The sequence below is a fragment of the Equus asinus genome, chromosome 3 (assembly GCF_041296235.1).
Source record: "Equus asinus isolate D_3611 breed Donkey chromosome 3, EquAss-T2T_v2, whole genome shotgun sequence".
NCBI classification, from domain to species: Eukaryota; Metazoa; Chordata; class Mammalia; order Perissodactyla; family Equidae; genus Equus; species Equus asinus.
In genome coordinates this window covers 49160730-49286669 of record NC_091792.1, presented here as the reverse complement: position 1 = coordinate 49286669, position 125940 = coordinate 49160730, and the positions used below count along the sequence as shown (strand labels likewise).

Below are 125940 nucleotides of genomic sequence, written 5' to 3'. Positions count from 1 at the left end.
CACTTAGGAATATGTAAAATTTCAGTAGCGTCTCACATACGGTGCCACTTGTCTGTGAAAGATTGGATACAGAAAAGGTTAATCATGGAATCTAGCTCTGGCCATGTGGACATACATCATAGAAAAGCACAGCAAAACTCGGTAGAAAAACATAGTTATCTGAAAGTGCTGTTTTCTATTTCAGTGGCCTTTTGAGAGGAATGGTCTCATCTAAGCTGTCCTGCCTTTCCTTGAACTTAGATAAAGAATCAGCTGTCTGGCCTGTGGCTGAGATGAATACCTTTGGGTTTTCTGTTTTGTCATTGTCTCAGTGCTCTGTCCTCAAACCTGGAAAGCAATTTGACAACCCAAGTATATCTTTTCCAAACAATTTCTTTCCCTGATTGCTTTTAATCTCATGGATGAATAAACTCTGCTTGGAGCCCGTAGTAGATAATTTTGGTGGTTTGCTCTTAGCCTACAGTCACACTTCCCTGAAAGCTGCCATGTTTTCAGTATGCAACCCTGTTCCTCCCACTCCCAACCTCAAACCTGGCCGTAGGTGGATGGACCAGAGATGGCTGTGTGACCTTAGCTCTTCCTAATCTATTGTCTTTCCCAGGAGTTTGGAATCTGAATTGGAACATTTTAGTCATCCTGGGGGCATAGCAACCTGGCAGCCAAATCTGTCACTGTGTGGAAGTCATCTTTAGCCAACACTCCTGGAATCCACTTAGACCAATTTTCTGTGAAGCCAAAGATAACGAATACTGAGTTTGTATTTTGCCAATGGAAAAACACATTAGAACACAGGCTAAATCAAGGGTATGTCTCATAAGTATAAATTTGTTTCTAAAATAGAGGGAAAAAAGAGAAAGGCTTCTTTGAACATGTGAATATGGAAAAGGATAAGTTATTTCTGGCAAAAATAGCCTAAAGATATATTTCCAAACCGAGAAGTGTGGGTGGTTTCCTGGGAGCAAAATGTACTACGTGGTGGGATTTTTCTTTGTTTTTAATCTGTTTTCTCCAAAAGATGTATCTAATTGTTGTGCCTTATATAGGAAGCTGCATTAAATAGATTGAAATATGCTTTTAGTGTCCTCTTCTGTTTTCACCCTTCCACATTCTCCATGTCGTAACTTGTCACTTTTAGCTTTCATATTTGTTTTTAGTAAAGCTTCAATCAGGAATGAATCTACCAAATGCACACTATATATGCATGTAGAAAAGAAAATGGTGAGAGAGGCTACCTTGTTGCATCTTAATATGCATCATATACAACACAGTGCTTATTTCGAAAAACTATAATCTAAGACATAAACAAAGCTTTAAAAAGGAACAGTTGACTATTCAGAGGAAGGCATATAAACATGCAGAAAGTTAAGAGAAAGAATTAGGTCATCTTTATAGTCCAGAAACTGAATCGAGTGCCACGTAGCAGAGCTTGACACTGCTCCTAAATTATCTTCTTGGAGCTCTTCTTTCTTTCCTTTAACTCAAGATATATGGCTTGGGATTTTCGGAGGGGAAGGAGGTAGGGTACTCTTTCTCTGTTTTTGATTTGAAAATGTTGATTTGATGTTCTTTATGTTTTACTCTTCTCATTTTCTAAAATTTCCCTCCCCTCCCTCTGGTCTGCAGATTTCGCCCACACCCTCGCCTCTGCATGGGGAACTGGCTTTCCATGCTAATTTGCTCCGCTTCGGAATGCATCACAAGAACGCCCGAGAAAATACATCACCCTCAGTTTTCTGCAATTAAGTCTTATTAATTGCATTTGTTTGGGTTTCCAGCTCTTATAATCTCTCCCTTTTGTCCTTCACACAGTTGGTTTACTAAGACTAGGATTGCATTTGCATTATTAGGAAAAACTGAAATTATTAACTGGTGGGTTATTGTAAACAATGCCAAACAGTTAAATTTCCCCAAACTGCATATATTTTTTAAAATATTGAATGTGCTTTTATTTTCCTTAATGTAGAAAAGATCTCCATTTCCCTAGAAGAAAAATGTAAGTATTCCCCTTGTATCAAACTTCTTTTGAAAGTAGTGTCAAACACAGCTTCTGCTTAGGTGATGTACCAATTTTGGGTTCACTTAATATAAATATATACAGAAATTTGAGACCATTCTTCACCATTGTGGGTAAATATGTCAGAAGAATAAAAAAAACTACTGCTCATTTAAGATACTAACAGATAATGCTTATGGAACACTTTCTACATGCCCGACTCTCTTTTAAATGCTTGGCCTGTCAGATCTCATTTAATTCTTACAAAAGTCCTGGGTGGTTTGTTATCCTCAAGTTATCATCTTCATTTTGCTCATGAGATTGCTAAAGAACAGAGAGCTTAAGTGAGGTGTTCAAGGTTACACAGCCCAAGACGGGCAGAACTGGGAGTTTAACATACAGTTCATTCCAGAAAGCGTGCCCTTAACTGCAATCCCACAGTGCCTCTTCAGCAATGAGAGGAATGCATAGAATAATTGAAAATATCTCTTTTAAGGAAATATTGTGTTTAAATACAACTCCTAGAGGATTCATTCTCACCATTGCCTTTGCATTTTTGACTTCTAAAATTGACTCTTTTAGGGGCCAGCCTGGTGGCACAGTGGTTAAGTTTGCACATTCCACTTTGGCAGCCTGGGGTTTGCCGGTTTGGATCCCAGGTGCAGATGTGGCACCGCTTGGCAAGCCGTGCTATGGTAGGCATCCCATGTAGAAAGTAGAGGGAAGATGGGCACGGATGTTAGCTCAGGGCCAGTCTTCCTCAGCAAAAAAAAAAAAAAAAAAAAAAAAGGAGGCTTGACAGATGTTAGCTCAGGGCTAATCTTCCTCAAAAAAAAAAAAGTAAAATTGACTCTTATTATGATCCTGGGTATTTGGTTCTTACTCATATTTTAGAAACATGATAGGGTGTTTCATAGTCAACAGAACAGGGAGTAAGGAAATGTTACATTTTGATAATAGATGACTAAATGTAGTGTGTAAGATGATCTACGTGAGATGCAACGAGATCAATTATAATAGATCTCTCTCCATCCCAGACTTCTCTTTAAATCCCCATTTCTAAATGCCTCTTTGTTATCTCCCCATGGATTGCTCACAAGCATTGCAGATCTCCTTCCATGACTGCTCCCACCAGCTTCCATCTTGCACACAAACCCAAATCTGTTTTTTCTTTTAAGTTTCCCTGTCTCAGGTAGTGGAACCACCATTTACGAGACAAAATGATAATTATCTTAATTTTCATGCTCCTTTACTCCAAACATTACCTCTGACATACTTTCTTTCCTCTCTTTCTACGTCAAGGCCAAAGCCTTACTTGAAACTCTGGCATTTCTCGATTAGCCTTCTCTCATAGTGTCTTAGTTATCGTTTGCAGTCTACCTTCCGGACAGCTGCAGATGAACTTCCTAACAGCGAATCCTGTCATCCTACTCATTTGCGTCATTTCTTAGCAACTCCTCATACTTTCAGAATTAAGTTCAAACTCCTGCAACCCTTCCAGGCTTACCTCCCCAAATGTCCATACACGCCTTTCACTTGAATCACACCAAGGCATACTGGGTCTCTCACTAAGCCAAATGAACCACGACTTTGTTACAGTCCCATGGTCCCCATCTCCCACTTAATTTCCTGGCTGACTTCTATTTTTCCCCCTGGACAGATCAACCACTAGCTCCTTTTAGCAGTGTCTCATCCCCCAACCCACATCCCCCGACTAAATTGTTTCCATGTGTTGCTACTTTACTTCTGCACTTCTATTTACTCTGTTTATATACGATGGAATTTAATCATACAGTCTAATTATTGTTGTTGGTTTTTCTGGTGTATCTTCTCAGTGTGAGGCTTTCGAAGAGAGAGACTTTGTGTTCATCATCTCTGTAGCCCACCACCTTAATGATGCCTGACACATTCTAAGCCCTCGATACATGTTTGTTGAATTGAACTGAAATTTTAATACATGCCCTAAAATTGTGATTAAAAATAAACAGAAATATTGTTGGCTTCCCTGGGGAATAAGAACAAAAGCGAAATGATGGAATATTGAAATAACAGAAACAACTTTTAAGGCGTGTTAAGGCATTTAGCACATTAGATCCAGTGGCCTCCATGTTCTTTTTATATATCCCTGCTGATTTATAACACAAGCAATATTCAAAGAGCTTTGATTATGATACCTCAAGACTCTGAACCACCAAGATTCAATTACTGACAGTACACTTTATCTTCTGTCACACACACATATTATGTGCACATATATGTATTTGTAAATGCAGCCTAGATCACATCAGCCTGGAAGTAGAAACAGAATCACAATTATTATTATAAACTCATTTTCCTGTCTTCTCTAAATTGCCCTGCAGAACCTCTAGACTTCTCACAAATTCCCCCCGAATAGTTCTGGGAGACCTCAAGCAGATTCCCAAGTGTGTGCTGGATAAACTAGTGCTTTGGCCCATCTGTGGTACCTGCCATGCTTCTCTTCTCCTGCTCCAGCTTGCCCCGGCTGTGCCTTCTATCTCTGCTGATGCCTTCTGTGTAACGAGGGTCTTTGTGTTGAGCAAGATGGTATCTGTGCCAAGAACACTAATAACCAGCCCTCTCCCCTCCAAAGAGACTGCCGTTAAAGCCAGCCTGGATTACCCAATAGGCAGGGTAAACACCAGCTTAGGGCTCTAACAAAAGATACGCATCAGAAAAACTTTTGTAAATAATTAATTTGCTAATCGAAAACTTCATTGTTTTAGTTTTTATAGCAAAACACAATTATTGAAGTTTTCTTACGTGTTTTTAACAGTTTGGAATTATTATGATTTTTTTTTAATTTCTTTTTTTTTTAAAGATCGGCACCTGAGCTAACAACTGCTGCCAATCTTTTTTTTTTTTTCTGCTTTATCCCCCCAAATCCCCCCAGTACATTGTTGTATATCTTAGTTGCACATCCTTCTAGTTGTGTCATGTGGGACACCACCTCAACGTAGCCTGATAAGCATTGCCATGTCCGCGCCCAGGATCCAAACCTGTGAAACCCTGGGCTGCCGCAGCAGAGCGCGCAGACTTCACCACTCGGCCACAGGGCCGGCCCCCTGGAATTATTACGGTTTTTGAATGTCTGTTTGGGAGAATCATCATGATCTTTTCAGTCTCAAGGCCTCTAGAAACCTTAAGGCAGCCCTCATTGACACTAATGTCCACTCATGCCCAGGCAGCACCTGTAGGTGCCCAGTGTGAAGGGTGCTGATGTTAGTGATGCTGGCCCCATCTCTTACTGAAGCCCAAACATGTGCCTGACATTTCTCAGATCTTGTTTTCTTTCTGTTCTATTTTTATTGCAACTCCTTTGCTGTAGGACTCAGGTGTAAGTTCACGGAGACGGAACTCTGAGAACTGTATTCAGAAACACCCTTCTTTTCAGACTTTGGCCTATGCTCTTGATGGTCTCTTCCTCTTGGGATAAGTTGCTTACGGTGAGGAATCTTGGTGCTTTCTGTAACTGGACCCTGGATAGACCCCCCCACCACCACTCCAGGTAGGTTTAGAGCAAAGGTCACTGGAAATAGGTCCTATATGGGAACCCTGAGTTACTAACAAATTTCTAAATATCTTTGACTGACTATTTTTGAAATGAAAATAATGTGTTTTATTTTCTCAAACTCTAGTTAACAGGACTACCCCTTACCCAAACAAGCTGATTAACTGAAGTGTTCCTGTATCATTTTGATCTCAGAATTCTAAAATAAACATTGGAGGACTTTAAAAAGAACAAGAAACACAAAACCCTTCCAAAAAAACAAACATAACTTCTACTAAAAATGATTAAAGAAGACAATTTAGGGGATACAAACAAACTTTATTCATCTCTTCATGAAGCAGGAGACCATTGCCAAGGGTCCAGAGAACTGCAAAATGGGGCGGAAGGCACGAAACCTTTGTAGGATAAAGAATAAGGAACAAGGAAGAGAAAATCAGAAAATGAATAAGGAAAAGGAGGTAAATATAGAGCCCAGAGTGGCTTGGTGTTTGGGGTTGGGCTGACTGGATGTACTGAATTTCTGGTTAAGCAGAGCATTTACAGGAACATGACAGTTTCTATTTGCTGACACAGCACTCTGGTGGAAGTGGCTCCATCTTGGGCCTAGAAATTTCTTTCAACACATGTCACATGTTTCCTGTGTCTGAATTGTCCCTAGATAGTCAGGGGTTGAGTAGAAGCTGCAGAAGTCAATTAACAAATATATAGTTCCCACCTAACTATTCTACATGTCGTTTTCAGGTGGCCTCATTCAGTTGATTGGACGAGGAGTGCACAAGGATGAGAGGATTTCCTTCTGATCTTTATCTCAGAACATCCCTGGGTTTCACTGAGTCTGTAGGGAAATTTCCAAAAACTAGCGATAAGGATTTTTCTTGTTTAAATGCAAAAGAAGTGGCAATGATAGTAACAATGAGTGCCAAATTTGCTTTGATTCTTTTTCTAGGCCATCTGTTCTTCTCTTTGTGCTCGGTATTGTAGCGTCTGTTGAGATCATTGAACAAGATAACTGAGAATAAGCAAACTACCCTCCACTTCACTGAATCCTAAATTGCTAAAATACGTAGTCATGTTGAAAATAAGTGTAGAAAATTCAAGTGGTTTTGTGATATATGCTATATTAGTTTGGGTAGAAGCTAAGCTGCTGTGACAGACACAAACAAAAAAGATGCAGTGAATTAAAAAAAAAGAGATCCTTTATTTCTCAATCATGTAATAGCCAGAGATAAGTTGCTTAGAGCTGGATCTGAGGCTTTGTGTCCACACATTTTGCTTGGTTCTTGTCTGATGTCTGCCAGACCAAGACGCGCCATAGGCAAATCTGATGGAGAAGACAGAATATCACCCAGCAATCCTAACTTTGTGCTGCATGAAGAAACAGGATGAAAGTTCGAGTTGTCTTTTTGAGGGGAGAGGGAGACTTGTATTAATAGAAAGAAGAGAGTGTGTGGAGTTTGGGGAAGAGGGAAGGACAGGGGGCAGACTGAGGCAGCCTTCTCTCCTTCTGTTTAGTAACGGCATCCCCAACCTTTCCCTGGGCACATGTATCCCCTCACATCTGCAGGCTATACACTATCCCCTCAGGCTCTCTTCCAGTCTCGTGAGGCCATTTGACTAAGTTCAAACCCGTGAGATATGAAAGAATCTGAGGTGTGCCATTTCCAGGTCATCTCTACAGATGCTGACTCTGCGCTTTCTCCTTTCTGTTGCCTAGAAAATGATGACAACTGGAGAAACCTTGGAAACCATAAGTTGAAGACAAACGAGCCACCCCTAGCCCTGCAATGCTCTTTTGGAGTGTTTATTTATGTAGGAACCTTGTGACAGTTTTTAAAACATGACATAAAGAAGTGGAGTATATGTGCACTCCCTTTCAAGGACTTGGGACTTCAAGTATGTGGTAGGAAGTATGGCAAAAATGACCCTATGTAACTTCCAAGGCTTGCCCAGAAGAGGCCATGTGACTTCCACCTGGTTCTCTCAGAATGCTCAGTCCCAGGATGCCTGTTGGAACCCAGCTGCCCTGCTGCGTTAGACCCAAGCCCCATGGAGAGGCTGTGTGTACTGCCAGGTTGATAGCCCCAGCTGAGCACAGCCTTGAAGTCCTCCCAGACCAGGTACAGACATGGCAGCAAAGAAGCTTCCAGACAATCCTGCCTGTCATCATTTGAATCTCCTTCAGACCTTCACATCTTCCAAGGTGGGGCCCCAAACATCTGGGGCCAAAGCAAGCCATCTTTGCTCTGTCCTATCCCAATTCCTAACCCACAGTATCTATGAGTGTAGTGAAGTGCTCTAAGTATTTTGGGGTGTTCTTATTAAAGCAACCTCGCCTGTGCCCAAAATAACACAAATGCCATATTAAAAATTATTTAAGTAATTAATGTGTCAAACCAAAACAAGACTATTCTAAGGACCCAACACAATCTTGAATGTTAATTAGTTATGTCAGATACAACCGTTTTCCTGTACTTAAGTAACCAGTACGTTAGGGAAATTCTGTCAAAAACTGTTAAGATTTCTAGAGAAAAATGGAGACTGCTCTGAAATTTACCCTCCGATATTGTATCATGGGAGTTTGTCTGATGTGTTGCGCTGATGCCATTCATACCTGTATCTTCTTTCCTTTCCTTGATAACGCTGTTCGGAGGTCTCAGGGTGAATTAAGTTTAAGTCTAGTTTATGATGTATACCTACCTAATAAATTTGTGATTGAAAACTTTCCTGTTAATCTTTATCTCGAGCTGGTACATATTTTTACAGTCATTAAATAATTAACCTCTTGCCTCTGAGTTTTCCTTTGATTTTGTGGGTATATATAGACGTTGATAGCACTTGTAGTGACAAGGTCCACAGTAACTATGCATTCCAATTCCGTAACCTCAGAAGTTCCTCTTTAGAGGGAGTGACTTTTTAGAGGGAAGTCCCAGTAAATGGTGGATTGAGGATGAAAAATCCAATGGCCATACTTTCTCATATTTGGAGATCCAGTGAGTAATCGAAACCAGCTTTAATTCTGTTCATTTCGCTCTTGTCTATTCCCTTCTGCTTTATCGGCTCTTTTATACTGATGGTTAAGATGAAATGAAATTCCTGCAGGCCAAATTTAATTTATTTTATTAGTTTATATAAACTATACTATATAAAGACATTTTCTCAAAATAAATATTCTTTTGTTTGCTCTCTTGAAAATGCTCAGACAGCCCAGTGAGCGTCTCTCATGTGTGGAGGAAGCCCTTCAATGCAGAGTGAGGCTCGAGGTGTGGATGCAAATGAAGACTCAGGACACCTGGCTCCTCTTCCTGGATCTGTCACTCTCTGGCAACTCTGACCCAATCTCTGAGGCCCAGGGTCCTCATATGCAAGTGATGAGTTGTACCAAACTCTTTCTAAAGTGCCTACCATTTCTAAGATTTTACAAACATTGATTTAAAGAATAGTGGTTAAGAGTGTGGGGTCTCAAGTCCTTATCTTGGGCTTAAATCCCAATTCTTCCACTTACCATCTGTGTCACCTTGGGTGAAAATGGTGGTCCTGATCTCCTAAGGTTATATGAGGATTAAATGGGGCAATATGTGTATAGTGACTAGGAAAGTGCCTGGCACATGTAGGGCTCAATCAGCATTTAATTCTATTATACATAAAACAACTACCCTTTATTGCATGTTCATTAGATGCTAGAGAGCTCAGAAACCCAAAGCCATAAGACTAGCAAGTTGTAGAACAACATTTCAACCACAGGTATGGCTGACTGCAAATACCTTGTATTTTAAGTATGCATACCATAAAGTGTAGCTTATTGAAAATTCTAGGAAATGGTTGTACATAACATATCTGAATCTTTAGAATCATAGAATTATTTGAAGATAATAAGTTTGAACTCCTGAGTTTGTTATTGCATTCGCATACTTTTTTGGTGTCCCTCTTGGGCAAGCTTTCTATTCTTCATTTTTCTTTGGCAGCAAGAGCCACTTGTTTTGGTTTTAGTTCCATTTCTGTGAAACAGTCTGAATCCCACAGTCCAACACTCCCTTCTAGGATTTTCCCAGGGGCACATACAGGAGAAGTATATGATTTGTGTCCTTTTATTAGCCAAGCAGTTCAGACATGAGTAATTTCCAAGTTAACCTTTTATTTACTAGTGGGGTAATTTCTTTACTGTTCTCTTTTATTCATTTATTTTTATGACCTGGACAAGGGAGATACCCAGAAAGACAAGAGGGTAAGTGACCCTGAGACAGACGAAAGGAAAAGAAAGTAAAGGATCTACTGGGGCAAAACCAGGGCAGCAAAGGTAAGTCAAACCCTCTGGGTTGAATAATGCTCATCGCTACCATTGTTGAGCTCCATCTCCTGGGAGAGGGATCCATGCTCCTCATTACTCAGAACAGCACTTACAAAACCAGCCAGACTGTGGTCAAAGTTCTCAGCCCTGTTCTCCCCTCTAAGAAACTGAGAGAAGTACTAAGAATATCCATTACTTCCAGATATTATTTCAAATATGGTGAAATGATCTGCTGCTCTTATTATTTTCATTTATTTAGGAAATGTTTACTAAAAGCTAACCCTGTACCGAGTACTGAGATTGACACTGTGGTGGGGGCAGGTGGGGGGTACTAAGACAAATGATGTCCAGAGTCTGGTGATGGACTTAGGCATGTAATCATAATAATAGTAATAGTGATAATGGTAACAGAAGGCGGTGATCCCAGGGGTGGAAGGAAAGAGTTGCTTGTGGTGCCCTGATGATAAAAGAGCTCCTGATTTGGGCTGCTGTGAGTGAGGGAACGGGTGACAGAACATTTTCTCAGTGTGGCCCTTCTGAGTCAGTCAATATTACAAAGACCTAACAAGGCCTAGTGGCAGGGGTGATGCTCTAAGTCCCTCTCAGAAGCTCATGGGATGCTAAAGGACTTTTGATTAATAAACATAAAATCAACTTCCAGTTCTGGAATATACACAGGCTGGGAGACAGGACAAGTCTGCTCAGAATGGGAATGAAGAAAGGAGGTACATTAGGCAAAGCCTAATAATTTAAACGTGGCTAATAAGAATTTTGCCTAGAATCATAAAAGTAACATGAACTAGGCTAATGGAACAGGCCTCACTCACAAAGCCAAATATAAGTTATGGCATATAACATATATATGGCTTATATATATATATAACATAATATAATATAAGCTGGGCTGGCCCTTGGTAAAATGGTTGAACCAAGCAAAATCTGACTTTGAAACCCTGCAATAAGCTTCCAGCTCCTTTTCTCCCTCGCCTGGCAGCCAACGTACCCTCCAGACCACTTGTCTCTTTATCACCCTCTTATCCCATTGACAGCTAGTTGCCCAGAAATCCCCCTCCCTCAAATGCAGAAGCTGAAGAGGTATTGTGCCTCACTCCTGCACATTTCTGAGGGGTTTCGGAAGAATGAAAGTCACTGGGGCTTGAAGACATGGATATCTAATGGCGGGGCTTCAGGTTGTGGTGGAGGAGTTATCTGAAGAACACAGGCTTTTCTGCCTGTCAGTGTCCAGCACATGGGTAACGACTTACTCTATCTTCTCCATCAGGTAGCCTGTGTGCCAGCTGCCCTTGAGGGCAGAGCTGTCCAGTTGGAATACCTTCAGCCTTCAATAGTGATTCCTAAGATAAGATCTTTTTTGATCTATTGTGGATGATGACAATCAAATCCTCTCCTTCTTTTTGGTGAAAAGACTGAGACACTAATGACAAGGACAAAATATCCTTACGGAGCCATGTAGCAACAATATCAGTATGTTTTCAAACTGGCCAAATCCCTTAGCTGCAAAACATCTCATCATTGTTATTAACCTTAGACTTGCTCACTCTCTCTCTGAGTCCTTACCCTCTCTTCACTCGGTTTCAGTGTAAACCAAAATAATTGTAGGATGCACTTAAAAGTGGGCCTTTTAAAGATTTCTCTAAAGCAGTGTCTCAGTCCTCTCAAAAGATAGTTTAAATCTTTGGCCAACCACTTTCTATGTTTTTTTCCTCCCCACCGCGGGATATATATTTAAAATAACTTTTGTTTACAAAATTGTATCTTAGCAACAATGACACAGCACAAGAGTGTGTTATCTAAAGCAAACCAATTCTGGCCATAAACCATATAAGCAAGGCTGCTAAATGTGATTGGTTTGGCTCTCCTGTGATACCGCGAGCCTAAGGTGTTACATGAAATTAAAGGCATATTTTTCAGACCTGAGATGGTCCATTATTCATGTTTAACTCAAATGATGGGTAACATTTTTTATTCTAATTATAGAATCATAAAATTTCAGAGCTGATAAGGATACTGGAGGCTGCCTCATCCAGTCTTGTGCTACTCTAATAGGAGAAAATGAAAACTAAGGAAAAGAAGGATAACTCGCTTTCTTCAGAGCACGCATGTGGTTAGTGGCGGGGTTGGTTCGAGAAATCAGGTTTCCCAACATCCAGTCGAGTAATTCCGGTAACTGATGTATGAGAACAGTAGTTGGTCTTTATGTGGATCCATTTAAATTCCTTCTTTTGAAATGGGCTTCTGAAAGCTTTCAACATGTATAAATACAGATTTGAAGAAGCTTTTCTTTTTTTGTGCAAAAAATAAAGAGATGATAATTTCATTTTACATAATTCACAGCCCACTATTATCACCTTGCAGAGATCACTGAAACAGAGAACTTCATGTTAGTAAAAATCAGAGCAACTGTTTGTGATCAATGACGAAATCTATTTGCTTGTGCATGTCCAAATGAAGAGAGACTCATTGAGTTTAGTGAGATGTTGTTACAAGTGCTGCCTCTAGAGTCAGACTCCTTTAGTATGAATCCCAGCTCTACTCTCTAACTACTAACATTACCTTAGGAAAGTCCCCTGACAGCTCTGTGCATCAGTGTCTCCAACTAAAATGTTGGAGATATATTCATATTCATAGCGGTTTTGAGATACTTAAATGAGGTAATGTGTTCAAAATGCTTACAACAGTTCCTGAAAAATAGCACATAAAAATCTGTTAGCTGTTTGAATTTGTAATGGTAAGGAAATTATTAGGAGGAGAATAAGGGTAAGTTTAACCACATCTTTCCTCTTTTGGTTTGAGAATCTATATTCAAATACTAAGCATCCAGCTTTATTATTAAGGGTACACTCAGAGGCTATTGCAAAAATAATGGCAAAGGATTTTCGCTCATTTCCCCAGTGGAGTTTTTTTGTCTTAATTCTTCTGATAAACAATAGATGTATTTGCAAGATTGCTAACCAGGTTGCAATCTGTGGCCTTGAAAGAAAGAGAAAAAATGACCAAAACACCTTTCATAGGATTTAAGAAATTGTGACTTCAACCCCATTAACGTGATGTTCAAATAACTAAATCAGACAGTTAAGAAAGAAATACGGGAAGCTTATTCAATTACAAATAAGTGAAAATAGACACTGAGGTCCTGAGAGGTTAAACCACTTATTCTAAGTAAAAAAACCTAGTCATCAGTTTTGCTACATCAACGTGTTAACAGGAATTTTCAGTGAAAAGTCTGAATTCTCTGCTTTTTATTTAGGCATGAAAGAGGCAGTCTCTTGATATTTTCATATATATTCACAAGGCCTGAAATCAAACATTATTCTGCAGACTACTAGGAAATCTATAAAATGAACCAAACGTTCAGAAAGTGTAAGCAATATTTATAATGGTGTGAAGATGGTCTTTATATGCCTACACATTATTGATAAATCATTAAGAGCTATTGCAGCAAAACTATTGGAGCATTTAAAAAATTATTACAAATAATTAAAGTGAATATCTTTTACAATAAATAAATGAAATAAAGATAATAAAATAAACAAGGAGAAAAGATTACCTTGATTTTTAACTAGAACAAGCTATTATGCACTCTTTTTCTTAAAGTCTACATTGATGTGTAGGAGTAGAAAAGAATGACATAATTTTTTCAAAAACATAAACAAGTGTTAGCTTGCATTTCTTAATACTGCCTCTTCTCTAATTTGGGTCCTATCCTTGAGTTAGTCAGCCTGTAACATTTGCACAGTTTATAGTCATAAAACTTCCATTTGAGTTGCATAAACATTTTTAAAGCATTTTTAGCTTTATTACTTATCTACTTAGACGGAAGGTTCATAATATTACACTCTTCAACAAAAGATGCAAGTGAGAGTCAGATAAATTAGATAACTACTCTAAAGAAACACAGCTAGTCAGTGAGGAAGCGAAACTAGGGGTCTACGTCTCCTTGATTGCAGACCGAGGATTTTACAAAAAATTGTGCCGTCAGATCAAATCAAGTGCACCCAATTTCCTTCTTCTCCCTATGCTAAGTTATCCTGCAGAAGGCTGTGCTTTGGTTAGAATGCCTCAACATCCCCAAATTACTGTAGCTGTTTCCTCAAGGTATGAACAAAAACCACCTTCAAAAATGTAACTAAGTTTTGCTAAAAATGGTTTTCTGGACCTCACCTTACACTGACTGAATCAGAATTTTCAGGAGTGGGACAGTTTGACAAGCTGCCCAGGTGACCCTTACATACACTAGAAAGAACCACTAGCCAGCAGGATAAAGTCCAGTTCCTTAGCTTCAAATAAAAGGCCCTCCATGTATGCACGCCTCCTGCCTACATCTTCAAACTTCCCTTAATTACACTTGCCTCCGTTGAACTTTGTGCTCCAGCAAAATATTTCGACTTAGAGCTCTCTGGCCATACCTATCCTTTCACACCTCTGGGCCTTTGTACTCATTGCCTCAGTCTGGAAAATCTCTTTCCCCACCCATCTCCACCTACTTGATAAACTAACCATTTCTGAAACTGTCAGGCTGTTCCTACTTTTCCCAGCCTTTCTTCGAAACAAAATCAATCACTTCTGCTACTCCTCCTATGAACACGTGTATTGACCTGTTTGTTTTCATCCTGTGTAACCTGGTGCCCCAAGGTCCTACATACAAAGGAAACAATAAACGTTTGATGAATGAGTAACAAGGTGCACAGGGATGTGTTAGCTATAACCATAATACTTCTGAAAATCACTTGAGTTGTAATCACATACAGACCATTCAAGTATGGAGTGCCATCATTTCCAGATGATCCCATTGGCGTCAAAATATAAAACCATAACCTATGATATTCATGGTGAGAGGTAGAATAAAAACATATATCAACACGTGAATCTTTCCTTAGTCAATATCTACGCCAACTGGAATAATATCAGAGGTCTTTCTTTCTTGTTTATATCTTTCGGGGTCAGCACTGCCTCTGAGGGTTAGACACTGTTACTTACAATATGAAAAAGCAGCTTCTATGGTTTCACTAACATTATACACAGATGAGAGGATTTGGAAGTATTGACTTCCCTTAAAGTCTTCATTTTTCTTTCTTTTTTTCGCTCTTATAGACCAGAGAATTGTTTGCTGACCACTATTACTTGAGTTTTCAATTCAGTTCCTCTAGAATCTGATATTGATTTTATAGCTTTATGCTTTTAGGAGACTGTGAAATTCCACTAGACACTCAATGCTTTATTTTGTATATTCCTCATTTAGCCAAGGGCAATTTTACACCTCAAGACTCCTAATTTTGTATTTTGAATGTTATATTATAGAATTACCACATAATGGTCCCCAGAACCATTTATTACAAATGTTTATGTATTAGATACTATAATCAGGTAAATTAGAATGAGAGAAAAGAAAATGACCGTGAAAAATACAGAGCAAAAGTGATAAACAGGATTGAGTCCTGAAAAAATATTTTTGAGTTAGATGAGGATGAAGATGGCCTTGGGTATTACCATAGATAAGTCATTAGTTACTTTTGTAAGAGTCGATTTTTTATAATATGATAGAGTTAAGACAGAATTAAATAAATATCATAATAGAACTGTAACCTAAGTGTTCCAGGAACACTGAGGAGAGAGGAATAAATGCTGACGTGGGAAATTAGGGAAGACTACAAGGAGGAAGAACGATTTGAGTTAAGAATTTGAATAGGAAAATGAAAATATGGAAAAATAGAGAAGAGAGGAAGCAGTCAGTGTTTAGGAATTTTATTTGGGGGACTATATTTTCCCAGTATTGTTCTATTTTGTTAAATACTAGAGATTAGTTTGTAGGATAAGTTGCCTTAGAGCGGCCTGCAATATTTGTAAGGACAATTGACTGCTCTTTTTATAACTAGGCACAGAGTAGCAGAGGTTATGACGAGGCTAAATTGATAAATATCATAAAATGTGAATCTGAAAGTGATCAGGGTAGAAGGTCATGGTTCTAGTCAACAATCCACCTAAATGACACACTGTTCACTTCCCCCACTTTCTTTAAAAACAAACAAAAAGGAAAAGAAACTCAGCTTTGATTTTCTCAGGAAAAAAAAAACCCTGCTATTGACTAGGCAGCAAATAAAAATTAAGTGTATGCAATTTATCCCTTTTGCTACTTTTTTTTTTTCAATGTAGAAATAACCCTACTGATTGAAATTGCCGCCACGTGGGAAGAAGGGTCTCCTGGATGGCCGGTAACTTTTCCTCCTCACAGCACAGGCTCTGAGGCCATCTTTTTTGAGTGTTGTTGCTCTTTGCAGCTGGGTCCCTTCTCCCTGCGTAGTGTGCCTACAGTTTTCCCCACTGTTAAATCAGCATGTTCCAGAATGCTGCATGCTCTGACCGGGTGTTCCATACCAGCCACCAGCTCCTATTGCTTCAGGTTGTTTTTTCGTTCCATTGGTGTAATTAAACTCCATCAATCACCCAAGTATTTCCAGTGTTTGTGAATTCACTTTATTACCTTTAGAAGTGAGAACCTAGAGGGATTCTTGGTAAAAACAAAATTTTAGGAAAAACGTGAAGGAACTTTAGAGAGCATGGTTCTCCGCAGAATCAACTCAAATCATCCTACTCCATTTAAGCAGCTGTGTTTGCAGTTTAATAACACCCTATCCAGTGAAAAGGCGTGGGTGATATTTATAAGCAAAACAATTCAATTAAAATATATAAGGTCTATAATGATACAAATAAAATTTGTTGAGTCAATGCTATTAAACAGTAAATTCAGAGTAAATTTATAAAGGAAGATAACACAGCACACTCAGAACATTCCAGTATTTCTTTTGAGCTGTAACAATGAAGTCATTAGTGGATGTAGTCCTAATACCACCAGAGGGCACTTCTAGGAGCCAAATGTCATCTAACATGTGAGTAGGCACCTAGGCACCATCTTGGCTGAAGTTTTAGGGAAAATTCAGTTTTTAGTAAGTACAACCTTTTCTTTCGAAGGTCCTCCATTAATTCATTTATAATTCTCTGCTTTTCATGATCTGAGATCGAAATAGTCGCTCGCTAGAAAATATCACAGCAACTGATTAACAGATACATAAGAGACTGTGATTTTTCTTTTTGTCAATTGGATTCTCAAGGGATTTATTTTTAATAAGAGGGAATTGAGTTACTTTTGTGCAACATAATTTTCGTATTTGGTTTCATATTGAAAAGATGTACTAAAGGAATAGTTTCAAAAAATTATAATTATGTAAGGTGATGGATGTATTAACTAACCTTATTGTGGTAATCATTTCATAATATATACTGTATCAAATCATCACATTGTACACCTTAAACTTACACAACATCATTATATGCCAAATATATCTCAATAAAGCTGGGGGAGGGGAGAAATGGTTTCAAAAGTAAGTTAAATTTCATCGGACAAAATGTCTCAATCATTCCAAATCTGCAGTTTAAATTCTATTTAGGGATGCATAATTGAAAGAATACAAAGTAAACATAGCATGTTCTAAGTTTTTTTTACAACACTTCAAGTTTTTTTTTTTTTTATTCAGAAGATGGACCATAATGTGAGTGATATGGGATGATTCAAGAGAAAATACAGAAAAGGCAATGAACTACAACCATTTTTTTTTAATTCTCTAAATGATGGAGAGTTATAGACCCTGGAATATTTACCCTAAAGTCAAAATACTGCGAGTTGGAAAGGAAGAAGAGGTGGCTTTAATCGTCCAAATAAAATAAGACAACCATTGTGTACAAGGTGTATGAGATAAACACCACCATCCCTACAGTCCTCCTTAGTGTGGAAACATATATGAAAACATTTGTTTCACAGTGTGCAATACTGCTGGTTAAGTATTAGGTATCTTGGGATAGTGATGATGGTATCAAAGCCATGGGAGTAAGGGAAATCTCAAGAAATATGACTTAGGGGATACTATAGACCCTTTCTTTGTTTCTTTGTTTTTATATTCTGCCTGCCTTCCATCTTTCCTTTCTACTTTCCTTCCTTCCTTTCTTCCTTCGTTCCTTCCTTCCTCCCTTCCTTCCTTTTTCTTTCTTAGTGGGTTTTACCTAGTGCCATGGGTCTTCAGAGCTAAGTTAGCTCTTCAGGCACTCAGGAACAGATCCTGGCTCTAGGAAGGAGCTTTTCCAGTAAAGAAATATGACTGGTTATCAGTTGAACTCTTAAAATTTTAAATCACACTACTACCTAAGAATACATTTGACAAAACTCATTGTTTTCCTCTTGTTTAACCAATCATGTTTAGAAATGGATTTGGAACAGTATTATGACATTTAAATATATATTGTTGTCAAATATTGTTTGTTAAGTGTTATGCAATTTATTAGTAATATAGCTTGATTTTAAAGAAAACCTCCTCTTAAAAAATGTGTTCTTTCTGCTTTTACTTCTCTCGGATTAAATGCCTTGTTAGAGTCTTTGTGACATAACAAAATAAGCATTTCAAATGTTTTTAATCCCTAATAAATAAAACTTTAAAAGTTCCCTTGCTATTTCACTGTTATTCTTGGGCTGGTCCCCTGATTTCCAAATGTAACATTTCATTGCTATTTATTTCTCCTTCCTCCCAAGAACTTTCGAATACTCTTTGTGCCTGTTGGAAAAATGCTCTAAAATACTGTCCAGTTCATGACTAAGGAAAACTTTTTTTTCTTAATTCGTGGCTCCAAAAACCCAGTTTATTTTGTTGACGTTCTGTGACACGTTTTGATATTTAGCAAATTTTCCTTATCTCTTGTCATCAGTACTTTTAGTAATGTTTGACTTTTGCAAGGTGTCTCATTTTTCCCTTCTGCTGACATTTAAAAAATTATTTATTATCAGGCAAGACTTCAGTAAGAGATTATGAAAAATGTCATCTGGCTTTAAATAATTCAGATTACTAAAATCCACTTAAAAATATTGCCTGCCAAAACGTACATCCCCAGGAGGGCAGGGATCTTTGCTTTGTCCATCTGTATAATACGAATGCATGGAATAGAGTTTGGCGAATGAGATGCTCAATAAAAATTGGTTGAATACATCGTATACATTCCTTTTAAAAGTAATATGTTCAAAAGTTGTTCTCGTATTGCTATGGACTGAATCGTGTCCTCCCAAAATTCCTATGTTGAAGCCTTACATCCAGTGTAACTGCATTTGGAGATAGAGTTTTGAATATAACTAAGCCTAAATGAGGATCATAAGAGTGGGATCTTAATCCACAGGTATTGGTGGTCTTATAAGAATAGGAAGAAAGGGCTCTGGCTCTCTCTCCACGAGCATGTACTGAGCAAAGGCCATGTGAGGACATGGCAAGAAGGTGGCCATGTGCAACCGATGGAGAGAGTCTTCACCAAACACTGACCCTGTCAGCACCTTGATCTTGGACTTTCCAGCCTCCAGCGTCATGAGGAAGTTAATTTCGGTTGGTTAAGCTACCCAGTCTATGATATTTTGTTATGGCAACCTGAGCTAAGACACTGAAGAATGAGAAGGGAAGCAATAAACGGAATGGCAATCATGAATATAATGGGGAGGAAGAACCTTCAGAAATTTACATTCTGAATTATTTTATGTTTTTTAATTCTTCAACAGAATCAAATGAATTGTTTAAAGTTAAAATCTAAGGTCTTTATCGTCAGAGGGTTTGGTTTGTCTGTTTGCAACTGTGAGCTTCCAAAGCTTTAATCTGGACCCCACCCCAACATCAGGAGTTTTCTAACGGGTACGAGGTGGCTACAAAGCTGTCACCATTATTAGGGGGCAGCCTTTAAAATGGAAGTTCTTAGATGACAAATTCTATGACATTTATATACGTACACAGTGCCTGGTACAAGATCAGCGTTCAATTACAAGCCTGCAAAATAGAAAAGGATGTGAATTTCAAAATACCCAGTTTAGTGGCTGAAAATGTGAAATGAAAACAACAGTTTCCATAGATTAAAGACATTCTTGACTATCATGCCTAAAATATGTCAACCAATCCAGCAATCCCCATGCCCATATTTTGACTCATTTTTTCCTTAGCTCTTATCACCATCTGTTTTATACTTTGATTTTTTATCTTGTTTATTTCTGCCTCTTGCCACTAGAATATAAATTCAATGAGTTTTTTTGGTTTTTTTCACTCATGTGCCCTCAGTATCTAAAACAGTCTGACATGTAAAGATACTCATCACCTTTTGACTGGCTGCATGGGTGATTGCTGAATTGGACGTTAAAGGGTACATAGTCTTTTATGGTTGTTGGAGGCCTGCTGAGAATGATTAAACCAATTTATTCATTTGGTCAACAAATATTTACTAAGTACATGTTATGCCCCAGACACTGTACTCAGTCAGGATATGCAATGTTGAACCAGATATGGCCCCTGACCTCAATAGGCAGGTTTTCAAAGGACCCTAAAAACAAGAATGACTTCAGTCCTGCGTAATAGCTGTCTCGTCATTGAGATTTGAGGCTGTAAGAGGTAGGCTCGTAACCTGACCACGCCTGAGGCACAGGTGTTTCAACTCATGCAGTTTGTGAGGAAACATTTTACCACCATGCCTCACGAACTGCAAGGCAGGCTAAATGTACCCATACACAGTACAGGTAGCTCTTTCTGGAAGATTAATTAAAATGTAAAAAAAAAGATTTGCTACTTTGAAAACAAAAATTATCAGAAAATAGAGCGACAAGGACTTGAATTTGAACTGGCCCTGGACTGCACATTTAGTTCTGAGATGTTTCCAAAAATATAAATACAGATGTTTTTGGTGACCTAACCAGGTCCTTGGGCTTCTCTTAGAAGGTCCCAGCTCCATGAATCAAATGAAGAAAACATGCATAATGAAAATCAGGGTGGAATAAAATATCTCTGGCCCTGGAGTCAGAAAACTTAAGTTCACATGTATGCTGTATCTATTATTTGCTCTGTGACCTTCACATCTAATTCACGGTTACTGCACCTGTAAAATAGCCATAATGCCTGCCATATCTGCATCATTGGGTTTTTTTGAAAACCAAGTAAGATAATATTTACAAAACACTTGTTAAACTTCAAAAATCTATGTAAAATATAAGGATGTAAATATAGTAGTTTGTGCAATAATGATCCACCTTATGCTCAAGGGAATATAGGAAGCAATTTTCTTTTTTTTTTTCACCTTGTGCAAATTCACAAAATTCCAGAGTTAGACTCCTTATACAAGTAAAACATTTTCTATTTTCCTCTATGCAATTAACACTTCAAATTTACCACTGGGCCTTCTTTTTTTCTATTTTAGGATTGCAGTACATAAAACAAGCTCTCCAAGCTGTGTGACTTTCTTTTTTAAAAACAGTTCATATGAACGGTCCATGCAATTAATCCAATGTGTTTGTGAAAGTAGAGAAATAAACAATGTTGCCAAAGACAATGCTTTTGCAAATCTTTTCCCTTGTTTCAAAAAATCATGCTTTAAATAACCGGTTGGAAAAAACAAAGACTCTTAGCTCATTGTGCTAAGAAATTTCGAGCTGATTTATTTAGTCCTTAGCATCACTATTTTGGATAATTGTGCTTCAAATGTATCTTTCTTTCATGTCTCCACATGGACAGATACATTTGCAAATTTAGACTTGCCTCCAAACACCCAGGTGCAATAATATTTGCAAATACTATTTTTTTTTTATTTACTCTGTTACAATCCTGGTGCTGCAGAGTGTAAGGTGGCAATACATCTGCAGGAAAGGAAAAATTAAAACCATTGTTTTTGAACAAGAATAAGATAATTATTAACATGGAAACTTCAAACTGTCTTCAGAGTTCATGGAATTCTCGATATATTGTTGGTAGAATTTCTTTAGTTTGTTTGATAATCCACACTAATAACAGTTGATGTCACAAAGTGTGGTAGCTCACTGCTGAATTACCTCTTGGGAAGAAGGGAAACCAAGCCTAGAACATCTTATTTGTTGCACTGCAAGGTTGGGGAGGCAATATTTACTTGAAGTTCCTGGTTTACAGCAAAGTGATTTGTTTAGTACAAATCTTATTTTTGAGGAATACGTTCAAGACGTACTTTTAAAAATTGTCCTTTATGTCCCCTGTCATCTTATTCGACTTCTCAGCAGTTTTGACTACATTAGCAACTCCATTTTTCTAATGTTTCTGTGATGCAACACTCTCCTGTCCCACGCCTCCAACTCGCAAGCAAAAGCAAAACCTAAAGACTCTCATTCTGGTTCTTGAGCTCAGTGAATGGCATAATTGTTCATCAGCCACACGAATCAGAAAAGTGTGAACTCTTGGAGACACCTTGTGTCTTTGTATTTATTTGATTTAATTAAGAAGATTTATATAGCATTTATCATGTGCCAGGCACTCCTGGGCACTTTACAAGAGTTAACTCATTTGATAGTCATAACACAGGTCAAAAACCAAGGCATAGAGACATTAAATATAAACTGTTCAAGGGTGCAAAGCTAGTAAATGGCAAAGCTGGAATTTGAACCCATGTCCTCTGGCTCCAGAGTCTATGCACTTAAACATGACACCATGTTGCCTCTCCAAACAGTGACTAAGTTTTGTTACTTCTTCCCCATAAATATTTCTCAAATCCTTTCTCTTTCTCCCCTGCCATCACGCTAATTGAAGCCACCACCATTTTTCACAGGATATTCAGACATCCTCTTTTTCCCTCCAGTCTATTACCCATTACCAGACAGTGTGATTTCCTAAAAACATAAATCTGATCACTTTAGTCCCTGGTGTAGAAACTTTTGGTGGCTTTCCATTAATATAGAAATCAACCTCTTTTACATTGCCTACATTGCAGCTTCCGTCCTCTCCCCTCCCTGTCACTCTCTGTGTTCCGGATACATTAGGCGTCTAATTTCTCAAATGCTCTGTGCTCCTTCCCACTTCACAGCCTTTTCATATACCATTCCCTTAGGCCAGTTTCTTAACCTCAGCATTATCAACATTTTGGACTGGATATTTCGATGTTGTGGAGGGCTTTTCTGTGCATTGGAAAATGTTTAGCAGCATTCCTGGCCTTTCTACTCAAATAGACGACAGTAGCAACCCCTAGTTTTAACAAACAAAAATGTCTCCTGACATTGCCAAATGCCCCCTGGGGGCAAGGAGTGGTGTGAGAGTCACTCCTATTGAGAACCATTGCCTTAGATTTAAATGCTCTGGCCTCCTCTTTTGGTTTATTCTTCTTCACTCTGCAAAACTCAGCAGCCACAGTCACTTCCTCAGAAAAGCCTTCTCTGATTTCAGACCAGATGTTACAGATGGGTTCCCCCAGGAAGCAGACTCCCGGGTTGAAATCACTGTGCAAGCAGTTTATTATAGAGTGCCCTGGGGGATAAACATCTGAGGAGGGAACAGGAGTGGACAGGAGACATTGGCTGCAATGCTAACTCAGCAAAGGCCTCACTTGACCCTACTGAGGCCGAGATGGTCCTATATTGGAGTGAGGGAGCAGGGCCTTCTCACCTCTAACATGACTAGTCATGGGCTGCAGGCTGTGGTGGGAAGGGGCGTGACCTCGGGCTTGGCAACTGTCTTTAGCGGAGGCAATTTGCTGAGAAGGCTGAGAGCTGGGGTGTGTTTCAGCAGCCATTGCTACAACCAAGTCCTCCAGTCCTGAAGAGGGATTTGGGCAGCACACAAAGCACTCACAAGTCTACCCCTTGGACCACTCACATCCAGTTATTAATATAAGTTCTGGCGGGCCCTTTTTCCGGAAGTAAACTCATAAGAGGAAGATCAGCGGGCAAGCCATAGTCCCTGCTGCTGCAGCACGTCTCAGGACCACATCTGCTCTTCGTTGTCTTCCTCCTGTACAATTTATTTGAGATTTTCTCACCCCAAGCTCTCGCCTCTGCTCATCTCAGGGGTGAGTAGCCTGTTGTTGTGACACAGATTCTCATCACTGAGGGGTCTTTGGCCCTCTCAGTCTGTGACTACAGCACTATCCATCAAAATCAAGCAAGAGGGGCTTAAGTGAGTGACCTCAGGGCCGACCTCATCCCTCCCCACCCCCATATGGAGCAGCAGCAAGCTGCCTATGGGTAACGCAGAGGAGGAACATTCCCAGAACTGGCGGAATCGTGCAGATTTGCTATGAATATGTGTTTTCCTATACAGTGAATACGAATTCAGTGAACGTCAGTGAGATTAAGATGATTAAGAACCTTTCAGCTGCAACTAACAGAATACTTAATTAAAAGAGTCTAAAGCAATGAATATACTATACATTATCTTATTAGACAAGGATCCTAGGGGTTAGATGGCTATTGAATTGGTTAACTCAGTGGCTCCCTAATGTCATGAAGAACTGAAGGTTTTTCATATTTCTCTCTGCTTTAATCCTCAGATTTGAACCTTTATGGTTGCAATATGGCTGTCAAAATGCCAAGCATGGTCTTCACAATAGCAACTAAGCAGGAAGGTCAGTTCTCCCCTTCTATCTCTTTCTGTCTTAGCCTTCTAGCCAAGGTTGGGTTACATAACCATGACACAACTGTCAGGGTACTTGGAAAAGTTAGCATGGTCACCGACTAGTTACCCTGAGGAACTCAAGGGAGGCTTTGGATATTTTAGCTGTTTTTCCAAATTGTTCTTTCTCCTTTTGCTATGTTAAGGAGATGCAGTCACCAACCACACTGAACCTGACCAAGCCTCACCACGAGAGCTCTGCTTATGACCTTTGCCCTATTTTTAATGCTAAGATCTCTCTAGGAGGAGCTTAGGCCTTATTACCATAACCTGCAGTGGATGTGGAAGCATGTTTTCCAGCTGAGCCTGCGCAATCAAATACCCACCTCTCCCTCTTGAATATTCATTCCCCATCCAAAATAAAAGACCCTGCTTCCCTTTGTTCGGGGACGCCATGACTTTGGAAATGACTCCTCATGGTCTCCTATTTGCTGCAAATATACCTTACTTAATAAGACAACTGCTTCTGGTGTAGAGTCTGATTTAACTCACCAGGAGGGAACCCACTTTGGTTCAGTAACAGTATCTGGCAATTTTAGCCTCTTTTGTAGGGGGTGAGCTGTGGCATCAGGGAAAGTGGGGGTTGATTCTGAATGGGAAACCAATAGGTGCTACCATAATATGCAGTATACCTGATACATAGTAGGAGTTCAATAAATTTTAGCTTTCAAATTCCCGTTATGTCTGTTTCTTTCTCTCTCAACTGATTTTCTTGTTTCTGTTTTTCTTTTGTCTTTACTTCCTTCCTTCTTCATTAAACCTGTTTATTTTCTGCCCATAATACATGACAAATAAAAGTGGCAAGTAATAGGATATATTGGAGTATACAAGGAAGCCATTTTGTGTAAACCTAATTCGGCCTGACCTTGTCTTTTCAAAAGGGCCTGACGGTGGCATTGAGCATGCATTGTATATCTGCTTTAGAGATTCCCCATGGCAAGAACAAAGGCCCTTGAGATAAAGGTGCAACTTCTCTTTCCCTCCCAACATTGGCATTTCTTTAAGGATTAACCATCTTTCTTTGGGCTAGGAACTGATTGCTTGCGATGCCTGCCTGTGACCACCCAGCTCAAGACAATAGACTTGCCTCCTGCTACACCCTCCGAGACAGCAGACCACTACCTGCTGTGCCCACAGGGCAATCTTGTGACTATTGTGGGAGGGACATTTCAATCATATGTGAAACACCCTCTTTGAGGGTATATGACCACCCTGTGTACCCCCACTTCTTTGGAGTGCTCTGTTCCTTTGTGGAAAGACTCTCCCGGGTTATAATCCTCAGATTTCAGCTCAGAATAAACTCACCCAAATTTTCATTTATAGATTGGTTATGGATTATTTTCACTGACATACAAAAATAGAACATATTAATTTTTTAATGTAATCAAAGTTTTGGGTTATTTATAGTAAAAAGTAGATGAATTGATTGTTATATATGTCTCTATAGGGAAAAAGAAAACAAAATAAGTTTTGTTAAGTGACTGATTTTTTTCCCTCTTATATCTTTTATATACATGAGATTTCTGTCTTTTGGTATAAGCATAAATATAGTGAATCCCAGGAGAAAACAAAAGAACAGAGGCGGTGATGGGAAGAGGAACTTGGTATTTAAAAGGATGGGCCCCAGTGATCAGAACGAACAGGGAGCAAAGCAATCACAGCTATTCGATTCACAAACTTTGTGATTTTAGGCAAGTTCCTCAAACTTCTATCCCTCAGTTTACTCATCTATAAAATAAGAATAATAAAAGTAGCTACCTCATAGAATCCTTGTGAGCACTAAAAAAGAAAATCCATGTAGTATACTTAGAAAACTCCAAATAAGGAGTTGTTTGTCTCAAAGAACTCAAAGACTAAACGACAGGAAGCATGAAGCACCTGAGTTCAGAATTGGGATCTCCCGATGCAGCCTCAGGGCTTCTAGCTCAAAGTAGCTTTCCACTGATTAAAATCATACCTTTTTACTTGCCTTGTGTGGCTACTTTTCATGGTAGAATTGATCTTTTATCTTTATCCTTTATTCTTGCCTCCCCCCTGCCCGCCAACAGAGAGTGTTTTAAACTCTGAGAAAGAGTTCCAAATCTGTAGGTGTAACTCTCAACTCTTTTATGATGTCTATATTCACATTTCCAGCCTCCTGATAGAAGTCTCCACAGGAACATCCCATGAGCACCTCAGAACACAATTGATTTACAATGTGGATTTAGGCATGTGAATAACTACTGTTAAAAAATAAAATTCAACCAAATAAATTTGAAGATCTAATTGGCTTTCTTAAATGATTCATGAATTGGGCAGCATCCCATCTAGCAAACAGAGGGGAGCTCTGTCAAGCTGCGGAGAAGAAAAAGTTTTTAAAGACAGAGAGGGAGTAGATAAGAGGAAATTATTAGGAAACAATGCATTGCTTCAGGCAAGCTTGCCCTCTTGGGGAAAGAAGAAAAGTTCTATCTATGGATTACCTCCCAGTGCTGACCAGGAAATTCCAGGTTGACTGGTTAAAGGTCACATCCCTGGGAAGGTTGAAACTGTAATTAGGTTAGGTATTAAGTTTTGGTGGAGCTTAACATCAGTGACTCCATTTTGGGTCTGTTGTCTCCTTTTTAACACTAGATATATCTGGAGTTCTCAGTTTCTGCAGTTAAAATAAAAAAGAAAACAGATTAAGGGAGTAAGCGTGGTTTAAGAAAATAACTTACAGGACTTTGTACTAACATTTTTTTTACTCCACATCCAAAACAAAAATTATCACCCCTCCACCTCTCACACATTGCTTTTGTTCCTGTCTTTCCTATCTAAGATTTATAACATTGGTTCTGTGAGAACAGATTCAAAAATCAAACATAATTTTGTCACTGTCATACTTAAAGCATTTTCATTGTTCCTTATTACCTGAAGAAAACAATCCCACCTTAGTCTGACCATCATCTGCTTTTTCAGTATGGCCCCACCATTCCGATTACCACACTTCACATTCTGGCAGTTCATAAACATTATTTTATTACCCCCGAAATTTACTTCCTCCAATACAGACTTGAGAAATTCTACATCTACTTCAAAATCTGGCTCAATTGCCCTTTACGGTGTGAATCATAGATAATTATTTCCTCTTCAGTTTCCTCAAGGTGTCTCCTTCTGAGCTCTTTAGCACATAACATTGGCTAATGTTAGAACAATTCACAAGTTTTATTTCTCCCATTAGATTTGGAAACTCCTTAAGGCATCAGCCATATTTTGTCCACATGACCTAGAATTGACACTATTTAAAAAATTTTTGTTATAGCTTATATGGTAAAAACGTAAATGCTGTGGAATAGAATAGTCTTTAAAATGTTTACACTGTTCAAATTTGCATGCAGTTTTTTTCTCAATAGAGTTTTATTTATTTATTTTTTTAAATTGAAATATAGGGGCTGGCCCCATGGCCGAGTGGTTAAGTTTGTGCCCTGTGCTTCAGCGGCCCAGGGTTTCACCAGTTCGGATCCTGGGCGCGGACACGGCACCGCTCACCAGGCTGTGCTGAGGTGGTGTCCCACATGCCACAACTAGAAGGACCCACAACTAAAAAAAATATACAACTAATACTGGGAGGATTTGGGGAGAAAAAGCAGGAAAAAAAAAGAAGATTGGCAACAGTTGTTAGCTCAGGTGTCAATCTTAAAAAAAAAAATTGAAATATAGTTGACAGACAATAATATATTAGTTTCAGGTGTACAACATAGTGATTTGACATTTATATATATTATGAAATGATCATCATAATAAGTCTAGTAACCATACAAAGTTATTACAATATTATTGACTATATTTCCTATGCTGTACATTACATCTCCATGACATTTTATAACCGGAAGTTTGTATCTCTTGATTCCTTTGACCTGTTTCACTTATGCCCCCGTCCCCTCCCCTCTGGCAACCACCAGTTTGTTCTCTGTATCTATGAGTTTATTTCTGTTTTGTTTTGTTTGTTCATTTGTTTTGTTCTGTTTTTTAGATTCCACATATAAATGAAATCATATGGTACTTGTCTTTGTCTGACTTATTTTACTTAGCAAAATACCCTCTAGGTCCATTCATGTTGTCACAGATGGCAAGATTTCACTCTTTTTTATGGCTGAGAAATATTTCATTGTGTATATATATACCACATCTTCTTTATCCATCTTTTTCCATATCTTGTCTGTTATAAATAATGCTTCAGTGAACATGGGGGTGCATATATCTTTTCAAGTTAGTGTTTTTGTTTTTTTCACATAAACAGCCAGAAGTAGAATTGCTGGATCATATTGTAGTTCTATTTTTTAATTTTTTTGAGGAATCTCCATACTATTTTCCACAGTGGTTGCACGAATTTACATTCCCACCAACACTGCACAAGGGTTAACTTTTCTGTATATCCTAGCCAACACTTGTTATTTCTTGTCTTTTTGATAATATCTATTCTAACAGATGTGAGATGATGCCTCATTGTGGTTTTGATGTACATTTCCCTGATGATTAGTGATGTTGAGCATCTTTTCACATGTCTGTTGGCAACCTCTATGTCTTCTTTGGAAAAATCTCTATACAGATTTTCTGCCCATTTTTCAGTCAGATTGGTTGGTTTTTTGCTATTGAGTTGTGTGAGATTTTATATATCTTAGACACTAACCCCTTATCAGATCTATCATTGGCAACTGTCTTCTCCCATTCAGTAGGTTGCTTTTTGTGTCTTGCTGGTTTCTTTCACTGTGAAAAGTTTCTTATTTTTCATGTAGTCCCATTTGTTTATTTTTGCCTTTGCTGCCTTTGTCCAAGGAGACAGATCCAAATGCATTGCTAAGATCGATGGAAAAGAAGTGACTGCCTATGTTTTCTTCTAGGATTTTTATGATTTCAGTTCTTACAGCCAAGTCTTTAATCCACTTTTAGTTTATTTTGGTATGTGGTGTAATTAAGTGGTCCAGTATCATTCTTTTGCGTGTAGCTGTCCAGTTTCCCCTACACCATTTATTGACGAGACTATCTTTCCTCCATGTATATTCTTGCCTCCTTTGTCATAGATTAATTGACCATATAAGTGTGAGTTTGTTTCCGGGTTCCCTATTCTGTTACATTGATCTATGTGTCTGTTTTTGTGCCAGTACCATACAGTTTGGATTAATATAGCTTTCTCATATAGTTCGAAATCGAGAAGCGTGATACCTTCAGCTTTGTTCTTCTTTCTCAAGATGGCTTTGTCTACTTAGGGTCTTTTATGGTTCTATACAAAGTTTAGGATTCTTTGTTCTACTTCTGTGAAAAATGCCCTTGGTGTTTTGATAGGGGTTGCATTGAATGTGTAGACTGCTTTGGGTAGCATGGACATTTTAACAATATTAATTCTTCCAGACCATGGGCACAGTGTATCTTTCCATTTACTCGTGTCGTCTGCAGTTACCTTCATGAATGTCTTACAGTTTTCAGTGCACAGGTCTTTCACCTCTGTGGTTAAATTTGTTCCTAGATATTTTATTCTTTTTGATGCAATTGTAAACAGGATTGTTTTATTTATTTCTCTGATTGTTCATTATTTGTGTATAGAAACACAACAGGTTTCTGTATATCGATTTTGTATCCTGAATTCATTTATTAGTTCTAATATTTTTTGGTGGAATCTTTAGGGTTTTCTATGTATATATCATGTCATCTGCAAATGGTGACAGCTTTACTTCTTCCTTTCCAATTTGGGTGAATTTTATTTCTTTTTGTTTTCTGACTGCTTTCTCTAGGACTTTCAATATTTTGTTGAATAAAAGTGGTAAGAGCAAGCATCCTTGTCTTGTTCCTGATCTTAAAGGAAATGCTTTCTGTTTTTCACTTTTGAGTGTGATGTTAGCTCAGGGTTTCTCATAAATGACTTTCATTATGTTGAGATATGTTCCCTCTATACCTACTTTGTTGAGAGTTTATAGCATAAATGGATGTTGAATTTTTGTCAGATGCTTTTCTGCATCTATTGAAATGATCATATGATTTTTATCCTTCATTTTGTTAACGTGGTACATCATGTTGATTGATTTGCAGAGGTTGAACCATCCTTGCATCCCTGAGATAAATCCACTTGATCATGGTGTATTATCCTTTTAACGTATTGTTGAATTTGGTTTGCTAATATTTTGTTGAGAATTTTTGCATCTGTGTTCATCAGGGATTTTGGCTTGTAATTTTCTTTTTTTTGTAATGTCTTTGTCTGGTTTGGGTATTAGGGTAATTAATGCTGGCCTCATAGAATGAGTTTGGAAACATTTCTTCCTCTTCAATTTTTTGTAATAGTTTGAGAAGAATAGCTATTAACTCTTGTTAGAATGTTTGGTAGAATTCACCTGTGAAGCCGTCTGGTCCCGAACTTTTTTTGCTGAGAATTTTTGATTGCTGATTTAATTTCCTTACTAGTAGTTGATATGTTCAGATTTTCTAATTCTTCCTGATTCAGTCTTGGAAGATTGTATGTTTCTAGGAATTTATTCATTTCTTCTAGGTTGTCCAATTTGTTGGAGCAAAATTGTAGTAATCTCTTACAATCCTATGTATATCTGTGGTGTAGATTATAGCATATTCTCTTTCATTTCTGATTTTATTTACTTGGGCCCTCTCTCTTTTTTTTCTGATTGAGTCTGGCTAGAGGTTTATCAATTTTGTTTATCTTTTCAAAGAACCAGCTCTTAGTTTCTATTGATCTTTTGTTTTTTGGGTTTTTTGTCTGTATTTCATTTATTTCCACTCTGATCTTTATTATTTTCTTCCTTCTACTAATTTTGTGCTTTGTTTGTCCTTCTTTTCCTAGTTCCTTTAAGTGTAAAGTCAGATGGTTATTTGAGACTTTTCTTTTTTCTTAGTAAGGCCTGTATTGCTACAAACTTCCCTCTTAGAACTGCTTTCGCCACATCCCATAGATTTAGCAACACTGTATTTTCATTTGTTTCAAGGTATTTTTTGATTTCCTCTTTGATTTCTTTTGGAACCATTGGTTCTTTAGCAGCATGTTATTTAGCCTCCATGTATTTGTGTTTTTTTTCCAGTTTTATTCTTGTAAGTGATTTCTACTTTCATGCTGCTGTGGTCAAAAAAGACGCTTGATGGATTTCAATCTTCTTTAATTTATTGAGACTTGTTTTGTGACTACATGTGACTACACTGGAGAATATCCCATGTGCACTTGAAAAGAATGTTTATTCTGCTGTTTGGGGATGGAACATTCTGTGTCTATCTATTAAGTCCATCTAGTCCAATACATCGTACAAGGCCAATGTTTTCTCATTGATATTCTCTCTGCATGATCTATCCATTGATGTAAGTGAGATGTTAAAGGCCCCTACTATTATTGTATTACTGTCAATTTCTCCCTTTATGTCTCTTAATATTGCTTTATATATTTAGGTGCTCCTATGTTGAGTGCACAGATATTTATAAGTCTTGTTGGGTTGGTCCCTTTATCATTATGTAATGCCCTTCTTTGACTCTTGATACACTATTTGTTTAAAGTCTGTTTTGTTTGATGTAAGTATTGCTAGCCCAGCTTTCTTTTGGTTTCCATTTTCATCGAATATCTTTTTCCATCCCTTCATTTTCAGTCTGTGTGTATCTTTAGATCTGAAATGAGTCTCTTGTAGGCAGCATATATAGGGGTCTTCTTTTCTTATTCATTCAGCCACCCTATATCTTTTTTTTTTAAGATTTTATTTTTCCCTTTTTTCCCCAAAGCTCCCTGGTACATAGTTGTATATAAATATTTTTTATTTGTGGATCCTTCTAGTTGTGGCATGTGGGATGCCACCTCAGCATGGCTTGATGAGCAGTGCCACGTCTGCTCCCAGGATCCAAACCGGCGAAGCCCTGGGCCCCCAAAGCAGAGCGTGAGAACTTAACCACTCAGCCATGGGGCCAGCCCCACTCTATATCTTTTTATTGAAGCATTTAGCTCATTTACATTTAAAATAATTATTAATAGATATATACTTATTGCCATTTTGTTAATTGGTTTCCAGTTGTTTTTGTAATTCTTCTCCGTTTCTTTCTTTTTCTGTTGCTCTCTTCCCTTGTAATCTGATGACTTTCTTAGTGTTATGTTTGTATACCTTTCTCTTTACTTTTTGTCTATCTATATAGGTTTTTAGTTTGTGGTTACCATGAGGTCATATATAACAACCTATGTATATTGCAACTATTTTAAGTTGATGATAACTTAAGTTTGAGCATGTTCTAAAAGCACTACATTTTTCACTCCCTCCAATGTTTTGTGTTTTTGATGTCATATTTTACATCTTTTTATTTTGTCTATCCCTTAACTAATTACTGCAGATATAGATAATTTTACTAATTTTGTCTTTTAACCTTCAAACTAGCTATACAGATGGTTCACCTACTACCTTTACTATCAGTTTGCCATTACCAGTGAGATTTTTTTCTTTCATAATTTTCTTATTTCTAGTTATGGCTTTTTCTTTTCCATTTAAAGAAGTTCTTTTAACACTTCTTGTAAGGCCAGTTTAGTGATGATGAACTCTGTTAGCTTTTACTTGTCTGGGAAACTTTTTATCTCTCTTTCAATTCTGAATGATAACCTTGCTGGGTAAGGTATTCTTGGTTGTAAGTTTTTTCCTTTCAGCACTTTGAATATATCATGCCACTCTGTTCTGGCCTGTAAAGTTTCTGCTGAATAGTAAGCTGATAGTCTTGTCAGGGTTCCCTTGTACATAATTATTTACTTTTGTCTTGCTGCTTTTAAGATTCCCTCTTGTTTTCTTTTTTGTTTTGTGAGGAAGATTGGCCCTGAGCTAACATCTGTTGCCAATCTTCCTCTGAGGAAGATTGTTGCTGAGCTAACATCTGTGACAGTTTTCCTATATTTTATGTGGGGTGCTGCCACAGCATGGCTTGACTAGCAGTGCTAGTTCCACACCTGGGATCCGAAACTGTGAACTCCAAGCTGCCAAAGCAGAGTGCTCAAACTTAACCACTATGCCACCAGGATGGCCTCAAGATTCCCTTTTGAATTTTTGACATTTTAATTATGATGTGTCTTGGTATGACTCTCTTTGGGTTCATCTTATTTGAGACTCTCTGTGGTTTCTGGACTTGGATGTCTATTTTCTTTGCCAGATTGAGACTATTTTCAGCTATTATTTCTTCTAATAGGTTTTTTGTCCCATTTTATTTCTCTTCTCCTCTTGGGACCCCTATCCTACAAATGTTAGTATACTGGATACTGTCTCAAAAGTCCCTAAAGCTATCCTCATTTTTTAAAAATTCTTTTTTCTTTTTTCTGTTCTGATTCGGTGATTTCCACTACCCTCTCTGTCTTCTGGATTGCTGATCCACTCTTCTAATCTGCTGTTGATTCCTTCTAGTGCATTTTTCATTTCAGTTATTGTATTCTTTTGCTCTGATTAGGTCTTTTTTAATATCTTCTACCTCTTTGTTGAAGTTCTTATTGTGTTCATCCATTCTTCTCCCATGTTCGATGAGCATCTTTATGACCATTACTTTGAACTCTTTTTCTGGTAGATTGCTTATCTCCATTTCATTTAGTTCTTTTTCTGAGATTTTTGCCTTATTCTTTCGTTTGGAACATATTCCTCTGTCTGCTCATTTTACCTAACTTTCTGTGCTTGTGTTTATGTATTAGGTAGATCAACTACATCTCCTGTCTTGAAGGGGTGGCCTTATGTAAAATTTGGTCTGTGCAGCCTAGTAGCACAATCCCCTGTGGTCACCAGAACTAGGTACTCCAGGTGTGTCTCCTTTGTAGGCTAGACGTGCTCTCCTTGTGTGGCTGGGCCACAATTGCTGTAGGTGCACTGGTGTGTGAGGCTGGCCTCCTGGGGCAGAAGCCACTCTGGAGAGACTCTGGTGCTGGCCAGGGCCATCTGCTGAGTGGGGTAGGGCAGGAGCTGCTTTGGTGGGAGGTCAACCAGGCCAGGTCCACAGGGGAATGCTGGGGAGGGGCAAGCAGTACTAGCAAGTTAGATAGGGAGTGTCAGAAAAGGCACCGGCCAGAGATAGGCCAGCTAGGTAGAAAGAAAGTGAAAAAAACATAGTGCCCTGCCACTGCTTCTGTCCCTGGAAAAAGTTCCAACAGATCCTCTCCCCTCTGATATATGCTCTATAATTAGTCAATGAATCTCCTTCACCTACAACCCAGGCACCTTTCAAACTGCTGCCTCTGCACTGGGACTCAGAGGGAGTGAGTTTGCATGCTCATCCTTTAGGAGCAGGGTCTCAGTCCTACAGCCCTCTAGCTCTCACTGATATAAGTCCCACTGGTCTTCAAAGCCAGGTCTGCTGGGGGCTTGTCTTCCCAGTGCTTATCTTCCCCTGGGCTGGGGAGCCTCAAGTGGGGCTTGGATCCCTTGCTCATCTGAAAGTTCCTCCATGGTTGTGATATCCTCCCATTGTGGGTTACCACACTGGGGGTGTGAGTCCTGACTAGACTGAGTCTCCACTCCTTCTACTCATCTCAGTGTGGTTTTTCTTTATATTCTTAGCTGTGGAAAATCTGTTCTGCTAGCCTTCAGGTTGTTCTCTGTGATAGTTGTTCTCCATATAGTTTTAGTTTCGCTGTCGTGGGAGGAGATGAGCTAAAGGATCTTCCTACTCTACCATCTTGATCCTAAATCCTGCATGCAGTTTTGATCATGAATTTGCTTCAGATGGGTCACTGAGATGTTTTTAAATCCTAAAAAGTTCATTTTAGGTGTTTTCTGTGTCAAAGATTTTATTATTATGTATATATTTTTGTTCAATTAAAATGTAGTCACTTTCAAAATTTACAACAGAGGAAAATAACATTACCTTCACTCATTTAGCAGATAATAAATTTGTAATACATTTTGAGCTCTTTGAATTCAAATCTGTAGAGATGTTAAGTATGGTTATCTCATATTGTCAGCATTTTGGCTGGAAACCTTTCCCTCTAGGCACATATGGGATTTTTATTTTTATGCATAAATTTGCATAACTGCTTTGCTGTCTTTCACAGACTACAGTCTTTAGACATTAACTTGACAAATAGCATGATCAAGTCATAAGTTTCAGTCTGGTTCAGTTTGAAACTTCTTAATGGGGATATTTACATATCTACTCAGCCTTCAATATTCTCCTCTCTCTCTCTGTCTCTCACTCTCTCTCTCTCTCTGTCTGTCTGTCTCTCTCTCTTTCTTTTTCTCCTCCAAAGAGGCACTTAGTCAGTAGTGACTGTAGACTGACATAAACACATTCATTTTCAAAAGTAATTTACATGGTTTTATTTAGTATTCTTAGATAACTCCACGGCAGCATAAAATATTCAAAAACAAGTCTCTTCAGAAAGCGATCACCAATTGTACACAGGAGAGATTATGCACAGGCAAGTGAGTGATTGTGCTGTGGCATTTCATAGCTTATTTATTTTCTTTAATGTTTATGTAGCCTACATGTCCTAGCTTCATCGGCCTACACAGAAAATGTCCTTACATCTACATTAACACTCAAATCCCTAAACTCTCTTCTGCTTGACTGCAAAGTTCCCCATCTTTCCCTCCAGTCGAATGTTCCTGAGTACTGCTTGCTGATTCTTGCCACAGCTCACTCGACTGGACTCTCCTGCCTCAGGCACAGTCAGGTCCGCAGACACCACCAGAAGTGGGACGTCTGCTCCTGATGCCAGTAAAGATGCCACTGGGGGCAGAATAATTTGTGCTCTGGCTCTCTCTTATCACTTGTCAAGTGAAAAAAATCCTATCCTTTGTCTTACACTCAGTTGGGTCCCATGGCAAGTTTGCTTAAGTGCCAGAATGCTGCAGTCAAGGACAATAGCTCTTTCAACTCCCACAAAGTCCTTTTCGTCAAAGAACACACAGATGCCATCAGAACTGCTACCTGCCCCTGAGCTGGCCCCTGAATTACCACTTTACTTCAACTCTGAAGCCATGTTTGAAATGTGGATGGTTGTGTGGGATGCTATTCTCTCTTAACGCGTGTCCAATATCAGAAGCCCCGTCAGGTCCTGTGCTCATTGACTGCTGCCAGGGCCTCTATTAAACTTGGGTTTGTATGAATACCGGTTAGGAGGAAAGCCCAAGTATTGCTCCCACCCAGGACAATCTTCAAAATCTATTTATCAGTGGAGGCAGATAGCCAATGACTCCACCATATAGAAGCATCTGAGTCCCAGATCTAACCCATTAACTTTGGTTTTATCATAAGAAATTTCATAATTATAATTGCTATTACAGGAATGACCACTGAAGTGTAGAAAAGAAAAACATCCTAATGTAAAAAGCTTCTAAAATTGCAGCTGTCAACATAAACTTCCTAAATCAAAGCCAGACTGCCAAGTTTCATATCCTTACTCATTAACTTACCACTTGTATGACCTTGGGTGAATGTGTTAGTTATCTGTTGCCATGTGAAAAATAACCACAAAATTAGCAGCTTAAAACACCACATATTTATTATCTCACAGTTTCTCTGGGTCAGAAATCTGGATATGATTTAACTGGTTCTCTGCTTCAGGGTGTTTTACTAGGCTGAAGCTCAAGGTCTCAACCAGGCCTAGGGTCTCATATAGGCTAGACTGGGGAAGGATGCTCTTCCAAGTTCACACGGTTGTCAGTAGGGTACAATTCTTTACAGGTTATTGGACTGAGGACATCAATTTCTTGATAGTTGTTAGCTGCAGGCCACCCTCAGTTCCTTGCCACATGGACTTCTCCCTATGGCAGCTTGCTTCATCAGAGCCAGTATAAGAAACAACTAATAGAATCTGCTAGGAAGAGGAAAGTTATAATCTTAAGAAACATAATCACAGAAGTGATATCTTATCATCTTTGCCAAAGTCTATTGATAAAAAGCAAGTCACAGGCCCTACGACACTCATAACAAGTGGTAAGGATAACAAGAGATCATCTAAGAGTCTGTCTACCAAAATAAATCACAACTTATTTGCGTATCTTTCTTTTTAAATATATAAAATGGAAGGATGAATGAAGATAACGATAGTACCTACCTCACAGATTTGTGAAGATTAAATCAGCTAATTAGCTAATATATGTTTATAGAAATGTGCCTGTACATATTATAGAACTCAGTAAAAATTATTTTTATTGTTGCTCATGTGTCATAAACTTAAATCAACCCAAATCTTTGGCCATACTCACAGCCTCCTTTCTTTGATTATGCAGGTAACTTCATCAAGTTTGCCACTCTCCTCAAATCTAATTTAGAAAAACCTTACTATCCATCAAGGTCTGCTCAAATAATACCTTTTCTAAGGTTTATTTCTAAGTCCCAATAGTTATAAATCTGTTCTTTTCCACTATGCATCCATACTTAATTTATACAAGTGGCAATTTTCTGTATAACGTTATATTTATAATTGTGCATTTCTCTACCTACAAGATAACAAATTATTTGGTGTTGGGGATTCTATTGTTAATGATGGTGTCTCTACAATGGCTACAAGTTCCATAAAGACTCATTTGTTTGAACCGAAAATTAGACTTTGGTCTAGAATTTTGTTATTGATCAGATAAATCAAAGAGAGTGTTAGAAAGAATCATGGGACTGGGTAAGTTGAATAAGATATAAGGAATTAGCCTGACAATTGCCATAAGAGAAGATAAGATTTATAAAAAGTAGCATCTCATGGTTGATACTTTATTCCAAATTATGATACCTATTTGCTAAATTCCTGTGTCTGCAAAGTTCTTATGAGATATTGAATAACTCAAACTCCTTTACAAACTGGAAGATTTGAACTCTTATTCTTGTTATGTTTCATGAAAAGTTTATAAAGCTTATAACAGGAGTAATTTGGACCAAAACTCAAAACTGTGAAATAGACAAAGTGAGCCATTCCCAGTCACATTTCTGTGTACTTACCCAACTTTCCTCATTACCCCAAGTGTCTAGAGACATCTTGCACCCTCTCTCATCACTATTTCCATATCTCACCACTCCCAAAGTAGACATATCAGAGTGTCTGTGTCTTTGCCTTATTACCTCCAGATTCAGTCCCAGGCAGGAGAATTCAACTGACAAAGCTCAAGTCTGTAGTCTAAGACTTCAGTGCTGGGATGTGAGATTCTGCCTCCCATCTATTCGATTTCCCTTAAATAGAAAAGGGGTTGGATGCCAGTCAGCCAAAAATAACAAATCTTCATTTTATCTTATTAATTTTAAATATGGTATTTCTCTATACTATCACATATTCTTCATTTCCAATGTAATATTGCCCTTGAAATTTAAAGATTAAAAATTTATTCTAGTCTCTTAACTAGGCTTATATAGTGAGAGATTCAAATAGTAATGAAAAAATTTTCCACAAAGAAAAACCTAGGACCAGATGGCTTCCCAGGTAAATTCTACAAAGTATTTAAAGAAAAATTAACACCAACCTTTCACAAGCTCTCCCACCCCCTCAGAAAAAAAAGAAGAAGAAAAAACACTTCACATCACATTCTATGAAGCCAGTATTACCCTGATATCAAAGCTAGAAAACGACGTCACAAAAAAAGAAAGCTATACACAAATATCCCTTATGGATATAGATGTAAAAATACTCAACAAAATATGAACAAACCAAGCCCAGTAGGATATAAAAAGAATTAACACCATGACTGAGTGAGATTTATCCCAGGAATGCAAATTTTGTTAATATACAAAACTCAGTCAATGCAATACACATAATAATAGAATAAAGGACAAAGACCACATGATCACCTCAAGAGATGCAGAGAAAACATTTGACAAAATCCAACAACCTTTCATAACAAACTAGGAATAGAGGGGAATGTCCTCAACCTTATAAAGGGCATCTATGGAAAAACTCAGCTAAAATCGCACTGTATAGTAAAAGACTGAATCCATTCATCCTAAGTTTTAGAACAAGACAAGACGTCTGCTCCCACTTCTTCTATTCAGCATTGTATTGGAGGTCAATTAGCAGATAAATCTCAATCAAAGCTATCCAGATTGGAAAGGAAGAAGCAAAACTATGTCTACTTGCAGATGACATTAACTTTATATAGAAAATCTTATCTACTAAAAAACCATAGAACTAATAAATGAGTTCAGCAAGCTTGTAGAATAAAAGATTAATACATAAAAATCTATTGATTTCTATATACCGGCAATGAACAATACAAAAATGAAATTAAGGAAACAATTCCGTTTATAATAGCAACAAAGAATAAAATACTTAGGAATTAATTTAACAAAAGAAGTGCAAGAATTAAACACTGAAAACTATAAAACATTATTGAAAGAAATTAAAAGAAGATCTACATAAATGAAAAGACGTCCCATGATCACAGAAGAGAAGATTTAATATTGTTAAGATGACAGTACTTCCCAAACTGATCTATAGAGTCAGTGCAATCCCTATCAAAATCACTGGTGCACTTTTCCAGAAATTTAAAAACTGATCCTAAAATATACCTGGACATAAATGTAAGGGTCCAGAAAAAACAAAAAATATTGAAAAGGAAACAAAGTTAGAGGATTCATACTTTCAGATTTCAAAATTTAATACAAAGCAACAGAGTCAAGACAGCGTGACATTGTCATAAGTCTAGACGTATAGATCAATGGAATAGAATTGAGCATCCTGAATTAAAATCTTCAGTTATTTTCAATTATTTTTTTACAAGGCTGCCAAGGTAATTGAATGTGGGAAGAAGAGTCTTTTTAACAAATTGTCCTGGGATAACTGGCTATCCACATGCAAAAGAAAGGAGTTGGACCCTTACCTCAACTACATATAAAAATTAGCTCAAAATGGATCATAGATCTAAATGTAAGAGCTAAAGCTGTGAAACTCTTAGAAGAAAACATTGGAGTAAATTTTTGTGACCTTGGGTTAGACAACAGTTTCTTAGATATAACACCAAAAGCACAAAAGACAAAAGAAAACACAAATAAATTGGAGTTCATCAAGTTCAAAAGCTTTTTAAAAGATACTATCAAGAAAGCAAAAAGACACCCATGGAATTAGAGACAATAACTGCAAATCGTATATCTGATAAAGAACTTGTATCTAGAATACATAAAGAACACAAAACTCAAAAATAAAAAGACATATAACTGAAAACTTATGCCCACACAAACACTTGCACATGGATGTGTATAGCAGCTTTACTCATAACTGCCAAAACTTGGAAGCAACTAAGATGTCCTTCAGTAGGTGAATGGATAAATAAACTGTGATACATTCACACAATGGAATATTATTTAGTGCTAAAAAGAAGTAAGCTATCAAGCCGTGAAAAGATATGAGAGAACCCTAAATACATATTACTAAGTGAAGAAGTCAATCTGAAAATGCTACATACTGTGTGATTCCACCTATACGACGTAGTGGAAAAGGCAAAAACTATGGAGACAGTAAAAAGATCAGTGATCGCTAGCGTGGTGAGGAGGGAGACGTAGGTGGAGCACAAAGGATTTAAGGGCAGTGAAAATACTCTGTATGAAACCATACTGATGGACACATGTCATTACACATTTGTCCAAATCCATAGAATATATAATACCAAGAGTGAACCCTAATGTAAATTATGAACTTTGGGTGATTATGATGTGTCAATGAAGGCTCATCAATTTTAACAAGTGGACCGCTCTGCTGGGGGATGTTGATAATGGGAGAAGTGATGCTTGTGTTGGGGCAAGAGATATATGAGAAATCCCTGTACCTTCCCCTCAATTTTCCTGTAAATTTACAACTGCTCTAAAAAAAATAAATTAAAAAAAAGACAAACCAATTAAAAAATTGGCAAAGGAATTGAAAATGTATTTTTACCAAAAAAGATATACGTATGTCAATAAGCACACAAAAACATGCTCAACATTATTAATAATTAGGAAAATGCAAATCAAACCCAAGATGAAATACCACTCCATACCCCTAGGATGGCTAAAATAAAAAAGACAAACAATAACAAGTGTTGACAAGGATATGGAAAAATGGAACTCTCATACGTTGCTGGTAGAAATGTAAAATAGTGTGCCCACTTTAAAAAATACTTTACAGGTTCCACAAAATGTTAAACATAGAGATACCATAAGATCCAGCAAGACCCACTCCTAGGTATATGCCAAGAGAATGGAAACATATGCCCAGACAAAAACTTATATACAATGTTTATGGCAGCATTATTCATAATGGCCAAATGGTAGAAACAACCAAACATCCATCAACTGATGAATGGATAAACAAAATGTGGTGTATCCATGCATGAGAACATTATTTGTCAATAAAGGAATCATTTGGCAATAAAAAGGAATTAAGTACTCATATGATATATGCTGCAATAAAGCTGTTATTTAAAAAACAATTGAATTGTAGAATGTAGACTAGAGCTAAAGAGGAAGGAAAACTTTTATAACCATGTAAATTTTTTTTTGCCTAACACTGTGCTTTTTAACTTTTAAACTGCCATACATTTACCCATTGCAGATTATTCCAGCCACTTTGTCCATATAATTATGTCTAAGTGATTTTAAAATAAATCAAAGTTTATTCTCTTAATTCTGTTTGACAATCGTACCTGTCAAATTTGTCAAACCATGACCAAAAACTTGTGTAAACAGATTGAAATATATTAACTTTAACAAAAAGTGCAACAAATTCCTATTAATTAATGGAACCACAATTCTGTTCAACTTAGAAGTATACTAACCAAATTGTGTAAGATGTAAAGTAGAATTCAGTCACTCTAAATTTCAAAATAAACCATTTGCTTTTCCAAGACCAAGAGAAAATCAACAGGAGCAAAAACAAAAGAAATGGTTTTACATGCATTTCACATTAGGTTACTTTCTTCCTTTGAAAATAATTTAACTAAAGTTTTCTTTTAAATGTCAAAGAATGAGCTCCTAGATGTTTCTAAACTTGAAAAATAGTCATGGAAAATTTGTTTCACATATCATGAAACTCTGGAAGCCTATCCAATAATGATCCATTGATTTGTTAGCCACCTGGGAACCGTGGGTGGTGTGGGTTGTCCAACTATCTTTTGATTTTGTCCTTGGAAAGAAGCGGTAGGTGCAATGCCAATGTTCCTTTCATATTCTTTTAATGCCAAAGAGATTGTGTTTTGAATCCCTGTCAGTCTCACCCCTTAATGCTGTTGAATTCAGCCCACAGTCGTTAAATAACCCTGAGGCATGTGAAAGTGGAGTTACTGCAATGTTCACAAAACTGTGGCCAGAAAACTAAAAATGTGGATCAGATGGCAGCAAGCTCTGGTTTTCCTTGTTTCTCTTCTAAATTGCACATCACATCTCTATAATCAAGCCAAGAGTGATTACACTCATCCTCTCCTAGGCTTCCGTTAAGAATTCTCTGAATGCATCAGCTTGATGAAATATTTCAGCTGCAAAATTACAATGTAGGTCTCACAATATAGTCTCATTTATTTTTTAAAAAAAAATCTGCCTGGTTAATCGCAAGTCTACATATCTCACATTGATCAATTTAATTAGCTACTTTTTAAATGTCATATAGCCACCCAGAGGGCTTTGAGTTACGAGTTTAGCCTTAAGAAAGCTAAACTAAATGGAATGATAAAATCAACCACCCTATCCAGAATTTTAAAATATGTCTTTGATACCTTTAATTTTTATTTGTGCCATCCTAGAATAAGGTTGAGAGTAATTATATTAAAATATATACATAATTTAATTCTGAGTAAGAACATAGCAGGTTAATAAGGGGAAAATACCTTCTCTTTCTTCCTATTCTAAGTATATTGAAAAATCAAATGTATGTTTATTTTCAAACTTGTTGTAAACTCACTTCTAGAACAAAGCTTAGGAGAGCCTGAGACTTCAAATTAAAAGTAATAGTTCATTTTCTCACTAGTTAAATCAACAATCATTTGTCAAATCGATATCATTCATGGGTAACTTTAAATATTAACTGTATGATCCATTTAACAATATTGATAAAATTCATATTTGAGTGCTTCTATGTGGCAGGCACTACCTAGCACTATTCCTATTTTACAGATAAGGAAACTGAAACACAGAGAGGCTAGGTCCCTTGCCCAAGGCCACACAGCTAGAAATGCAAAAACTAGATTCTAAAAGAGGCAACCTGGCTCTGAAGACCTCATGATTCACCCCTAGGCCATTCACCCCCACCCCCAACTCTCTCTGCTGTTATAGCAATATACAGCACTTTGACTTTATAATTTTCTTTCATTTCTTTATACTTTTAGACTTTTCCTTTCTGTTTTTCTTCTCAACCTTTTGTTGTTGGCTGAAGCATCGCTATTTTCAAGTCACGTTGATATCAGATACATCCCAGAGCCCTGATCCTGGATGGTGCCTTCATTATCCAAGCCTGTCCCTGCATTTGTCACGAGATTCCTGAGGCACCAAAATGGTGAGAGGCAGATGTGTCTACTGACTCATCAGTGATATGACCAGTTTGAGCAACTAGTTCAAAATTCTCATCTGAGTATTTGTTCATTCTGACAGTTTGTAGCCTTGGTGTATAGAGCAATTCATCTGTCAGACAGGAATAGTTTGAGTCAGTGTTCTTTAGTGGTGTCTCCAGAAAACCATCTAATTTCCCAAGGGTTGTGATAGTATTAGTCACACATGTCAGACTAAGTCATGCTTCTTCTCTAAAATAAAAACCAAGAGATACTATAATCCCCAAGGCATACATAGTTCAACGACAAGAAAAGATTTCCAGGGGCTTGGTGGAAACTCAATTATAGCAAAAAGTAGGCAATGTTTTATACTGTGAAACTTGTCCATTTTTAATCAATGGAAGCAAAGTGTCTTTTGCTTCCATGGGAAAAAGTAACACAGGGAGAGCTATTAAATTAACAATTGTAATAATCATGAAAAAAATGGTATTTAATACTGCCATAAATTTACAAATAGTTGACATGTATCTGTTTCCTTTCTCGGTATTAATTCTTTTCTTTTATTGTTGGAAATAGAAATGGATATATTTAAAATATATTATTATTTACCCCATTCTGAGACTATGGAAATAAAACTATTAATATCATACATTTTGTGCAAGTGTGCATGAGGAAGATTGGCCCTGAGCTAATATCTGTTGCCAATCTTCCACTTTTTTGGTTGAGGAAGATTGTCACTGAGCTACCATCTGTGTCAATCTTCCTCTATTTTATGTGGGATGCCACCACAGCATGGCTTGATGGGCGGTGCTATGTCCGCACCCAGGATCCGAACCTGTGAGCCCCAGTCAACCGAAGCGGCACCCGAACTTAACCACTACGCCACAGGGCTGGCCCCTATCATGCATTTTTATGGCAGAAGATAAAGAGCCAGCATATATGTTATCTTAAGCCCACAATAACCCAGAAGAATAGGAAGACTCGGGTTCATCAATGCTCAGGGACTCATACAAAGTCAGTCCGCAAGGAAGTAGCAGAACTAAAGACAGAACATACTTCTCCAGCCTCTTAAATTGGTGCACTTTCTATCACTTTCTATCATTGCACTTCCCTCATCTAAGTGCATGAGGGAAGAGAGTAGTCGTAGGTGATCCATGTAGTCTCCTTGCTCTCAATGCAGTGGTTCGAAAGCTTGAGTGCATGAGAATTACCAAAATGCAGATTCCTGGGTACTTTGTTTAAAAAAGTCAAGATTGTGGGGCCGACCCAGTGGTGCAGTGGTTAAGTGCGCACGTTCCACTTTGTAGGCCCAGGGTTCGCCAGTTTGGATCCCAGGTGCGGACGTGGCACCACTTGGCATGCCACGCTGTGGTAGGCATCCCACATATAAAGTAGAGAAAGACGGGCATGGGTGTTAGCTCAGGGCCAGTCTTCCTCAGCAAAAAGAGGAAGATTGGCAGCAGTTAGCTCAGGGCTAATCTTCCTCAAAAAAAAAAGTCAAGATCAGAGTCAAGGAATCTCCATTTTGATAGGAATATCTATTGATTCCATTGTCAGTTCAAAAAATTGAAACTTCCCCGGTATCCTAATTCTACTTTAATGTTTTGATTTTATGTACGTAAATTATAGAAGTCATCAGATAAGAATATGATGGCCAAACATTGAAGTCTTAGGAGTAAATTCAAGGGGAGCTGCAGAATGAGGGTGAGAGGAGTAATTTAATTGTCAAGACTACATTTTGGATGTAAGTACCTCTCTACAAACTATGTTTTCTCTTCTTACTACACTGTATTTTTCCTTTTTCTTTCTTGACATTCCAAACTGGGCTGGAAATTTGAAAGCAGTTTTCTTCATTTACATTTTCCATCCCTACACAAACCCCAACATTTGGAAGAAATGTCTGTTACATGTTATTTTCGACACTTCTAATCTTTGTCCCTGAAGAAAATTGGCAGTGAAAAAGAATAAGATGAAACTCTTCAAAATCCAATAATCAAATTAAGTTTAACTTCTGTCCTAGAAACAGGCAAGCCATTTGCAGAATTCTTCCCAAGCCATTCGTTGTCTTAATATTTGTTTCAATTTTTCCTCTGTTGGAAGATTTATTTCTAGCTGTAATTAATGATTTAGAAATGTTTCCTAGTTCACCTCTAAAAAAGTGATTGTCTTTGAAATTTAATTCTTAAGTTTATACCCTACTGTGATTACATCAGAAGCAGATTTGGAGTTTTATTAAAATTGTAGTTACTTCTTGATAAATCTAGTACTCTTCAGTTAAATCATAGAACTTGAAATTGAGAATATGACTTTAAACGGTAATTTCTGTGTATACGGAGCATCTTTGTTAATGAGCTGTCAAATCACTTTATTGAAATCTACTATAATTAATTGACTTACTGTTACTCAGAAGTGATCAGGCTGTTTTTAAAACTGACAGACAATAAGCTCTTTAAGATGAGCGACTGTGTCTGCTTCATCTGTGTGATCTCCCCAGCACATTGCATACGTTCAGGTTGTCAACAATTATCTATGTAATTATTTTCTTTTATAAGATTTTTGGATACACACCAGCAATCAGCTTCTGAATCTTCCTCTTACTCATTTTCTCACTTTAAGCAAATTAGTCAATCTCTCGTTTTTTTCATCTGCAAAGTAGGAATAAAAAAAGCACTGCCTTCATAGCGTCAGCTTGAGAATCGAATGAGATGATGTATACACATGATTCCAGAATCATACTAAGTGCTCAACTGAACTTAGCTATTAATAAATGACGGAAAGATAAGGAAATATTCTTTGATGGTCACATGTACATTATAAAGACAAGCAATTGGAAATAACCTAAATATGCATCTAGAGGAGATTTATTGAAGAAAATTATATATGTATATGGAATATTACATATAATGGAACATTATACCATCATGAAAAGAGATAAGTGCTTTATGTACTGATACGGAATTCACTACAAGAAACGCTGTTATGGGGCTGGCCCCACGGCCAAGCGGGTAAGTTTGCACGCTCTGCTTCAGTCGCCCAGGGTTTTGCCAGTTCGGGTTCTGGGTGCAGACCTCGCACCGCTCATCAAGCCATGCTGAAGCGGCGTCCCACATGGCACAACTAGAGGGACCTACAACTAGAATATACAACTATGTACTGGGGGGCTTTGGGGCAAAGAAGAGAAAAAAAAGATTGGCAACAGATGTAGATCAGGGCCAATCTTTAAAAAAAAAAAGAAATGCTGTTATCTAAAAAGCAAAGTATAGTGCAGAGTAGGTATGTATGCCACCATGAGCAAAAAAGAAAGAGAGGAAATCGTATATGTATATATATCTCTCAACATGCTACGGAGATCACGTATGTGAATCAGACACAGACTCTCATCGTAAGGAGCTTATTGTGTGTGTTAAAAACAGCCTGATCATTTCTGAGTAACAGGAAATATATTGTATATGTGTGTGTTTAATTTGTACATATTTGCTTGTATGTGCATAAAATATTTCTGTAAAGACACACAAGAAAACGACCTCGTTTGTTGCCTGTGGGGAGAATTGGGGTCTTGGAGACAAAAGTAGGAGGGTGATTTTTCTTTGTATTCACTCTTGTTGCTTTTGAATTTTGAGTCAAAAGAATATATTACTTATTCAAAACATAAATAAATATAATTAAAATTGTTTGGAATGTCAAACTGGAAAAAGCATTTAAACCAAGACTATAATGAGAAAATAACAATTACTAAAAAATTATTTGAGCCAGCCCCGATTGCCCGATGGTTAGAGTTCGGCATGCTCTGCTTTGGTGGCCTGGGTTTGGTCATTGCCTGCGGCAGCGGCTCATGTGGGAATCTGGTGATACTTACAACTAGAATATACAGCTGGCTACTGGGGCTTTGGGGAGAAAAAAAAAAAAGAGGAAGATTGGCAACAGATGTTAGCTTAGGGCGAATTTTTCCCCACCAAAAAAAAAAAAACCTTTTAAAAGAACATTATTTGTCATCATGCAAAAAGACACTCAATGATTGTGGACAGTGGTCTCTTATGGGAAAATAAAAATTGTTAGCATATTTCTGTGGAAAATATAACAAACAAAACAAAAAATGTCTTCCTTTTATGTTTGTAGGTTTTATTTTCACCTCTTCATCCTCTAGTAGGAATAGCCTTCATATTTTCACGCAATAAACATCTTTGGAAATGCCCATACACTTCATCTTTATCATACTATTCCTTGAATAATTTATATTTAAGTGAACATTAACATTTAACTAGTGAAAGTTGACAAAGACTATTCATGCATAAGAACTATTCCTTCTGTCCAGTGTGATTGAGAATGACATCGATTCTTAAGGTATTTATGAATACAGAATTAGTTATTACAGAGTCCAGGATCAGAGTCCACTCAGAAATCACCACTTCATGTTTTCTCTGACATGTACTGGGCATCTACAAGTGATTATTTAAAGATAATTTCAGGACAATATCACTTAATATTTTTAAAGGGTAAGTCAGATTTTGTTTTTATTTAAGAATAGTAAAAACCAGGAACCACACAGCAAGAATGATTGGCTTAGATGGCCATGACTTTATACTTGAGGCTTGTTAGAGAATTGTAAATGAAATCTTTCTACTAGGTCTAGATGTAAAAATATTCCATTCTTCTTGTGGCCAAGATTGGTCTTATAATAAATGTGAGGACTGATAAGTGAAGTCACTTATCAAAAGCAGATGGAAAAAATAGGTTCAGTATAGTCGATGAAATGTCCTTTAATGATGGGTGTCTGCGTGGGACAGGATACTGCCTTTCATACACACCAAAGACTTTATACTTATTTTTTTTAATGGAGTATATTAAATATCATATATAGAAATGCTTTGTTTGTTCCTAAAAGCTGTATAATCAATTCTGTGTTGATTTAACTCTAAAAACATTGCAGGCTAGGGAAGATTCTTAAACAAGATACAAATATAGCCCAAAGGGCAAGTATTTTTACATTTTCTGTACCAAATTAAGAAACTTCTATGTGAAAAAAGGTACCAAAACTAAAATTAAAATATAAAACCTGTTGATTCATGTGAAGCTCTTGGAAACATGCCTGGTATGTCGTTAAGGGCTCAATAGCTGTTAATATTATCTGGTATTTTTGGGCAATGGAATCAGAAATATAAACTCATAGGAAAGCTAAATTGTTTCTTTCGTCAATATTTAATTGAACTATACATGCAGAAAAGTACACAAATCCTGAGTGGACAGCTTAATGAATTTTCACAAAGTGAGCACACCTGCCCAGATCAAGAAATACAGTGTTATCAGATTCCAGAAGCCCCCTCCTGCCCCCACTCAATTTTTACCCCTCCTTTCTTCCCAGAGGTAGCTCTGTCTTAACATCTAACACCACAGTTCAGTTTTGCATTGTTTTGAACTGTATATAAATGGAATCGTACTGAATGTATTTAAATTAGTTTTGCGTTCTGTGTAAAAATTTACCACAAACTTAGTGGCTTAAAACAACACATTGATCATGTCGCAGTTTCCATGGGTCAGGAGTCCTGCGTCATTTGGCTGGATTCTCTGATCAGGGTCTCATGTGACTGAAATCTGTCTGGATTCATAGGTTCTGAAGCTGACCTACATCAAGATTAAAAGAGAAGCGCTCCAGGAGCCCATTGCGCTTTGCCAGAAAGAAAAGCATCGATTTTAGGTCAAATTACCACAGGGTAGGGCAGTATTTTTTAGACCAGTATCAGAGCAGCCTTTTTATAAGCCATAAAATTTATAATATTTATATAATTGTAGGGAAAATTCTGAAAGACTTTGATCAAAAATGTGTTCCTCTGACACACCCTTCCAGATTTTCTTATTCTTTCATTGTCTTTGCACTATTTACAGCCCTATACATTGTGAGTAACTAATAAAAATGCAAAGATTCTTACCCATAGAAATGCAAATTGGTTGTGTGAGGTGCAATGGAATTGATTATTGCTTGTGGATAGACCCATTGTGCATCTATTGGTAAATTTATTTCAGCATTCCTTATTTGCCTATATAAGTACAGTTCTTTGAAAAATTGTTTTTTTTAAGGAAGATTAGCCCTGAGTTAACTACTGCCAATCCTCTTTTTTGCTGAGGAAGCCTCGCCCTGAGCTATCATCTGTGCCCATCTTCCTCTACTTTCTATGTAGGACGCCTACCCCAGCATGGCATGCCAAGTGGTGCCATGTCTGCACCCGGGATCCGAACCGGCGAACCCCGGGCCGCCAAGAAGCAGAACACACGAACTTAACCGCTGCGCCACCAGGTCGGCCCCCGAAAATTTTTTTATATAGCATTTTATTGATTTAATCATCAGTTAATGAGTTAAAAATAAAATCTTTGATGTGATCATTATACATTTGTATTGGAGTCATAATTTTACCTTTTTAAAAAATCTATTCTTCAACATAATTTAATAATACTTTGATTACATATTATGGATCATATATATGCCTATTTACAGAAGCCAGAACAAATTTACTATTTAAATGGATTCAAGGATTTATGAGTATTCAAACTTTGATTTAAGATACTTTTTTAGTCATTTTAATGATGTATTTTGGGTTTTCCATCAGGAATGGAATTGACCTTTATGCTACTATCCCAATGGAGGGCAGAGTCTGTTTTACAAGGTCCATCCTTAATGCAGTAACGATGTACATTTAATCCTATCACTTGCTTCCCTAAATCTTTTTAGTAATTTCCCATTACTCTTGCCATAAATCCCCACATCCTTAACTGGCCCCACTCTCTCTCTTCTGGAAGTTTTCCACACTCTACAGCGCTTTCCACAAAGATACTGGTATTTTTCAGTCTCTCAAATACAATAGGTATATTCCTGAATTCAGAATCTTTGCGCATGCTGTTGGTTCTGCCTGGAAAGCCTTTCTCTACCACCTACAACTCTCCCTTTTATTCCTTCCTATCTTCCTGCCTTTCCTTCCCTCTCTTTCATTCCCTTCGCTTTGTTCCGTTCCATCCTGCCCACCTCCCCTGCTTTATTCATTCTTATTGAGCCTTTAGATTTCAATTCAAGTTTCATCCCCTCGGGCAAATTTTCCTACTCCCACCCCAGAATAAATCAGGTCTCTTTGTTACAGAGTCTCAGCACCAGCTTTTCTTCGCTCTTAGCACCTAGCCCATTTCACAATTGTGTATTCAATTTTTTGATAATTTAATTAACTTTTAAATTAAGGTCCAGATCTGTTTTGCTTACCTGTGTATTTGCAACTTCTAGTAAAAAACCTAACACGCAGTGTGTACTCAATAAATTACTCAACTACATTGGCATTTTACTATTTTGTTAAGAGGTTAAACGTGAGATTGTCACTATTCAAACATTTTTATATGTTAATAATGATAATTTCTAAAGTTTCAACCAAGTAGCAAAATCTTTCTAGATATAGTTCTCTTAGATAGCATGCAAATGAATCTTGGAAGTGATTTCTCCATGTGAGTATTGTGCAGCACTAAGAACGATCTGGATCCTGGGTTCAAATTCTGTCTGTTACTATAGTGTAGCATGACTTAGGAAAAAGTTAAAAAAAAGTCCCTGTGTCTTTTCTTTCTCAACTTTAAAATGAGAGCAATATAAGTGCTTTCTTTTAAGGTAGTTGTGAGGAGTACATAAATTAATACATTTACAGTAGTCAACATATTTAAACTGTGCTTAGCCCAGAGTAATGTTAGCTATTCTTTTTTTTTTTTTTTTGAGGAAGATTAGCCCTGAGCTAACTGCTGCCAATCCTCCTCTTTTTTCTGAGGAAGACTGGCCCTGAGCTAACATCCGTGCCCATCGTCCTCTACTTTCTCTGTGGGACGCCTGCCACAGGATGGTTTGCCAAGCAGTGCCATGTCCACACCCGGGATCCAAACCTGCGAACCCTGGGCTGCTGAAACCCGGGCTGCCGGGGAGCAGAACATGCACACTTAACCACTGTGCCACTGGGCCGACCCCTAATGTTAGCTATTTTTTAAGGATACTTTTGTGTTTTCACTTCATACGAAATTTATAACATTAAAAAAAGGAGAGAAAAATCCCTGTCATTTAAAAGACAGTAAATATTCGTTATCCTTAAGGTCATTAGTGACAGCCTTAAGTGGCTAGTCAATGCAGATCTTTTCTTTTGGAGGAAACAAATATATGAATATTGCAATACACATTGATAACTGGTTATTTCAGTAGCAATGTTTTTCCATATGACAGGAGAAAAGAAATAAACATTCTGTTGTAATTTATATAACCTGATTGACAAACCATAGACACAAGACATGTCCTGTAGCCATATTGTCCGGCATCTAGATGGCCTTGGGTTGGTTTAGGTTCCTTATGCTATCCTCTAAACACACTTAAATGGTGGAGTCGTGAGGAACCCATGAATAAGCCCAAAACACTGACAATATTTCCCTAAAATGTTTCTCCAGATCACTAATAATGCTAGTTGTGCCAAATAAAGGATCTATAATAAAATAAGTTTTGAAAACACTGTATTCCCTCTTGATGACTCAACAATAAACATTCATACGTTAAAGGCTCTAAGAAGTTCTCTAGCAAAGAAACGTATTTGACTTTATTTAAGCCAATGATTTCCAAATTTGCTCTTACAACTTTTTTTAAACATTGCACCCACAAACACTTTGAGAAACCAGTGTCCATTAAACACACTTGGGAAACCCTGGTTTGGCCTTTTAGGTAGTCCCAAATTATGTATAGTTTAATTAGTTAGAAAGAAAAATCCGCATCATGGTCAGTTAAAGATAATTTATGGGAAGGAATGTAAAGCTGTGATGTATTGTTTGCTAGCTACATAGATACACAAATATGCCCCTTTATGTTTCAATTTATGGTAAATACTTCCAAAGGAAAATCTCAAACTTCAAATTTTAAAAATTACTACAATTACATACAGTTTTATCTAAACTCAATATTCTAGGCTAGGGCTAGCATTTAGGGTGACTGTAGGGGAAATAGTATATTCCAGAACAAGCATATGCAGTTAGGAAAACAGACATATCCACTATGTTAAAAAAAAAAAAAAAAAGCAAATCAAGATAGATAGGGAAACTTCCCTTACATGATTCTTAATTATGGTTCTGAGAAATGATATGCAACCTGAACTCATTGCTGCACACTTTTACAGTTTGGAAGATTTCTCTAAAAATAAAGCTGCAAAGATTACGTGTATTTCACAGTAGGCTATGTTGTCATGGGTTACTCTATAATTATAGCACTTACAGATTTATTAAGAATTTGACATACCTTTCTCTCTATAATCTCTTTATACTGACACGTAATATAAAGTTTTTAATTCTTCAGTAGTAATAGAAGCTGGAAAAGTTAATTTTTTACAAAAAGGTAAACGAGAAGGCCGTTTATAAGAAAACCATTTGCCAGCTGTGAAAAAAGCATTTGTTTCCTGAAGGCAGATATGGTAAGGTCTCATGTGGAGTGCATTAAGTTTGAGATGTCTACTAATGATATGTGGCAAAGGCCACTAATTATCCGCTCTATATCCTTGTTTAAGACATTAATTGTCCATTAAATATTCTTGCTCCCATTCTTTAATGTGAGTTGTTGCTGGTAAATAGCTACCCAGTTAGGGATTTCATTTCCTGGCCCTGTTCATCTAAGTGAGGCCATGTCGTTGGTTCTGACCAAAGGAATGTGAGGTAGAATGCTTACATGTCACTTCCAGGCCAAGGAGCGAGTGTCTTTCTTTCTACAGACTCCCATGTGATCCGTCAGGCGACTCTTTGCCTTGTAAGTTGTGTGTAATCATTTGTGTCACAGACACCCGTGTTGCTTCCCAGTGTTTCTCACCTACAATTGTTTGTTGATCACTGTGTGTGTTAAAAGATAATTTTCAGAAAAAAGGTCAAATCATGACTCTCATATAGATATAAAAATGAAAACTTGTTAAAGATTTTGTTCTATACATTGAATGAGGGAATCGTGCAGATGTTATAACCAGTTCAAACGAAGAGTCAAAAAAAGCACAGATGTATATAAAGTAAAGAAAATGCTGAAATGAATTGCAAATGGAGGCAGAATTGTGTTTAAGGGAGAGGAAGGAGGCCTGGAAAGTCAACTAAGTCTCTTGCAGACAGGACAGGATTCATGTTGGTCAGTTACTACAATTTAAGAATTACACAATAACGCAAAGACAATGAACGGCTAGAATCAGGTAGCCTGGAAGATAACCTATATATAGGTGGCATACAGTTTTCCAGTGACGCACCAGTTGTTTCCTACATGTGGAAGATGAATCAGAAGCCAAAGTGCAGTTTAATGCTCTTATTTAAGCCAAGTAACAATAGCTTACACTGATATGTTTTTTAAAAAATTAACATTAACTTGTCTTTATTTTAAATGTACTGTATTATCTTATTATTAGATGCATTAATAAAGTAACACATCTATTCCAACATTACAAGTTTTTTCGAGTATTTTAATAACAGTATTTCTATCTAGTTTATTTTCTTTTTGATCTTCGGTATTTTCCTTTACATATTTAAATATATCATTCTGAGAAAAAGTCAGTAGGATTCCACAGACTGCCAAAGGAGTCCATGGGGAAGAAAAGGGAAGAATCTTTGTTCTAGGAGAAAATAATTAAAAAGGCATGTTAGTTATGTGGGTTGGTTGTTATTGGCTGTGTTTAGCCTGGTATTAAATGAAAGGGATAAGCTTAGACAGGAATTAGCTAATTTGCAAGCAAAATTGAAAGCGAATAAGAGTTCAGAGATTTAGGACCTTTCAAAGTTGAAAAAAAACTACTGCTGCAGACACTAGTCTTATGACTGAAGAAGCTTGAGCAATGGAGATGCATTAAAGATATAGATTTATGATATGAGTATATTATTTCAGATTGCCTCAAAGTAGTCACGATCATGTTAAAAGAGAGAAGCATTAGATAAGGAAAAAAAATAAAACTGATCTGAGAACTATTTTCTAAAAAAGAAATTTTAATATTGTTATGGTACATGGAACTGGAGCCAAATAGCTCAGAAGCCTACAAAATTTTGCAAACTGTATTGCTAAAGAAACCAGCAGACTACTTTTGACTCATTGAACCTTCAAACAACCAGTGGGCTCCCAAACTTGCATAAACAGGAAGATAGTTGCAAAAGAAGTACACCACCAAGAAGGGCACATATCACCAAATCCACTTCAGGTGAGGCCATCAAGATAATGGACACGACAGAACATCTCAGAAGATAGTTCTGGTCCATGTTGATAGGGGCCATGGAGGACAATGAACAAAAGAGCTCCTCCCGGGAAACAGAATCAGGGTCTAAATAAGTAACTTCTCCCCTTACCTCTTGCCTGGGTAAAGGCACACACAGCACCTGCCTTCAGGTTTTCATCATTACCATGGACTGGTAATCACTATGTCTCCCATGCTTACTGTGATATTGTGATATAACAAGAATTACATATTTTGGTCTTCATCCCCAGAACCTGGCCCAAACTCCTAAAACCCTTTTAATTTCCTGAGTGATGGGGGTGATAGGAACATCTTACACAGAGCTCCTAAATCCTCTGGAAAATCCTGGGTAACAGAATCATGCTTTGTTCTATTGAGGTGACTCTTGGTGAGCTCCTGGATAGGGGCCAGTCACCGGAAAGATGAAGCATGATTAGAAGCTTGGAACTTTCAGCCCCATCCCCTATCCTCCAGGGAGGGGGAGAGCAGCTAGAGATTAAGTTAATAATTGACCATACCTACGTGATGAAGCCTCCATAAAAATCGCTAAAAATGTGGTGAACATATTCATTAGCCAGGAGGCAGAAGTATCCCAACTCCAAGGGGAGAGAAGCTCCTGCTCTAAGGGCCCTTCTAGACCTCACTCTATGTGTCTCTTCATCTGGCTGTTCATCTGTATCCTTTATTATATAATAAACTGATAAATGTTAATAAATGTTCTCTTGAATTCCGTAAGCTATTCCAGCAAATAATTGAAGTAGAGGGGGTCACGGGAACCCCAATTTATAGCCAGTCATCAGAAGTACAGGTAAAACCTAGGACTTGCAATTAGTTTCTAAAGTGCAGGCAGTCTTGTGGTACTGAGCCCTTAACTTGTGGGATCTGATGCTGTCTCCAGATAGATAGTATCAGAACTGAACTGAACTGATCTGTAGGATGCCTAGCTGGTGTTGGAGAATTGGTCAATGCGGGGAAAGAAAATTTGGTGTCCAGAAATGGAGTGATGCATGAATAGAGGAAGAAACAGCATTTTTTTAGTTCGCGAAGAGAAGTTTTCCCAGGTACTTCCCTTTTCAGAATCAGAGATTTTATCACACTTTTTTGGTCTCTGCTCTACCACTGTGTATTGGACATTGTCAGGGTAGAGGATTGAGTAGACAGAAAAGTTTTCTATTATATCATTTGTTGCCAGAGTACAAGGAACCATATCCACCCTGCTAGAGAAAATCATTCATCACCCAGAGCTCCTGAACTCTTAGCTGGATGTGGTAGCTGGACGAAACTTTTGGTTTCATCCCTCAAAGAGGAGATGCTTGTATTTTGTGTAGGAGAATAAGGGTGCTTATTTGGTGGACACAAAAAAGGGCAGAATGTGGCAGAGATGGCTAGCTGTACATCAAAATTCATACTCCCCTTAGTATAGTATAATTGCTGGTGATGAGCAGCTTTTCAGCCAGAGATAATATTTCGCAGCTCGTATTGCATCTGTGAGGGGCCATATGATTAGTTCTCACCAATGGAACAAAGGACAACATGTTGTGTCATCCCAGACAGAGGAGACCAAGATATGCATATGCTTTATCTATTCTCTCTCTCCTATCAACTGAGTACCCTCAGGCCCTAGGTAAGGGTGAAAATATAAGGAAGGAGTCTGGGACCTACCTCACCACCATGGGGAAAGATGCCTTTGGAACCCCTGAAATTGCAATGTTTGTGTGAATGAGAAATAATTTTTTATTATTACATTAAGCTACTGAAATTTGGAAAATTTGTTTAAGCAGCTAGTGTTACCCCAACTAGTATGTTATACAAGTGGAGATTCCAGGTAGGTAGTTAGGTGGTAGTTAGGTATGAGTCAAGAACTCAAAGGAGAGGTCGAGAAAGAGATCTAAATGTAGAAGTTAACGTTATATGTTAATTTTTTTTTAAAGGAAGATTGGCTCTGAGCTAACATCTGTTGGCAATCTTCCTCTTTTTTTTCCCCTCCCCAAAGCCCCAGTACATAGTTGCATATCCTAGCTGTAAGTCATTCTAGTTCTTCTATGTGGGATGCCACCACAGCATGGCTTGATGAGCAGTGTGTAGGTCCATGTTCAGGATCTGAAACAGCAAACTCTGGGCCGCCAAAGTGGAGCACATAAACTTCAGCACTATGCAACAGGGCTGGCCCCTGTTAATATGTTTATAAAAACATGAAGCTAGACATCACTCAAGGAGACGGACATCTAGAGATGAGAACCAGGATCAAGGTTCAGCTTGGAGAACTCCAATACTAGAGGTTAGTTAGAGAAGTCAAAATCTGCAAAGGATCCTGAGACTGCTTGTAAAGTAGAAAACAAGAGAATTACATCCTAGAAGCAGACAATACATTATTTCTTTCTTTTTTGAAAATTTGGGTGACTTTATTCTGAGCTGAAATCTGAGGACCATGGCCCAGGGCCTTTCTTCCCAAAGGAAGAATAATACATTATTTCAAGGAGCATAGAGTGGTCAATGATGCTCAGTACTGCTGAGAGCCCAATCAAGAGAAGACTAATGAATAGTCCATTGAATTTACTAACTTGAAAACTGTTTGACACCTTTACGAAAACAATGTAAGTAAATTTGATGGGAACATAAGCTTGATTTGAGTAGGTTCAAGAATAAATAAGAAGGGGGAAAATCAAAGATAAAGTCAAGGGTGCACACAGACAGAATGGAAAGCAAAGAAGGATGTGGAGTGAAGGGAAGATAAATACTGAGGTAGCACAATGTACTAGAGAGAACAGCCAGGACCCAAATGATAAGAAATTGCTGCAGGAGAAAGAGGGAAAGGAAAGGGAGACAGAATCCAGAGCATCATGGTAGGGTGGACCTTTTTTGGGGAGCGGAAACGCTTATCCCTTTGTGGCAAGAAGGAAGACATAGACAATGTGAATATGGATGCATGTGGCTTTATTGATGTATTAATTATGTCTGGTTTTGAGTATTTTTACAATAAAGTGGGAAGTGAGGCCATCAATAAAGGGAGTGAAGAAAGGGGTATTAGAAATCTGAAGAGAGAAGGTATGAAATAGTTATCTCAGAAAGGATAAAAGTGAAACTTCTAGCCAAACATAATAGGATTTCTGGGCGCTTTTGAGTACCAGTTTGAGGGCTTTGTTCATGATTTTTATAGCATATTCAATCACAAGTTATGTGAGTATATATTTTTTCTTCTGTAATGAGCGAAGGTAGATGGCAGATTTAACAAAGGATGGGCTTTTTTTTTTTTTAGGAAGATTAGCCCTGAGCTAACATCTGCTGCCAATCCTCCTCTTTTTGCTGAGGAACGCTGGCCCTGAGCTAACATTCGTGCCCATCTTCCTCTACTCTATATGTGGGACGCCTGCCACAGCATGGCTTGCCAAGCGGTGTCATGTCTGCACCCGGGATTCAGGCCAGCCAAGCCTGGGCTGCTGAAGCAGAACTGTGCACTTAACTGCTGCACCACTGGGCTGTCCACGGACGGGATTTTTTTCTAGTGTATACAACAGAGGGAGAGCAAAAGATTTTGGGAGTTTTGCATGAAAGTTATCTGATGATCACTGACCACAAGTAAAGAGGAAATTGAAAAAAGGAGGGAGTAGTGATATTGAAAAGGTACACAGGCTGAGATCAAAGAATTGGAGCAGATTGGAACGTTGGAGTAATTGAACTGCTAAGAGTTACCAGACCTAGGTGGACAGGTCGGAGGGTGAGATACTTGAGATAGACATTTCTGTAAGCATGCAGTTACTGGTGGTGATAGGGTCTAGGGTATGGTGGGATGACAGGAATGGCTGGTAAAGATGAGGGCAGGGGAAGAAAACTGAAGATAATGAGATCAAAGAACTGAGAGGTCAATACATTTACCCTGAGAATGATCAGTACGAAAGATAAGGATTTCAAGCCTTCTCTGAATGATGGAGAATGACCCAGAAAATGGGCTTTATGATAGAAATGAAGAAAGTTGATGGGTGGTATATTCAACTGAACAAGATTCAAAGAAGCTATGGTTTTTGAAGAAGGAAGGTAGCAGTAAGAAGAAAGTTCACTCACTGCCATATCCTGACCTTAAGGCACCAGTGAGAATGATGTATGCTTTGCACTTTGAGTTTCGTTCTTCATAAATTTGGAGTTCAAAACTGAACAGGGTGGGATAAAATCTGAATATTGACCAAATAATTTTCCTCCGAAAATTCCTTATAATGTTCCCTGTGGACCTTTCCACAGTCCAGGTTGCTTGAGGATTGCATTTTACCTCATAAAATGGACGCGCTATAGAAACAGAGGACAGGAAAGCAATTCTTGGAGTTTTACAAATCTATGTATGTAAGTTATCTCAAAAGAAAAGACTTTAATTTACAAAAACTGAGCATCTCAGAACAACCACGACAAAAAGATTTGGGAAATTGTATGTTAGTGCAAAAGACTCATTTCTGCCTAAGACTTGGTAAAGATTTTCGTAAGGAGAGACTTTTACTTCTGCCAATAGTCTGTGTTCAGAGCAACGTTCCCAGTACAGCACGTATGAAATGCTGGATATAGTTTTAAGACATTCTTTTTAGAGCAAAAAATTAAGAAAAATCCTCATAGAATAAAAACAATAACAAAGCAAATTCCATTTGAACACAGGAGAGTTAAAGCTGGCAATTGCCCAGAGCTATTTGCTTTCTTTTTTCCTCTTGTCTTCTTTTCTCTCTTCTCTTCTCTTTTCCCCTTCCTTCCTTCCTTCCTTCCCTCCTCTCTCTAGTTCTCTCTCTTTCCTTCCTCCCTCCCTCCCTTCCTCCCTCCCTCCCTCCTCCCTTCCTTCCTTCCTTCTTCCTTCCTTCTTTTCTTCCTTCCTTTCTTTCTTTCTCTTTCCAAGTCTTCCAGTTTCTTTTTTACTTTACCTTCTCTTCAGGTAGTTTTGTCACTTTTCAGCATCAGTAATGTTTTGCCATTCCAGGTCAACCAAAGCCATTAAAACTGTCATTGAGTCTGTTTTATTCTTTCCCAATTTCTGGAAAAGTAATGCCATTTTCAGTATTGTCATAATCTTTTTTTTTCAGTTCTTCTTCTTTCATTTCTTTTAAAGTGCCTCCTATGAATTCCCTTTTCTGAAGATATTAGGCAATGATGAAACTCCCACCAGCAATAATAGCTGCTCCAATATTCTGCCATATTATCCTGTAATTTTGGTTTTGCTACATATATTCAATGGCTTACATGTGTTTGTTTTATTCGTACTCTTTTGGATATGTATCTTGCTCTTATTTATCTTTCATTTGGGTGTTTCTTGTACAGAGGATTTACCTTTTTTGTGATTTATATTTGGCAAGCAGATAGTATGATGCATTATTTTTATGGGAATGCGTTCTTGGAAGCACCTTCACTTTATTTTCTGTGCAATATTTCCAATACAATGGAAACATGCTATTTTTCTCTAATACTAACAATAATAAAATGATGAAAGCATTATTCTTACATCTACATTATGAATTTCTGCTATTCTAATACCTATTATATGAGTCAATTTCAAAATAGTATAATTTCAGACTATAATTGCAAGCATGCTAAAGCCCAAGAACATATTCCCACATTTAATGGAACCTCATTGAAATTGCCTACTGAAATAGATGCTTATTGCATCTGAAGAGCACTACAGAAGTCCCTCTTGTGGGGTGGAGGAAGGGAGGAGTCAAATATCTTATAAAAATTTTTTTCAAGTTCTAAAATATATGGTAGATGATTGCAAGCTAATTTTATAAAGAAAGGACCCAGATGCTTTTCAGATTTCATTTAAAGATTCATAAAAAACAAAGTAAGAAGGTATAGAAGCTCAAGGATGATGCTTTTTGCTGCATGAGCAGAAAGCACAAGAAAAAATGATGGGTGCCTTAAAAGTCTTCTCTTGCTAGGCACTGAGATTGATTAAACTATTCTTCAGCAAATGTTTATTCCTTAACCCCATACCTCCTGAGGAGGAGGCCACCTCCCTGTGCTTTTGATTTTGGCCTTCTCCATGTGACTTGTTTTGATCAATGGAATGTGGAAGGAAGTGAGAGTGTACAAGTTCAAGTCCAGATCTTAAATGTCATTGTCTGTTCACACTTATTCAGTAGGTGATTCTGACCTCTCCCAAAGTAGCCAGTGCTCCTACTACCTGGGCCCCAGAATAAACACCCCCTAGAGTGGAGCCACATCTGAAGCAGAGGCTTAGAAGCTGATCAACATGGTCTGAGTATGAGAATAAATACTATTGTTATATGATAGAGCAACAGTGAGGATATTTTATGTGTAGACAAGACTGGCTAATACAGACATCTGAGGACTACAGGAATTAATCAGAATGCTCAGTGTTTACTCACTGCACCCCTGAGCCTTGGACTCTTTTCCAGCTATAATTTAGGTGCCTCCAGTACTGGGAATGAATAGATGCTAATTTTCTCTCAAGACTTACCGTGTCTCGTTAAAAGCTGCCCACCCACTGTTTCTCCAATCCTGGTCTCAGACCCCTGATTGTTCATTTACATCCTGCCTCTTTTAAAGTATGACTTTATATTTGTTAAGAGTTCTCTATTTCTGAGGATATTTGTATCTTAGTGAAAGAATCCTGCTGAGATAACTTAATGTAAATCATATGTATTTTGAGCAACTGACTGAACTAAATGAGAGAAAGGGAATACAAGGTAAACAGCATAAGTGCTTAACAAAATAGCAAAGTGATAGCCTTAAACCGAAACATATCAGTTATTAATGTAAAGAAAAATGAACGAATTTCTCCATTTAAAAGGCAAAGATTGGGGGCCAGCCCCATGGCTGAGTGGTTAAGTTTGCACGCTCTGCTTTGGTGACCCATGGTTTCACCGGTTCAGATCTTGGGCACGGACATGGCACCACTCGTCAGGCCATGCTGAGGCGGTGTCCCACATGCCACAACTAGAAGGACACACAACTGAAAATAGACAACTATGTACTGGGGGGACTTGGGGAGAAAAAGCAGAAAAAAAAAAAAGATTGGCAACAGTTGTTAGCTCAGGTATCAATCGTTAAAAAAAAAAATGGCAAAGATTATCATGTTGGACAACAACAACAAGGCCAACTATACACTACTTACAAGAGAGTCACATAAAATATGATACTGAAAGGTAAAGAAAAAAAGAATTAAGAAAGATGTCTCATACAAACATTACCTAAAAGAAAGTTTTTGTAGCTATAGTAAAATCAAACTAGTAGAATTTCCGGCAAAAAAACCCCTCAAAATATTAGTACAAATAAGGAGGAATATATATATAAATTCTTATAAAGCTAGAGTAATTGACACAATGTTGTATTTTTGCAACAATACATGTGTAGACAATGGAACAGAATAGAGATTACAGGAAGAAATCCATACATATATGACCACGTGATTTATAATTTAAGTGGGACTCCTGAGAAATAAAATATGATAATAGACACTTTGACCAATCATATATAAAGAAATTTAACTATATGGTAAAACCAAATATTAATTTTCTAGTAACATAAGTAAATAACTTACGAAAGAAAGATAAGTAGTTTGAAGTCTTACTATATGGTTTCTAAACCTAATCAAAAAAATAAAAAATATTTCTCTAAAATGACTCTTGAATTAAAACCATTTTCTGCCCTAATATCCTTAATTATCTTAGCAGGTAGGAGTTACTCAGCTGGGTTTCAGGGAGAAGGTGATGGTTGGAGATCCTGCCAGGTGGTCAATCCAGTATTAGAGGTCTGGTAGCAAGAAGAGGGTCATGAGGCTGAGGTTCAGGGATAAGACATAGGATTCAGGAAGGACCAACATATACAGTTGTGTAGTTTGTGGACAACCCAAAGGTATCTAGCAAGGGAGTCCATAAGGGCTAACTACCAATCCTGTGAGTCTTAAGTTCTAGCTGTTTCTTTCCAGACAAGACACCTTTTTCTAATTCACAGAAATATTGTATAGACTATCAGTAGTTCTGCAATCAGGGCAATTAGTAACAACAAGACATGGCTCCAGTTCTGGTGGACGTATGGGGTAGAGCTTTGGTCTCGATTTTCAGAATAAGGCAAAAGCCAGGTTATTAAATTTAGGATATGAAGTCAGAAGGAAAGAAGCAGCAGGGTTGACCTGGTTTTTAGTCCCTTGGGCTCTGATATCTCCCTTGTTAATTACTTTTGACTGTAGACAGATTTGATCTCAAGTCCCAGGGCAAGGTCAAGACTGCAGATAGGAGTCAAATGGCTCCAATACAGGTATAAATGAATAGGGGGAGTAGGTAATGAAGAAAGTCATTATGTCAGCCTTCTAGTTTGTCTCCACTCCAAAACCACAGACTAATGAACAACAAAACATTTTGCCCCTTGCCTGTTAAAGCAGATAATGACTGATTTCCTAAATCTGGTGTGGCCTACATCAAATCCATCTTCCGAATCAGTGGCATACCACATCAACCTAAAGCACATCACACCTTTGCTGAAAACTTTTTGCTGTTCCCCATTGTGTATAGAATAAATATTAAGGCAGCTTACAAATACATCCATGATATGATGCATGCCTATTTCTTAAACCCTAATTCATTTAGGTCTTCACATCTCAAGTTATACTCTATAACCTCAAACCAATTTTTCCCAGAATTTTCTAAGCAGCCCTATTTTCCTAGAACATCAAACCTTCTTCTCACTTGCTCAGGTAGCACCATCTCTAGCAAATCTTACCTGATGTCCCTTCCTTCTGTGTTCTCATATTACCCATACATATCTTCATCACTGCTTTCATATTTACTCATTCATTCATAAAGTACATCTATAGTGTTCACTGTGTCATAGTCACTACACTCAAAGCTGGAAATAACAAAAGAGAAAGACAACAGACAAAGATAAAATAGGCAAGGTCATTCCCTATGGCTCCTCTTAGTCCAGTGGGAAAAATAGACAATGAAATTACACTCCTGTGTGATGACTGCTACACCAGCACAAGGTTTTATCGTTGTTCAATTTTCTTTTTCTTGCAAGTCCTATGACTGCATTTTACTAACTTCTCTCTCTCTAATACCTAGCATACTGTAAGTAAGCACACTGTAATTGATAAATGCCTGTTGAATGATTTTCTTTTCCAACCACTCCTAAATTTAACTACTCTGCCCAGATTTCAGTGCTTCTATGATATCCTCCCTAAGAAGTCCTCTTGTTTCTGGTCTGACCAGTCTTCTAACTGCCTGCTCACTCACTTTCCATTGATCATGTTTTCTCCTGTGCACAAACCTCCAATGGCTTTCATTCATGTTAGAGTAAAATATAAACGTCTTAGATTGGCTTAAAAAGCTCTTTATTTTCTGGATCATGATGGTCTCATAACCTCATTTCCCTCCACTATCCTCCTTTCCTCTAACCACGCTCAACGTCATCAATTCCTCAAACACGCTAAGCTTAGTCCCACTTCAGGGTCTTTGCTGTTTGCCCTCTGCCTGGAACACTTGAAGGCTGAGGGCTAGAATCATCTGAAGACTTGCTCACTCAAATATGGGACAGGTGATGCTGAAACACTTACACATGGTAAGACCTTTCTTCATGGCTTGGGCTTCCTCCCAAAATAGCAGCTGGGTTCCAAGGACATGGGTCTGAAGAGAGAGATATCCAAGCAGAAACTCTTTGTAGCCTAGCCTCAAAGTCATGTAGTGCCAGTTTTGTTTCTTTCTATTTGTTGCGGTAGTTACAAAGCCATGTCCAATTTGAAGGGGGTGGGAATTAGATGCCACCTCTTCACTGGAGAGTGGCAAGGTTCTGGAAGAGCATGTGGGACTGGAAATATTGCTGTGTTATTTGGAAAAAAATACAATCTGCCACAGAAAGTCTCATTGAAAACATTCTATTTGAACAAAGAATTGACATGACATTTGAAGAACAAAAGAAAGCACTTTCCAGACAGGAAGAGCAACGGAGGCGCTCTTTAGACAGGAGCATGGCTGACACATTCAAGGAAGAGCAAAGGCACCACTGTGATAGAGCACCATGTCTCTGTTCCCTCTGAAGCCCCTGTCACCTCGCTGCCTGAGTTGTTCACAAAACACACCTGCCTTTGTCCTCTCTCCAGGCTTAGGGAAAGCTTTTCCAGCCCCAGCGACTTCCTCCTTCTGGCTACTTGAAGCGATTTATGTCTCAGAGTGGCGGCTAGGAATAACTGTGATTTTACTTCAGAGAGTTAATATTCTACCTGTGCGTGAACACATGCCTCTATTTAAAACTTTAAGTTAAATAAGCTTAAATCAGCTTATGACATGACTTGTATGCACACAAGCAGTGCAATTTAATGTGAAATAGAGATTTTTGTAAGTTTAGTTTCTATATCATGTCTTTTTAAAATGTAGTCAGTAAATTTTAATCAAGCATGTCTGGTATTGTTTTTAAAGTCACAGAGCAAATCCATTGTCATACTTTGAAAATGCACCTAAACAGATTGGTAATTCACTCTTTCTTGCTGAATAAAGTGAATTTGCGCATGGAAAATTTTTGCTGTTTCTCATATCAAGTTCCATTGGTGGAAGCAGGTATTGCTCATTACAATGAAATTGGCCAGATCAAGTTAAAAATCTGTTAATTTAATTTTGTTTAGATACAAATTAGCAAAATTTCTCAATCTTTTGTTCACATGAATCTAATATAATTACTTTTTGGAACTATTAGCATTTTAAATATATTTCAAGTATCATTTTCTGAGTAATACTGTTACTGAGAGTCTAAATGTAATAAATAGGTTTTCTCAGGAAAAACATCTATTAATACAATGCCAAGTGATTTTTATGTTTTGTGCATTCAGAAAGAAAATGGTATGTTTCTGAAAGTAGAATGATCTCATAAATGTAACCATGAATCAGACAAAGCATGTGAGATATCCAAAATTCTACTGTTACTAGGTAACATTTTAAATATCCAGAAGAGTTTAGTAGCCTTGAAAAATATGCACAGGATAATTTAGCCCTGGAAGGGAAACTTTGCATACCTTAAAAGTCAAACAAACGTACAATTCTCGTAAATGTCTGCCTGGAAGAGACTTCAAGACACCTGTGAGTGGAAGGAAAGTCAGGTAAGCTGAGCTGTGAGACCTACCTCTACATGCATTTTACAGTTGGTGACCTAGTGACCACAAATGGAGGCTCAGATGACAATGACACCAAGGTTTCTGAGTGTCTTCAGATCCAGATCTCCTGTCCTGCTCAAATCTGGGATCTTAAGTAACCTCAGATCTCTGGCGGTCCAATTTAAAATGGCTTCAGGCCCCTTTCCAAGTGTATTTTTTCCCATGGTAGGTATAACCTTTTTTCCCCTCAATTTTTTTATTGTGGCAAAATACACAAAACATAAAATTTATTACCTTAACCACTTTTAAGTGCACAGTTCAGTGGTATTAAGATACTGTTGTGCAATGATCACCACCACCCATCTCCAGAGCTCTTTTCATCTTGCAAAACTGAAACTCTATACCCACTAAACAACAGCTCCCCATTTCCCCATCCTCCCAGCCCCTTGCAAACACTATTCCACTTTCTGTCTCTGTGACTTTGGCTGCTCTAAGTACCTCATATAAGTGGAATCATACAGTATTTGTTTTTTTTGTGCCTGGCTTATTTCACTTAGCATAATGTCCTCAGGATCCATCCATGTTGTAAGCATATATCAGAATTTCCTTCATTTTTAAGGCTAAATAACATTCCATGGTATGTATACATGACATTCTGCTTATCCATTCATCCTTCCATGGACACTTAGGTTGCTTCCATGTTTTAGCAATTGTGAATAATTCTACCATGACCATTGGTGTGCACCCATCTCTTCAAGACCCTGCTTTCAATTCTTCTGAAATATACATGCCCATAAGTGAAACTGCTGCATCACATAGTTATTCTGTTTTTAAGTTTTTGAGGAACCGTCATACTGTTTTCCACAGAGTCTGTACAATTTTACATTTGCCGCAGCAGTGCACAAGGGTTCCAATTTCTTCACATGCTCACCAAAATTTTCTGGGATTTTTTTTGATGGTAGCGATCCTAATGGGTGTTCTATCACTTTTTAACATACTGTAAATTGCATGATAAATTTATTTTGTTTATTATTTCCCTCTCCCTTAAGAAGTTAAAGTCGATGAATGCAGTCTTGCTTTCTCCCTGCTTTGCTCACGGTGCTGTCCACCGTGCCTAGAACAGTGCCTGGCACATGGTAGGTGTTAAAGAAATAATTGTTGAATGAATGAACAAATAAATGAGTGAGTGAGTTGAGTTTGATTTTATTTTCTTATAAGTATGCATCTTTTAACCAGAGGAGTATGATGGATTAAGAATTTAGAGATGTAGAAGCAGAATACTAGAATTAACATTTTTGCGTTTAGAAGAAAATTACACATTAAAACCTTATATAATAATAATTTTAATCAGAATTTAGTTTATTAGCATGAAAGTCTTGTTACTTCACTTTATTATGTAAAATTGGATAATTTATTTAGAACGGTGATTTTTAAGTGGAAACATTACTAAGTGTATGCATAGTGTTAGGATATCTGACAGAACTTTATCAGGTTTACCACGTTTAACTATTTAATTTACTAGATGTATAAGAGTTATTTAGGTAATCAGGCAGGATCTATTTGCAGACAACTGAAGTACTTAAGAAGGAAATAAAGTACATTAAATTCATAAATGTAACTTGAAATGTTGAAGGGGTGTAACTGTTGAAGAAGTTCCAAATGTTATTCAAAGATGTCTTAAAATTGATTATTAAAATTTACCAGTCTGACAAGTGAATAATAAGATTATGAGATGAATTGAAGAAAGTATCAAGTTCGGGAACTGGCCCCATGGCCGGGCGGTTAAGTTTGCACACTCAGCTTTGGTGGCCTAGGGTTTCATGGGTTCGAATCCTGGGTATGGACATGGTACCGCTCATCAGGCCATACTGAGGCTGCATCCCACATGCCACAACTAGAAGGACCCACAACTAAAAAACATGCAACTATGTACTGGGGGCATTTGGGGAGAAAAAAAGGAGAAAAAAAAAAGAAAGTATCAAGGTTTTAAAATTGCAAATTTAATAGATTGAGTATACACAAGATAAACTTCTGAAGTTTCTTTTCTGCTCATAAAACTATCTGAGCGGTCAGCCCTGTGGCCAAGTGGTTAAGTTCACACACTCTGCTTCAGTGGCCCAGGGTTTGGCAGGTTTGGATCCTAGGCGTGGACCTAGCATGACTCACCAAGCCATACTGAGGCAGCATCTCACATAGCAGAACCAGAAGGACCTACAACTGGAATATACAGCTATGTACTGGGGGGCTTTGGGGAGAAGAAGAAGAAGAAAAAAATTGGCAACAGATGTTAACTCAGGTGCCAATCTTAATTTAAAAAAAAACTATCTGTGAGGACACCAAAAGAACTCACATCAACAATGCCAAATATAGTACTTTTAATGATGCTTTTCAAGCAAAAGTATGACTTTTTGCATTAAATGCTGTATGTTCAGGGAATACCCAATTGGAGGATTTCTTGTTTGGGATCAAATCACCATCTGTCATAATAAAAAGAGGATTATGTATAATACTATCTATTTATCTGCTCTAGTTCAAACAGATCATAGTATTGTTATTGAAAACAAGAAAACCTGCTTTAGAACAAACCAACTACATTTAAATAAACTGAAACCATCAGCCACTCTATCATCTATCAAACATACACATTCTTCTTTAATCATCCATTATTATTTTTATCACTTTAAAGACAGTTTTGAAGATTAGGTAGAATGTGATAAATAAAAGATTGGCATAGAAATAATACCATGTTGATTAGTGAATAGCTTTACCATGTTGAAGAAAGCTACAGTTATGTCATTAAATGCTTCCCAAATTTCTACTTTTCCTAATTTAGTGATATTTAGTGCATCTTCACATTTTCCATACATAGACTATAGGAAGATAAAAACTGCAGTAGCCTACTATAATTCCAGAGAAAGAATAAATTATTATGAAAATATTATAAACTTGATTTGGCACAGATTTAAGCCATACAAACCTTTGGGAAATATTTTAAGCCCTCAAGGCAAATAATTGCCTAAAGCACAGGCAATCTAATTTTTTTTAAATCTGAGTTCCTGCATTACTTGTGTCGACTGAAATGAAGAGTTCAGGTAAAGGTTAATTAAAGGAGTCTATTTGACAATCAAGATGAGGAATTTGCATCCCAGGAAACAGTCCAACAGAGTATTCTGAGGAACTGCTCCGAGGTGAGTGAGTTTAAGCACGGCTTAAATCTCCTTCACAAAACAGTGCATGTGCAGGGAAGAGGAAAAAAAGCTTACAACTAGATTTCATATATGTCAAAAAGGGATAGAGTACACCTGGTTTTTCTCTAGATTACACATTAAAGGTAACATAAACAAGAATTCCTTGGTTATACACCAAACAAGTTCAGAGATGCTGATGTTATCTATGTGTGGAGGGAGGCAAGGACTAGAGCTGTTCTTTATTCCCTTGATCGCTAAGAAATGCAGCTGTGGATGTAGGAGTGAGGTCCCCTTTATATTTTCCTCCTGCTGATTTTTCCAGCTGGCATCTTCAGTCTTGAGACGAGGGGTTTGCAAGGTCAGTCTGACACAGCTGAAGGTGGCCTGCGTGGCTGCGTCACAGTACAGCATGGATTGTATTGTACTGACTTCAAGCCTGTGCAGTTTGCTTGCTAGATTCACCTGTCAGACCAGGGAGAGGGGTCCCCCAAATCTGTCCACACTTGTATTCTTAATATTGTTCTTTTTAGTATTTTCCTCCAATTAAAAACTTCCCAGAATTTCAGAGGTGATTCCTTTGCCTTACCTGATGTTGGTAAGAACATAGAATATTGTGCTCAGTCTGAGGCTTTTTATTTTCAGGAGAACATTGAAAATCTAGAGAATGCTTTCTGTTTTCATTCATTTGTTCATTCACTCATTCACTCATGCCTTTATCAAATACTTATTGAGCATTTGCGTGGTCCAGGAAGCATAAAAGGCACTATTTAAGGTGGGAGGACATCCTTTTTAGGAATTTGGAATCTATTTAAGGCAACTTTGGAAAGCTTACTCGTTTTCCCCTGGGATGACCTTTAAAATATGTAAAATTATTAAAGCTATAATCAAAGTTTGCATAATCATGAAACTGAACGAACTAGCTGCAGGGTGTCCAAGAGAAAGCTGTCACCTACAGAGCCTGCTTAACCAGAGAATTCCCAGACAACTGTATGGAACTCCACAGGCCAGTTTGCAATTGTCATACGTCATGAAATTTTGTTGCCGTAACCAGAACTGGTGTTTGCAGGGAAAATTACAAAAAGAAACTTTGTACATTTTACACCCACTAGAAATTTTTGGTGAAATTTTAAAGAATATGTTATAAAAACTAGCTTATTTAGATCCCTAGTAATCTGCCAAAAAGGATTTACCATTTCTGGACCAGACCTTATTTGATACTTGAATTATTAGGGGACTAAAATTTCAGATCACTAAGATACAGAGACCAAACAAATGTTTTTACTTTCTACACTCCTATTGAAAAAATGAAAAGTATTTTCAGGAATTCTAATCCTAAGTAAAAACTAGAAGTTCTCGATAAAAATAAAATAAAACAAAATAAAATCTATTTGGAGGCACAGGAAGTCTGCCAAACAGTAAAGATTTATAAGACCAAGATCCCAGAGAGAATGGAAGCTCAGAGAGGTAAATCCAGGTTGCCAATTCCAAAGGTAACTGCTGAGGCTGCAAAGCTAAGCAGAGACTTTGATAGATTCGAGAAGTTCCAGTGACAAAAAGCTGGGTTTTAAGGACTACAAAGAAGGAGGAAGCCTAGTAAATATTACAGGTTTTACCCTGGGACCCTAGAGGGCCCCACCTTAGGAATCAAGGGTGAGCCAGAATTCAGGCTCAAATTAGAATCATTTCAATCCCTGATTAGATTAAGATGACCTGAGATTCCTAGCCCCTCAACCAAAAGTAAATTCTCTAGGGGGAAATATCATCTAGAGATTCAGGTTATGTGTAATTTTCCATATATAATATCTGATATTAAAAGAAAAATCACCAGGCATAACAAAGTGAAAAGAGAATGAATGAATTGGAGTATGGGTCAGAAAAAAATGACTAATGTATGGGAGACAAAAAGAAAATACATAAAAGGGCACAAGAAACATGTGACATGGTAAAATGGTCCATCACATGTGAAATTGGAGACTTAGAAAGAGAGGAGAGAGAGGCAATGGGACAGCAGCAATCTTTGAAGAGATAATGCCTGAGATTTTTTTTTTCCAAAATTGATTCTCATGATGAAGAGCTGAGAAAAATCCCCCTGTGGCTGTGATAGGAAGAAGGAAAGAACTGTCATTGTGAAAAACTCTGAAAGAATTCTCCATAACAAAGACCTACTCCTTAATGGAAAAATCTTTATGGAGCCTTATCCCAAGTGAGGGAAGGGCATTTCACTTCAGCCCCCTCTGGCCTTTCTGTCTCACATAGGAGAAGACATACTTGGGAAGGTAACAGTTCAAGGACACAGGTCCACTAAAAGATTGAATTTTAATCATAAGATTATAGAATGCTTCCCCTCCCCTACACCTCACCATGTACCAATGGTGCTCCAGTACAATAACAGTGGATTATGCTGAAAGAGCTGCAAAACATAGACTCTGCCTAAGGAGGAGTACTTAGGGAAGCCTAAGTCAACAGTGGAGAAAAAAGAGGACACTAGAGGAATTTGAAGCCTCTGGTACTTACAGCTACAGCCAATTCTTAGAAATAGTAGAGAATCCAGCTAGGAGCGCGTCTTTTATATGCAAGCTAACCAATCTAAAACCAGCCTCTTCTATCTGGCCCATACGCCCCAGATGCAATATTCTTCTGCCTTAATCATCCCATGGCCATGTACCAGGCAACTAGGGACTACCCTTACAGCCTAGAACCCATCAAAATTATTCAAAGTAGCCAATCCTGAACTGTTCACCCTGTTCTGCCTTGACTTCCCCAGGGAAACCCCAATAAAGACTGTGGCCTAATCGCTCCTGTCTTCTGTCTGCTGACCACCCATGTGGCCCTGGGTGTCACGCTGTGCCTCCTGTCTCTAGGACCTGTGAGTATAAAAAACTTTGCTGTTTTCTTAGTCTCTCTTTTGTGTCTTCCTGTAGCGAATTTGTCCCACCACCTCATAAAAGAATACAAAACAGGCACACATACCAAAAACAATCTTGGAGACCACTACCCTAGAAGTCTTTGAGGCCTTCTTCAAGCACGATATGAGCCTTTCTTCAATATTCGCTTAGCCTCTGCTTGAACTATTCCAGCATGCTTTTAAACTCACCACCTCTTGAAGAAGCTGACTATATTATTGGAGTAGGCTGCCTGCAACAAGCAAGCAGTCCTGACATTGGCATTTTCCAGGTGAAAAGAGAAGAATGGAAAGAGTTCGTAGGGCCACTACTTTTATCTTTAGGTATGATTCAGCAGCACGGAAAAGTGAGTTAATCACCTGATCCCTGAAAAATATTGAAGTGCTCTTGCCTACCTCGACCAGGGCTCTAGAGGGTTTTTGACTAAAACACTCCAGGGCCAGTTAGGCCAAAGCACCTTTTCCTCACTCTATCATTCAAATATCACCTTTCCCGTGATATATGCAGTAAATAATCCACTGATCAGCATCGTCATTTAATTCAGAGAACTGAACAAGAATCTTTGACATATTTGAATTTGGAATCTAGAGGAAAATGAAGTATTTCCTGTAAGAACTTTCCTTTAATCATTAGTAAATCTCAACAAGGCAGTGTGAAAATAATTTTCTCTGACCCAGCAAACAAACAAACAAACCACAAAAACATCTGTTTCTACTTTCCCAAAGTGGAAATGATGACAGCTACTACACTCTAATTGGCTGGTTCAGGAAACCATTCAACTATGGGTCGACCTCTGTTTAACTTTCACACTGTTTTATTGTAAGGAAGACATTTTCTTGGAGGAATGAAATTGATTCTAGTAACTTCAAGGCTGAATTTTGGGCAACAAATAAAAATATTCTAAATTGGCCTGTGGGGGCTGGCCGAGTGGTTTTCATGCGCTCCACTTCGGTGGCCCAGGGTTTGGCTGGTTCGGATCCTGGGCATGGACGCGGCACCGCTCGTCAGGCCACACCGAGGTGGCGCCCCACATGCCACAACTAGAAGGACTCACAACTAGAAATATACAACTATGTACTGGTGTGATTTGAGGAGAAAAAAAAAAAGACTGAAAAAACAATTGGCCTGTAAACTAAAATTTAGAAAAAGGGAATGTAAACCCTGGCTTTAGAACTGAAAATAAAGAAAAATGAAGTGTAAGAAATTTGTTGAGTGTATTATCTTTACATCCACTCTGGGTTACAGCAGTTCCAAAAAGTTTCTTTTTCCTCTTCTCCTTCTTGTTTTTAAATTTCAGCTTTATTGAGGTATAACTGGTGTATACAATTGACTTGAAGCTTCTTGACACCATCTTCTCTTACACCCCTGTGCCTGCCATTCCTGCCTGACTCAATTCAGATGTTGTCCATGTAGCCCAGATGAGCCAAGTGGATGGCACATTGCTCGCAGCGATGTACCCTTAGGTTAGAGGTTATATGAGGTTAGTAGAGATTCTGAAGCTGTGTTAACCCAGGTGATTCTGAGCTATGTCGGTGGGATGAAGAGACAACATGTAATAGGGTCAAACATGTAAATAGATATATCATAACGAAGGCAAAGTCTGATGAGATGGGACTGGAAAAAAATTACAAAGAGGTTATGAGACGAATAAAGAGTTAAACAAAGATAGTTGTAGAGTAGGATTTGGGTCTAGCAGTTCAACGTGTCTCCGAAACCCCTTTTAACGAGAAGCTCTGAGCCTGCTGCGGAAACTGGCTTGCCAGGAGGGGCACAATCACTCCCTCCTCCCCTCCTGCCCTCTCCACCCTAACCACAGATGTGCCTGGTCTTAAGTGCGCTTGAGGAGGTAAGAGGCCCTAGCCACGCCCTAGCCAGGCACTGACACAGACTGTCAGGACTGGTTTGGCAAAGAGGAATGCGGCAGCTTCCAAAGTTACGCATAATAAAGAGTAAAGAAAAATGAGATTAATAGAAAAAGTGAGCGATTTTAGGCAAGAAGGTGATGAGGCCGATAACACTGGATCTCTGGTAGGAGTCAAGAAACCTAATCTCCCACTTGGCAGTGGTTTGTGTCTTTGAAATACCCGTGGCTCTCAGCAAAGCGTGCTTTTCTGCAAGGCTGTGAGGGACGCTCGGCCTCGACTACAAAATATTACATGCAGTGGGGAGCTCTTTCAGGCATGGATGCGCAGATGGCTGGGAAACTCTGGGGGCTGCGACTATGTAACTGGTGCTTTGAACACGGTGGACTCATGCAGTGTAATCCAAAAAACAGCTTTACTCCTGTCTTTTGTTGTCCCATTAAATCTGCCCAGTAGGAGGAATCCTTCTGTCTCCATGAAAACGCAATCCCTCTGAGTTTTCTGGTCACTCTGTGATAAGAGAAAGCCCTATGATCTTTTAAAGTGACAGCATTACTTTAAGAGATGAAACATTGCAATATAAATGATAGCAATTCATATGATTAAGTTAAAATATTTTATAAATATATTTCAAGTATTTTATAATATTTTCTGCAATAATGTTAATTTATATGCCATCCCAATACAATGCTTGAATGTGATTTGTAAAATTTAGGGCTCATTTCTGAATCTAAGAAATTTATTGACAAATTCAGTTGCTACTGCTTCAGCAGAATGAAGTATCTCAAAACCGAAATGAATGAAAAATCACCTAAGAACTAAAAAAAAAATTAAAAAAAAATACAGTGACAACATAGTCACAACTCTGAAATGCAATATGCCCTAGATAATAATCAAAACTTTAAATCTGATTTCAACATAAAATCTTCTCACTTCCCTCCAGCTTTAGCCTTCTTTGAGCTGGCTACTGAAGGGGGATGTGGTCTTTCTCTTCTCTTTTATCCTGTCCTGCTGTTTCTCCTCCTTTCTCAGGTTTTTATCATTTCAGGTTTCTTGGTCCTTCCTGTGCTGATGGGAAATGGCAGAGAGAAGAGGTAAGGGGGATTAAGGCAGGGGGCGGGAAAATCACAACAGTCCATCAACTTTCTCCTCCAAAACCTTCTTCATAAAATCCTTTGTCCTTCTATTTTTTTCATATTTCTGATGTAGGAGGGTTTAAATGAATTTTGGCTATTTTCTTTGAAATTCTGCATGCAAGGAAGTCTCACACTTCCTTGAATGCAGTACTGTGTGTATTCTGCTGCTTCATTCAAAGGTTCCAATTTAATATCCTGTTGCAACTATGTCACGAAGTGTTGGTGTCTTAGTCAGTTTGCGCTGCTATAACCAAGTACTGTAGATGGGTGATTTACAAACAACAGAAATTTATTTCTCACAGTTCCAGAGTCTTGAAATCCAAGACCAGGGTGCCAGCATGGTTGGATTCTGATGAGAGTCCCCTTCCTTTATGTAGACTACGGATTGTTCATTTTAATCTCACATGGCAGAAAAGCAAGAGAGCTCTCTGGGGTATTTTTTTTTACAAGGGCACTAGTCCCAGCTGTGAGGGTTCTGCCCTCATGATGTAATCACCTCCTACTACCATTACATTGGGGATTAGGTTTCAACATATGAATTTTCAACATATGCATCGAAACTAACATTCAGTCCATAGCAGTTAGGTATATGTGAGTTCTGTCCTCAGGGAAAGAGGTAACCCTGTAATTCCGCCTAGAGGCTTAGTTTTCCTGGAGACATTCTTCAAGGACCAGATTCGTATGGTTCATCTGGTGGTTGTTCTAGTAGCAGTGGCAGTGGGAATGTACATTTGTCCTAAGAGAGCTTGGAAGAGCCCCTGGAAGGCTGATACCAGCTGGTGTGCTTAATCAGGTATGATGTGGTTAGGGGGACTTTAATACACCTGCCATAAAAGCAGGGTTCCAGTGGTTTGAGCAGAGGATGATCTAACGCAATAGATAGATGATCATTTTTAAGGGTCAACAACAATGTATGTGGAGTCCTCAGGGCAGTCTAAGACAAAGTCTATAGTTTCTACTGTCAAGAACCCTCAAGTATTAGAAGATTACATCCAGCATATTTTAATATAACTGAGAGCAGTGTGTTGAATGTAGAAATCACAAAATTTTCAGCCTAAGTTGAACCAGTCCAACATTTCCCTGTCTCCATGCTTTGGTTAAAATTATCTTGACAACACCATCTTCTTTCCCATCATCGCTTGGGTGGCTGACTTATAATTCTATGTTTTCACGTCATATTCAGGAGTTTGCTTTTATCTTAAGACAATGGTGAGTTATTGAAAGGTTTCAAGCTAGAACAATTATATGATGAGATTTGCATTTAAGAAATCTTATTCTGGCAAGAGTGTAGAGGATAGATTAGAGACAAATGAAACTGATCAGTACGCCGACAGTTAAGAGAAAGTGGAGGAAGAGTCAAAAATAAAACTAAGAAAACAAAAATAAAGCAGAAAGGGGAGAAATATAAGAATGGTACAAATGCCCAAAGTGGAGGGAGTGATAAACACTGCTTCTAATCATTATGTGACAAATACTAGAAAATATTATCATTTCCATTTAATAAGGGCATTGTTGGCTTCTAACTGAATTGTACATGTGTCAATTCATGTCTTTTTAAACAAGAAATAAATTAAGATAAATCAATGTCTTAGCTATATAAATTCCTGAATTAAAAAATTGGAAACAAAAAACAAAGGCTGTGAAATGATATTTCTAGAAACTGCCTAAGGTCTTAATTTATTGGATGTTCCTTTTTTTTTTTTTTTTTTTTTGGCCACTAAACCCTTTCTTCAGATGAAATCTTACTTAAAACTCAACATGTGTAAGAGATCTGGAATGCCAGTCTCCCCCTTCCCTAACCCTCACCTTCACTGGCTCCTAATGCACTCTTAAAGGGTCTATGGACCTCTATTCTGGTGACTCATCATTTAAAGTTGATAATTTATATTGGGAATTCTCTGAGCTCTGGGGCCTTTTCTGTTTTGTTTACCACTTTATTCCCAATACCTAACACAGCACCTGACCCGAAGGTGTTGCCTGGTGAATATTTATTAAATGAATGAGTGAACGAATATTCGACAGAGAAAATTAAGTGACTTGGACTAAATAACACAGCATTGATGAGGCTGAGACTTAGTATATAACAAGTGACTGGGTAGATATTGGTAGCATTACCAGGATAGGAGATAAAGGAAGGGAAGTATGGGGAAAAGGATGCTGAGATCCGTTTTGGATTTGAGTCTGAGGTACTTGTGGGGCATCCACATAGAGGTATCAACAGACAATGAGAGTCAGTCTATTCAGCTTAGACTCAATGGTCCAGCACTTAAGCTTCTCTTGGAAAACGCTTTCATTCTTTTTTACTTTCAAAAACTATAATAGTCCTGGGATGTTTCCCGCTCTCATAAGGCCATTAGGGCAGAGTTTCTTAAACTTTAATGTGTAAACAAATCATGTGGGGAATCTTGTTAAAATGCAGATTCTGACCGAGAAAGTAGGGCCCGAGCTTCTGCATTTTTAACAAGTTTCCACGTGATGCCTAAGCTGCTCCTTCACCACTGTGTTTTGAGTAGCAAGGCACCGGAAATCAGTGCAAATGGCACTGAGAGTTGGTTAGCAGCTGTTTTTTTCTTTCTGTAAAATTTTACAATCACTATAATTAGAGACTGGTGAACTTGTAAAATCCTGGGTTTTTTTCCAAATAAATGTCTTCTCATAAACTTTGTTTTTGCATTTTAAAGATCATGTTTAGGTTTTTTATGTTTGCTTTGAAATGTAATATGGCTTTTAATTAATAATTTAATTCAAGACAAACCCTCTCTTGATTTTAATAGTGATCCTATAAACTACTTATTCTTTCAAGAAGTTATTTTAGCTTTTAGCCGTTAAGCAAAAGACTTCAGGCTAGGTTTAGCAGCTGTTAGAAATAATGCAGTAGAGAGGCAGGCTCTGGAAATAGGTAAATTCAAGACATTTTGAGACATCTAAGCGCTTAAAAGTATCAGTTGCAAAATAGTGACCTAGTTAAAGCTAGGCAGAGGTATAGCTATTTTTATCCTGAAACGCAGAGACCATCCTCACCCCAAAGACAAAGAGATTTTTTTAGAAACCAGTAGTATTTGCTAGATATCACTAGGTCCATTTAAATTGAATGAATAACATAGGTTGGATCTGTACCTTCATCTGTAAGCCATTTCTCCTTTACCCTGATTGTTTCGTAAAGTTATATTATTCGTTTTCTCTTTCGCTCTTCCAATCAAAAAACTTTTTGGGATTTGTTGTCATTCTAGATACTGAGACAACTTTAAGTTAGACAAAGATCTTGAGCTCATGAGACTTAATTTTATGGGAAAACAGAAACAATAAAGAAGTAAATACATATGATAATTTCATGTGAAGATATGTACAATCAAGTGTTGCTTAATGATAGGGAGATGTTCTGAGAAATGAGTTGTTAGGTGATTTTGTCACGTGAACATCATAGAGTATACTTACACAAACCTAGATGGTATAGCCTACTACACACCTAGGCTCTGCGGTACTAATCTTATGGGACTACCTTTGTATATGCAGTCTGTCGTTGACTGAAACTTTGTTATGCAGTGCATGACTATACAATTAAGAAAAGAAAACAGGAATGAGCTAGAAAGTGACTGGTATTAGGGGATACTCTTAGATTGGGTGGTCTGGAAAGTTCTATCTAGGGTGTAACATCTGAGTAGAGACACGAGTAAGATGAAAAAATGAACCATATTAATATGAAGAGAAGAGAGAACAGTAAAGTCAAAATGCCATATGTAAAGAATAAGTTTGGTGTGTTGAAGGAAGATCAAGACGACCAGTGAGATGAATGGCACAAGGGAGGGGAAAGCGGTAGGAGACAGAAATTGGAGAGATAAGTAGCAGCCACATCAGGCAGAGCTTTGAAGACCCAAGTAGGAAGTCTGGATTTTATTCTAAGTGTGATTGCAAATATTTAGGGTTTTATGCAGTAAATTACATGATCTTATTTATTCTCCCTTACGACCTTCTCCTACTTTCTCAGATTAACAAAGTCATGGTTCTCTTTAAAGGCCCAGTTCAAATGTCATAGTCACTGTAAAACTTCCCTTAACTTTCCCAGTACTTTCTCTCCTTAGTGTTCCCATTTGCACACTCGTCTTGTGTAGTACATGCTTCTACTATAATACATTTCTCCACTAAAGTACTTATCACTTGTTTCCAACTTATCTTTTTTCTAAACTGTTAGCTCCTTAAGGGCAGCGACTGTGTGTTTATTCACATTCCTGTATGTCCAGTTCACCGAACAGTGCATAGCACACAGTACTAAGTAAGTGATTACTGAATGAACAAATCGCTATTTGAATTGTTCGCAGACCTATGCTTCTGGTCATAACCTCTCTATTGAATTCCACTCTCATATTTTCAAATGCCTATGGCATTTTCAATTGACTGTTAAATTTTTCCTCAAACTTGATAAGAAAATTTCACATATTGAGGTATTTAGGGAAGCCATTCTGATTTATACCTGATTCGGCCTGAACTTTTTGTGAACTAAAGAAGTCTGACTTATGGCCCGTCAAACACACATTATACCTCTGCTTTAACCATTAAAGGATGCATTCCATCATTACCCTACCATCAGGAAGGTGCTCTGTGAACATAAAAATTAATGCCTCTCAGGGCCGGCCCAGTGGCCCAGTGGTTAAGTTCGCACATTATGCTTCTCAGCAGCCCGGGGTGCGCTGGTTCAGATCCCGGGTGCGGACATGGACTTGGCAAGCCATGCTGTGGTAAGTGTCCCACATACAAAGCAGAGGAAGATGGGCACGGACGTTAGCTCAGGGCCCGGCTTCCTCAGCAAAAAGAGGACGTCAGGCAGTAGTTAGCTCAGGGCTAACCTTCCTCAAAAAAAAAAAATTAATGCCTCCCTTCCTGTGATTGTAGATAAGACTCTCTTCCCATGGTGCCAGGGCCATGTCAACCCACTGAGTACATGCTAATCTGTAACAAAAATATTTTCTTGACACCTTGAAAAAAATCATATCCCTGCCATGCTTGACGTATGTTCTTTGTTCTGCAATGGTATGTAAACTGTGCCAAAAACCATGCTTCTCCAGAGTGGTTTCTCCCCTGGTGAAGGCTGCACTCCCAGGCTAGTCCTCAGCTCGGTTTGAATAAAAAACTCTCTTCTGTTCTTACTATAGATTGATTACTGGTTTTTGCATCAACAAACTCAACATTATAAACTCAGTGTCTTGTTCTAACTTTTCCTTTTTTATTGGTAATACCAACTTCTTCCCAGTTTCCTCAGTTAGAAATTTGAGTACGTTGATTCTTCTGATGATGATGTTCGGGATTTCGTCTACTCTATTTTACTGACTCTGGCCCTGGCTCAGACTTTCATCACTTAATTCCTGGAAAAATGCAATTGACTTTTGGCTGGCTGGATGGTCATTCTGACTCAAATTTCTTCTCTTCTCAAATTCATACTGTATATCGCTGCAAGATCAGTGTCACTGAAATATCATCTTATTCATAAGTTCATGCATTGTTCTCCTTAAATACTTTTGCACACAATATGTGTATGACATGTCTTTCTCTTGTACAAAAGCTTAATTAATGTTCACATGAAGTAAATGAGATATTTTAATTTCCATTTTACAGATAAGGAAAATGAGATTTAGGTATGTTAGGCTATCTGCCCAAAGCCACAGTTACACCAACAAAGAAATGGTAGAGCTGAGATTTGAACGTGGGTCTTTTTAGCCAGGAACACTGAGCTCTGCTTAATCATTGCATTAGTGAATAGTATTTAAGTTTAAATTCCTGCTTCTCTTTGGAGGATTTCCATGATACAATCTTCCTTAACTTCCGATTACTGCTGAACTTGCATCTTCTATTCCACATTTCAAATCTCTCTCTAGTTATCTCCCATGGATTGACCTTTTTACTTCAATTAGGTTGTAACCTCCTTAAAACCAGAGATTATGTATTACTCGTCTTAAATTTCTATGAAGGTCTATTACTATGGAGGGCACACAATAAATTCTAAGTCAATAACTGATAAAATATTTAGTACAGTCCTTGGCACATCTGCATGCTTAATAAATGGTAACAATGATTATTTATTACTACTACAGGGGCTGATGCATCAAATTGAAGTTCTAATAGGAAACTAGAAAATTCTGATCTCTACCTCAATCCTAAGAACTTTTTGCTTTCCTTCCTTATGATACAGAGTAATGATTTCTCAGGCTAAGTTACTGCATTTTAGTCCCAGCCACCCTTTCTATGAAGCAGCATCAATTACAAGAGACATCAGCATAACATCAACAAGCAGCAAAATTCTGTCCACCGTTACTGCTCTCTTTGAGAGTGCTTCGGATTAAAAAAAATGGAACAGTAGTAGTGATATTTTTGAGATGAATGGTCAAGGTGCTTGCAGTCTATCGATCAAACTTCATTTAACTTTAAAGAAGTTTGCTAGAAGTGTCTGCTCAGGACTTCCTGGCTCAAGTTTCCGATGTACAGAGCCTCGCACAATCAGGCGTCTACCCTGGCCTACAACCTCTCCTTCAAATCTTCTTTTCCAGTCGAATTGGCCCAGTACCAGCAACAGGAAATTCCAGCCTTCCCGTCGTGCACCGTCAGCTGGAGTTCCGATGACGCAATGAAAAGGGCGGATCTAGGGCCGCCCAGGATCTAGTTCCGAGGCTCTGCGGCTCCGCGCCGCCCCAAGTGAGCGCAGCCGCGTCACGTTACGTCCTCTGCTCTCCCGGAAGTGCCGCTGAGTCAACGGCGGGGGCGTGTCTGCAGACGCTCCGCGTGTAGTTGCTAGAGAAACGCGGGCCGGCTGGCCAGGCGCGGGTACTTTCCCTGCCGAGGTGGTTTGGTCTTTTCCGGAGCGAGCCGCGAGCCTGTGCAGGGGCCCAGGACCGGAGCCTGACTGGGTGTCTGGCGCGACGCCATGGAAGTAGTGGAGGCCGCCGCTGCTCAGCTGGAAACTCTGAAATTCCACGGCACGGGCCTTGGGGCTGGCCAAGGTCAGGAGGTGCCGTCTCCCGGCCCTGTTCCTATCCCAGAGCCAGGGCCGCCACCACCGTCGGATGAGGGGTCCCCGGACACTGGGCAGGCCGCCGAGGCTCAGCCGGCCGGGGAGCAGCCACCTGCGCTCGCGCCGAGCACTGCGGCGGGAGGGAGTCCCGCGCCGCCGTCGCAGCCACAACTGCCACCCGCAGGGAACTGCGTCACCGGCCCGGGCGCTGCAGAGCTGGCGGGGACCCCAGACTCCTTGGAGACCTCGGACTCGGATTCGGACTCGGACAGGTCGGATGCTCGCCGGTCCCGAAGCTGCGGGGAGAGGGCTTGTGTTACGGGCGGGGGGAGCCGGGGTCGGGGAGCCGAGAGGGTGTCCGCGTGAGCTCCGGAGGCGGGGAGGTCGCTGGAGCTCAGGGCGCACGTGTTTACACGTAGCTCGGACCGCCCATTCCTCGCTGTTCACAGCAAATCGCGTTGTGAATGTGAGCTTCACAATCAGATCTCTCTCTTTCCCTCAGTTTGGTAGGCTGAAAAGTCCTACGTGTAGATCGTATCATTTGCAGTTAGAATATGGAAAACCTGAGCATATTGGATTATTTTCGTAACTACTCAGTTTGGCAGGTCCCTTTGTGGTTAGAGTTTGTGTCAGATCTGACTTTTTTCTTCCCCATCAAGTTTAGTGTGTGTTCGTGTTTTTTGAAGCAGATGAATTGAAGATCAGTTAAAGGATTTTGTGTTTCCAAATTGGCTCCTGACAGTTTTGTTAATTCGTAGACTCCTTGTGGGGAGCACGTGTTCATGAAATTAGCAAACCGTTGTTATTTAATAGTATTGTATGTTCTGCATAAATTTTATAAGAGCCCCCCACCCCCACCCCCACCTGCATCCTCATCCTGTGTGTGCCTTATAAATACGAAACCTCTGGTGGGAAGGGACTTCAGCGTGTAGGATGTTACTAAACCACGCTGAACATTGTCTAGAATTATTTGAGTGTGTTGTGTGGGATACTGACCCGGTGAACAAGACAGACAGGACCCTTGCCCTACTTCCTCTGTCTCGTGACAGATGGTGATGGAAGCTAAATTAGGGGTAAAGACTGAGTGAGAAATAAAGGAGTAGAGACAGTATGTGTCAACAACTCTTTCAAGAAATTTTAAGGGGAGAAATCAGGGCATAGCTGGAGGGATTAAACAGAGGTACTATAGAATGTTGGTATGCTGATGGAAATGCTCTGGGGCAGAGGGAGAGATTCATAATGCAGTAATAGCAGGAAGCAGTTCACTTGCAAATTCATGGGTTCCTGAGCCCAAGCGCTGAAATTGGCATTTGCCTATTTTCCTGTGAAATACGAGGAAAGATAATACTTGCCAGAGCTAGTATCTTGATTTCAAATACTTCGTAATCCAGCTAGGAGGACTGTTTTTCAATGAATTATGGTATAGTATGGGACAGACTTTAGTAGGCAGTTTGAAGAAAGTGCTGTGGGAGATAGGGAAGGAAGTATGTAATTCTACTTCTGGTGGGTAGGGGATGGCTTCAGAGGAGATATTTGAGTTGAGCCTATAAAGACAAATGGAATTTCTCTAGACTGAGGACATTCCCGTCAAAGGAAATAACACAAACAATAGCCTGAGATAATGAAAGTGCAAGGGGATTTGGAAAGTTGTATAAACTTCTGTGCTAGATGTAGGCTGTGTGAGAAGTGGTAGGAGATGGGATTGTGAAGGTTACCAGGAAGCTGATTGCAAGGGGCTCTGAGATGTCATGCTAAGGAGCACAGCCTTTATCTTGTACACAGTGTAGATTTATGGGAAAAATTTTTAATGTCTTCTCTGTTTTAATATTTCCTTGATAAAAAGTGGAGAGAGTAGTGTAAACCCATAGAGCCATCACCTTGATTTAACAGTTGTTAACATTTCAGAACTATTAGTTTCACATGTATATGTTATTGAACCATTTTAAAGTCGTTTACAGACATGATACTTTATCCCTAAATATTTCGGCTTGTATTTGCTAAGGGCTTCTCTTACATAATCACAATGCTAGTATCACATGTAACAAAATTAGTAATAATTCCCTCATATTTAATGTCCAGTCTTGGACAGTTTTTAAAATCTTAGGATGGAAGTTCATGAGAGGGTGAAGGTAACAGCAATAGGATGAAGGGGTGATTGTTGTGGGGAGAAACTAGTATTGACATCAGTTATACAATTATTACAGAAAAGCAAATGAGAAGTGAGGATGTGAAGTAGGCTCATAGAAGCCCTGGAAATGGAATGGAGAAGTGGAATAGGAGTAATGTTTACCAATCTGAAAATAGGGTTTTATCATTGACTGAGAATGGAGTAGCTCAAAATGATTCCAAGGTTTCTAGCTGTAGTGACTGGATTGAAGACTAAGTAGTAAAATAAAATAGAAGCTCAAGGAGGGACACAGGTTCAGTAAGGAGAATGCACTTTTTTTTTTCTGTTGTGAGTGTAAGGTATATGTAGGCCATTCATACAGAGGTTGCTAGTATGCAGCCAGAGGTTAGAGCTGGAGCTTAGAGATACCAAGGCTGAAGGTTTAGGAGTTATCTGCACATGGATGGTGATTGAACTCATTGGAATGGGTGAGGTTATCCATGGAAAGAGTACAGAGAAGAGAAAATGAGGACGGAACTCTTAGAAACAGCACATAAAAGGGGCTGAAGAGGGTAGCCAGCAAACAAAATTTAAACTAAGAGGAGAGTTACTGGTGATAAGAATTGCTATAGAAGTCAGGGGCTAACGGAGCAGAGAGTGGAGTGGTCAACAGGTTAGTAACTTTGAGGAGTTTCCAAGTTGCCTGAAGCCTGAGGAGAAACTCTTTCTTGGCAATTAAGTGATCCGTTCCTTGGTGACTAATCAGAGAAGTGCCTTGCCCAGAACTCTCTTCTGTCACTAATTTGTCACATGCTTAATTATATTCAGACAGATCAATGGCATGTGGAACTTGTAATAAGAGGGTTTGGGTTATAGCAGGGGTTTTGAATATGTTATGAATGGACTAAAGAGTGCTTTCCAAATACCATAGTCAACTTCAGAATGCTAGCTTTTGAATCTGCCAGCCACAGTAAGGTACATATTTCCTGGTTGAATAATCTTATTTTAATACCATTGCAATAATGCTTTACTAAGTTTTCAACTTTCTCTTCCCTACAGTGAAACAGATTCAGATAGCTCAAGCTCCTCCTCTTCCTCATCATCTTCCTCCTCATCTTCCTCTTCCTCTCGTATGTCGTTTCCTCCAGTGCTGTCAGATGGAGAAGATGATTTCCAAGTTGAAAAGGAAAATAAGAATTTTCCCCTTAAAACAAAAGATGAGTTACTTCTTAATGTAAGTACTTAAATTTGTTACTAAACTTAATTTGCATGTTCTAAAATATATTATAGTACTAATATTGATCTCATTTGGCCTGTATCTGCTCCATAGATTTGAAGACTATTCTCAACTTCTTATTGGGCATACTTTTGCCATGCCTTGTTTTTCTTAAGTAAAAGAGAGGATTGATCTGAGTCATTTCTAAGGCTGCTTCGAACTCTAATATTTGATAGTTCGTGCTGAGGCATCAACTTTAGCTTGCTGCTTTCCATTTTTTATCTTCCCTAAAGATTTACAACTTATTTTGAGTCCACAAGTCAGAAAATTTTGCTCAGTAGCAATTGAAATCTTTTGTTTAATTGATTGCATGTAGAGAAGTAGAAAGTGAAATTAGATGGGGTGAGCTTTGAGGATTCCTATTTACTTGAAGTTTTTGGAGTGTTTTTATTATTATGGTTGGAGAAAACTTACTGTAGAATGGTATTTATTGGCACTTGATAGGTTTGGTTTGTAAAGTTAACTCTTGGGGTTATTTCCTCTTAAACGATAAGCTGTCTCTGGGAAGATGATGGTAGTCTCGTTGAAACCTCATGATCCAAGAGGAAAGTCTTCTTAGAATTTCAGAATATAGGCCATATTGCCACATGTTTATTCTCCCTGGCCTCACATGTAGTTTAGTTGTTATTAATACTTTTTAAAAATTTAATGATCACTAATTACAATTATTATACAACACTTAAATCAGTGAAATAATTTAATACATGATTTGAAAAAACTTTAAAAGCCTTGACTAATTGGGCACCTTATCACCAATTTCTATCAATAGTATTTCTTTTTCTCTACTCGTAATGAGAAATTTCCTATCTCACTTATGCTTCATGTTTGAAAACGCTTGGATTTGCATGCAACTTCATCATTGATTCATGTTTTCGTGCTACAGACATTGATAGCTCTCGATGGTCTTTTTACACAAAGATTCTTCCAACTTACGATTGTGTTCTGAAAGTATTGAGAGACTTGTTTGGTCTTTTCCCTGCGTTTTGATCACCTTTCTACTTTAATTCTCTCTCAGAGTCTAAAAATCAACAAGTAAAGGATCACAGTACTTTTGTATGTGTATTGTTTCCTTATCTATCTTACTAGATCTGGAATTCTTATCTTGGGAATCCCGTGAAATTTAATGCAAAATCTTAGTCTATTTTTTTAGATATTTTCCTGGATAGAGTGCCCATATTTTCATCAGAAAGTCAAAAAGGGTCCATTTCCACAGAGAAGCCAAGAACCATGTTCTTGAGGACTGAGTTCGTATCTGATCTTTGTGCTCTCTTAGTGCCCTGTAGTGTGCTGTACAGGTAATGGGTTCTCAGTCAACAGTAATAAATGATTGTAGGATGAGTGAGTCAAAAGGCATCTTACATTCATTCATTCTGAAACGATTACAGCACACTTGCTACATGCTAGGTGCAGTAAATGAGACCCCTCCGGTTTCTGCTCTCACAGCGTCTAGTGGAGAGAGACAGTCAATAAAGCATAAAGCAGAGGCAAATAAATTTAATTGCTGGAAGTGCTATTGAATTGTGTGAGTGTGGCTCATATCAGAAAAGTACGTTTTTGCTGGCAAGGTATGTTAGCTTTTAAAACTTGTAATAGCGGGCTGGTCTGTTCCTTTTTGTGTCAGTTCCGAGGGATCTTTGGGAAGGATGGAGGAGGTAATTATAGTTTTTATTTTTCAATTTTGCATTCTTGACTAGCTGTTCACTATACTTTATATTTACACGATTAGGGAGTAAATTTATTAGATGTTCCTAGGGCGTTAGACCACTCTGCTGCTAGAGGTAGGTAAAGTAATGGGTTCCTTGGTTTGCCCTAAATCTTTGAGTTCGGCTCTGAAAGAGTATATTAGGACTCCTTCAGGACTTCAATTCTGAAGTTCCAGAGACGAGAATGACTTGGCCCTGAATACCAACGATGGTATGGCTACAAGGACTCAGTGTCTTTAGGACTCTGCCTCTTTCTTTGTTGCTCAGTAGGTGTTTCTCATGGGACTGCCAGTTTGACCACTGAGACTCTTGTATGAAAACCGTGGGGAGGACTTGTACGGGTTTACCTGGGGCCTGGCACCCAGGCCTAAACAATTTATTGAGACTAGTGGAATGGGTATTCAGATTGCTTGGGCGTGAATCACCTAGTCACTCGGGTTTGTATGAAGAGTCTGCAGGAAAGTGCGTGCTTGAGAGAAAGCACAAGGATGAGTATGAAGGCAGGAGTGTATAAGAGCCAGTGGACAGAAAGGGGGTTGGGTTTAACAACCCCGTACAGACACAAGGGGTGAGTTCTCTGTGACAGGAAAGGGAGGCGTATTTCCATTTCAGAAGGGGATGCTGGTTAGTCAGTAAAAGTTGTTATCCTCTCTAGAGGGGAAGAGAGAGATACTTGGAAGCAGTTATCGTGTACTTGGAAGCAGTTATCATGTGACTTACGTTGGACTCCTGTGGTTCCGACAGAGACTTTCAAATTACCTCAAGAGAAGGGGTATTGACTATAAACATACTTGGATAGGAAGGCCACTGGGAACTAAGGTGGCTATTGAGGATGGCCATGCTGCTGCTTTTCTATGCCTCTTGGACAGTCTCATAGTTCTCTGAGTGTCACTTTATTCTCTGTTTACAGGCTCACTTCCTCTGTTTACCTGTAGATTCATCTAGCTTATACCTGAATTTCTGTGACCCTGGCTGTAAATATAGTATCTTCTATTTTCAGCTTCCCCATGAACAGGCTGGTATAACAGGTGTTATATTTCTTTGCTGACTTTTGGGGCATTCCTATTACTTAGCTTAGATTTGTTTTTTCCGGAAAGTGACAAGCCACTCTTCTGAGAAGCGTCCCCTGTTTGTTAAGACTAGCTCCAGCTGGTCTTGAATGTGTCCTTTTGTTGAGGTCTACTGCAGCGTCGTCTTAGGCAGCAGGGATTGTGTGTGGAGCTGTTTCCTCTGTGAAGTCCATTAATGTAATTTCCACATGAAATTCTGAAGAAAACTAATGAACTATTTTATCCATGTTGTTTTTGCTGGAAGGTATACATAAATAAAATGGACCAAACAATACCACTTTGTGCTGGATGTTTAGAAATCTCTAGAACATAGACATGCCCAATTTAACCTGGTTTTATGTCCCACCTCTTTATAGAGTGTCTTATATTCTAGACCATTTCCTATTGTTACTCAGGCATGCTGAGCTCAATTTTTACCTCCATTTAGTCTGTTTGTCAAGCAGGAATATTGCCCCCCTGGGTCTAGCTTTTTAAATCTTTTCTGTTGTTAAAAAGTTAGATCCTGGAGATCTAACCATTAACTATTGCCAGTCTTTAATTGTAAGTATGTGGGAGCTACAGTGAAGTAACCTCGAGATTGTTCTTTTAGGTTAACCCTTACAGAGTTGGCAACAATTCCTTGGGATGACAAGATACAGTTATGACTTGATTAAAAAAAGGAGTGAGGGGAAGAATAAAAAAGAGGGATTGGTCAGTCCTAGAGGGATTGAAAAGGAGAGTAGTCCTAATTGGTTCTTTCCTTAATGTCACAGTTATGTGATATATGACATTAAATTTGATGAAGTGGAATTATTCTTTTAAACAAATACACCTTTCTTTAATGCTGAGAAGCTTTATATATAACTTACACAGTAAATGTAAAGCAGTGAATATATTTCAACTTTGGAACTACGTTAAACCATGTAGGGTTTCTTCAGTGTTTTAGTGAATTGGAAAATTAGATTCTTTTGAAACATTTTCTCAGCTGTTTATGCCCTGAACTCTTCATGCAAATAAATCAGATATAATTAAAATTTTAAAATCATAAAAACGTTTATGGGATTGTGACATTTCAAAGTCTTAATCAGAAATGAATTTTATAAATTAGTGCCCATTGTTTTCTCTTCTAAAAACCTGTAAGGTTTTATATAACTTTAAAAAATGATGGTTACAGTATTTACGGGGATAGAAAATGGATAATAGTCCGATAGGGATAATAACATGCATTTATGCACATAATATAGCATGACCAAGAAGAAAATGTAATGCTTGTAGGCAATTCTTGGTAAATTTACCTTCATAATTTGGAGACTGCCTATATTATATCATAAAACCGCCGCACTTTGTAGTTAGGTTGAGTATGCTGTATTCTCTCTCTGATTCTAGTGGTGCAGACACATATCATAAAACATCCTAACATGAGGATATGGAAATATCTGGACCACCTCAAAGGGTCAGAAGTTATAGTGGATTATTTTATATCTTTTTGATCTCCCACTATTTATGAGATTGTGTTGCACCTTGGCCTGCACTTAATCATCTTCGACTGAATCTGTTATTTTCAAAGTCTAACTTGGTTTATAAGTTTTGTCCTAAATGTGGGCCTCTTTCAACGTCAGCTTTTTATGACTCTAGATATATTTGGAACCATTACATTGTATCTTAGAATACTGATGGCACTTATTAACATTCTTCTCAAAATGCCTCATATTTAGGAAATGGCTTATGTACTTGAAAGGAGATATTTTTTCATTAATACTCAGTGCTCTTCAAATAGTGCTCAGATTTTTTGAAAAAGTTAAAATTTTGTGCTTCATAGTACAAAGTTATTTCAGTAAAGCTTATATCAAGCATGAATGATTCCTTAAACTTTGAATAAATACTGTTTTATTCAGCAGAGTCTCCATGTATGTCCTGTGTGTGTGTATATATATATATAAGATTATTATTACACAGGAACAGTCTATTTATTAGACTGCTTCATTCCCCAGTAGATTTTAATAAGTGAGTTCTGATTGCTTTAGAGGATAAAGACAAACATCTGTTGAAGAGGATCTAGCTAGAGAGAGAACATTCATACTTATGCTGAAAGCAAAGTAGCACCAGAGAATTATGGATTGAGTGCTGTGTGAAGGGGACTGGGCATAAGAAGCCGTAGGATTGAGTGGCAGGGAGATAACTTGCACTGGTCAAGGAAGGCGTCATGGCTGGAACTTAGATTGAAAGATGGGTAGGAGATATATGGAAAGGTGACAGGTGAGAATGTCAACTTTCCCCAGGAAAGAACCAAATCTGTTGCATGACAGTTGTATTCCTAGTGTTGGTTCCGTAGTACAGGCTCAGGGAATGTTTGTTTATTCATTCACTCACTCGTTTAGCATCCATACAGCTAATGTTGTCAGTTCTAAGATGGACACTTTTTTCACCCTTTAACATTTCTGAGAAGTTGGAACTAATAATTTATGGCATTTTACAATTGTTCGTGGTGCTTTTATCTTCATGATATATAAAATCATTGTCTTAGATTTGATGAAGAATGGATTCCTCAGTTAACATAAAGATAATACTTACATCATATTCATCGTTGCAGGTTTTTTCTTATTGACATGGATTATAATTTTATTTTACTTTTATATTTGTGAGTCACCTTTTGAAGGTATTCGTATGAACTTTGTTTCTGTGACAGTAATTTTAGAGAAAAACAGGATGAGAACATTGTATCAGTTAAAGAAAAAATATAAAGACACTTCAAAGAAGCGTTGACTTTTATTTTTTAGGTGAAAATAGTTAGTGGGCTAGGCTGAATCTAAGTTTAGTGTCGTATACAATAAAGTAGTTAATAAGGGCCATTAATGCTTATTGGTGATAGCTGAAGAAGTAGGTGAGTTCAGTGGAACGTTGTAAAAGTACTTCCCCTGGAGAAGTTGATGAATTAGACTAAGTGTTATATGTGGTCATAGTTGACACACAGTCCGCAGACCTAATTCATTCTTTTTTCCAATATGTTTTGCCAGCTGTAGGGAAAAAAAAGTTTCCAATCATGGCTCTCAGTACTCCAGGGATTGGATCCTACTTTCCAACCATATCTGAACAGTGAAGGCTCAACTAATAGCATCAGGTAATTGGCTGCCATATGCATGTCCTCTGTTCTTGGGTAATATGAGAAAAGTGGTCAGATAATTTCATTCCACTTTCCTCACTTCGTAAAATTCTCCTGGCATCAAAAAGGATTAGTTGCCATTTGGAATGTTTGATTCCTTTTCCACCACGCTCTGTTGCTTTTTTTCTATACTTGTGAGTGAAAACCCAAATCAAGGTTCTTTAGATAATTTTGCCTCAGAAGATCATCAAATTACTGATTGTTTTTTTCTTGCCCAATAATAAGCTTCAAAGAGCTAGGAAAGTCAAGGTCATTGTAAAATAAGAATATCACCTTCTCAGAGGGCTGTTTTTGAACCATTAGCTCCTTCCATTTTTGTGCTGGAAGTCTTAGAGACCCATTTTTGACTGGTGTATCTCCGGTTTAATTTTTAATAGGGTGAACTTTTAATGTTCTGTGCTACTCATCTGATTATTTTGCTTAACGGAGCCACCTTGTAGGTCATGCCAATGTTTGAGCATCAGAATATGATAATATCCTTATAACACAGGGAATGATTGCTCTTTGGTGAATATTTCAGAAGTGCAGTTAGCACCTTGTATTTCTTTAATGCCATAGCTGTGAGTATCTGTTATCCAGAATCATAGTAATTTTGTTTGATTCTAATATGTAATTTCTGTATTAATGCACTGTCCTTTTGATTACATGCGGTTAAAATATTTTTTAAGTTGTATTGTTAGCTATTTGTATGAACTATTCAGAACTTTTGCTTAGTTTCCTCACTATTGATAAATAAGACAATTGATACCCAGAAAGAAGGTGAGTTGCCTGAGGTAGAATAAGTGGGGAGGAGCAGATTTAGAGCTAGTAACAGGTAGGTTCCAGCCTGCTGTATCTTTAGTACTTCTGGAGACGTGCGTAGCAACATCGCAATTTGATCATTTGAGCTTCCTGACTCTGGTTTCTGAATACTGTAGCATATTTTATTGTGGTAAATGATGCTTGTATCATCTAATGTAAGCTTTCTTAAATTGTTTGCTTGGACCATATTGCCTTTCAATAAAGCCCTTGACTTGGAACTGTAGGGTGTGTAGGAAATAAATGGTTGAATTTCTTTAGTATGTTGAATTTTAGTTATTCATTTGCCAAATGCTGTGATGTGTCTGCGGATTTTTATTTCCATGTGGCCTTTTCTTTTGCCGATGGTATGAATGAAATATTTTTCTTCCTTTCCTTGCCTACTCTTTGTTACTAGATATAGAAATTTTGAATAAATATGTCCAGAAAAACTATTTTTACTCTTCTTTTGATTTTGAGTCACTAAACATAATATTAATTTTATTTAAATGGTGATATAGATCTTTATCTCTGGTTGCAGAGACTGTACCTCCAAAACAGGTTTTTAGTTTCTTTTTAATTTTGGGAAATAATAATGATGAAAATATAGATTTATCACAATCTTCATTTCCCAAGTGGAGTATTAAGGTTGGCATTAAGACTTCATAGTAATATGGTGCATGCTGTTATAATTTGATCTTAAAATTATACCTGTATTAATGGCTGACAATAGGTTAGTGCTGTTAATACCTGGGTATATGTTTTGTAACGGAGGGCTCTGTGGCTCTGTGGGAATATAAAGCAGTGCCGTCTGGTAGATCTTCCTGCAGTGATAGAAATGTTCTGTATCCGTGCTGTCTTAATACCGTGGCTATTCAGGACTTGAAATGTGGCTAGTGCAACTAAAGGCTGCATTTAGATTTTGTTTAATTTTAACTAATTAAACTTAAATAACCAAATGTAGTTAGTGCCTAGGACTGGAAAAGCAGAGTAAAAGGAGTCTTTCCTACTCACTCGTTCATCTTTCCTTGCGGGCTATAGGGTAACCCATGCTCCTGCTTTAATCTTCCTAACCTGCAGTAAATAGCCTTCTTGTCTTTTATTTTCAGTACACTTGACTTTTGCTCATTATGTAATGAAGGTCTTTCTATCCCAGGTTTCCCTCATCACCTCTCCTTGCCATTTTTAAGGTTGTCAGTTTGCTTTTACTTCTGATTCTTTATGTCCTATGTGCACTGTCAAAATGGTAGTAACCTTCAGTATGTGTTCTGGCCTTCTTTTCCCCTTATTGGAGTGTGTCTTTCTTGTCTTTTCTGTCACACATACACATCCTTTCCTTACTCATGGGAAAGCAAAGTGATTGATTTTTATTTCCTTCAAGGAGAATATGAGACTGAGCAGATTAATTCATTATCTTTCTTGGGGCAGCTGCTGCGTTATCAGGGAGCCAAGTGTTAATCTAAGAATTCTAATCGTGTTTGCTGCTGCAAACCTGAGGTATCTACACATCAGTCCTGGGCAGCGAAACTTCCTTGGAAGCCTGCCTTTTTTACTTCCTTTTTGAGAAGATTGAGTTGAAGTCCTTTTCATTCCCTGAGGTTTCTTTTGAATTCTAGGAATTATGTTTCCATTATCTGATTTTTGCTCTGCCTGAAAAAGACTGTGACCTCTTCTGAGATTTTTTGTTTAGCTTGGACTGATCAGATAAGTCAGTTCATTTAATAAATGTATACTAAGCCCCTACTGTGTGCTAGTCATTGTTCCAGTGCTGTAGGGATGAGCAAGGCAGACCAGGTCCTAGTTACTGTTGGATTTATTGTCTAGCTAGGGAAATGGACTTTGAAGCAAGTAAGCAAATAGGATTTTAGATAGTAATGTGTTTACAAGAAAGAAGAGCAGCCTGGCAATTTGGTAAAGGGTGACTAGGCTCGATGGTGGTCCAGTACTTTAGAAGTTAGGGAAGAGAAAGTAACATTTGACATCCAGACATCAAGACAACATCTTATATTGTCTGGTCTGGCATGGCAATCGAAGGGACTTTCCCTTTGAACCTCCTAAAGCTCTGCCTCTGTGAACCTGCCAAAAATCTTCATGGAAGGCACATCCCTTGGGTGAGTTCTTGTTGAGGATCTTTGGGAGATGTTTTCCCCCTTTGTTCCTCTTGCTAGCATGCTCATTTAAAAGGAACAAATAAGTCTTTTCTCCTTTGATTCAGTCCCCAAAATGTGTGCCATTTTCAAAGCAAATACACTGCTTGACTTAACTGGGCTTTCAAAGGCAAACTCTGTAACAGGCTCTTAACCTGGCGTTGTACTAGGCTGGTTTCACTACTGATCTCAACCTGGAGTTGTACTAGGCTGGTTTCACTACTGATCTCAACCTGGAGTTGTGCTAGGCTGATTTCACTTATCTCTTTATGAGTTTTTGTACAATATTTAATTCTTTACATACCTTTTATGTTCTGCAGAGTATTTGGAATAGAGATTTCATGCACATCACTTTTATAGGTAGGTCTGTTACTCTCAAGAAGCAATTTAATGCCTTCATTGGCCTCTTTTAGGAATACTCAGAAAACTAACTGTCCGTTCCTGTGTTACAAGGTACTGGGGTTGCAGAACTGGAGTTAGAAATATGGTGGTGATCACAGATAACAGTGTCTCTGTCTGTTTTTTCCCCTAAGTTTGGTTCTTCATGAAATCAGGCATCCTTCCCATTTGTACGCAAAACTTCATTCTGTTAATACATAGGTGGAAAGCAGGGTAGCAATAGGAATTAAGGGAGCCTGCCAGATTCTGTTTTTGACCGCAAGTATAAGACCCGGCCTCACTACAAATAAGTTGGCCTTGTGTACCTTCCCTTGTCTTCCTCATGCTGGATGTCTCGTAGGCATCAGAGAACATCAGGACTTCATCAGACCCTATAGACGGACCTGCTTAACCTATAGTAAAAATTGTGTTGTAATGATCTCGGAAGATGATGGAAAGGCATTTGATAAAGTCCAACAGTCATTTCTGATTTTACAAAACCACACAAATAAGAATAGATGGATACTTTATCAACCTAATTATTAAAAAGAAATTCCAATCAAAATGCATCATTATGCTTAACATTTGAAACATTCCAAATAAAGAGTCAGACATCATGCCCACTATCATCACAATTGCTTGACACTTCATATTCTGGAAATACCAACCAATGTCATTTGAAAAGTAAAAAATATGTTGTACTGATATTGAAAAGGAGGAGGAGGACTTATTTTTTGAAAATATGATAATAGAGTGAATACACAAGAAAATCACTAGACATAAATTTCAGCATGATGTTTTCTGTGTTCAAACAATTCTCTATAAAGAGTCTTTTTGTAATAGCAATAGAAGATATTAAATAACTAGGAATTTATAATAGCAAATAAAATATAAACTAGCTTCAAATAAGCCTGAGGATTATTTGGGACCTATAAGAAGATGACTATAATTAAATAGGATTTTAATCAGTACTAACAACACTAATATGACAAAATAGTTTTAGAGTTTATCTAGTAAAATAAATGTGTGAGAGTAGCTAGAAAAATTCCAAGGGGAAAATATTGATTGAGTGGAGGGGAACTAGCCCTTATTCCCAAATATGAAAACATTACAAAAGGTACAGTTGTTAAAATAGTTTAGTATTCACACTGAAATAGATCCAATAGAACTGAACAGAAATTTCCCCAAATACATAAGTACATTTAGTGTATGTTAAAATTTGTTTTTCAAACCAGCAAGGGAGAAGATGAATTATTCTACAGCCTTTGGGTAACAGCTAGTAATTTGGATAAAGAAAACCAATCTCTCCCTTGCTTTTTATACAAGAAAAAAATCACAAATTGACCACATATGCAAATTTTAAAAATAAAAATAGAGAAGCAACGAAAATAACAGGGAATTTTAAAAATGATCTTGGTATGGGGAAGGTCTTTCTAAATGTGACACACATTTCAAACGCCAAAAGAAAGAAGAGATTGATATAGTTGGACTACATAAAAATTAAAATGGCAAAGTTCCTTAAACAGTGAAAATGCTAAAAAACGTGCTGGGAGGTAAGGAAGTAGATATTTGCTATGTATTAGATAAGGGGAAAATGTTCTTAAAAACTCAAAGTTCTCATATAAATTAATAAAATCATAAACCCTCCAGAAGAAAAATGTGTAAAATATACAAATAATTCATAAACACATTCAGATAGCCAGGAGACTTGAGTGGATGCCCAGTCTTCCTGATTAATGAAGAAATTCAAATTAAAGCAGGATACTGCTTTAGACCTGTTAGATTGGCAAAGATTTAAAATTAGCTTCTCATTGATGGCAAAGATTTAGGAAAATCTCTCATACATTGTTTGTGGAAGTATAATTGATGTAACCTTCTTGAAAGGAAATTTAGCAGTATCTGTCAAAATTAAAAATGGTCACACATTTGGATCTAGCAGTTTCACTTAGAAGAATTTATCACAGGAGTTACACAAATATATATGTAAAAGAATATTTTTGTGTCATTGTGTGTAATGGTAAAAGAGGCAGGTACCATAAGAGTTTTAAATAAAATTAGATATTTATGTTTTGACGTAGAAAGATGTGCAAGATGTGATAGGTGAAAAGGATAACTTGCATTCCAGTATGGATATTTTATTTAAGTAAAACATTTTAAATTTTAGGAATGTAAGGTTTATATCTGCATAGTAAATTTATTTGAAAGAGACTGTTGGCAACAGCTGTCTATGGAGAGGAATTGGGAGGTTGAAAGGAGTAGATTAGGGGAATTTTGCTTTTTATTTTGTATCCCTCTGTACTACTTGAGTTTTAAGAAGACACAAGAAACGGAAAGATATTCCATGCTCATAGATAGGAAGAATTAACGTAGTTAAAATGTCCATACTTCCTAAAGCAGTCTACAGGTTCAGTGGAATCCCTATCAAAGTCCCAAAGACATTTTTCACAGAAATAGAACAAAGAATCCTAAAGTTTATATGGAAGAACAAAAAACCTCAAATAGCTGAAGCAATGCTGAGAAGAAAGAACAAAGCTGGAGGTATCATACTCCCTGATTTCAAAATATACTGCAAAGCTATACTAATCAAAACAGCATGTTACTGGTGCAAAAATGGACACACAGATCAATGGAACAGAATCAAGAGCCCAGAAATAAACCCATACATCTATGGACAGCTAATTTTTGACAAAGGAGCCAAGAACACAATGGAGAAAGGAAAGTGTCCTCAGTAAATTGTTGTGGGAAAACTGGACAGTGACGTGCAAAAAATGAAAGTAGACTCTTATCTTACACTATACACAAAAATTAACTCAAAATGGATTAAAGACTTGAATGTAAGACCTGAAACTATAAAGCTCTTAGAAGGAAACATAGATGGTATGCTCTTTGACATCAGTCTTAGCAGTATCCTTTTGGATGTCATGTCTCCTCAGGCAGGGGAAACAAAAGAAGAAATAAACAAGTGGGACTACAACAAACTAAAAAGCTTCTGTACAGCAAAGAAAACCATCAACAAAATGAAAAGACAGCCTATGAATTGGGAGAAGATATTTTCAAACCATATATCTCAGAAAGGGTTAATATCCAAAATACAAAAAAAAAAAAAAAAACCCTTACAACTCAACAACAAAGAAACAGCCCAATTGGGCAGAAGATCCAAACAGACATCTTTCCCAAGAAGATGTACAGATAGCCAGCAGGCACATGAAAAGATGTTCAACATCACTAATTATTAGAGAAATGCAAATGAAAAGTACAATGAGATATCACCTCACACCCATCAGAATGGCTATAATTAACAAGACAAGAAATAACAAGTGTTGGAGACATGTGGAGAGAAGGGAACCCTCATACACTGCTGGTGGGAATGTAAACTGGTGCAGCCACTATGGAAAACAGTACAGATTTCTTGAAAAGTTAAGAATGGAACTACAGTGTGATCCAGCTATTCCACTTCTGGATGTTTATCCAAAGAACATGAAAACACTAATTTGAAAAGATCCTCCCCCCCCATGTTCATTGCAGCATTATTCACAATAACCAAGACTGGGAAGGAAGCTGTCTGCCCATCAAGGGACGGATGGATAAGGAAGATGTGATACACACACACAGACACACACACAGACACAGAGACACACAGACACACACAGTGGAATACTACTCAGCCGTAAAAAAGATGAAATCTTGCCATTTGCAACAACACTGGATGGATTTGAGGGCATTATGCTAAGCAAAATAAGTCAAAGGGAGAAAGCCAAATACCATATGATTTCACTCATGAGGAAGATAAAAACAACAACAACAAATAAACACACACACAGAATAGATTGGTGGTTACCAAAGAGGAAAGGGGAGGGAAGAGGGCAAAAGGGGTAAAAGGGCGCATGTGTAGGTGATGGATGGCAATTAAACTTGGGGTGGTAAACATGATGTAGTTGGGGCAGCCTGGTGGTGTAGTGCTTAAGTTCACGTGCTCCGCTTTGGCTGCCCAGGGTACAGATCCTGGGCTTGGACCTACACAATGCTCATGAAGCCGTGCTGTAGCTGCATCCCACATAGAAGAAGTAGAAGGACTTACAACTGGGATATACAACCATGTATGGGGCTTTGGGGAAAAGGAAAAAAAAAAGAGGAAGATTGGCAACAGATGTTAGCTCAGGGCCAATCTTCCCCACCAAAAAAAACCAAACACACCCACGATATAGTCTACATCGAAATTGAAATATGATGTACACCTGAAATTTATATAATGTTATAAGGAAGTGTTACCTCAAAAATTAATTAAACTAAAAAAATAAAAACAGGAATATGTGTTGTTTTTAGACTTTAAAGTTAAAAAAACGTCAAAACAGTATCAGAGTTTAGATTTGTGCTGAAACATAATTATATTGCCTGGGCCTTTATTCTTTCTAATAGAACATGCAGAACAGAGAGCCTTTCATTTTGTGGTCAAATAGCATTTGTTTATTTGAGAATAACATTGATTTTGTGTCCCAAGTGTTGATGGCATGTGGTCTGCCCTCCTACCCAGTTCAGAAGTTTTTATCAAAGATCTAACAGCACTTCCTCTTTTGGAGACTTACCTACCCTTTCTTCTATCTGTGCACTCCTGACTTCATTTAACCAGTGGGGTTTATAACAGTCCAAAAGTAATGAAAGCTTTTCCTCTAGATCTTACCTTAATTTGGTTAGGCAAGGGGGCAGATCTGACGGCCACTATACTTCTGTATTAGAAAATGCCATTTGCCACTTAGAAGAGGTGCCACTCCCAGAACCAAAATCAGTGTGAGACCCATATCACAGTTGCCCTCTAAAATGTTATTCAAACCCTCCTGCCTGCAGTCCCCGCCATTGTAGTGCTCCACTCTTACGGTTCACAGGGTGTGGGGTTTCTTTAGCTAAGAACTGCCTAAACAAGGCTGTTCCACATTACGTGTTCTTTACCAGTTTCTTTTAACAACTGAACTCCCTTCTCTATTCTGATACACACTGGACTACTTTCAAACAATAGTCTTGCCAAGAAGAGGCTTTCTGAATTTAATATGATAAAATGACAAGTGGTTGTCCTCTCCCTAAAAGTACTCAGAAAAATTCTGACATATAAAACATCCTCATTTCCTCCAACGCCAGCCAGACTAACCATCCGGAGGTAAGTCTTCTGCCTTGAGCTGGTTGAGGCCCTTAGTGCGGCACTTCCTCAATAATTCTTGATGGGAAAATAGCGTCTCCCAGAAGCAAGTTATACTTTAACTCTGGTTAAATGATTTTGTTAAAAACCTTGTTTACGTCTCTATAGAGAAAAATGATTACCCATGATAATTTATCTGCAGGACACTGTATATTTAGATTTTCTCTTTGCCAATATTTCTCCAAAAAATTATCTTTCTCCTCCCAAACTAACTCCTAATATGCTGTCAGTAGGCTCTTTGCACTTTCAAGCCTTCTTAAGGAAAAACTTCCTTCTCAGAGTTAATAATGATGTTCTGGCAAAGGTCAAGAATAGAAAGCTGTTTATTTAATTTAAAACCTAAGATCAGTTTTATTCTTAGATTTCTCTTCAACTTCAGCTCTACTTCAATATCTAGTTTCTATAGCAACTGAGATACAGTTAGCAGCTGGGTCAGAAAAGAGAAATCTGTAGATGTAAAAAATTTAGTTTTTAAACTTGCGAGGGAAGATACCAGGCAACACCTTCACAGCTTTTCTAGGCTGAAGCCTACATTCTGTTTCCAGGAATTCTGTATTTTTTCTGAAGAGGCCAGACGTTTATATTTATCTCTTTTTTACACAGCCCCAGAAAAGATTGCTGCTTCTCTGTTCCACTATTTAATCAGAGTCAAATAATTACTTCACCCAAATTAAGACAGCTAAGAGAGAACTCTTCTTCTGTGGAGAAATTGCAGTGACCAGTAGAATTATTTCTTTTCAAGTGGAATGTCTCTGGGAATTATTATGTGAATTGTCTCTTTTCTTTACCTTGGATTCCTTAAGAATAGCTTTGTTGTTGTTCTCTTGTTTAAGAGTGATTGCAAAAATCTAGAATGGTACTCTTGTCTGTGTTCTTGGTCTAGCCAGCCTGGAGTGTAGGTTCTAGACCTATTGCATCACTGCCGCGCGGAGATGTTGCAGGTGGGAGAAATGCTGTCAGACACTGGAAAGGATAACATCAAGGAGATGGCATAAGTACTTAATGTTCCATCTTCATAAATGTGTATAGTACTTTAAATGGAAACTGTGTCCCGTTGTCTAGAGTTAAGTTGTTGAAGCTGGAGGAAGGTTAATGCTTTTTTCTATTACAGGAACTACCTTCTGTTGAAGAGCTCACTGTTATTCTGCCTGAAGATATTGAATTAAAGCCTCTTGGGAGGGTTTCAAGTATTATTGAGCAATTGGGTATGTAAGTAATTTTATTTAAAATTATCATGTATATCCAAGCATACACTAATAATCAAATCAAAGACTTTGACTAGTGAATTTTCTGTGAAATATGTAAGTCATTGCGTTCGAATAGATATGTTGTTTTTACTTATACAAGTAATCCATAAATACATTGTCTTTATAAAAATTTAAAGTCTGCTTTTATTGACATATTTCTTCAGCATTTTGTATGGTTTGGTGTATTCATTTTCTATTGCTGTTAAATAACTACAAATTTGGTGGCTTAAAACAACACAAATTTACTATTTACAGTTCTACGGGCCGGAAGTCTGATATGGGTCTCACTGGGCATCAGGGCTGAGTTCTGTCCTGAGGCTCTGGGAGAATCCATTCCTTTGTTCCTTTTAGCTTCTAGAGGCGGCCCGCATTCCTTGGCTCATGGACCTCTTCATCCTCAAAGCCAATAATGTCCCTTCTCTCTGCCCCTTCTTCTGTCGTCATCGCGTCTCTCTCTGACCACAGCCTGGAAAGCTGCTCCGCTGTTAAGGACTCCTTAGGTTGGGCCTACATGCATAATCCAGGATGATCTCCCCATTTCAAGGTCCTTAACCTTCATCACATTTGCAGAATCTTTTTTTTCATGTAAGGTAACATATTCACAGGTTCAGGGATTAAGGTTGTGGTACCTTTTGTTTTTTTTTTCTGCAGGAGGGTGGATTATTCTGCCTACCACCTTTGATTTTATTTTGTAAACATGTAAATTAGAAAGTTCTGTGATTTAATACTGGTATTAACGGCATGAAATCTGAAGCTTATTGGATTATAGAGAACTAGATATTACAGATTTCTTTTAGCCCCAGGATGTGAGGTAGGTCTATGAAAGGCCTTGAAGTTACTGGAGCTGCCATTAACTCTCAGAGTAAGACACACCTGAGACTAGAACTCAGCGTTGACAAATCCATGAGATTTTTGAACTGGACAGAAGACCTGGATTATTCATAGCCCCCTTAGTTTACAGGACTTCAAGGACATGGAAAAATTCAAGTCACTTCCTCTTATGATCAGTTGTATAATGAGTCAGTGGTAGAAATGGGACTTTATCTTTTGACCTTTTTCTAACAGTGCCCATATCAATATTTAAAAAAATTAATACTTATATAATTTTGTACTTCTGCAATTTATTAATCAAAATTCTGATAAAGTGAAACTTCTTTTTACAAAAATCACAATGATTAAAACTCTTTACGTGATTCTCGTCATTACGTTTACTAGTTTTTAAGTTATTTTATGGTCTTTAATAATATGCATAAGTAACCAAACAGGTAATTACTTGATTACATAGTATGAGTTGAGCATTTATTAGACTTGATATATATAGAAAAAATTTAGGTTGCAATGTTTATTCTCAAGGAAAAAAATATAAACTATATGGTACACATGGAATAATACATTTTCAGAATAGGTTTTTGACTAACACATCCTAATACACTAGCAAAATTCTCAAGTTGGTGGGAATAAAGATTGAATGAATTACAGTCAGCACAAGCTACTCTGTTTCGAATGCCTAAAATATCTAACATTATTTGGATCAAATTACAAAAAAGAAAATACAAGTATTAGTATATTATGCAAAAAAAATCTACAAATTCAAATTAGTACCCAAATATGAAAAGAGAGGATTTGGCTTTGTACTCTGCAGTTCTTCTAGAAGTTATGTTGGTTGGTTCTTTTTTTTTAACTTGGAAAATACAAGAGGCTAATTAGATATTATCCATCAGGTAGACGTGGAGAGATTTCATGAAATTAAGGATCTTGTACTAAGTACATACCTTCAGAGTATTCATAGCCTTTGAAAGTTTCTATCAATATATGGTACAAACTCTTAAATTTGTTTGAACCCAACTACCTGAAATTGTGTACCACCTAGAATCATAGTAATAAAAGCATGGGTCTTTTACACGGCGGAAACACAATCAGTAGTTGTGTTGTTACAGGAAGAGTCTTGGAACTAGGGATCTAGGTTCCAGTGGTAACTCGGTCTGAAATTGGCCAGGTGGTAATATTAGTCTTTTGAGTCCTGTTTTCTCATTTTTCTATAAAGTAAGAATATTGGATTAGGTGATCTTTTATTTTCATATAATTTGACTCTTTGGGAAAGGGATTAGAAAGGAGAGATGAGTGACAATGAATTTTGTTAGTGCTCATTATCATTATCAGTCTTTACTCATCATCTTTATTCCAGGTGCAGATCTAACTTAAAAAATGTTGATCCATCATCTCTTACTTATATGTATGTTCAGAACTTAGAAGCACTAACTGTTGAAATTAACTGGGATACAATTGAAATTTTTTGAATGAATTTTAATAATCTGAACTAATATATTTCCTCTCTCAGGTAGATGTGGCATTATCTATGTAATGTGACAAAGTATTCTTGCCGTTTGCCCTAATTTTCTAAGAACCTGTTGTGTGTATTTTTTTCTCTTTGCTGAAGTAGATCAGTTTAACATTTGTGGCACTTACAAGAATTGGAGATTATGCCAGACTAGTGGGATAATGCTTTTGCTTTTTGAGAAGGGAAGTGATAAAAATTACTGTGAGTTCTCTGGTTCTTCATCTGTTCAGAGGAAGATGCTTTTGTGAAGTCTAACTTTTTTGTATATCAGTAAGTAATCAGTGCTTTGTAGGAAAGAATTTCTAGAATGAGAAAGAAGACTAATTTCTTACAAAACAGGAGTTTTGTGATTAAATGTGATTATATTTTTTGGGTAAAAATTGCTCAAGGAAATGTACATGGCTGGAATTGGTTGACTTTTTAATGGGTGATTCAAGTTTTCTATGAGGTTTTGTACTTTAATTTTTTTCTTAGAATTATAGCTTTTGTGTTAAATAAAAATATGTAGAATCTATTTTCTTGGTGCCACTCAGTAATAAGTAGACTTTGTTTATCCAAGAGGAATAGTTACTGAGGTATATTATCTCACCTTAAATTTCATTTAAAATTATGTTGGAATTAAAACCTAAATTCCCATTTAAATTCTGTATCTTCTGATTAAATCTTGAAATAATCTATTTTGTTTCATTTTTCAGTAATAATTGAATCTATGACTAACTTACCTCCAGTTAATGAGGAGACTGTAATTTTTAAAAGTGATCGACAGGCAGCAGGAAAGGTTTGTAAAAAATTCAGATCTTACAAATTATTCTGTGTCTTTGTTGATTGGTTTTCCTGACTTTCCCTATCTGTCCTAAAAAGAGTTTATTAATTTTAGTAGATGAGCAGTCTGTAGCTCTCAACTTTTAGTACGTTATTTATGCTCTTCAGTACTTGGTGTCCGTCTCTATATTGGTTTAATATTGCTTATTACTCTTTCCTGCTTGAGTCATTAAATGCACATGTATAGATTTTTTTCCTGATGTTTGTCAGGTGCTTTGCTAGGCAGTGGGTCTACACAGTGAACAAGGCACAGTTCCCTACCCTTCAGGTACTCAGTTGAGTGCGGGAGACTTTCCACAGTGTAGTAGTTCTTAACCTTTTTTGATTTGTGAGTCCCTTTGAATAGTGGCTCTCAAAACTTTTTAGACTGGCTTCCTCAGGTGGAAGCTGAGAGTGGAATCTTTTTCAAATGGAAAGAAATTTCAGTGATAGCAATAAAGCATTGCTGTGAGCACATTCTGGGGAATTATGAATATGTGTACTTAGTACTCACCCTAAGGTTGGGTCCCTTTTAACATCTAACTAATGGAACTACAGTGCATGTCCATCCTTAATAGGGAAGACCACATATTTTACCCAGCAAATACACAATTCTGAGCAGTCAGCAGAGGATATAAAGCCTTCAAAGAACAAGAATATAAACACCAACCAAGTGTTCCTGTTCTGGTAGTAGGGACAGTGTTTTGTTTTGTGGGTTTTTTTTAAACATTGGCGCCTGAGCTAACAACTGTTGCCAATCTTTTTTTATTTTTTTCTGCTTTTTCTCCCCAAGTCCCCTCAGTACATAGTTGGATATTTTAGTTGTGGGTCCTTCTAGTTGTGGCATGTGGGACGCTGCCTCAGTGTGGCCTGACAAGTGGTGCCATGTCCACGCCGGGGATCCAAACCAGCAAAACCCTGGGCCACCAAAGTGGAGTGCGCAAACTTAACCACCCAGCCACGGGGCTGGCGCCAGGACAGTGTTTTATTCACCTCGTTATTCCCCACTGTACAAAGTACAGCCCTTCGTAAATTATATGTGCTAATAAGTAAATGTGTATTGAGTTGAAAACAAGCAAGAAACCAGCTGCTGTCTTCAAAGAAGCAACGTTATGGGGTTTAGTTTTTCCCAGATAAGCAACAGTAGGCTTCTTTTTTTTGTTCTAGGAGATAGAATTAATTTACATTTAGTCAGAAAAAAGCATATACTTTGGCCTATGTTACTGAGTCACTCACATGAGCTTCCCTTTTCTCTGTCTTTTCCTGCTATTCCATTCTAACATAAATTAGAAGAGATCAGGTTTTTATCAGGGTCCTGCACCTTGCACTACCTACATATACTTTTTTTAGGTTGATAGGCCAATTTACCAAAGAGAAATGAGTCACAAAGCAGTCAGTGGCAGAATTAACTGGAGTTTAGAACTGATATTTTTTGACAATTCTTGAGAAAGTTTGTGAGGGAAGAAAGAGTTTTTAATGCCTGAAGGATGGTGCTGTACCCCTTTCACGTACCTATTCTTAATGCTTTTGTTTCAAGTACGGGTACTGCTGGGACCTTTATAAGGGGTTAGAGGTATATGAGGGGGCTTAACCTTCAAGAAGGTTGAGAGACAAAAAGAATGGAAGGTGAGTGGATGATCAGGCTGTGAGTGGCTCTCCATGCCCAATGGTACACTTCTTTAGGAGAAACCAATAATCTGTGCAGGTGCAAAAGCAAAACATTTCTTGCTGTCCTTAAGAAAGTAGTAGAAGAGGGGAGGGGAAAAGAAGCAAAAGAAGTGTATTTCTTGATTTTCTGACTATGGATTGAAACTTATTATTATGATTTTCATGACAGTTGCCTTTTTCTCTAAGTAGCTAACTTAGACAATTTTAATTTCAAAATACCCAACACTTTGCTAATTTAAAACCTCTAAACTCATTTTTCTTATATCCTGAATACATTTGAAATTTCAGTCCTATGATTGTGACTAATAATGTTAATACTCAGCTCTTCTGTCGTTTGTCTTTGAAAGGATAAAAATGTAACATTTATGCCTCTGACTTTAGCTATATGACATATGTCTAGAGGGAATAATTAAATCTATTTCTAAATTTTACATAGAAAGCTTTGTAAATTCAGGAAGTGACAAGTCTCCTAAAAATATTTAATTATAAATCTAAGCACTTTGAAATGATTCCCCAAAATAATGGCAGGGGTAGGGAGGGCCGAGAGTATCAGTTAAACAACCCAATGGCTAGAAAATGAAATTGAATCGATTTTAGATCATTAGCGTATCTCATCGAGATACTATATTAGTTTTCCCTTCAATGTCAAACCTTTGTACATCGCTTCTTTTCCCTCTGCTCTTCAGTAATAACAATAATAATGAGGCATGGTGATAAATACTTTGTGTATCTTTTTAAAGTCACTGAAACTCTGTAGAAATCCCATTTACTGAAAAATCACAAAATTTTTGAGTTTACAACTCAGTTGGTCTGTCTGATTCCTTTCCCTTCCACCTCCCACCCTCTTCCCCACTGATTTGAGGAGGGCGAGCTCAGATTTGAATTCTACTTTTTGCCCTTTAATCGTAATAGTAATTAGTTCTTCTTGATAAATGATCAATGAAATTCCATTTTTAATGTTTTGTTCTTTAATATAAGGAGATTTTTAAAAAATTGACCAAACTATGCCACCTATTATCCCTGATAAGCTAATTTGTTGGTTATTTGTTTTGCATTTACTTTTGAGTATTTATTAGAGCAAGTTTTGTTTGTATTATTATTGTTTGTTTTACTTTTTAGTAAACCAAAACAATGAAATCAATTTCCCTGTCTGATATCATTGGTTAGGAAGTTTTACTGATCTTTTTTTAAAGAATACTTTATATTAGTCTTGGTTGGTAGTATGTGATGATTTTCTGAAAGTCTCCATATTATATTGATAGAGTGGATTTTTTTCCCTCCCTCAGTAACTTGTGATATAGTAATATGCACAGTGATTGAAACAATCATTTGACCTAACTAATGAATTAGAATACTCTTATTGTCTTCATTTTTATGAATGGAAAGTCAAAATAGTATAAAGCGATTGATAAGAGACAATTCTGGATGGCTGTGGGAGTTCATTGCCCCCTTTCTTCTGTTGGTAGTTTAGCCAAAATCAGGCTCAGCTGGAAAGACAGTAAGGCCTTTGGCTAATGGCGTTTTTTGAAGGCTGTTCACAGAGCACTAGCATGTGGATCTTGGCCCTCCACGTGCACAGCCCTCCAGCATTGTTCCTGGGCCTGGAGATTCCTTGATATGTTTCGTGTTCCCTAGACAAACTAGGCGTTACCTAGTCCCTCTTAGGCTAACCTGTAAGTATATAACATGGTGTGTGTGGAGAGGGGAGGAGAGTATGGCTTATTCTCTCAGAATGCTCTTTATGCATGTGCGGCCACTTGGCCCAGGCAGCCCCCCCACCGCTGGAACTCTTGCAGTGTGGCATATGGAACACCTAAACCCAGCCTATGCTGTGGAATGAGAATTTGGGGCGCTAACATACTCTTACTTTCTTGCTTGTCAGTTTTTTTCCCCACAGACCCTATGCTATATCTGTACTATGTGGTGGTAGTGGTGTGTCTTTGTGACTCCTTTGTGTGACAGGAACCCTTCCAGGTCTTTTAGCAGAAAGATACTACTTTTGAGTAAGTGATGGGGTGAGTATTATAAGCTAGAGCTAAGTAGAAGGACACTTTGAAAACTACCTTTCAAATAACAGGGTGTGTGTAAAACATTAGTTGGATTAAATTTTTATATGAGTATTTCTACAGAATATATACTATTATTTAAGGTATAAAGAAAGCTATTGCCCACCTTAAAGTAAATCTCTTCGACATTACTATCCTGAGTTCTGTTTCTTACACTGTCCTTGTGGACTGTTCCTTTCTTTTTTTTCCTTTATGAGGAAGTTTGGCCCTGAGCTAATATCTGTTGCCAATCTTCCTCTTTTTGCTTGAGGAAGATTGTCCTGAGCTGACATCTGTGCCAGTCTTCCTCTATTTTGTATGTGGGATGCTTCCACAAGCTAGCTTGAGGAGGCGGTGTGTATGTCTGCGCCTGGGATCCAAACCCGTGAACCAGAGTGCCTGAACCTAAACACTAGGCCACTGGGCCGGCCCCGCCTATTCCTTTCTTTTTATCTCTAGTCAGGCAGTATGGGAGTTGCGAAATCCCCATAGTCAGGTGGAAAGACAGCAGGATTCAAAGTTTAAGGGAACTGTGAGAGGAAGTGGGCTGGCCTGAGCCCTACTTTGTCTCAAGTTGCTCTTCACACTTTAGCTCTCAGGTATTAGCCAGTCTAAAATCTATACTCTGAAGCTATCATTGGTTAAAATATTGTTAAATCCTCCTTTTCTGTAATTCTGAATTAGCCAGATTGCTTCTGTGAACTCAGTCAAGTATCCCTGTGACTGTTTGAAGGAGGACTGTAAATCCGGCTCAGTATTGGTGTATGCCGTGTACTGACTTCATAAGGCAGCTTCCTGATACCTGCTGTATGTGCTGTTATTTCACTTAAAACTTTATAATAATTTTATGGTGCTGTGTCTTATAAACACTTCAGATCTTAAGAATTGGCAACTAAGTATGCTATGATTTTATCCAGGAATTTGAAAATCACTTACAGTTTAGTTCAAACCAGTCTCTGCATAAACCCAAAGCTGTTAAGGCATTTTCCTAGTGAAATCATTTCTCCCAGTTAGGAGATGGAAGCTTGCTATCCAGGAAACAAATCCTTGGGAAACAGCTTTTTATACCAGGTCACAAACAATCATTACTGTACCTTGTACTAATGGATTCATAGGAAATTTTTTTTAAAGATATTTTTGTCCCTGTCCAGACTTAAAGTATAGATTTGTCGATATTCATCAAGGGAGTTAAACAAAATGTGAATTGTTTTTAAGATTTTTAAAAAAGTGACAAGTAAGATGATATATTACTTTAGTGTATGTAGTGTAGGCCAGGAAGAGTTGTGCTGCATGTATCCCTTTCTATCCTTTGCACTTCTGGTTGGAAGAGGTCTACTGTTTTTATCTAAATCCTTTCAAATACATTTCTCGCTATTTTTAGAGTAATCTTATCTTCAGAACGTTGGTACCATGATGGGTGAGTTGTTTTATGCCAGATTGAGAATTAATAAAAGCTTGAATGGTATACTGCAGAGCATAAAATGAGAACATTTACTATCAAAAAGCAAGAACTGAGGATGTAATAAAACGAGTACTTTCAATACAGTTGGTTTAAAATGGTCCAAGCTATTTGGAAATTATTTAATAATTTACATCAAGACTTTTAATAATAATCATACTCTTGGTTCCAATAATTCCATCCCTTACAAATCAATTTTCAGGAAATCTTAAGTACAGAAGTTTATGGATAACGATGTTCATCATGGCATTATTTATAATACTGAACAAATTGGAAGCTACCTAAATGTCCTGTAGTATAAGACGAGTTAAATAAATTGTGCTAAATCTATATAGGAGTGTTATATACCCACTGAAATTATACTTATGAATAATATTTGTAACATGCAAAAATTTAGTGCAACTTTAGGTTTTAAAAGGGAGCAGTATGTAAAGCTACAGTATAATCTCAAAAGAAAAAAATCATTAATGGTGAAATCTACACTGACATTGGTCATGGTCCAGTTTCTGTAATATACATAATTTGTTGTCAGAAACATTATTTTTAAAAATTCAGGTATTTGAGAAGAATTTGAAAACAAGAGACTTCCTTTCATCTTTCATAAAACATTTTCAGAAATAAAATAATTTGTCTTGGTGCTAAAAGCAGTTCCTTTATGTAAAAGTTAAAGGCTGTACAGCATCTTTGATTTTTGAGAAATAAGCAACTTCATGTTGAAACCTGCTTTTACTACTTTTCGAATTAGAAAAAGTTGTGGTTTAATTTTTTAAAGATGTTAATCACTATATGGAAATAGAGGGATTGAATACCCATTAAAGCAGAAGTTTGCCTTTTAAGTTTTATGTCTTGAGACACTGACTCAGAGACAGCGTTTTAATTCTCAAAAGTTACCAATTGTAATTCTTTTCTTCATACCTTACCACTTAAATGACCAAAAATAAAACCAAAACTTCATAATTTACATCTGGTATTACTAAAATGATTTGAATTTAGTAAGAACTAACTTGTTACACTTGTTTTAAATTCATAAAAAGGAAATGTGGAATAAGTTAATGCATTTATAATCAAACTATGAAGACTTTGTGATTATGCAAAAATGACAAATAGAAATACAATTTTATTCTGACGCTGACAAAATTACCTTGTTATAGCAATTATCAGTGTTTTGCTTTTTTAAATATTACTGACTTTTCAAGTCATTTGTCATGTTAAAGGAGGCCTTTATGTTTCTTCTATTTTATAGATATTTGAGATATTTGGACCTGTTGCACATCCATTTTATGTGTTACGGTTTAATTCTTCAGAGCACATTGAGAATAAAGGTATTAAAATAAAAGATACTATGTATTTTGCTCCATCAATGAAAGACTTCACTCAATATATATTCACAGAAAAACTTAAACAGTAAGTACTTGATTGACATGTTAGTGTTGTTTGCTTGTCTTATGTTTATATTTTAGGAATAATTCTTAGTGATGGCAGTTTCTTGTAGTTAAATGGTACGTATCTTCCAAAGAGTTCATTTATTTTCCTAGTAACATCTCTGAAAGCTACAATTTATTATGATATTCTACAGATAGAGATCATTTATATCATTTGGCCAAAATGACATGATCAACTAGTAAGAATACATTTGAGCCATAAAAATTTTCTGAATTCTAATCCATTGTTTTTTCCATTATATACTTTTATATACATACTCTTTCAGTATTAGTATTATCATTTAAAAAATTCTTTTCCAACTTAAGTAAAATTTTCTTTGGATTATAGTCATAGGCTTAACTATTTAATAAACTTTGTAATACTCAAGAAGAAAAAGAAAATGAGTAAATTTCAGATTGTGTATAAATTGCAAATTTATAGAAGAGAGAAGTAAAATATGTCTGTGAAAAGTTGTATATCAAACTGTGATAAATAGGGTTGACAACCTACAAACCAGTGCCCTTCATTTTGCCTGTAAATATGCTAAATGATGCCTGTGGCGTGTGGGTAGTAGTATTTCTGCATATTTATGCTCCCACTGGTTAATTGTATATTTTCCATGTGTTAATTGTTACCAGGTGTTAGCTGTAGAGCTACTTATATCAGTCAAACTTATATAATTTAATTTATATAAATCAATGACATATAGTTCAAATAGCATAGCTTTTTCTGTAAAAATAAGTTGAATACTTTGGAAAGATGTAATGAATATGAGGCACTAAAAAAATAATGTCCAATTAAGAGTGGAAGAAAAGACTGTGAAAGATTGGGGAATGCGAGAGGAATCCTGAATCCAAAAAGACTTTTCACTTCGTTTGACAGACAAGTCCTGTCTTTAGTTGGAAACTTGAAATTTAGGTGAAGCATTAAGGATGTGGTTTTTGCAGGAAATACAAAGGAACTTCAGTCAGGAAGTAGCCTTGGTGCTATGTCAAGTGTACTGGTCCCAGTTCTGTGGCATAAGAAGGTCTCTATACCACTTACATGTTAAATCAAGTCTCTGAATTTCATTTATTATTTCAGAGGTGAAAATTTTGTTCCTTGTAATTGATTAAATTCATGTTTAAGGATTCACATAGTTTGATGAAACATTTTGCTTAAGTTGTTCTTCAGACTGCGTAAGGTCCACTGACAAGAAAGGTGAATTAAATAGATGATACAGTCATAAAGAGTCTAGTATGTTTTAAAATCATCACTTAAATAATTAACATTTTATTCTGCTTTGAATATTGGGATATCACTGGTGCTATGCCATATATTTAGCTTTTAACAGCATATTTTAGCTTAAAACAGATAAACTTGGGGCTGGCCCCGTGGCATGTGGTTAAGTTCAGTGCTCTCTGCTTCGGTGGACCAGGTTCATGGGTTTGGATCCTGGGCACAGACCTACACTACTTGTCAGCCATGCCATGGTGGCAACCCACATATAAAGCGGAGGAAGATTGGCACAGACATTAGCTCAGGGCTAATCTTCAACAACAGCAGCAGCAAAAAAAACCCCCATGTAAACTGAAAAGTTTTCTGAAGGTGTTTATTAAATGGACTTTAAACAATAGGAGTAGTCTTTGTCTTTATGTGCAAGAATAAGAATTTTGTGCTGGAAAGCAGTAACAATAAACTAAAGAATGGAAAATTAGGCCTACCCTGCAGAAGCCCCACTTGACAAAGCCTCTTCTATTCTAGACTGCATTGTGGTGTCTGTTATGGGAACTCAGTGGAGTACTTTGCCTTTGAGATAGAGAAGTTCAGCTCCTCTCCCGCTTACCCACCTCTAGTAAGGCTATTTTAATCCTAGCCTACCATGAACTTACTCTCTTGTTAAAAGAGCTTTTTGAAATTTGCTTGATCTTTTCTTTAGTAGATTTTGATTTTCTGTGGTAAGTGCATTGCTAATTGGGGAACTTTTCCCATTTATGTCTTTAAACTCCAGGCTGTGGGCACTGCAGGCCATGAGATGGCATATAAGCAAAGAGAAGTACTGTAGCTATGTTAAATGCATAGGTGTAAGATGGTATTTGATGAGTAAAAGCTTTTTTTAAGTGGTGGAAAAATCATTGATAATGCCAATACACAATGTGAAAAGTTCTGAATCAAAATTTTAGAGCAAACTTAGTGATTTTCATATTGTGCCAGCCCATTGACATCTGTAAATGAATTTTTATGGATTAATTACTTTAATGAATGAATTCCTAAGAATCTCATTTATTTTTGAGATCTAGTTTAAAGCAGTGAGGACAACATCTACTCCTAATACTTTATAATATTTTAAAGTAGTTGAATAACAAGATATTGTCAAACTATGAAATAAAAAGATTAAAAAGATGAAGATTAAAAATGAGCTTTCAGAAATTATAATCATCCTTATAATAGATATATATAGTTTTGTTGATCATAGAGTATAAAACTTTGCACTAAAAGTAATTAATGTTTGTGATTATACTGTCCTCTTCCTCCCCAAACTAGGTAGGCTTCATTTTACTGTGTCTGCTTTAAGAGTCACTGCTGAGGGGCTGGCCCCGTGGCCGAGTGGTTAAGTTCGCGCACTCCGCTGCAGGCGGCCCAGTGTTTCATTGGTTCGAATCCTGGGCGCGGACATGGCACTGCTCATCAAACCACGCTGAGGCAGCGTCCCACATGCCACAACTAGAAGGACCCACAATGAAGAATATACAACTATGTACTGGGGGGCTTTGGGGAGAAAAAGGAAAAAAAAAATAAAAATCTTTAAAAAAAAAAAGAATCACTGTTGAGTAAGCCTTTGTTACTCATGGAGTGCCATTGATATTCCTCAGGTAAATCGAGGAAAAAGAATTTCATGTTGTTATCTCTGCCATTAAAACTGTGAAATCTTGGATAGAGAGTGCTTCATGTTCGTTTCTGTGTCCTTAGCACCTGGACCAGTGTCTGACCTATAGTTGGTGTAAAATAAGTATTTATTGAAGTAAGCTTTATGAATGAGCTCAGGTGTCAGGAAAGTGTCAGTCAAAGTTATAGCATCTGGAGATGCTTATGAACTGCAAAACCACTTTCCTCTGCATACCACAGCCTTGGCTTCTTGTTCTCATTCCCCGGTCCTAATATTTATGTATGTCCAAATGTTGTGGTTTTGTAATGAGCTTCTCACATCTTCTGAAACAAGGTAAAGGACATATAAATGGTCGTTTACTTTTTACTCTTACTTTCATGTGTATTGCAAAATTAAGGGTTGAGCTCATGTCTTCTACTTTACTGTTTTCCATACTAGTAAGTTATAAATGCTTACCAGAATCTTAATAAGTACCTTTGATGTTTTTCTTCTTTCTAGGGATAGGGGATCAGATGCGTCATGGAAGAATGATCAGGAGCCACCACCAGAAGTAAGTGTAAATCTTTTTACACAAAATTTTAGAAAGTAAGGCAGGACTTAATCTTATAAATTCATCATTCTTGACCTTAAGGCGTCCTTAGTGCTACTCGGCAGTCACACTGTCTTCTGCAAGCCCATGCACTCTCCTTCTCCCAAATGACTGTTTCCTTTCCCTCAGTGAGAGGTTTTGATTGATCATTTTAGAAAGAAAATATTTTCACTCACACTTTAATAATTATCAGCTTATCATTTTCCTTGTAATTTCCTATTTTTTAAAATCAGTTTTGTTGATACCTAGTAAAGGCAGAATTGTCATTATTTTAAAAGATTTTATTCTTCAGTTTGGTTAAGTTCATGTGGAACATGAAGACATTTATTAATGGTGCTTTTAATAAGCTGCCTTTCTTTTGGAGGTTCAAAATCACTAGAATCTACCCACTTCTCCATTTTTTACAGTGTGATTACCTTCCTAAAAAGAGAGTTCTTGATTTTCCTTCTTGAATCCATGTCCGCAAGACTAGTTTCATGTCCCAAAGTAGCTTGATGCACAGTCTTTCTAGAGATATGGAATAGTCAGGAATAATCTGTATTATTCTTGTTAATACCTAAAAGTTAAATTAAAAATTTGGTTTATTTTTGTTTTAACTTTCTGTGGAAATGTTTAAGCATGTTTTCTTTTTTTGTAAGTTATTGAAATATAAATCACAATGAGTGTATACATTTCTTGAGAATAGAATGAATTTATACAATATAAAAGAAAAAATAGATGTTTTAGATGTTCTTAAGCAATGCTGAAGATTCGTGGTCTGTGTTAATTTCTAATTTTGCTGAGGCATGAATCAGAGAATGCCCACTCAGAGAGTCCCTTAACCAGTGAGTGATCCTAGTTTAGTTCCACATTGCCATGGGATTATGTTTTCTGGTTTATGTCATTGTATTGCGTGTGTTTTCCATTAAGGCCCTTAAGATTCACTTAATGTTCTTGGTTATGTTTAGGGCATCTTATTACTGAAATTATGTGTTTTTAAACTATTTGAGAATTCACAAAGGTCTTGAAACGTATTTCTTGCGAAATGTAAATATTATGGTACATTCCTGTTGTTTCAGACCTAAGCATTGAAGTTGCTAGTTATGGTAAAGTTAATTGCTTAAAATTGGTTTGATTAGGTTAATTATAAAAATTAAATCTCAGCATACCTCATGAGGTTTGTTTTTTTCTAAGTAGATGACTGAATGTCCCTTATTTCCATAATATAGAAAACTCTGAGATTCACAAGTTTATTTTATGATGATGAAATTTTGTAGTATAGAATTACTGCCTGGTACTAATCATAGATTAGAGTTTGGAATTTTGGGGTTTAAACTTTAAAAGAAATCATACTGTGAAAATAGGAAATGTTGAACTTGCATAAAGGAGCTAAAAATTACTTACAGAGAATGCATCTTATTCATCTTCATATCTGTTTCTAACATGAATATGTAATTTGTGGTTGAATAAATGTGTTTGATGAATGCAAATTTAAATTAATTTGTGTACAAGAAAAATGTGAATTTTTCTCTGATTTTGGGAGGTGATAGCAAAATATTGCCAAAGTAGTCTCTCAAAATAAACTGTTGCCAATTAAAATCCTTTAATACCTCCCTCCTGCTCTTAGGATGATGCCCAGTTATTTAAGATAACACAATAAGGTTCTTTATTCTCCGGTTTATCATCTCTGATTTCCCTATATAAGAAGGTTTCACTTTGCCTTACAGAACCATTTTCAATTCTTGAATATGCTGTGCCTCTGCACATATTCCCACTCTTTGAAAATTTTCTTTCCCGTCTTTTTGCTGCTAACTAGTCATTAGAGATTCTCCTTGGGTTACCCGTACCAACAAGTTTTCCTTGCCCTTTTTTCTTTCTTCAGCCCTACACTTCCATAGCACTAAGTTCATTGGTTTGTCTATTTTGTTATTTGAATGAACAATTTCAGAGAACGGAATGTTTTCCATCTAATCCTAATACTTTCTAATGTCTAGCAGATACCAGATTTAACATGAGCTTAAAAACCTTAGCACGCTAAAATCATTAATAAAAGAACATGTGCTTGAAAGTACTAAAATTAATTGATGTTTTTGAATTTGATTATAGATTCTGAGGTGTATGGACTCTTGGTTCATGGAAGATTTGATCTAGCATATATTTCAGCAAGTCCATACTGAAAATCCCATACAAAAACTTTTCATAGACATTTCTTCCTTTTAAATGTGCACACATGCATGCACAGTGAGCCTGCTTTCATATATTTTTTAATAAAACGTAATATCTTTTTCTGATATTAATAGAATAATAAAATGCCTGAGAGCCAGTCCTGGTGGTCTAGTGGTTGCTAGTCCGTGCTCTGACTGCTGCGGCCAGGGTTTGTTTACAGGTCAGGGAAACACACTACCAGTCTATCTGTTGTCATACTGTCTGTTGGTTGTCATCCTGTGGCACTGAAAGCTGTGCCACTGGTATTTCAAATACCAGCAGGGTGATCCATGGTGGACAGGTTTCAGTGGAGCTTCCAGACTAAGACAGACTAGGAGGTAGGACCTGGCCACCCACTTACAAAAAACTTGGCCATGAAAACCCTGTGAATAGTAGTGGAGCCTTGTCTGATATAGCACTGAAAAGTGAGAAAGATCAGGCGGGGTTCCAGTCTGCTGTCTACAGGGTCACTAGGAATCGACTTATGGCACTAACAACGGAAAATTCCTGAATTTTAAGAAATCATAGAAGTCATAATATATAGCTCATAAGTCTTGTTTTTTGGTGGGCTATAACAGGGAATCTCAATTCTTAGTTATGTTTGACTCTCCCTCTTGTAATTTAAAATGATTTCCTCTTGGAAGTTGGGTCATGCATGGATCTGCTTATCAAAACCTTTTCCTGCCGTCCTATCTAAATAGCATCCCCCATGATTTTCTCCCCCCTTACTTTGTCTTAGTATGTATTTACAACTCTTAGTATACCTGACGTTATATTATTAAAAGAATTAGTATCTGTAAAGTGTTTAGAACAGGCCTCGCATATAATGGGTATGTGTACATTTTTGAATGAGTGAAAGGTATAACATTATCTTGTATTTTTATATTAGATCTGATAATTTATGATATTTGCTTATTCCTAACTACTCCTTTCTTTAGCATCATTGACAGTGGCACTATGATGAATCTTGATTTTAAGCTGGAAGTCAGACTTCTAGCTAGGGAATACCCATATCTGAAGTTTGCTAAAGATTGGCATTTTAAAGTTACCTATCTGAAACTTTCTAGGAATTTTAAGAAACAAAAAATCCTTGAGTACTCATCTTGATTACTGACTTCTGTTAATTCAGAGTTATTAGGCATTCATCAAAAACTATTTTTCTATTATGTAGTTAATTTGAATATTACTGGAGAATATTAAGTATTGAAAAGAGTAGTTTTCTTTCAGGGTCGGTATTCAATAATAAGCTTATTCTACTTACCTCCAAGTATATGCTGTTGAATTGGTAAATCCATGTGACATAAGTCTCTCTTTTTTTCCTATAAGGCCTTAGATTTCAGTGATGATGAAAAGGAAAAAGAGGCCAAACAGAGGAAAAAATCTCAGATTCAAGGCCGGAAAAAATTCAAATCTGAATTTAATGAATCAAGTAAGTAAATGCATTATCTTGTAATTTTTTAAAATCATTATTTACATTTATGTAAGTTCATCAGCAATAAAACTGAAGGAAGCATCTGGGTTCTCTTTTTACCTCCTGGCATGCAGCTAGCATTGGAGGCATTACACAGCATGGGATGTGGTGGGAGAGAGTCACAAGGAATATTCAGTGGTAGTTTTTCAAGCTTCAGAATATAAAAATGGCTTCTGGGGTAAAAGGCAAATTAAGCCTTGTTAGAGTCATTTGTGCTTATCATTTGTGCTTTTTCCTTAAGAAACCTGTTTACTTCCATGAATAAATCAAATGATTAGATTTAATCTAATCATTTAATTAGATTAGAATTAAATGATATGATACTTAATACCTAAATCAAGGTATTTTATTTTTTAACATGCATTCCTTTTTATTATATCTTTCCTGTTTTCTTTTTCCTTTTTTAAAACTAAACTTTTTCTAGATACACATGCAATTGTAGGAAATAATACAGAGAGATCCTGTATGCTCATTACCCGGTTTCCTGCAATGGCAACATCTTGCAAAACTATACAGTACAATAGCACAGCCAGGATACTGACATTGATACAATCAAGACACAGAACCTGTCCATCACAGAAAAGATCCCTCATGTTGCCTTTCTATAGTCACTCCCATCCCCTCCCCCCACCTCCTCCTCAACTCCTGGCAACCGCTACTCTGTTCTCCATTTTTGTGATATATTTTGTCGTGTCAAGAATGGTTATATAAATGGAGTCATACAACATGTTATCATCAGCTTTGGCTTTGTCACTGAGCATGATTTTCTAGAGATTCATCCAGATTCTTGTGTGTGTCAAGTTTGTTTCTTTTCGTTCCAGAGTGGTAGTCCATGGTTTGAATGATATCACAGGTTAACTATTTGTGTGTTGAAGGACATCTGGGTTGTTAACAGGTTTGGTTATAGAAATAAAGTTGCTGTATACATTTGTGTACAGGTTTTTGTGTGAACACAGATTTTCATTTCTCTGGGAAAAATGGATTCTATGATAGTTAATATGTTTAATTTCTTAAGAAACGGCCATCATGTTTTTCACTGTGGCTGTGCCACTTTGTGTTCCCATCACCAATGTGTGAGCGACTTAGTTTCTCTGCATTCTCACTAGCATTTGGTGTTTTCACTATTTTTTATTCTAATAGTTGTGTAGTGCTATCTAATTGTGATCTTTTTAGAGATAATTTTTTTTTTAAAGATTGGCACCTGAGCTAACATCTGTTGCCAGTCTTCTTTTTTTTTCCTCCTTCTTCTCCCCAAAGCCCCCCAATACATAGTTGTAGATTGTAGTTGTAGGTCCATCTGGCTGTGCTGTGTGGGATGCCGCCTCAGCATGGACTGATGTGCCCTGCCATGTCCGCGCCCAGGATCCAAACTGCTGAAACCCTGGGCCACTGAAGCAGAGCCCGTGAACTCAACTACTCGGCCACAGAGCCGGCCCCATCTAATTGTGATTTTAACTTGCATTTTCCTAATGGCTAATGATATTGAAAATCTTCCCGTGTGCTCATTTGCTGTCAGTGATATATTTCTTTGTCTTTTGCCCATTTTCTAATTGTATTTCTGTTTTTTTTTACTCTTGAGTTATGAGAGTTTGTACATAATTTCTTCTAGTCTGTCGCTTTATGTTTTCATTCTCCTAAGAGGTCTGTTTGAGAGCAAAAGTTTTTAATTTTGGTGAAGCCCAAATCATCAGTTTTCCTTTTATGGAGTCTGAGAATTTCTTGCCAGACCTATATCCCAAAGATTTTCTCATTTTTTTTCCCTAAAAGTTTTAAAAATTATTTTAGCTCTTCTAATTCCTTTGTCATTCCACATGAGTTTTGGAATAGTCTTCTCTAAAATTCTTGCTGGTTTGTGTTTTTTGTGAGCAAGATTGGCCCTGAGCTAACAAGATTGGCCCTGAGCTAAAGTCTGTTGCCAATCCTCCTCTTTTTGCTTGAGGAAGACTAGCTGAGCTAACATCTGTGCCAGCCTTCCTCTACGTTATATGGGATGCCACCACAGTGTTGCTTGAGGAGTGGTGCTAGGTCCACGCCTGGGATCTGAACCTGCAAACCCTGAGCCACCAAAGCAGAACATGCGAACTTAAGTGGTACTAGGTCCACGCCTGGGATCTGAACCTGCAAACCCTGAGCCACCAAAGCAGAACATGCGAACTTAACCACTGTGCCACCAGGCCGGCCCCATGTCTTGCTGGTGTTTTGATACGAGTTTCATTAAACCTGGATTTTGGTTTGGAGAGAATTGACAACTTAACTATGTCAAGTCTTCCATTCCACAAACACGGTGTGCAGCTCCATTAGCTTAGATCTTTGATTTCTTTCAGCGGCATTTTGTAGTTTTGAGAATACAAGTCTTGTACACTGTTTTGTTAGATGTACACCCAAGTATTTTTTTTTTTGAATTGTTGTAAATGATGTTGCATTTTTAATTCCGGTGTCCATATGTTCATTGCTAGAATGTAGAAATAGAATTAATGTTTGTATGTTTAGCTTGTCTTTTGACCTTGTTGAACTCACTCACTGGTTCTAGGAGTTTTTTCCTTGAGATTTTCTACCTAGCGAATTAATGTCATTTGCAAATAGGGACAGTATTATTTCTTTTTTTTTCTTTCAGTCTATTTTTTTTGTCTTTTCTTACTTTACCAGCTATAACTTCTGGCATTATGTTGAATAGATATGCTTTGTTTCTTATCATAGGAGAAAACATTCAGTCTTTCGTCAAGTATAATGTTAGATATAGGGTTTTTGCAAATGTTTTTTATCAAGTTGAGAAAATTTTCATCTATTTCTGTTTTTCTGAACTTTTAAAAAATATGGATGAGTATTAAATTTTGATGATTACTTTTTCTTCATTGAATAAGATCACATAATTTTTCTTCATTAGCTTGTTAATAAGGTAGATTACATTGTTTTTAGAATATTGACCCAGCTGTTGCATCTCTGGAATAAACCAAGGTGCTCATAGTGTATAATTCTTTATATATGTTGTTGAATTCTGTTGCTCATATTTTGATAAGGATTTCTGCATCTATATTCATGAAGGATATTGGTCTATAGTTTTCTAGTTTTCTTTTTTTCTTTTTACGTGTCTTCACCTGGTTTTGGTGTGAGGGTAATACTAGTTTCATAAAATGAGTTGGTAATTTTTGATATTCTCTTGAAGAGATTGTATAGAATTGGTATTAATTCTTCTTTAAGTATTTGGTAAAAGTCTCCAGTGAAACCATCTCAGCCTGGAGATTTCTTTTTTGGGAGGGTTTTTAATGCAAATTCAGTTTCCTTAATAGGGATATCTATTTCACATTGAGTGGATTATACTAGTATGTGTTTTTCAAGGAATTGGTCCACTTCATGTGATTTGTCAAATTCCTATGTGTAGACTTGTTTGCAGTATTGCTTATTATCCTTTTGTTGTCTTTCCTGGCATTGGTAATTTGCAACTTGTATTGCTTTGTTAGTGTTGCCTAGAGGATTACCAATTTTATTGGTCTTTTTAAGAACCAGGTCTTTGTGTCATTGATTTTCTGTTTTCAGTTTCATTCTTTCTTTTCTTTATCATTTTCTTGCAACTGCTTGCTTTGGGTTTATTTTGATCTACTTTTTCTAGTTCTTGTGGTGAGAGCTTAGATTACTTATTTGAGACTTTACTGCTTAAATTAGTTCCACAGATGTTGATATGTTGTATTTATTTTTATTCAGCTTCATTTTTTTTTTTAATTTCACTTGAGACTTCCTCCTTGACCAATGGATTATTTAGAAGAGTATTATTTCGTTTCCAAGTGCTTGGAGGTTTTTCTGTTTTGATTTCTAGCTTGATTCTATTGTGGGTGGGGAACATACTGTGTATGATATCCATTTTTTTACCTTTTTTTGAAGTTGGTTTTATAGGCCAGGATATGGTTTACCTTGGTGTATGTTCTGTGGGCACTTGAAAATAATGTGTATGTTGCTCTTATGTGGTAGAAAATTCTATAAATGTCAATTAGATTCTGTTGGTTGCTGGTGGTGTTGGGTTCTTCTTTACCCTTGGAGATTTTCTGTTCGGTTATTCTATCAGTTATTGAGAGAGGGAGTGTGGTTGGTGCATGCACATTTAGGATTACTATATCTTGGTAGATAATCCTTTTATGGTTATAAAATGTCTCTCTTTTTCTCTGGTAATTTTCTTTGCTCTGAAACCTACTTTATCTGATATTAATATAACTACTCCTTTCTTTTAATTAAAGTTTGCATATTGTATCTTTTTCCATCCTTTATCTTTCAACCTGATTATATCATTTGAAATGATTTTCTTGTAGACGTATAGTTGAATTATCTTTTTTAACTCCCTCTGCCAATCTCTGTGGTTTTTTGTTGTTACTGAGGAAGATTCGACCTGAGCTAAGAGCCATACCAGTCTTCCTGCACTTTCTATGTGGGTTGCCACCACAACATGGCTGATGAGTGGTGTAGGTCCACACCCAGGATCCGAACCTGGGCCGCTGAAGTGGAGTGCGCTGAACTTAATCGCTATGCCACAGGGCCGACTGCCAGTCTCCGTGTTTTAATTGGTGTATTTAGACCATTTATATTTAATGTGCTTATTAAGATATGTTAGGGCTTAAGTCTGCCCTTTTCTGTTTATTCTCACTGGTTTTCATTTCTCTATTTTCTTTTTTCTCCCTGCCTGTGGTTACTATAACACTTTTTAGAATTCTATTTTGATTTATCTCTAGTGTTTTTGAGTGTATCTTTTTTGTATAATTTTTTCACTGGTTGCTCTAGGTATTAAATTATGTATACTTAACTTATCACAGTCTACTGGTATCATTGTTTTACTAGTTGAGTACAGTGTAGAAACCTGGCCTCTCTTTATGTTCCTTTATTTTCCCTGGCTTGTAATATAAATTGCCTTAAATATTTCATATACATACAATTGAAATCACATTAGCTGTTAAAAGTTTTGTTTCAACCATCAAATACAATTTAGAAAACTCAATCAGAGAAGGAAGTTTTATTGTATTTGCTCATACTTTTGCTTACTGTGTTCTTTCTTCCTTTCTGATATTCCAGGGTTCTCTTACTGTTTCTGTTTTGAGAACTTGCTTTAGCTATTCTATTATGGCAGGTCTGCTGCAGATAAATTCTTAGTTTTCCTTTATCTGAAAATGTATTTGGTTTCCCTTTTTCCTGAGAATATTTTTACTCAGTCAAGAATTCTAGATTAATAGTTTTCTTTGAGCACTTAAAAATGTTGTGCCACTTCCTTCTGGCCTTCATGGATTCTGATGAGACATCTACCATCATTTGAATTATTTTTCTCCTATGGGTAAGATGTCATTTCTCTTTGTGCTTTTGGGTTTTTCCTTTGTCTTTACTTTTCAGAAGTTTGACCACAGTGTGTCTTGGTATGGGTTTATTCTGATTGGAGTTTATTTAGCTTCTTGAATCTGTAGGTTTATGTCTTAGGGCAAATTTGAGAAGTTTTCAGTCATTATTTCTTCAAGTGCATCTTCTGCTTTACGTTTTTTTCCCTTTCTTTCTAGGATTCTGATGGCATAAATGTTAGATCTTTTGTCATAGTCCCACAGGTTCCTGAAGCTCTGTTCGTTTTTTCCCCTCAGTTTATTGTTTTTCTGCTCTTCAGACTGGATATTTTCCATTGTTCTTTTGGTTGCCTCTTCTTTTTCTCTGTTCCCTCCATTCTGCTATTGAGCCCTCCATTGAGTTTTTTATTTCCATTATTGAATTTTCAGTTCTAAAATTTCTGTTTGTTTCTTTGGATCTTCTTTTTTTTTTTTTGCTGAGACTTTATTCCAGTGTGTTTATAATATTTTTGAAGCATTTTTATGGTGACTGCTTTAAAATATTTCTCAGATAATTCTGACATCTTTGTCATCTTGATATTGGCCTTGATTGGTTTTCCTTTTCCATTGAGTTTGAAATCATCTTGGTTCTCGATATGATGAATAATTTTTAATTGAAACTTGGACATATTGGGTATTATGTTATGAGACTCTAGATCTTAGTTAAATCTTCTGTTTTAGCAATTTTGTTTTTTTGTTTTTAAAACTGCTCTGTCAGAGAAAGGAAGAAGGGTGTCACCTTATTACTCTTACTAGCAGATGGGGATAGAAGTCCAGGTTTTCTTTTCAGTCTCTGTTGACACCTAGGCCGGGGTGCCTTGTTACTGCTGGGCAAGGATAGTCCTCCTGTCATGCCTAGTCGGGGTAGGAGTGCCTCATAACAGCTCCCCTGACACCAGTGGGGGCTGACTTCATTAGCGCTGGGCTGTGATGAAAGTCCTGACTCCACTAGGTCTTCTGTGACACCACCCCCGTGCAGGAGATGGAGGAACACTGTGCTCCTGCTGGTGGCGGTGGAAGTTGGGTACCCCATGTGGTCTCCACTATCACTGAAAGGAGGCCTTGTGACTGGCTCCCAGCTCACCCTGCTCTGACACTACCCAGGTCAGGGTGCCAGGGCATCTCATTTAAGCATTTCAAGGGTAGAAGTCGAGGCTCTCCACTCCACCTTTGAGAATGTTGTTGGGGATGGTGTCGTTTTCTCTGTGCTGTTTGGCTGGAGTCAAATGGTTGTTGTCTCAAAGTTTTCTGCCTTGCTAGGCTTTCCCTTTCCTGATTTCTTGGCCTTTTGGATTCATTTAAAATGGATAATTTTAAGCATAAGTTTTTTTAACTTATATAATATAAAGTATACTGGAAGTTAAAGACAAGACATTATTGAAATCTTAAAGTGTTTTTTGATGTGTTAAGATGACTTTTAATTTTGTTCTTGTTTTTTTTCCTCCACTCACAGGTGAAGATTTTGCAGAAGTACGTCAGAACTGGAATGCTCATAGCTCTTCTTCAGAGCATGCAAAAGGATATCGCAACAAAGAATTTACACGAGCATTTTCCCAGGGTAGATATCCTCAACCTTGCCATGGCAGGCCCCCACCTCCACAGTTTTATAATTCAGAACATATGGTCCCTCAGGAGACTCCAGGATTTCCACCTCAGAGACAAGATAATCCTATCATGCCACAGTATCCCTTTCCTCCTCCAGTGTTTGACGTGCATAATTTTTCACTCCATCCTCCACCACCACCACCTCCACCGCCTGCATCTGTAAACATGGGTTGGGCTGCACCGGGCATGGCACCTCATCCATTACTTCCCTTACCATACTCCATACCTCCACCTCCTCCCCCTCCGCCCCTGCCTCCTCCCCCCTCTTCTGGAGATGGTAATTCTTCTCATTTTGGACCTTACTATTAGGTGAATGTATACATTTCCAGAGAAATGTGGACTTTTTATATTATACGGGAAGGATTTTTTTTTTTAAAAAAGGAAAGCGGTTATGGAGCTAGATTTTTAAAACATTGTAAAATACTAAATGACTCATTCAGTTGTAAGTTGATATATATTTGTAACCTTTGTGAAATTGTATCCATATGAAAATCTCACTTTAAATTCGTTTGGGTGAGATCCAATTATGTAATATTTAATTAAAATTTTGAATCCATGCTTTCCCCATCCCTGCCCAATTTAAACACATGTAAATCTAATAATAGATCTGGAGCAACTTTCATCATGGATTAAAATATACCGAACACATTGTCTCTTGGTATGTCTGAAAATAAGATGTTGAAGTCCTGTTGAGAGTCTTTAAAATAAACTATTTTTATAAACTTATACTTTTGAAATTGATTTTGATCATAAATGCAACTTATCAGTAAATTTAAATGTCCTAATTTTTTTTTAAACACAGGTACAGAGAAAGAAAGCCTTACATATTAGACTATAATTAGAGTTAATATTTACTAATTATGCATAAGCAAGCTTTTCATTATCTGTGCAGATTCCCATTATTTGAGCACTATTCAGTAGACTCTACTATTTAATCACTTAAAGGGACACAAGGATTATTCACAATTAAATATGTTATTTGTATACAATAAAATGTATTTAACCCCATATTATGTATGTCTTCCATATCTGTTTCCCAGATTCTCACATGCCTGGCACAGTTTAGGTAC

At 37.5% G+C, this 125940-nt stretch overlaps 1 protein-coding gene and 2 long non-coding RNA genes across 7 annotated transcripts; 2 read left to right on the top strand and 1 right to left on the bottom strand.

Moving 5' to 3' along the window:
- The first annotated feature begins 5394 nt into the window (after positions 1-5394).
- Positions 5395-18733, top strand: LOC139044797 (uncharacterized). Of its 4 annotated transcripts, XR_011502007.1 has the most exons (6): positions 5395-5519; positions 5650-5980; positions 7237-8512; positions 8722-8782; positions 9721-9816; positions 11090-18733. It is a non-coding gene; the product is annotated as an uncharacterized lncRNA (long non-coding RNA). The 4 variants fall into 4 exon arrangements; XR_011502005.1 differs by having other exon boundaries at positions 9721-18733; XR_011502006.1 differs by having other exon boundaries at positions 8722-9816.
- Positions 18734-36721: 17988 nt separating this feature from the next.
- Positions 36722-66144, bottom strand: LOC139044961 (uncharacterized). Of its 2 annotated transcripts, none has more exons than XR_011502446.1 (3): positions 65989-66144; positions 38289-38396; positions 36722-37053 (listed from the first exon to the last, which is right to left on the bottom strand). It is a non-coding gene; the product is annotated as an uncharacterized lncRNA (long non-coding RNA). The 2 variants fall into 2 exon arrangements; XR_011502447.1 differs by having other exon boundaries at positions 36722-37050.
- Positions 66145-81103: 14959 nt separating this feature from the next.
- Positions 81104-125596, top strand: NAF1 (nuclear assembly factor 1 ribonucleoprotein). The gene is made up of 8 exons (XM_014851463.3): positions 81104-82317; positions 85212-85386; positions 100942-101035; positions 104111-104193; positions 110632-110792; positions 114175-114226; positions 117776-117878; positions 124719-125596. The coding sequence occupies exons 1-8, from the start codon at positions 81959-81961 to the stop codon at positions 125177-125179; spliced, it is 1488 nt and encodes a 495-aa protein (XP_014706949.2). The 5' UTR covers positions 81104-81958; the 3' UTR covers positions 125180-125596.
- Positions 125597-125940: the final 344 nt, after the last annotated feature.

Coding starts and splice junctions, on each gene's coding strand:
- NAF1 (XM_014851463.3), top strand. CDS start 81,959: ATGGAAGTAGTGGAGGCCGCCGCTGCTCAGCTGGAAACTCTGAAATTC. Junction 85,387..100,941: donor AAGATGAGTTACTTCTTAAT/GTAAGTACTTAA, acceptor TTTCTATTACAG/GAACTACCTTCTGTTGAAGA. Junction 117,879..124,718: donor ATCTGAATTTAATGAATCAA/GTAAGTAAATGC, acceptor CTCCACTCACAG/GTGAAGATTTTGCAGAAGTA.